The 141,792-nt window shown below is 43.4% G+C and overlaps 4 protein-coding genes, 1 non-coding gene and 1 pseudogene across 11 annotated transcripts; 4 read left to right on the top strand and 2 right to left on the bottom strand.

Annotated features, from left to right (window-relative positions):
- Positions 1–15,560: 15,560 nt before the first annotated feature.
- Positions 15,561–18,911, bottom strand: IFI6 (interferon alpha inducible protein 6). 3 transcript variants are annotated; one of them, XM_032302597.1, is made up of 5 exons: positions 18,799–18,911; positions 17,740–17,835; positions 17,317–17,400; positions 17,042–17,234; positions 15,561–15,755 (listed from the first exon to the last, which is right to left on the bottom strand). In XM_032302597.1, the coding sequence occupies exons 2-5, from the start codon at positions 17,807–17,809 to the stop codon at positions 15,569–15,571; spliced, it is 534 nt and encodes a 177-aa protein (XP_032158488.1). In that variant the 5' UTR covers positions 17,810–17,835; positions 18,799–18,911; the 3' UTR covers positions 15,561–15,568. The 3 variants fall into 3 exon arrangements, with proteins under 3 accessions (XP_032158488.1, XP_032158486.1, XP_032158487.1); XM_032302595.1 differs by having other exon boundaries at positions 17,740–17,909; positions 18,799–18,907; XM_032302596.1 differs by having other exon boundaries at positions 17,085–17,234; positions 17,740–17,909; positions 18,799–18,906.
- Positions 18,912–41,840: 22,929 nt separating this feature from the next.
- On the top strand, positions 41,841–64,597 carry FAM76A (family with sequence similarity 76 member A). 3 transcript variants are annotated; one of them, XM_032302041.1, is made up of 9 exons: positions 41,847–42,294; positions 43,526–43,590; positions 46,961–47,015; positions 47,745–47,897; positions 51,136–51,293; positions 54,887–54,973; positions 59,390–59,525; positions 62,814–62,915; positions 63,434–64,597. In XM_032302041.1, the coding sequence occupies exons 1-9, from the start codon at positions 42,214–42,216 to the stop codon at positions 63,518–63,520; spliced, it is 924 nt and encodes a 307-aa protein (XP_032157932.1). In that variant the 5' UTR covers positions 41,847–42,213; the 3' UTR covers positions 63,521–64,597. The 3 variants fall into 3 exon arrangements, with proteins under 3 accessions (XP_032157933.1, XP_032157934.1, XP_032157932.1); XM_032302042.1 differs by lacking the exon at positions 54,887–54,973 and having other exon boundaries at positions 41,841–42,294; XM_032302043.1 differs by lacking the exon at positions 63,434–64,597 and having other exon boundaries at positions 41,843–42,294; positions 59,390–59,567; positions 62,814–62,902.
- An 8,760-nt stretch (positions 64,598–73,357) lies between these two features.
- On the top strand, positions 73,358–112,530 carry STX12 (syntaxin 12). The gene is made up of 9 exons (XM_032361422.1): positions 73,358–73,616; positions 88,626–88,695; positions 90,242–90,341; positions 95,834–95,971; positions 102,168–102,211; positions 103,770–103,875; positions 108,235–108,307; positions 109,023–109,105; positions 110,515–112,530. Exons 1-9 carry the CDS (start codon positions 73,499–73,501, stop codon positions 110,605–110,607), a joined length of 825 nt encoding a protein of 274 aa, XP_032217313.1. The 5' UTR covers positions 73,358–73,498; the 3' UTR covers positions 110,608–112,530.
- On the bottom strand, positions 88,004–88,174 carry LOC116568314 (annotated as a pseudogene).
- Positions 112,531–119,564: 7,034 nt separating the features above from the next.
- Positions 119,565–138,462, top strand: PPP1R8 (protein phosphatase 1 regulatory subunit 8). Of its 3 annotated transcripts, XM_032361419.1 has the most exons (7): positions 119,565–119,721; positions 121,586–121,646; positions 126,908–127,061; positions 128,359–128,579; positions 130,191–130,335; positions 134,561–134,625; positions 137,012–138,462. In XM_032361419.1, the coding sequence occupies exons 1-7, from the start codon at positions 119,666–119,668 to the stop codon at positions 137,363–137,365; spliced, it is 1,056 nt and encodes a 351-aa protein (XP_032217310.1). In that variant the 5' UTR covers positions 119,565–119,665; the 3' UTR covers positions 137,366–138,462. The 3 variants fall into 3 exon arrangements, with proteins under 3 accessions (XP_032217310.1, XP_032217311.1, XP_032217312.1); XM_032361420.1 differs by lacking the exons at positions 126,908–127,061; positions 128,359–128,579 and having other exon boundaries at positions 119,569–119,721; XM_032361421.1 differs by lacking the exons at positions 119,565–119,721; positions 121,586–121,646; positions 128,359–128,579 and having other exon boundaries at positions 126,974–127,061.
- Positions 123,160–123,325, top strand: LOC116568406. The gene has a single exon (XR_004276612.1).
- Positions 138,463–141,792: the final 3,330 nt, after the last annotated feature.

Here is a 141,792-nt window from a genome sequence, read left to right as displayed (position 1 = left end):
ACAGGGAAAGCGAGGATAGGGAAGGTAAGAGGTGGGTGTCTGGCATGTAGTTGGTTCTCCATGTACTCTGAAAGCCTGAATGAATGGATGAATACATTAAGAAGGGGTAGGTGGGGGCGCCTGGGTGGCTCAGTGGGTTAAGCCGCTGCCTTCGGCTCGGGTCATGATCTCAGGGTCCTGGGATCGAGTCCCGTATCGGGTTCTCTGCTCCGCGGGGAGCCTGCTTCCTCCTCTCTCTCTCTCTGCCTGCCTCTCTGCCTACTGGTGATCTCTCTGTGTCAAATGAATAAATAAAATCTTTAAAAAAAAAAAAAAAAGAAGGGGTAGGTGGAAGCAAGGAGGTCAAGGTCACAGGTATCCATCTCTCCCCTCATCCAGCTTTATTAACAGCCACAACTGTGCCCATCACACCTTGTGCTTGGCCCCCATTTACCTGATGGACACCGTTCTAAAGAGCTGGCAGCTCTGTGGGGCCTGCTGACATCCTCTGAGCTGAATAAAGGATAAATCTTTCCTGCCAAGCATCCGGCTGGTGTGGCTCAGCTTGAGAACCTGACCTGGAAATTCCATGGTGAGGGCCCATCTCCAAGTCTCTGACAACCAATAAAGAATACAGGAAAACATTGCCCAGCTGCTCTCTCAGAGGTTCTAAGGAACTAGGAGGAAATTCATTCTTTATTGCAGCAAGAAAGATTTCAGTAAGACTGCAGAAGGGACTTACTGACAGAGCAGGGAACAAGCCTGGACTTCCTTACTAGAGTTAGAAAATGACACCGTGGTCCCTGTGGTTGGCTCCACAGGCTAAGTCCTGGGAAAGGAGGGAGCCAGAATGAGGCTGAACCATAGTCCCAAAGTTCCTACACAGGGGACTACTGTCTAATGAAAGAGGCATATCACACCTCCAGGTCAACAGCCAACTGTGAAGTTACTGGAGAGGAGAGTTGGGGGATAAGGGGGTTCTGAGAGAAGGAGCTCATGTGGTCACATGGGAGGTACTCCTGGGGTGCGGGGTGGGTCACAAGAGCGTAAAGATGTCCAAGACAAGTGAAGGGAGTAAAAGGGATACAAGGCTGCTGGATACCAGGCACCATGCTCAACACTTTACATGTGGTGTGTCATTTCACCCAGCCGCCCAACAAATATTTATTGAATGGGCCAGGCTCTGTGCTAGGGACTAAGGCTACAGCTGTGAACAAAGCAGACACAGTCGTAGTCCCTCCCCTCCTAGAACTTAGAAGGGGAGGAGACGATCAACACAAGCCTAATATCAAGGATGATGTGTGCTTTGAAGAAAAGTAAAACAGGGAAGGAGATAGAGCAAGGTGGCAACTGGGAGTCAGGAATCTTTAAAAAAAAAAAAAAAGATTGGTTGCCTGGGTGGCTCAGTTGGTTAAACCTCTACCTCTGGCTCGGGTCATGATCTCGGTGTCCTGGGATCAAGTCCCGTGTTGGACTCTCTCCTCAGCAGGGAGCCTGCTTCCCCCTCTCTCTCTGCCTGCCTCTCTGCCTACTTGTGATCTCTCTCTGTGTGTGTCAAATAAATAAATAAAATCTTAAAAAAAAAGATTAACTCATTTAATTCTCATGACTCAACCGTATGAGGTAAATACTATTAGCCCTACTTTACAGATGAAGAAACTAGGGCACAGAGAGGCTAAATTATTACCCAAGATTGCACAGCTTCCTAAGTAGCCATGTTAGTTTTCTAGGGTTGCCATAACAAATTAGCACCAACCAGATGGCTTCAAACAGAATTTGTTCTCTCATAGTTCTGGAGGCTAGAAGTCCAAAACTGAGATGTCAACAGGGTTCATTCTTTTTTTTTTTTTTTTTCCCCGCAAGTATTTTATTTATTTATTTGAGAGAGAGAGAGAATAAAAGAGAGTGCAAGTAGGGGAGTGGCAGAGGGAGAGGGCAAAGCTGATTCCTGGCCGAGCAGGGGCTCCATCGCAGGACCCTGGGGTCATGACCCGAGCCAAAGGCAGACACGCAACTGACTGAGCCACCCAGGTGTCCCTATTTATTTTTTTTTTAAGTAAGCTCTACATCCAGTGTGGGGCTTGAACTCATGATTATACCCATTGCGCCAGCCCAGGCACTGCATACCTTCCTTTTTAAAGATATTTATTTATTTATTTATCTATTTATTTATTTATTTTTACAGATTTTTTTTTACAGATATTTACAGATATTATTTACTATCCCTGCTCATGAGCAGGGATAGGGACAGAGGGAGAAGAAGAGAGAGAATCTTAAGAAAACTCCCTGGGGGGAGTGGGGGAGGGCTTGATCCTATAACCCATGAAATCAAGACCTGAGCTGAAATCAGGAGTCAGTTGCTTGGGTCCTGGGTGGCTCAGTTGGTTAAGTGACTGCCTTGGGCTCAGGTTATGATCCTGGAGTCCTGGGATCGAGCCCCACATTTGGGCTCCCTGCTTGGCAGGGAGTAAGCTTCTCCCACTGACCTCTCTCATGTTCTCTCTCACTCATTCAAATAAAAAAAAAGTAAAAAAAAAAAAAAAAAAGAGTCAGTTGCTCAACCAACTGAGCTCCCCAGGCATTTCACATTTTTTTTTTTAAGATTTTATTTATTTATTTGACAGAGAGAGATCACAAGTAGGCAGAGAGGCAGGCATGGAGAGAGGGGGAAGCAGGCTCCCTGTTGAGCAGAGAGCCCGATGTGGGGCTCGATCTTAGGACACTGGGATCATGACCTGGGCTGAAGGCTGGGGCTTAACGCACTGAGCCACCTAGAAGCCCCTGGCACCTCACTTTTTAAACTGAATGTCCATTAAAGAAGTTTCTTGGGGCGCCAGGGGGCTCAGTCAAATGACTGACTGACTCGATTTCAGCTCAGGTGGTGATCTCGGGTCATGAAATTTGAGCTCCTCATTGGGTTCCACACTCAGCAGGGAGACTGCTTGAGGATTCTCTTCCTGTGCCCCTCCTGCCACTCATGTGCTCTCTCTCTCTCAAATGCATGAATTAAAAGAGAAGAAGAAGAACTTTCCCTATCACGACATACAGATCTCTCTCATTCTTTTTCATAGCTGTATAGTGTCTCATTTAATAGGTGGGCTGTCCTCTACCTAACCTAACCCCTTACTAATAGACAATTGGGTTATTTTGGGTCTTTTGCTGTTGCTAATAGTGCTGCAGAGAATAACATCATGCAAACTTCATTTCTCACCTGTGCAAGCATATATGAAGGAGAAATTCCCAGAACCAGGATATCTGGATGCATTGAGAATTTTGATATGTTTTTGCCAAAATGCCCTTTTGGGGGCCTGTACCGATGTATATTCCCGTGTGCGAGAGTCCTCTAGGACAGCATGCATGAGAATGTGATTTCCTCACAGAAGATGCTGCAGACTATGTTATTAAACTTTGGCATCTTATGCCGGAGTGATAGGAAATGGTACCTCAGTGGTTTCCCTGATTTTCGTTTCTCCTGAGTTTGAGCTTCTTTCCGTATGTTGAGAAGCCATTTGTATTTACCTTTCTGCGAACTGTCAATTCATATCCTGTGCCTATTTCTATTAGGTTGTTGGTCCTTTTAATGATTTTCCAGAAATGCTTTATAAATTAGGTGACCCTTTGTCTGCGATCTGAGTTGCAAATATGTTCCTCTAGTTTGTCATGTGTCTTATAACTTGATTGGAGTGTTTTACCTGCAAAAGGTTTTGGTTTGTACTTACTTGACTTTAATCAAACTTTTAAAAAATATATATCTGAGAGAGAGAGAGAGAGAGAGGGCACGAGCAGGGGATGGGGAGGGACGAAGGAGAGGGAGAAGCAGACTCTTCATTGAGCTGGGAGCCCGATGCGGGACTCGATTCCAGGACTTTGAGATCATGACTTGAGCTGAAGGCAGAGGCTTCATCTACTGAGTCAGCCAGGGTCCCTAATCAAACTTTTTTTGATGGCTTTTTGGGTTTGAGTCATGGTTAGACTTTTCCCACTCTAAGATTATAGATTCTCCAATGTGTTCCTCTCATTCTTTTTTTTTTTTTTTTAAGATTTTATTTATTTATTTGTCACAGAGAGGGATCACAAGTAGGCAGAGTGGCAGGTGGGGGGGGGAGCAGGCTCCCCACTGAGCAGAGAGCCCGATGTGGGGCTCGATCCCAGGACCCTGAGATCACGACCCAAGCCGAAGGCAGAGGCTTAACCCACTGAGTCACAAGGTGCCCCTGTTCCTCCCATTCTTCCACTAGTGTTTTATGGTTTTGTTTTGGTTTTTTAAAATATTTAAATATTTGATCCCTTTAGAGCTTATCCTTAGTGAGGTACTCTATATGACGTAGAGATCTAATTTTTTTCCCCACTTGGCTACCTAGTTGTCTTTTTTTTTTTTTTTTAAAGATTTAATTTATTATTTGAGAGAGAGAGAGATTGAATGAGTGAGAGGAGGGGCAGAGGGAGAATCAGACTCCCTGTGGGGCAGAGAGCCCAAAGCAGGGCTCCATCCAGGACCTGAGCCCAAGGCAGACACTTAACCGACTGAGCCACCCAGGCGCCCAGCTACCTACTTGTCTTAACACTGTTTATTAGAAAATTAAAAAACAACAACAACAACAGCAAAACCCCCACTGTTTATTAGAATCCATTCTCCACTTTGAGATGCTGCATTTATCAAATATTTTTTTTAAAGATTTTATTTATTTATTTGACAGAGAGAGATCACAAGTAGGCAGAGAGGCAGGCAGAGAGAGGAAGGGAAACAGGAAACAGGCCCCCTGCTGAGCAGAGAGCCCGATGCAGGACTCGATCCCAGGACCCTGAGATCATGACCCGAGCCAAAGGCAGCGGCTCAACCCACTGAGCCACCCAGGCGCCCCTGCATTTATCAAATATTAAGTAACTGTACATTGAATCTATTTCTGGACAGACTATTCCAGTCCATTCGTCTGCTTGTCTCCTGCACCCAAATCAAGTTGTTTTAATTATTGACCCTTTAAATATGATCTATAGTAGTGAAGTTAGTCTTGTCCTCTCTGCCCCCGTCCCATGCAGTTTCCTGGTATTCTCCACCTCCCCTTTTTTTTTTCTTCTCCGAGAGTGGTGAACCTTAAGAAGATCTCATGGGACTTATACTCTGTAAGGAAACACACAATAAACAATAATTACATGTCACTTGGTAGTGGCAAGAAAAACAATAAAGCAGATAAAAGGACCGAAGGCGAGTAGGGAGTCCCATTTAGTCAGGCAGCCAGGGAAGGCCCCCGGAAGAGGTGGCTACACCTGACTGAAGGGATGGAGGCCACACGGATACCTGGCAGAAGACTCTAGTAGCAGGACCAGGGACAAATGCAAAGGCCCGAGCCTTTGCTTGGGCACGCTTGGCATGCTGAAAACAACAAGGCAGCCAGTGCAGCTGGATTGGAGAGCTCAGATGGGAGAGGGGGAGGCGATGAGGTAGATCAGGCAGGCCTTGCAGGTCGTAGCAAGGGCTCTGGCTTTTCCCTGGAGATGGGGAGCTGTGGGAGGGGAAGGAGCAACCTTAGTAACGGGTTCTGACCTCGCTTTTTACAGGCTGCAGCGTGGAGAACAGACTGTGCAGGTGAGGGCTGCAGCAAGGGGGGGCAACAGGATTTGGGCTGGGTGAGTGGATTGTAACTCAGTTTCCTTGTCCGTCTCCCCCACTGAACTGTGAGCTTTACAAGGACAGGCAGTGATCTATGCGCCGAGCAGGCATGGATAAACATTTGTGGGAGGAAGAAGGGAGGGAGGATAGACTGGAGCAGGCAGGAGACGCAGGTTCCCCTGGGGACTGGCCCTGCAAAGGCCACAGACTGTAGAGGGAGCAGATGTGATAACAGAGCTGGCTCCCTAGCAGAGATGAAGGCTGGAAGGGGCTGAAGTGCTGGTGCCCACCCAACCCAGGATCTGGGACCCCTCCCCCGCCCCCAGTAAGGACAGGCTGTGTGCAGTTTAGGCTGGAGTTTTGCTACCACAGGGACCCTGGAGAGGGTCTCTTTTCCTCAAGGACCGAGGGTTCAGGGGTGAGGTAGTCTGGGAGAGAGAGCAGCTTTTCTGAATTCCGGCACACTGAAGCCCTTGGGAAGGGATAATTTGTCCTCTTTACAGATGGTAAATTGAAGACTGAGGCTCCAAGAAGGAAAGGAACTCATCCAAGGTAACATAGCAAATAAATGGCCGAGCCCAGTTTCAGGGACTTGGTATCTATAAGAAGCTCTTTGTCCACTGCCTACTGGCCTGGTCTGGGTCTGGGTCTCTCTGCAGTTTTGGGGAGTGACCCGGTGCAGAAGGAAGAGAGGACTCCTGACCTTCAGCCAGCCCTTAGCTGCTGCCCAGGCACTGCTGCTGATGCCCCAGTGGGGGCAGGATCCAGCTATGGGGAAGAGGAGAATGAGATCCTTCAGGACTTCGTGATGCTTTGAGCAGAATGGGCCTGGCAGGGCAGGTTTATATAAGAGGCACCAAGCTAAAGGGCAGAGGAAAGAGGTTGGGCTTTGAAGTACAGCTTGGCTTTGCCACTATCTTGCTGTGTGATTTTAGGTAAATAGCATCTATCCAGAAACCTCAGTTTGTGCATCTGTAAAATGGGAATAGCATCTCTTCCCTACAGGGCTGGCATGGGGTTGAATGAGGCAATAGGAGTCCAGTGTGGCCTGAAAACACTTCCTTTCTGGCCTTCCCCCACCCAGATTAGGGTGCTGACATCCTGTCCCCTGTCCACTGCTCCTGGGTGAAAAGGAACATGAGTTGTGTCTCAAGTCCCAGGCCTACAAGTGAATTCAGGCTATGGAGAATCTGGCCAGTGCTGGTACCTACTAGGGTCAGGTGAGCTGCATGACCCCCCAGGACAGGTGAGTGGACCCTGCTCTGCACCAAGTACCTCAAAGTACTTGCTCACTCTGGGCCTCAGTTCCAGGGATTCTTTTTTTTTTTCATTTTTTTTCAAAGATTTATTTATTTATTTATTTGACAGACAGAGATTACAAGTAGGCAGAGAGGCAGGAAGGGGTGGGGGAAGCAGGCTCCCCACAGAGCAGAAAGGCCGATGTGGGGATCCATCCCAGGACCCCAGGATCATGACCTGAGCCAAAGGCAGAGGCTTTAACCCACTGAGCCACCCAGGTGCCCCAATTCCAGGGAATCTCTTGAGCACTGGTTGGGGATTGGCAGGCCTTCTAATGGGCAGATGGAGTAGGCTGATTCAATAGTAGTGAGCTTCCTGTCTCTGAGGTATGTAAACAGATACTACACAAGCCCTGGGCAAGGATTCACTCATCAACAGACATTAAATCGTGGCAAGAAAGAGGGTACAAGATATAGGAGGGGATTAAGAAGTCAAGGACTGCTAAACTGAGTTCTGAAGGACCAGTATGAGTTAAAGTAGGGAAGAAAAGAGTGTTTAGGTCTGAGAGAACAGGAGGTACAAGGCCTAGAGGCAAGAGAGAGCCCTTCATTTTCAAGGAACTCAAAGTTTAGCATGGCAGAAGGGCAGAAAGCAAAGGCCATTGACTGAGTTGGGTGAGGTCTGAAGTTACCAGCAGTCATCTAAAAGGGGATCCATCTTAGAGGTCAGGATCCACCCTGCCCCATGATGGTCAAGGATGAGGAGTGAGCCAGGTGAGAGGATGGGACAGGGAGGGAACCCTCTGTGCAAACACCTGGAGGAAAGGCAAGAGAGTTGAAAGCAGCTCAGTCTGCATAGAGTCTGGCTGGGAGAGAGGACAGGGAGTGTGGCTGAGACTAGAGATGCAGGTAGGGTCCCGTGGGTCTTGCTGGGTAGCCTGAGGGCCACTAGGAGTCACCAAAGGGTTTTATACAGTGGAAGTGTGTGTATTTGGTGGTGGTGGTGGGGGGGGATAGTGATCCAATCCCAGTAAAAATACTGAGGAAGGATATCTGGGATGCCCTTTAAAGTCCCTGCAGACCCTAAGACCGAGCAGAACCTCTGGGGGGGGAGTCCAGCTCTCTAAGGCACAACCCCATTAGAGGCATCTCAGGGAGGAGGAGAAAGTTCATTTGTCAGAGGAACCTGAGAGAAGTCAAGTGACACCTGGAGGTGGTGTCTCGTCTCAGCTCATCACTATGATTCAGTGAGTCAGTAAGTCTTAGCTCTCAGAACGTAGGGGCTGGAAGGAAATTTCTCCCGTCATAAGATGGAGAAGTGAGGCTCCTGGACACAGATGAAGTGAAATAGCTCCAGACTCAGAGAAGATCAGCGGCAGGGTCCGGTCAGGGAGCAGGAAACTAGTATCTGCTGAGGACCTAGTACGTGCCAGTCCAGTGCTAGGCACTGTTACATCACATCATTTAATGCAGTACCGCTTCGTTCCGCAAAGCAGCTGACTCGGGTGCAGATGGCAGGACTCTCGTTCCGGCTCATTTCGGAGGTAGGGCTGGAAACCAGGTCTGCGGACTCCTCGTCCTGCAGCACTTTCGAGTCTACCTTTAAGGTAGGGGGGACGGAGGCGGGGCGTGTGCAGCAGAGTGAGGGGGAGGATGCGGCTCTGTCTCTGGGACTTTCCTCTCTGAGATCAGAGACCCGAAATAGTTGCGCTCCAGTGGGCGCCCCGAAGCTTGGCCACACTTTCTCAGCCCCGCCCGCTGCGGGGAGCGGTCTAGACACAGCGCGCGTCACCTCCGCCGTCCCATCTCCCCGGAGCACGGCGTGAGCCTACCCAAACGCTCGGTGCGCCGTGAACGTGCCCCGGGGTATCCGGGCGCGCTGAAGCTGCTGCCGCGGCGCCAGGGCCCGGATGCCGGCCCCGGGGAACACATCGCAGCACACCTCCGCCTCTCCTCTCCCAGCGCAGCTGCTCCGACGGCCGCGCCGCTGAGCGTGTCCGCCGCCGCCCCGCGCCCCCCAATTAGGAAGCAGAGGCGGACTCCGGGCACGCCTACCTATGACGTCACGCAGCCGTCCAGGAAGCCCCGCCCAGTGGCCTCCCCTGGGAAAGGCCTTGGTGCGGGGTGGGGGGTAGTGGAGGCAGGCTCTTCAAGGGTGGAAATAACTCCCGGGTGAGTCACACACATTATACCTGCCCTGAGAAATAAAGGCAGAGTGAATAGTCTCCTAATTTTAAAATGTACTAATTCACTCAGTTGTTCTTCATCCACCCATCCGTCTGTCTGTCCATCTGTCTGGACCATGCACTCAACCATAGCTCTTGGACACCTTCTGTGTGTGCCAGGAGCTGAGCTGGGTGCTAGTGATAAATAACGATGAACCCTGTGCTTGTGCTCAGGAAGCTCGGATTCTAGTGAGGAAGTCTGACAGTAACAAATGCTTACACCCATCATGCTTTTATTACAATCGTGATCCGTTCTAGGAACATAAGGTACAGGCTGCTGGGATAACGGAGTGTTTAATTTAGATTGGGAGCTTGGGTCTCTGGAGAAGTTCTGTTCGAGCTGACTCCTGAGGCAACAAAAGTGTTGTAGGCTGTGGGAAGAGCTTGTGGAGAGGCATTGAGGTTGGCACGCACTTGGAAGGTTCTGGAAAGGCTAAAGAGGCCAGTATGGCTGGAAAAGAGTTGGGGAAGGGAAAGCAAGGTGAGGTAAGACTCTGGAGCTTTGGAGGAGCAGATTATTCAAGACCTTGAAGACAAGAGTAAGGGAGTAGAATTTTAAGTGTGATGGGCAGCTCCAGGGGGCCTTTGAGCTGGAAGCAGGGGGTCATTTTGTTTTGCTTTAAGATCTTACTGGCTCTGTGTGGAGAATAGACAAGAGTGGACACAGGGAGACCCATTAGGAAGACCTTGTAGGTGACCTCCAGGACTGAAGGTAGTGTGCTAGATGATTGGGGGCAGGGGGGATGATGGTGGTGGAGAGCCGAGAGCGGACTCAAGAAATAATGAGAAGATAGGATCTACAGGCTGGCTGGTTGCTGGATTGAGTGTGGAGGGATGGGTGGGACCAAGAGAGATTAAGATTAAGTACTTTTATTGGACAATTATTTGTAGAGTCCTCTCTAGGTGCCAAGTACTGTTCTAGAGAGGCTGTCAAGATTCAAATCCTGGTCCTATCACTTGCTGGCTGTTTACCTTAGGGAACTCATTTAACCTCTCTCTGCCTTGATCTCTTCTTTTAAAAAGCAAGGATCGGGGTGCCTGGGTGGCTCAGTGGGTTAAGCCTCTGCCTTGGGCTCAGGTCATAATCTCTGAGTCCTGGGATCGAGTCCCGCGTCAGGCTCTCTGCTCAGCGGGGAGCCTGCTTCCTCCTCTCTCTCTCTGCCTGCCTCTCTGCCTACTTGTGACCTCTGTCTGTTAAATAAATAAATAAAATCTTAAAAAAGAAAAAAAAAAAAAAGCAAGGATCCTAATAACACCCAAGAGGATTGTTGTCAGGATTAAATGAGTTAATATATGTAAAACCCTGGATCTGGAAGTCTGGGACTGGGCTCTGAGACTTAGCACTTGGACTTGGCTGTTTGGGACAAAGTGCTTAGGTCTGCTTCTTAGAGTAACCAAGGCTCCATTTCTTGAGCCTGCCCTTAACCTGACTGTCTTCTCTGTGGCTTCATAGCACATGAGAAAGGGGTGACCTGCCCTGTCTGCACTGTTTGCTCCACGGAAACCTCAGATGGAAGGGAAATAGAAAGCTGTTCTGGATCTCTCCATGGGGCCTTGTTGGGGCCCTTTTCTTTTCCCCCTAAGCCAGGAAACCCATACTCCCTACTCTTCTGCCCCTCCCCCATAGCTATCTGTTTAAAGGAAGTGGCTCTTTAGCTCTTCACAGGAAGCCACAGGCTTCCTTGGCCTCAGCTCCCTCCAGTTACTGCTGGCCCAGGCCCCCTTCAAGGCTGAATCCGGGGATACCCTATACCTGGCATCACTCTCTGCGGCCCAGCCAAGGAGAAGTGTGTGTGGTGTGTTCTTGTTTCCTTTAGATCCCCGTGGCTCCAGTCTAAATGCACAGGCTGGAGGCCTGGAGGTGAGACCTGATTCTAGAGGGTCCTGAATGCTGTGCTGGGGAGTTTGGACATCCCAGCATTGCAGGGCTGAGGGCCTGCAATGCAAGGGAGAGGAGGAGCAGACATCCTCAGGACTGCCCACTTCTGTGAGCTTCAGGAGCTCCTACTGCAGAGCAGGGGCAGGGTCTGATTCATCTTGGTCTTCAGCATCCGCGGTGGGGTCTGCCACAGGGAGCGCGGGTGGTAGGGGTGGAGCTGCTAAAGGATGATGCCAGCGGAGGGAGATTCAGGGCGGGGTTATACTGCCACCTGGTGGCCATAGCTTCACATAGCGCCCTGGGGCGCCGAGAGGTCTACCCTGAGAGGGAGTGAGTGAGCAGACTTTCACGGGTCTGGGGGCCAGGGAGGCCCTTAAAGAATAAAAGAAATCCCCACGTGAAGGGATTTTATTAAAGAGAAAAACGCCTCTCACTTGAGTCCTTGGGAAAGACATTCTAGGTCTAGGTGAGAGTCCAACTCCTCCCCTCTTCCATTTCATAGACTAGGACACTGAGGTCCAGAGAGAAATGATGAGGACAGAGGACCTCAATGTTGTTTTCCATCAAGTCAGCCACACAGATGGGATCTATTTTGGGACTTGTCTTAGGGTGTGGTCTCAGAGTGAGGAACTGCCCTGCTGGTTTCTAGTCACTCTCATTTGTGACCAAACATGGCCTCTCTTTGCACCATCACCTACCTTAGTCACCAAAGTTGGCACCACAAGGTGGCTTTTGGCAGCTTCTAAAAATAAAATCCACTCTCAGAGGGCCGGGATCAGACAAGAGGATTCTGGAGCGTGTGCTTCAGGCTCAGCAGTTTTAGGGCAGGAAGTACCTCAGAGACCATAATATCCAAGCCCCCGTGTTTTAACAACAAGGAAGCTATGGCTCAGAGAAGGCAGAGAAGGGAACTTGCCAGAGGCACCACCTTCTTTCTGGGCCAGGACTCAGCTTTCTGTCTCTCTGAAGGCCATTGCCAAGGAGGTGGCTCAAAGTGCATTAGCATCTCCTGACTTGTTGCATTAGTGAATTCTGGTTTGTGTTCATCTTTCTGCCTCACACTTTGTTGATATGATGATTGTGGCCCATGATGGCTCACAGGGGTCTAGGGTGGGTGAAAGGAGAGGGGGCAAGGAGGTGGTGACAGGGAGGGAGGGAGAAGGGGGTCCTAGATACATGGTGGGGGGTCCTAGTTTGTGCCCTGTGGTCTCCAAGGAGGTAGGAACTGGGTGTCTTCCACCATGATGTTCCCAGCAGCTGGCACAGTGCCTGACACAGGCCAGGTGCCCAGTGAATGTCTGCAGGAGGGAAGCAAAGAGCTATCCTGCTTGGATCCAAGGGATCCTGTGGTAAGAAGAGTGTCCCCTTGGGGCGCCTGGGTGGCTCAGTGGGTTAAAGTCTCTGCCTTTGGCTCAGGTCATGATCCCAGGGTCTTGGGATCCAGCCCCAAGTCAGGCTCTCTGCTCAGCAGGGAGACTGCTTCCTCCTCTCTCTGTGCCTGCCTCTCTGCCTACTTGTGATCTCTGTCAAACAAATAAATAAATAAAATCCTTAAAAAAAAAAAAAAGAAGAAGACAAGTGTCCCCTTAAAGATGGCTTGTTTTCAGTGCCATCAGTCTGAGAAGTGCTGAGGCTTCAGTCTGAAATTCTGGGGACAGAGCTGTCTGTCGCTCTCTGGCTTTGAAGATGTTCAAGGGAATAAGATGCCAAGGGAAGGGGTGCCGGGGTGGCTCTGTGGGTTAAAGCTTCCAACTCACGGTTTCGGCTCGGGTCATGATCTCGGGGTCCTGGGATCAAGCCCTGAGTCAGACTCCATGATCACCACGGGGTCTGCTTAAAATTCTCTTCTTCTGCCCCTCCTTTCTCTCTTTCTCTCTCTCATTCTCCCTCTCTCTCTGGCAAATAAATAAGAGGTTTTATTTATAAATAAATAAATAAGAGGTTTTATTTATAAATAAATAAATAAATAAAACCTCTTATTTATTTGCCAGAGAGAGAGCGAGAGAGAGCGAGTGCACGAGCAGGGGAAACGGCAGGTGGACCCCACGGAGGAGGCATTCTGAATAAATCAATCAATCTTAAATAAATAAATAAATAACTCTTTTTTTTTTTTAAAGATTTTATTTATTTATTTGACAGACAGAAATCACAAGTAGGCAGAGAAGCAGGCAGAGAGAGAGGAGGAAGCAGGCTCCCAGCTGAGCAGAGAGCCCCAGTGCGGGGCTCAATCCCAGGACCCTGGGATCATGACCTGAGCCAAAGGCAGAGGCTTTAACCCACTGAGCCACCCAGGGGCCTCATAAATAAATAAATCTTCAAAAAAAAAAAAAAAGATGCTGGGGCACCTGGGTGGCTCAGTCGGTTAAGCATCCTAGGTCAAGCCCAGGGGTCCTAGGGTGAAGCCCCGCATCTGCATCCGTGCTCCCCGATCAGTGGGGAGCCTGCTTCTCCTGCTCCCTCTGCCACTCCTCCTGCTTGTGTTCTTTCGCTCTCTCGCTCTCACTCTCTTTCAAATAAATAAATAAATGGAGTCTTAGGAAAAAAAATGTCAAATGAATAAGTGAGGGGGCTTATGCTCCTGGGACAGGGTGCCCACCTTGAGGAGAGAAGAAGAACAGGGTCTGTGAGCTCTGGAAAGTAAACCCTGGCTGTGAAGTCACATGATCCAGTCCCGGGTTGTTCTTCGGCTTTTTCCTCTCTGCTTTATCCCTTCATCTTACAAAGGAGGAAACTGACTCCCATGAAGTGATAGAACTGATATTAGGTCTGTAGGACTCCAGAGGAAATTCCTAAACTATGCTCCACGGCCTTGTTTGAAAAGCCCAGCCTCATCCATGCTGGAGAACGCTTAGAGGTTAAAGGCCTCTTTACTCTAGTAAAGGATTTACTTGGGTTTACTGGGTTTCCTTGGACCAGTAGTGTTAAAGGGGGTTGAGCTTCCCCATCCTCAGGCCTACATGGTAGTGACAGTGCGTGTTACCGAGGGTCCCTGAAGGAAGGAACAAGAGGTCTGGTCGTCCTTCCCATGAATACTGGGGGAGGTGAAGGGACAGGTACGTGGAAGGAGACTGGCCTCAGGTTCAATTCTGCCCACATATATGAGCACCTACTGTATGCCAGGCCTAGGCTAGGCCTAGACAAATTAGAGGCAATGCCCTCCCTGAAGGTGTTGAGGGATATACACTGTGTCTCTGGGATGACAAACCCAGCTTGTCTAAACTGGGGTGTAGGCCTCGAGGAGCAGAGTGTGATGCCTGAGACTCCCCCTCCCTCTGTAGGCAGAAGTCCACTCTCGGCCCCTCTGTGGATGGCCCTAGCCAAGACAGGACTCTGCTGAGGCCCTAAATGGTATCAGGTCAGGGGACTCAGCCCGGCTTTTGTTCTTGGACACAAGCCCTGGAGAGTGTGTGAGGAGCAGGTGGTGTCTCTCCCTCCTACACGCCTCTTCCTCAGGCAGTGTTTCTCTGGGGTCTGGGGCAAGTCAGCTGAGGCACATGATGGCTAGCTACAGAGATGGCGTCAGATCTGGGGACAGGAGCAGGCAGGAGGGACCTCTTACCCATCCTCCCACACACATCAGTAACTAGAGAAGAATTTCTGGGTTATAAGTGGGGTGAGGCAGGGCGGGGGAGGCCTGAACACAGCGGTGGTGGCCCTTTTGTGACCAGCTTTTGTGGTTCACACATGACCACTTCCCAGGGATGCAGAGGGAGGCTGGTCTGGTCTGGAGACTGGTATGCCCACTGAGGTGCTGGCACCGGGCCTGTCTTCAGTGCCATTTGATTTCTGGGAACTCTAGGCTCCCCACCTCCGACCCCAACCTGGGTTCAGTCACCCTGGTTCACCTGGACAGGCCTTGCTAACTTTGGATCTCGCCAAAGGTTTGGGATGGACTTTTCTTTCCATTCAGAGGGTATAAAGGCTCCAGATGCCAACTGTCCACTTGGTCCCCAGAGTTCTCGGAGGGAAAGAGAACTGGCCGAGCCGAGCCCTCAAAAAGCTGCTGTTCCCTGGCCTTTGAGTCTCCATCTAAGGGAGAGTGCTCTGTGCTTCCTCAGAAAATGGAGATCAGCCTTCTCCATCTCTGCCTAATCAGAAAAATAGCTGGAAGGTTCTCCCACTGAGAACAGACTGAGCTCTGCTTCCCCAGGCACCCTGTGAAATCGAGCCCGAGTGCTCTCGCTGTGGCAGAAGACTCTGCTGGGAAGGAATCCCAGAGGAGAGACTGTCTCAGCTGGGTTATGAGCTTCGGAAGGACATTTGAGGCAGAGAGAACAGCACGTGCTGAGGCCCAGAGACAAAACCACCTGGTTGCGTTCCAGGAAGCTGTGGCTGGCTGCGGGGGAGAAGGGGTGGAAGGTGTGTGGAGAAGGCAAATCGGGGGCAGATCTTGTTGGGCTTCTCACAGCAAGAGTGACTCACAGAAGGGCGAAATTTGTTTTTAAGATTTTATTTATCTATTTGAGACATAGAGTAAGAGAGAGCAACAAATAAGGGGAATGGCAGAGGGAGAGGGAGAAGCAGGCTCCCCACCAAGCAGGAGCCTGATGTGGGACTCAATCCCAGGACCCTGAAATCATGACCTGAGCAGAAGGCAGAGGCTCCCAGATGCCCCGGCAAAACGTTTTCTGATCAAATTTTACTCTGTCACCGAGGAGTGCGACAGAGAAAGCTCTGGACTACAGCTGGAAGGAGTTGGGGGGTTCCTGATGCTGCAGGCTACTCCTCTTCCTCCACCTCCTCCTTGCTCTTTTCCAGGTATCTGTGGACGGTGTAGCCTAGAAAGGCACCAATCTTGCCCATGAGGGCACTGCCACCACTGGCCCCTGGGAAGCAAACATCACCAGGTCACTTGGGGCCCAGGCACCAGACCTGGGAATCCAAATGCCAGGAGACCATTAGTGAAGTCCAACTTCTTCGTTTCCAGTTTGAGAAACAGGGGCCCCGAGCCCGGACAGGACTTCCGCAGAGTGAATCCTAGTTCCCCCTTGACTTGCCATCTCAAATCAGAGATATGTTTCAGAGATGGAAAATACACAAATAACAACTCATTCTCTTCACATCTGCAGTGAGCACACTGTGTTATTAATAATGCTAACAACAGCCACCTCAGTGGAGACCTCCCTGTGGGGACTGGGGGTTCACTAGTAAGGGATTTCATCTTCCTGGCAAGCCTGTGGCATGTACAAGCATCTTAGAGCAGCACAGGGCTGTTCCTAGCTTTGCCCACACCTGCTTCACCTCCCACTGCTGGGGTGTGGCCTGATCTGTGTCTTCTCTTCTGCCCCTCCTGAGAAGGACTCTGTTCTCTTTTGAGCTGGTTCTTTGAGCTTTTGTCATCCAGAATTGAGAGCAGATGGAAGATTCAGGAAGGCAGAGGGGAGTCTGCCGGGGGCAACTTTTCTCTAGGATTTTGGAGGCCTCAGAGAGTGAGTGAGGGAAAGAAAAAGAAAGAGCGAGCAGCGAATGCATTTTTTTTTAATTAAAAATTAAAAAAAAATTTTTTTTTCAGTATAATCTCTGCATTCAACATGGGCTTGAACTCACAACCAAGAGATCAAAAGTCACATGCTCTACCAACTGAACCAGCCAGGCACCCCTCTCCACCACCTTTCTTTGCCAATCTGGTTCCCTGATTGAGCAGATTCATAAAATGTTATATATATATATTTTTTTAAAGATTTTATTTATTTATTTGACAGAGAGAGATCACAAGTAGGCAGAGAGGCAGGCAGAGAGAGAGCGAGGAGGAAGCAGGCTCCCCATGGAGCAGAGAGCCCGATGCGGGACTCGATCCCAGGACCCTGAGATCATGACCTGAGCCGAAGGCAGCGGCTTAACCCACTGAGCCACCCAGGCGCCCCATAAAATGTTATATTGAGGATGGTCATCCCTGTTAACAGATGAGGAAACTGAGGCTTGTTGTGACTTGGCCAAAGCATCAGTGAGGCACCTGGCCTTCGTGGTTAAAAGCGAGGCATAAGACGAGGTTCGAATGCTGGCTCTGGTGCTAATTCACTGGGAGAACTCAAGTAAATTATTCAGTCCCTCGGTGCCTCAGTTTCCCCACTGCAGGATGGAGATTGTAATAACACCCGACTGCTAGAATTACCGGGCTCTGGCATCCCCGCAGGAGGGCCCCGCGCCCCACTCACCGAGGCTCTGCAGCGTGGCCACCAGCCCCCCGGCGGGCACACCGCCCCCGTTCGCCACGGCCGACCAGCTCATCAGGGAGGCGGCCACCGAGTTGGCGGCAATGCCGGAGCTCAGGAAGCCCAGCGCGGGCAGCCCTGCCGCCAGGAGGCCTGGAGGAAGAAGAGGTGATGAGAGAGCGCCCGCGGCAGGGGTGCGCCCCACCTTCCCGAGCTTTGCGCCCTCCGGACCCACCTCCTCCGACAGCCATGCAGGTTAGTGCGCCCCATAACCCGGAGCCTCCGCTTTCCGAATCTTCCTTTTCCCGTTGTCGTTTGCCTATCGGGAGGGAACAAGGTGGGGAGCAGGGTTCCCTACTCTGTGCCGGATGCTCAAAACCACCCCCATCCTTCCATTTCGGGGAGCCTCCCTTAAGGGAAGAGACCTCCCCCGAGGCTCCGTGCCTGGCGCAGAACTGGCACCGAGATACCTTTCGGTGGAACGGAGGAATTGACAGGTGGGGATTCGAATCTGGGACCCTGGCTGCAGCGACCCGGAGCTGGCCATCGCAATGGCCCTTCTCGTCTGGGAATCAAGGATCCTGAGACTCTCTGCCAGGACTCTGAAACTCTGTGGGCTTCTTTATCCCACAGCCCTCCCAGGTGCGGGGACCCTTACCTGCCTCCACCCTGCAGCACGCGCAGAGCAGCAGGTAGCACAGGAAGAGCGATACCGCCTCTTGCCGCATGATGGCGCCGCGCTCAGTCTTTGTCACTGGCCGGGAGAAGGGGGAGAGGAAACAGATGGTCTCCAGAGCCCTTTTGGACCTGCTCGGTGGTTTCCCCGTCCTATTGGGGCGAATCCATAAAAAGCAGCGATTTGCTTTGGATTGAGCCCAGGACCCTCCTAAGGAGCCATGGGCTTTTAATCTCCTCGTGGCAACAACACAACAAACTGTACAGCCTAGACTCACATTCAAGACTGTCAGAATTCAAACATTATAGCACAGAATAGGAAAATACATATGCCCCCACCCCCACGCTCACCTCTAATGTGATCTTTGTCAGTTCAATGAATTTTCCTTCAATTAAAAACGAATAACCTCTCATATATTGAGGACTTAGCACCTTATGGCACAAGGTCATTTATACCCATAACAACCCCATGGGGCAGGTACCATTGTTCTCAACCACGTGTTATAGATAAGGAAGCTGAAACTGGGAGAGGTTAAGTAATATTCCTAAGACTGCCCAGCTAGGAAGTGGCAGTTGGATTTAAACCCACAGTTGACTGATGCCCAAACCCATACTTTTAACAACCACTCCAGGTAACTTCATCTATCCTCAAAGATGAACTCACTGTCACCTTAGATCCTACATTAAAAGGGGTTTCAGAAATCGTCCAGTCCTTTGGGCAGGTAAGGTAGCTTGGTCTCCATTTTACAGATGACCAACTAAGTCCAAAGAAGTAAAGTGCCAGGGTTAATTAAGGCCACAGATTGCTGAGTTGGTACCTATGACCTAAGTCTCATGCCTCTTAGGGTGTTGTACCCCAACCCCCTAAAAGCCCCCAACCCATCTCCTGGGACCAGTTCTAGCCCATGGCACTACAAGGGAGCCAGGGGCATAGCCTCCCTGAGGAATGGGTGTCCTGGCTCTTCGGGCATGAGGCTCACAGGCAGGGAGCCTGGTAGAGTTTGGCAGCTGGATGTTCACACTTCCTAGCTTCTGGGTTTACCTTGGAGGGGGAAGAAGGTGAATCTTCCTTTCTTTCCCAGAGCCCGACGTTAGATGGGAACAGCAGTGAGGCAACAGCTCTCCAGCTGAAGGCTGGCTTTTTATAATCACATTTGGACTGCCTCCTCCCCCAGGCAACCAACCAATCCCAGTCCAGGTTTCCATTTCCTGGCCTCATCCTCGGTTTTCTTTTTCCTTTTCCTCCAGCTCTGTTTGCTCAGTGACGGCATCTCTGCAATATCCACAGGCAGAAACATGTAATTGAAGCCAGGGACTTTCTGAATAGCTAAGAGTATTCAAAGCAGATTGTACTACAGTGGGATCCAAGACCCCGTTGGGCTTCATGAAGCCCAACCACTAGTTCCTCTTGGGATGCAGAAGCCTTTCACAATTCAGTTCATAATAATGCCTACCCATTTATGGAGCACTTTCTGCATAGCAGGGCCTATGTAAAATACCTTATGAATATGATCTCTTTCCTGTCCCACAACAGTCCTGCAAAATATCATCTATTGTTTATAATCTTCACTCTGCAGAGCAGATTTAAGCTTGTGGAAATGAAGTCATTCGATTGCATGTTTTCTCAGGCTGACTGCTTCCGGGTGATGGGTGTATGGTAAGACTGGCACAGGCCATGTGCATGAGGCCATTGGCACACATCCTTTGTCATAAAATGGGTCCTCTGGTTCTGGTAATAGATTGAGAATTCTTTAAGCCTTTGGATAGTAATGCTTGCAGAAGCACAATGGGTAAGAAAGGCAATCCATGTTTGGAGTACACAGCAGTTCTAACAAGGATGAATCACTGCCTTCTCCAAAGTGGAAGGGGGCTGGTGTAACTGACCTGCCACTAGGTGGCTGGCCATTCTCCCCGACCTATGTTGTTAACTGCAGCCTACAGTTCCCTGCTGAGTTATTTCTTAGCAGTTGCTGGATTAACTTTGGTGAGAGGGAGCCCAAGTTTCGGGATCCATTCATAGCGTCCGTCTTTGCCACCATGGCCATTTTTAAATTGATCTTTTGCAAAGTAATAGAGTTGCTGAGTTCAGAACTTAGTTGACATCCACAATATGGGACATATGACCATCTGGCTGGACAGCCTCCAGCCACATTGTCTCTGCAGGATCATGTAATCCATTGGATTTAGGCTAAACTCCATCTATCACCTGGCCTCCGTTAGTCCCCACTCTAACCAGAAAGCGATGTTGGTATTTTGTGTCTGTTAGTTTCTGTGTCAGGTCAGACTCCATGTCTTTAATAATCTTTTTGAAAATTGTGAATATTCTTCTCTTTCCAATGCACAGTTACTCCAGCAAATGACAACAGATCCCATTGGGAAAGGATAGGAGGAATATTTACTATATGTAACTATGGTATCACTCACTGCAGAATTGTTCCTTAATGGGGCATGACCTCTACTGCAGTCAAGGTGTTCCGTTCTGTGAACTTAGATCTCAGATCTGGATGAGGGACTGTGATTTTCCATTGTGGCAGCTAATGTCAGTCTTCCACTTATCAGCTCTTGATTTTTTAAAAAGATTTTATTATTTATTTGACACAGAGAGAGAGCACAAGCAGGTGGAGTTTCAGGCAGAAGGAGAAGCAGGCTCCCCACTGAGCCGAGAGCCCCATGCAAGACTTGATACCAGGACCCTGGGATCATGACCTGAGGCAAAGGCAGACGCTTAACCCACTGAGCCACCCAGGTGTCTTTTGATTTTTTTTTAAATGATATAAAAGTTGAGAGAGGATACCTGGCAAGGAGCATGTGACTATTAGGCTTGGGTTTATAAGTTCAAGCTCCACGATAGATATAGAAATTACTTACAAATAAAATCTTTTAAGCTTTTTTGTAAAAAATATTTTATTTGAAAGAGAGAGTGCACTCATGAGAGTGGGGGGAGGGGGGGCAGAAGGAGAGAATCTCAAGCCGACTTCATGCTGAGCATAGAGCCCAATGGGGGGCTTGATCTCACGACCCTGAGATCATGACTGAGCTGAATCCAAGAGTTGCTTAACTAACTGAGCCAGCCAGGAGCCCCCAAATAAAATCTTTTAAATCAATCAATCAATCAATCAAAATTGAGAATTACCCAGTCAGCTGTCCTTCCATCCCATCTCCATAGTCAACTTGCCATAGATCCCTGCAGAGCAAGGCACCCTTATTGTCACTTTGGCCTTGCTACCCATGACAGTAATCATAGTCACCTGGCCTTGGATGCCACCTCTGCCATTCTGGAATCCCAACATTACTGTTCATATTGGGAACGCCAGTTCCATGGCCACATCTTTTACTCTTCATCTCAGCCTACCAAAGACAAACACCACTAAGCTACTCAGAGAGGCTGAGGTCCATTTCTCAGTGAACCCCTCATTGCTTCGGTAAAGAGAGTATCATCTGGACCCTCTTAGAGAACATAATCAGGTGCTGAGTTCTTGGATCTTACATTTCCACCTCCTCGAACTTTCTGACCCCTTCTTAAATACTCTACCATGGAAATTCTAGGATCTTGACCTGATTTATTGTAGGCCACCATCCTGCTTTAAAGAACCATCCTTGCAAAGTATTAAGGCCATATTTCACTTATTTATTGCTGAGTAACAACCCTCCTTCCCCCCTCCAAAAAAAATCTTAAAGGCTTCAAACAACAATTATTTAATCAAACAAATAATCAAACAATTTATTATTTCTCACAATTCTGCAATCTGGGCTAGGCTTAGTTGGATGTCCATATGCTTCGTGTGGTATTTACAGGTGGTTTTTTTTTTTTTTTTAAGATTTTATTTATTTATTTGACAGACAGAGATCACAAGTAGGCAGAGAGGCAGGCAGAGAGAGAGAGAGAGAAAGAGGGAAGCAGGCTTCCTGCGGAGCAGAGAGCCCGATGCGGGGCTCGATCCCAGGACCCTGAGATCATGACCCGAGCTGAAGGCAGCAGCCCAAACCACTGAGCCACCCAGGCGCCCCTACAGGTGTTTTTAGGAGAAGAAATGTCCAAGATGTCCTTTTCACTAACATAAATGGCACTTCAGCTGGGATAGATGGAACCCCTGTGGACTGGTCAGTCATCCCTCTTTAAAAAAAAAAAAAAGATTTTATTTATTTATTTATTTGACAGAGATCATAAGTAGGCAGAGAAGCAGGTAGAGAGAGAGGAGGAGGCACTCTCCCTGCTGAGCAGAGAGCCAGATTCGGGGCTTGATCCCAGGACCCTGAGATCATGGCCTGAGCTGAAGGCAGAGGTTAACCCACTGAGCCACCCAGGTGCCCCCAGCCATCTCTTTTTGAGAAAGATTTATGTATTTGAGAGAGAGAGAGAGAAGGTGCAGAAGGAGCAGGGGCAGAAGGAGAAGGAGAGAGAATCCCAAACAGACTCCATGCTGAGCATGGAGCCCAGTGTGAGGCTTGATTTCACGACCTTGAGATCATGACCTGAGCTGAAACCAAGAATTGGATGTGGATGATTAACTGACTGTGCCACACAGTTTCCCCAATCATCTTGTAATATGGTGTCTCAACATGGCTAAATTGTACTTCCTCACAGTAAGAAGGTCTCAGTGCGGGTCTTACATGGTGGCTGGCTTCCAAGAGGGAGGAAATGAAAGCTGCCAGTCTTCATGAAGTTTAGGTCTGGAACTGGAACGGTGTCCTTCTACCATATTCTGTTAGTTAAGGCAAATCACAAGACCAGTACAGATTCAAGGAGAAGAGGAAAACAGACTCCGTCTCTTGCTGTGAAGAGTGGCACATATATAGAGGAAGGGAAGGAATTGATGGTGACTGATGAGGGAGCAAGAGGCTGGCTGAAGACAAAGCAAAAGCTGGCGCCTTGCACCCCCCACCTTTCATCCGCTCCCCTCCATACGTGTGGCATTCCTCAGGACCCCTGACCGCCATAAAACGATAAATAGTTAACTTGCAGAGATCACAGTCCTGCAAGGTAGGAGTCTCCCTTGGTTTGCAAATATCCTTGAGATTTACAACAAAGAAGTTACCTTATCAATAGCCCAATCTCCAAAGACACAGAACTCAGTTCCTCAAGCCTAATGTTACCCTCCCCTCCATAAAAACCGAAGGAGGTGGAAGTAGAAGGAAAAGTAAATAAAGTTAAATTTCTCCTAAACCTAAATCTTATTAACAAGGATGCTTGATAGCAGGAATGGAACATTCCACCAGACTTCCAATTGTCTTTACTCAATAACAACTAAGCCTTCAATATCCTGATAGTATTCTTTGCCCCAATAGCCCTTCTGAACACCCCTTTGTCCTCACCTACCCAACCGTGGGGTATATAACATGCCCACCTTCACAACCCGGGGCGGCCGCATCTCTGCCTGCCCACGGGCCCTGTCCCCGTGCTTTAATAAACCACCATTTTGCACCAATGACGTCTTAAGAATTCTTTCTTTAGTCGTCGGCTCCGAACCTCCTCACCCCACCGAACCTGACTTAGGTTCTGGGACTTCATCAGTGACCATCTTTGGAAACTATCTACCAGCAGCAAGGTCTAGCTATCCCTTTTGTTGTTGTTGTTGTTGTTTAAAGAGTCTATTTATTTATTTGAGAGCGAGAGAGAAGGAGAGAGAGCACAAGTGGGGTGAGGGGCAGAGGGAAAAGCAGACTCCTCGCTGGGCAGGGAGCCCCATGTAGGGTTCAATTCCGGGACCCCAGGATCACGACCTGAGCTGAAGGCAGATGCTTAACCAACTGAGCCACCCAGGTGCCCCTGAGATCTAGCTATCCTTCCAAGAATATTGAAGACTGTGGGGTGACTGTCTGGCTCAGTCAGTGGAACATGAATTTTTTGTCTCGGTTTTCCGGTTTTGAAACCCACATTGGGTATAGAGATTACTCAAAAATAAAATCTTTTTTTTTTTTTTTAAGATTTATTTATTTATTTATTTCACAGACAGAGATCACAAGTAGGCAGAGAGGCAGAGAGAGATGAGGAAGCAGGCTCCCCACTGAGCAGAGATTTCCGACTCAGGCTCGATCCCAGGACCCTCCCTGGGCCCGAGCCGAAGGCAGAGGCTTCAACCCACTGAGCCACCCATGCGCCCCTCAAATATAAAATCTTAAAAAAAAATAATTTTGAAGCCTGAACTATGGGACAGTGGTCCACGATGATGAGATCCCTATTAGCCAGTCTTACGTTCTGCCATACCTGCCCCCTCACAACCATGTCTAAAACCCCCAAGATCTCTCCCATATATATTAACTCTCCCATATATATTAACTATGTATTTTTTGATTCCTTTGATGTGTAGCTTATTTTTCCAGTTCAGGACTTAAATTTCCCCACTCAGGATTTGCCGAAAACTGACCCCGGTTATTTGAGGAGGTGATGGGAGCAGGTCTTGAGGAGAATAAGTGTCATCTTAAGAGGCATCTGCTTGGGGCGCCTGGGTTGCTCAGTGGGTTAAAGCCTCTGCCTTCGGCTCAGGTCATGATCCCAGGGTCCTGGGATCGAGCCCCACGTCGGGCTCTCTGCTTGGCAGGGAGGCTGCTTCCTCCTCTCTCTCTGCTTGCCTCTCTGCCTACCTGTGATCTCTGTCTGTCAAATAAATAAATAAAATCTAAAAAAAAAAAAGAGGCATCTGCTTCATGTAAGATTATGCACAGTCTGAGGAAATTGTTCTTCCTTGGCAAGAGGGCGGGGACTTCTCTACCCCCTTCCCCAGGAAAACTCAGGAGAATTTGAGAGATAAAGATTCTTAGGTTTGTCTGCCCTAATGTCTCTATCCCAGGTCTCAGGGTCCTATTCTTTCCCTGTCAGGACTTTGACTCTGACATAGGAGACCTACTTAAGTTACAAATTCAGAGTCCTTTCGGGGACTCCTGGGGGGCTCAGTCATTGAGCATTTGCCTTAGGCTCCAGGTTGTGATCCTGGGCTGGAGCCCCAAGCCGGAAGCCTGCTTCTCCCTCCCCCACTCCCCCTGCTTGTGTTCCCTCTCTGGCTGTCTCTCTCTCTCTCTGTCAAATAAATAAATAAAACCTTAAAAAAAAAATAGAGTCCTTTGCAACTGTGCCACTTACAACCTACCTGATTCTGGATGTGTTTTTTTGTGGGTTTTTATTTTGGTTTTGGGGTGTTTTGTTTTGTTTTTGTTTTTTTAGTCTTCCCTTCAACACAAGAGAAAGCTTTCATCATTGTTGCCAACCAAAGGGCAAGGTTATCACTCCATTTGCTACCAACAATGAGATGTCTATTGCCTTCACATACATGAGAAAAACTACCACAGAATCATACCCTGAAGGTCTGTTTTCTAGGACCTCTTCTGACACTAAATATCAGTATCTGTTCCCTAGAAAACAGAGCCCGAATCTAAGAGTGGATGATAATGCTTTCTCGGGAGTTGCGATCCCCACAGCTAGGGAAAAAGAGAAGTGAAACAGAAAAGGAAGGAAAGATACAAGTTAGTGCATTACTTCGCTGGCCAGAGTCCCACAAAAATCAAAGCCAGTTGCTCAGTCACATGGGATCACTTCAAAGAGGTCACACAGAGCCACTGTGTCTCAGAATAGTCCATAAGAAGGATGAGGCATGAGGAATTTCTCTCTCAGCAATTTTTCACTCTCTGGTCTCATGGTCACCAACAGGGTCTTAACAGTCTGCATTTTGGAATCGTGTGAATTCGTTCCACTGGGCTGTTTCTGGGCAAGCAGAGCCTTCATGGGTCCACTTGGGTCAGACATGAGTGCCAAAGCTTCTGTGCCTCCCACTACAGCAGGCTTCATTGAATTCATGCCAAGGACTAGCATTTGCCTCCTCCCCACGATGTTGAGGCATCCGGTAATGTCTGGAGACGAGGCAAGGATAGGGACTGCTGGAAGAAACCCAAACTGAGTCCGGGACAGTGAGAATAAAGACTGGCATTTATGGAGTGCCTGGGTGGCTCCGTTGGTGAAGCGTCTGCCTTTGGCTCAGATCATGATCCCAGGGTCCTAGGGATTGAGTCCCACACCAGGCTCCTTGCTCAGCAGGGGGCCTGCTTCTCCCTCTCCCTCTGCGGCTCCCCAGCTTGTACTCTTACTCTTCCTGTCAAATAAAAACCCTAAAAAAAAAAAAAAAAAAAAAAAAAAGACTGGCATTTTCTTAGAGTGAGGTGGGAAGCTTCTGGAAGGATTTGAGCAGAGTGACATGGTTCTAGCAGGATTAATCTGACTGCCCAGGAGTCAATTGCAAAAGGCCAGGTGTATCAGTCGAGGTTCTATCAGAGAAGCAGAACCATTAGGATCAGTATAAAATGAGGGATTTGTTATAGGTATTTAACTTGATACAATTACGAGGGCTGGTTAAACAGATGACACAGGCTGCTGCTTGTGTATCTGGTGCTGGGCTAGGAGTCAACAAGGCAGATCCAAGACATGGGTGTTCTGAAAGATGGACATGAAGTGGTGGATGTCAAGGTCAAACTGGGCCTCTGAAGGTGAACTGGAACCAACAAGGACAAATTAGATCTCTTTTTGGTCTTTCCACACCTCCAAGCCTCCAGTTTTGAGGAGTAGCAATAGAAGCTGATGCCCTTCATCGATACACACACTTCAGCCTGTAGTTGGAGAAGCAGAAGACAGAGAACTGGGGGTTGCTGGAGGAGTTGTGGGTCTGGCTACTACCTTACACGGATAAGGGGAGATAGCAGATCAGGGAAAACAAGCATGAGCTACAGCAGCATCTGACCCTGTATCAGCCTTCCAAGACTAGGCATGACTACAGTCTCTCTTCTGCCAAATCCTGCCTAAATCTTCCTCTGTGGCAAATTCTCGCACAAAGCTACACAAGAAAGGGAATTCTGGGAATCATAGTTTTGGCTTAGTTAAATTGACAGAATACAAATTTCACCACACCAAGTAAGAAATTAGGGTGGCTTGACCCAGAGTATTGGCAACAGGGATGGGAGAAGGGCTTGAACTCTGGAGGTATCTTGAATATCCCTTACTCTCTGAATCTGTTTGTTTCTAAGCCTGGGTGGTGAGTTCTGATGCAAAAGTAGCATGTGTTGAGTGAAAATCATATGCCTACCATGCACATCTATAGAGGCTGGGACAAAGGTATAAATAGAGGCGCACCTATTACATCTAAATATTTTAAAACTCTAAATGAAGACACAGCATATAATTTAAAATATATTCTAGCTTGGGGCACCTGGGTGGCTCAGTTGGTTGGGCGTTCAGGTCTTGATCTCAGGTTCGTGGATTCAAGCCCCATGTTGGGCTCCATGTTGGACATGGAGCCTACTTAAAATTAACTAAATAATAAAATAAAATATATTCTCTCTGTATACCAAAATGACAAAATAAAAAATATGTGTAGACTTATAACTTTTATGGGACCGAAAGTCTATCACAATGAAGGCATTTCATGATCACATTACATATCTGGGTTTTCAGGTGATGGACTGGAAATATTTGGACAAGGGATACAAAATATATACATAATTAATAAATTGTTATATATTTATTCCATATAAAAAAGTGAGAAAAAAGGGCTGACCTGTAACTCACAGCTGAACCACGTTACTGAACATAAATGATCTCACAGAATACCAATACTCAACTGGTTACATGTTTACTCTGAGACCATGATAACATTAGACAAAACAAGGACACTTCATATGTTATTGTAGCACAGATAGCAACAAGATCACTGTGCCTCCCTTCTTTCCTCCTTAGCTAAAATGAGTGACTGCTACTTTTTTTTTTTTTAAGATTTTATTTATTTATTTGACAGAGAGAGAGATCACAAGCAGACAGAGAGAGGGGGGAAGCAGGCTTCCTGCTAAGCAGAGAGCCCAATTCGAGGCTCAGTCCCAGGACCCTGAGATCATGACCTGAGCCAAAGGCAGAGGCTTTAACCCACTGAGCCACCCAGGCACCGCATGACTGCTACTTCTTTTTATTTTTATTTTTTTAAAGATTTTATTTATTTATCAGAGAGAGAGAGGGGGACAGAGCAAGCACAGGCCGACAGAATGGCAGGCAGAGGCCGAGGGAGAAGCAGGCTCCCTGCTGAGCAAGGAGCCCGGTGTGGGACTCAATCCCAGGACGCTGGGATCATGACCTGAGCCGAAGGCAGCTTCTTAACCCACTGAGCCACCCAGGCGTCCCTGACTGCTACTTCTTAACAATTAGTTTTACCCTCGTGCTAGTCTTGTCTCCCTATGGATAAGATTTGTGTATTGAGGGGCGCCTGGGTGGCTCAGTGGGTTAAAGCCTCTGACTTCGGCTCGGGTCATGATCTCGGGGTCCTGGGATTGAGCCCCACATCGGGCTCTCTGCTCAGGAGGGAGCCTGCTTCCTCTTCTCTCTCTGCCTGCCTCTCTGCCTACTTGTGATCTGTCAAGTAAATAAATAAAATCTTAAAAAAAAAAAGATTTGTGTATTGAGATTCCCACTTATAGAACTGCCCTTGCCTTCTGACACCCACAGAGTGAGAGCAACCCCTCACTATCTTACACTTTCCCCAAGTCATTCAACCCTAGTCCAGATCCTATAAAAGGATCTGTTTGTAACATTCATGTTTCCCAATGTGTCTATTCTTCCTCATTGCAATGGGTGATAAATCCCAATTTTATTTATCTATAGGTGTGTTTCCAGTGGTTTTTGGCTGAGAGCATTAACACACTTAGAATATATCTTTCTTGGGCGCCTGGGTGGCTCAGTGGGTTAAAGCCTCTGCTTTCGGCTCAGGTCATGGTCCCAGGGTCCTGGGATCGAGCCCCGCATCGGGCTCTCCACTCAGCAGGGAGCCTGCTTCCTCCTCTCTCTCTGCCTGCTTGTGATCTGTCTGTCAAATAAATAAATAAAATCTTTAAAAAAAAAAAAAGGAATATATCTTTCTTGACTTTTTTTTCACCAAAATTACTAATTTTTTTTTAAAGATTGTATTTAAATTCCAATTAGTTCACATACAGTGTAGTTGCACCTTTCATGCTCATGCTCAGCTCCTGGAAGGCCCCTTGCAGCCTTTCCTATTCTGTTAGCCCTTAGAACTGGCTTTGAACGTGTGGCTGTTAATCCTCTGGGGTGGCTCCCAGGCTGTGGCCGGCATCTGCTCTGGACCTTCTCTGTCATGCCTAACCGCCTAACATTAGTTTCAGGGATAAAAGATACTGATTCAGTACTTCCATACAACACCTGGTGCTCATCACAAGTGCACTCTAATATTTCTTTCTTTTTTAAAGTGTTTTATTTATTTATTTGTGAGAGAGAGTGCGTGTGAGCACGAGCAGGGGGAGAGGCAGAGGGAAAAGCAAGACTCCCCGCTCTCCAAAATACTTAAATCATCTATTAAAAATAAAAAAAGCAAATATACACATTAATATGACATTTAAAATGAAAATTTAGGGCTGCCTGGGTGGCTCAGCAGGTTAAAGCCTCTGCCTTCGGCTCAGGTCGTGATCCCGGGGTCCTGGGATAGAGCCCCGCATCAGGCTCTCTGCTCGGTGGGGAGCCTGCTTCCTCCTCTCTGTCTGCCTGCCTCTCTGCCTACTTGTGATCTCTATCTGTCAAATGAATAAATAAAATCTTTAAAAAAAATAAAATGAGGGACGCCTGGGTGGCTCAGTTGGTTAAGCAGCTGCCTTCGGCTCAGGTCATGATCCCAGCGTCCTGGGATCGAGTTCCGCATCGGGCTCCTTGCTCGGCGGGGAGCCTGCCTCTCCCTCTGCCTCTGCCTGCCACTCTGTCTGCCTGTGCTCGCTCTCTCTCTCTCTCCCTCTCTCTCGCTGACAAATAAATAAACAAAATCTTAAAAAAAAATGAAATGAAATGAAAATTTAAGGGACACCTGGGTGGCTCAGTCAGTCGAGCATCTGACTCTTGATTTTGGCTAAGCTCATGATCTCAGGGTCATGGCATCCAGCTCTATACTCAGCATGGAGTCTGATCTTGCTTCGGCTTCTCTCCCTCTGCCCCTCCCCACACTTGTGCTCTAAATAAATAAATAAATACCTTTAAAAAAAAAGATTTTATTTATTTATCTGACAGAGAGAGACACATCAAGAGAGGAACCAAAAGCAGGGGGAATGGGAGAGGGAGAAGCAGGCTTCCTGTGGAACAGGGAGCCCGATGTGGGGCTTGATCGTGACCTAAGCCAAAGGCAGACACCCAACGACTGAGCCACCCAAGAGCCCCTAAATAAATACTTTAAAAAATAAAATGATAAAGTTGATACATTTTTGTTTTGAAAATTCTCTCCAGTCTTACTAAATTTTTTTAAAATAAAACTTTCTGCCCTTTTAGTGTTTAATATCCATCTAGATGCCAATAGAAAGAATTGGTACTATGCCTCACACATGTTACATCTAGATCTATGCATACCCAGATGAGTAATAAGATTTGTTCAATTGGAAAACATCCCTCAGCTGCCATGTGTAACTGTTGTGAATGCCAAGGTAATTTATGAGTACCTCCCATTTGGAATTGAAACTGAAAAAGAAACAAGAAAATGGACACTGGGCACTACTGGAAAATGATACTTTGTTGTGCCATAATTTATTACATTCATGCCATCAGAGAGGAAAGCTTTGGCAAGGCAATGAATTTGTCAGTTCTCTTGCCTGAGCTGGTTCTTTCAGCCTTCTGCAGACTCTGAAGCGATGTCTGTTTTCTGATGTTGGCAGTGACACCACCTGTAAACCTTTCCTGCGATCAACACAATTCACTTTTGTTTTGGGAACACAGGACCCAAGATTTTAGCATCATTCCCTGGGACATGAACTGTGCTAGTCCTAGATGTTTATGATTTCGGGTTGTGCTGTGCTAACGCTGAACTTCCAAATCCTGAAGCACGGATGTACGTGGTGATGCGGGGTTCTCTAAAACACAGGGCTTGGATCTAAGCATGGTGGTGTCAGGTCTCTGATATTGAAGGATATTTCAACATTTTTATTTGTGTCCCTTTGGGTTTTGAGTTTAGATAACAGGAGTTCAACGTTATTTCAATATTTCAACCTGTTATTTCAATAATAGAGCCAATCAATAGCATTTAGGGACCGATCAGAGGTGAGATAAGAGGGAAAGAGAGAAGTCAGGGATGACACCAAGAATTTTCAGCCAAACAACTGGGGAAATGGAGCTGTCGTTAACGGAAAGGGAGAGGACTGCAGAAGGAGCTGGATATTTTTTTGGAGATACCAAGTTTGAGATGCTTTCTAGACATCCAAAGGGAGATTGAGACACCTAGGAGAAGGACTTAGCATAAGTCGCACCATTTTTGTAAAAAGTGGGCATTTTGTAACGCAGCCATGTTACCGTACCCGTGTTATTGGAACCTTAGCAGAAAAAAACGCAAAATACTCCAGATAAAACAATTCCCGGAAATGTACCCCTACCTTAGATATCTGCTTACCCCAGCATTTTTGCTTCTGTACTGTGCTTGGCAATTTTTAGAAACTGGCAACAGGATGTGGTTTCTGCCTTTATAAGTCTACCCCTGAGTTCATTCGAGGCTGCAAGATTTTGGAGTGCCCTCGCAGCCACTGGCTTTTTAATAAAGACCCCTCAATTTGGCCTACTGAATGTGGTGTCCATCTGTACAACTCGCTGCTCTAGATATAACAACATGTCAAGTTCAGGGGAGAGGCTGGACTAGAGCCTCTTTTCTTTTCTTTTCTTTTTTTTTTTTAAAGATTTTATTTATTTATTTGACAAAGAGAGAGACAGAGAGAGGGAACATGAGCAGGGGGAATGGGAGAGGGAGAAGCAGGCTTTGCTCAGAATAGGGAGCCCGATAGGGGGCTTGATCCCAGGACACTGGGATGACCTGAGCCAAAGCAGCTGCATAACAAATGAGCCACCCAGGCACCCCTAGAGACAAATTTCAAAGTCATCGGTAGTAGAAAAGCCAAGAGCTTTTCTATTCATAGGATCTCATAGGATGAGTGGAGAAAGAGAAAAAAGTCCAATGACTTTTTACATTCCCTACCAGTTGTACCCTGCATGAACTAGCCTCAACCAGGCAGGCAGTGGAGGAACTCACTGGAAGAAATCTGGGTGCCTGGATGACAACATGGAACATTAGTCTTTCGACCATTATTGTCATTTTCAGCTGCTGTAACAGAATACCATAGACTGGGTGGCTTATAAACAACAGAAATGTATTTCTCACAGTTCTAAACTGGAGAGTCCAAGATCAAGGTACCAGCTGGTTCAGTGTTTGGTGAGAACGCTTCCTGGTTGCTGTTCTCCTACCATGTCCTCACCTGGTGGATGGGAAGGGAGCTCTCGAGGACCTCTTTTATGAGGGCACTAATCCCATTCACGAAAGCTCAGCCCTCATGAGCTAATCATGTTTGAGTCTCCACCTCGAAATACTATCACATTTGGGATTAGGTTTCAACATGTGAATTTCAGGAGGACATAAACTTTGTGCATTGCAGTTACGCTAGAGAAAAATAGACATCTGTCTTGGTCAAGCCATACTGATCATTCTTGTTGCTACAGCAGCCTAGTCTTACCCTAGGTGGCAAAGCTCATGGAGGTCCCTACCCCCAACATAGTCCAGGAGCAGAAGACAGGAATGGTTGAAGGGTGTGGCTCCTCATGCTGGGGGGTGGTTCAGGGAGCAGTGGAACATTTCCTTCAATCGCCTTGAGCAAAGCAGGTATGGCATGTACAGCTGGCAGACATGAAGGGAACTTACTGTCTAGTTGAGGAGGACATGGCAGCGAGACACATGGGCCAATGACTTGACACCAGATGGGAAAGAGGACGTCAGTACGGACAGATGACGAAGACTAGATAATCTTTACCCTGCTCCTACCCACATGTGTTTGCAGCTCAAAAACTTCCCAGAACTTAGGTACAGCTCTTGGGAAGGTGTGGACAGACTCTAAGTTACTCCTGCCACTACTGTTCACAGCAACTTTCAACTTGTATCCTGGATCTCATCCCTATTCACCTACTCAAAGGCTTTGTTCATTGAACTTCCTCCCACACCATCAAGTTTCCCTTTTACTGTAATAGCCCCCTTTGAGGAAATAGAAAGGTAAATCTTCTCTTGCCTCCCACAATCTTTTAAAATTATCCTTGGTTGTTGTGTTCCAAATCCTCTAAATGCTTCTCTCTACGCACTGACTCCACTTCCTCACCTCCCATTCTCTCCTTTTTTTCCCCCTTGCCCCATCTGTCTTGAACTTAGATCTCAGTCAGGCTTTTCCTCCTGCCAACCCCATGCAACTGCTCTTGTCCACCCTGCCAAAGCTCTTATCAGCCTTTACCAATGATCACAGCTTTTTTTTCCCCCTTAAAGTTTACTTATTTATTCAAGCAATTTCTCCACCCAACGGGGGGCTTGAACTCACAACCCTGAGATCAAAGAGTTGGGTGCTCTTCCAACTGAGCCAGCCAGGGCCCCAGTGATCACTTCTTTCTTGAAGACCTTTCTTCACTTGGTCCTGAGACTCAGCACTCTCCTGAGTTTCCTCCTAACCTCACTGGCTGTACCTTTCCAGTCTCCTGTTTTCTGGAAGACCCCTTCCTCTCTCCTCCACCCCATCCTTCACTCAAGTGCCTGCTGACAGGCCTAGTCCTGAGGCACATTCCTGACAATTCCATTGAAAATAGAGCCTCTCCCATTTTCTCTCTCCTTTTGCCCTGCTTTATTATTTTTTTTAATCTGAGCACTTAGCATCCCCTGAAATTATATTATACGCTTGTTTACTCCTGTATCAGCTGTCTCCCCAACCCCTACAATGGAAGCTTCATGACAGCAGGGGACTTGGTTGTATTGGTTGTTGTACTTTTTTAAAAGTAATCTCCACGCCCAACATGGGGCTCAAATTCACAACCCCAAGATCAAGAGTTGCACACTCTACCAAATGTGCCAGCCAGGCATCTCTGTGGCTGTACTTTTAAGACCTAGCCCTGTACCCGATACATCAGTGCATGTTGATTGGATAAATGATAGAAATTAGATCCAGTTATATGTCAATATATCTCAATAAAGTCAGAAAAATAATTTTTTTTAGAAGTTTTATTTCTGAATTTCTTTTTTTTTTTAAGATTTTATTTATTTATTTGACAGAGAGAGAGAGATCACAAGCAGGCAGGCAGACAGAAGGGGGGAAGCAGACTCCCTGCCGAGCAGAGAGCTCGACGTGGGGCTCGATCCCAGGATCCTGAGACCATAACCTGAGCTAAAGGCAGAGGCTCAACCCACTGAGCCACCCAAGCGCCCCTATTTCTGAATTTCTATACCGAATTCATATATGTGATAGAAGCCAGTTCTAACTTTTATCAACTCCCCTTTCTCCACCCCAGACCTCCACCATCCTCCTTAACATGAAGATTTTCTGGAGTTGGTGGATGGGAGGTAAGCAATGACACTCCGGGAGAGCTGACCCAGTTGAAGCTAAGGTCCCCTCTCTGGACTTCCTAAGCACAACACAATTTATTCATCCATTATTCTGTCAATAATTATTTCTTTTTTCCCCCCTTTCCTTTTATACTATGAACAATACTGCTAGAAAATTGTCTTCTCCTGCTCCCTCAGGGGCACACCTTGCTGCTACCAAAGACACATGGAGGAAGACTTGATAAGGGAAGAGGGACACGCTTTGACAGGATAGACATCCAGCAAACACAGGTGTGTGTCCAGGTTAGTTCAGGAAGCATCCATCATTGTCCTCACTTCAGTCCCTCAGCAGCTGATGACACTATTGACTAATGTTTCTCGCTGCTTTTCTCTTGGCTTTTGTGAAACCACTCTCTCCTCTCTGCACTCTCTTGCTCGTGGCTCCTCTGTAGACAACCCCTCCTGACTAGAGCTTGTACTGGATGCACTTCCTTTTGATTCAGGAAGAGGGCTCTGCTCCCCTTGCTCTATGGGCTTCTGAGGTAAAAATAATATCCAGTTTGAGGGCATTAAATACTATGTATATACTGATAATGTCCCCCAAACTCTATCTTTGTCCCAGACCTCTTCTATAAGACATATACAGACTATGGCCCACTGCCTACATAATGTCTCCCACTGGATGTCCCATAGGCTTCTAGAACTCAATACATGCTCACCTTGGAGACATTGCCAGTTGGGTTCCAGCCCCCCACAATAAAGCGAATAGCACAATGAAGTGACTGAGATGCATTTTTGGTTTCCCAGTGCATATAAAATTTCTGTGTATACTGTGCTGTAATCTATGAAGTACATAATGGCATTATATCTAAAAATACAATGTTCTTAATAAAAATATTTTGTTGCTAAAGAATGCTAACCATTGTCTGTTGTTTCAGTGTGATGTAATCTTTTTGCTGGTGGAGGGTCTTGCCTTCATTTTTGTTTTAGTCTCTTATAATTTATTAAATTTTCCCTGTTTCAATAGTTATTTACCCCTTCTCACTTCCTTTTTTTTTTTTAAGTGAAGTATAGTCAACATACAATGTTATATTAGTTTCAGGTGTACAACATGGCAATTTGACAATTCTGTACATTGCTATGCTCACCACAATAAATGTTGTTACCATCTGTCACCATATTATTATTGTAATATTATATAATATATATTATTACAGTATTATTGACTATATTCTCTGTGCTGTACACTTCATCTCCATGATTTACTATAACTGGAAGTTTGTACCTCTCAATCCCCTTCACCTATGTTGCCCATTCCCTCCACCCCTCCCCTCTGGCAACAACTAGTTTGTTCTCTGTATTTGTGATTGTGTTTCTTTCTGTTTGTTCATTTGTTTTGTTTTTCTGATTCCACATATCGGTAAAATCATATGGCATTTGTCTTTCTCTGTTTTAACTTATTTTACTTAGCGCAGTACCCTCTAGGTCCATCCATGTAGTCCCAAATGGTCTTGCCTTGACGTTAATAGCTGCTGACCGATCAGGACGGTGGGTGCTGAAGGTCGGGGTGGCTGTGGCAATTTCTAAAACAATGAAGTTTGCCTCTTCCTTTCACAGATGACTTCTCTGGAACATGCGATGCTAGAACTTCTTTCAAAATTGAAGTCATTTCTCTCAAACCTTACCACTGTCTTAGGAACTCAGTTTCTGTACCATTCTAAACCCTTTGTATATTTCAACCGTCTCACAACAGGAGTAGATTCCATCCGTGGAGACCATTTTCTCTGGTCATCCATAAGTAACCAGAAGTGTCTCCTCCTCTCTTCAAGTTGTACCATGAGACTATGGCCATTCAGTCCCATCATCAGGCTCCACTTCTCGTTCTAGCTCTCTTGCTGTTCCCACCACATCTGTACCTACTTCCCCCACGGAAGTCTTGAATCCTCACAGTCATCCATGAGTGTGGGAATCAGCTTTTTCTTTTTTTTTTTAAGTTTTTATTTATTTGAGAGAGACAGAGATAGTGAGAGAGAGACCATGAGCAATGGGGAGAGGGGGAAGCTGGCTTCCCACTGGGAGCCTGACTCCATCCCAGGACCCTGGGACCATGATCCGAGCCAAAGGCAGACAGTTAACAGACTGAGCCACCCAGGTGCCCTGAGGGAATAAACTTTTTCTAAACTATCAAATTTGATATTTTGACTTCTTCCCCTGAATCATGAATGTCCTTAATGGCATGTAGAGAGGTGAATCCTTTTGTGAAGGTTTTCAACTTTTCCCAGATCCCCCAAAGGAATTACTCTCCAAGGTGGCTATACCCTTAATAAATGTATTTCTTAAATAATAACATCTGGAAGTTGAAATTACTCCTTGATCGATGGGCTGCAGCATAAAATGATATGGTAGCAGGCATGAAAACAACATTAATCTCGAAGTGTATCTCCATCAGAGCTCGTGGGTGACCAGGTGTGTTGTCAGTGAGCAGTAATATTTGGAAAGGAATCTTATTTCTGAGCAGTAGGTCTCAACCAGTGGGCTTAAAATATTCAGTAAACCACATTGTAAACTGGCACGCTTTCTTTTTTTTTTTTTTTTAAAGATTTATTTATTTATTTATTTATTTGACAGAGAGAGAGAGATCACAAGTAGGCAGAGAGGCAGGCAGAGAGAGAGGAAGGGAAGCAGGCTCCCTGCTGAGCAGAGAGCCTGACGTGGGACTCGATCCCAGGACCCTGAGATCATGACCTGAGCCGAAGGCAGTGACTTAACCCACTGAGCCACCCAGGTGCCCCTGGCATTGTTTTTAGGGAATTTTGGAATGGAAATGAGCATTGGCTTTGACTTAAAATCACCAGATGCTCTAGCCCCTAACGAGAGTGTCAACCTGTCCTTTGAAGCTTTGAAGCCAGGCATTGACTTCTCCTCACCAGCTATGGAAGTCCTGGATGGCATCTTCTTCCAGTAGAAAGCTGTTTCATCTACACTGAAAATCTGTTGTTCAGTGTAGTCACCTTCATCACTGATCTGAGCCAGATCTTCTGGAGAACTTTCTACAGCTTCTACATTAGCACCTGCTCCTTCCCCTTGCACTTTTATGCTATGGAGATGTCTTCTTTCCTTAAACCTCATGAACCAACCTCTGCTAGCTTCAGACTTTCCTTCTGCAGCTTCCTCCCCTCTCTCAGCCTTCACAGAACTGAAGAGAGTTAGGGCCTTGCTCTGCATTAGGCTTTGGCTTAAAGGAATGTTGTGATGGCTTTTATCATTTATCCAGAACACTTGAACTTTGTATCAGCAATAAGACTACTTTGCTTTCTTATTATTCATGTGTTCATTGGAGTAGCACTATTAATTTCCTTTAAGAACTGAAACTTTGAGGGGACCTGGGTGGTCCGGTCTTTAGGCATCTGCCTTTGGCTCTGGTCCTGATCCCAGAGTAGTGGGATCGAGCCCCAAGTCAAGCTCCCCGCTCAGGCAGGAAGTCTGCTTCTCCCCCTCCCATTTCCTCTGCTTGTGTTCCTGCTCTTGCTCTCTCTCTCTCTCTGTGTGTGTCAAACAAATAAATAAAATCTTAAAAAAAAAAAAAAAAGAACTGAAACTTGCATTTACATTTACAACCTGACTCTCTGGCACAAGGGGCTAGCTTTCAACCTGCTTCAGCTTTTGACATGCCTTCCTCATTAAGCTCAATAATTTCTAGCTTTTGATTTAAAGTGAGAGACATTTGGCTCTTCCCTTCACTTGAACACTTAGAGGCCATTGTAGGGTTATAAATTGGACAATTCCAACATTGTTCCCTGTGTCTCAGGGAATGGGGAGGCCTTAGGAGAGGATGAGGGAACAGCCGGTTCATAGTGTAATCAGAACACACATTTATTGGGGTCCTTGGGTGGTTAAGTGTCTGACTCTGATCTTAGCTCAAGTCTTGATCTCAGAGTCACAAGTTGAAACTCTGCATTGGGTTCCATGCTGGGTATGGAGCCTACTTAAAAAGAAAAAAAAACAGGGGCACCTGGGTGGCTCAGTGGGTTATGCCTCTGCCTTCAGCTCGGGTTCTAATCTCAGGGTCCTGGGATCGAGCCCCAAGTTGGGCTCTCTGCTCAGTGGGGAGCCTGCTTCCCCACCTCCCTGTCTGCCTCTCTGCCTACTTGTGATCTCTCTCTCTGTGTCAAATAAATAAATAAAATCTTAAAAAACAAACACACACACGGGCCACCAGAGTGGCTCAGTTGGTTAAGTGTCTGCCTTTGCTCAGGTCATGATCCCAGCGTTCTGGGATTGAGTTCCACATGGGGCTCCTTGCTCAGCGGGGAGCCTTCTTCTCACTCTGCCTGATGCTCCCTCTGCTTGTGCTCACTCTCTCTCTGACAAATAAATAAAAATATTTTTTCTTTAAGATATTTATTTATTTATTGGACAGAGAGTTCATAAGTAGGCAGAGAGGCAGGCAGAGAGAGAGGAGGAAGCAGGCAGAGAGAGGAGAGGAAGCAGGCTCCCTGCTGAGCAGAGGAGCCAGCACCCCGGGATCATGACCTGAGCCGAAGACAGAGGCTTAACCCACTGAGCCACCCAGGCGCCCTAATAAATAAAAATCTTTAAAAAAATCACACTCGCATTTATTAATCAAGTTTACCCTCTTATATGAATGTCATTTGTGGCGCCCCAAACAATTACAATAATAACATCAAAGATTGCTGATCACAGACCACTGTAACAAATAAAATAATGAAAAGATTTGAAATATTGTGAGAATTACCGAAATGTGACACAGAGACAAGAAGTAAACAAATGTTGGAAAAATGGTGCACACAGACTTGCTTGACACAGTGTTGCCATAAACGTTCAATTTGTAAAAATGCAATATCTGCAAAGTGCAGTAAAGCCAAGCTCAATAAAATGATGCATGCCTGTATGTCAAAAATAAAACGCTTCATTTTGTCTCTGAAACCTGTCCTCCTTATCTTCCCTTTTGCTGGAAATGATACCACCATCCACATAACTGGGTACATTGATCATCATTTCTTCCTTTCCCTTACCACCTCCTAAATCCAATCCATTCCTAAATCCTGTTGACTCTTTCTCCAAAATATATCTTGTATCTCTCCATTTCTCTCACTGCAACATTTTAATCGCCACCTCTCACCTGGATGACTGCAATAGCCTCCTCCCGTCTCTGGGCATTTATGTTGGCCCCCCCCCCCACAGTCTATTTTCCTCATAGCAGCCAGCCCAAATCTTAAAAAATACAAATCTGTCACTTGTGTGCTTAAAACTGCCAATGGCTTATGCCCCATGATACTCCAGACATTGTGCGTTGAAAAAAAAAAATCTATGTCCATATCAGGGTCTACAGATTCTATACATCTGGCCCCAGCGAAGAAGCCCTGTCGACCTCTCTACTGGTCTCCATCCCACTAAGCTCCAGGTATAGTGGCTTCTTCATTCTTGTACATGCCCAGCTCTATTCTACCGCGAGATCTTCACCTTTCCCTCTGTCCAGATCTTTCTTGGCTAAGTCGAATGGCTAAGGTCTTCCTGACCTTCATGTCTTGGCACCTCCTCAGAAAATTATCCCCTGATCTTCTCTACCCAGGTGACTCCCCTTATCTTCTCCCCTATCCTAACACTCTTCTCTATCCCTGCTGTACATCTCATCATGCAGTCCTTGCTGTTCAACTGTCTTTGTTAGCGGCTTTCGGCTTCACAAGGGCAGGATTCACATTGGTTTTCCACACCAGTGCATCCCCAATGCCTAAGCCAGAGCCTGGTACATAGTGAACACTGAATAAAGATCTGTTGGAAGAATGGATTAATTCACCCTGCACTGGATAAAGAGGATACAGAAATGACCTAGATATGGTCCTTATATTCCATAATGCCATAGTCTGGTGGATGAAAAATGTGTAAATAGGCAATTAGAAAGCTGGTAAGTAATACACTGGAGACCAGAACTGGAACACAGAGAGACTCATACTCCAGTGTGGGGTTATAGATGTGACTAAAAGGGAGGCTGTATTTACATGATCCAAGGCACCAGCGTCTCCCTCGTAAGAAACACAGTTTTTATCTTCTAATAATGAACATTTACCTAGTGCACCAAGTTCCATCTACTGTTTTCACTGTTTCTTGCTTTGTTTATTTTGTGTTTAATATGCCCCAAATAATACAGCTTCTAAGTGATAGAGCTGGGATTCAAAGCGACACAGTCTATCTCCCAAACCTACATCTTTTTTTTTAATGATTTGAGGTAAAATTCACATAATATAAAAACTGCCATTTTAAAGTTTAGTTTTCTTTTTTCTTAAAAAATATTTTATTTATTTATTTGCCAAAGAGAGAGATCACAAGTAGGCAGAGAGGCAGGGGTGGGGCAGGGAGCAGGCTCCCTGCTGAGCTGAGAGCCCGATGTGGGACTCCATCCCAGGACCCTGAGATCATGACCTGAGCAGTGGCTTAACCCACTGAGCCACCCAGGTGTCCCAAAATCAGCCATTTAAAAGTGAACAATTCAAGGGCAGTAGTACATTCACAGTGTTATGCAGCCACTACCTCTAACTAGTTCCAAAATATTTCCATCATTCCAAAGTAAAACTCCTTACTTACTGAGTAGTTTCCCCATTATCCTCCATGTACTGTTCTGTACTGTTTCTGATCCTCATAATGCTTCAGCTGTGCAGCTGAGGAAAGTGACGCTCTGAGAAGTTCAATGATAAATCCAAGGTCACATCACATAGCTAGGAAATGCAGAATAGTAATTTTGAACCCTAGCGTTCTGACCCCAGAGCCTAAACCTTTGATTAACACACATCTTTGGGTAAACTCCCAAGAAGGGGTCTGGATTTGGGTTTAAGAGGTCAATTTTGTTGGGCCAGGAATGTAGAAACCCTAAGGGCATCCTCAATTATAAAAAACGCACGTTGAAATAAAGCTGCGATTAGGACTGTATATTATATAGGTGGTTGGCAGAATCTGAAATAATCTAAGGCCAAGAGCAGCTATAGGGCAGGGACTTGGAAAGGTCAGCACTGCAGGAAACTTTGCCAAAGTGTCAAGAACAAGAAGTTCATATTTCCTTGGGGGCCCCTATATGTGCCAAGCTGAGAACTGAAGAGTGGCCGAGTATCCAGGAGGATGTGGCTCCCCTTGGGGTGGGGTGGGGCAAGGTCAGCCAGGAGACCTCAGGTGGTTGCAAGAGAAGCTGGGGGTGCAACTGGGGAACACAAAGTAGGAAATAGGCCTCAGGCCAAATGTATCCCACTCTGAGGGAGGCCACCAGAGCAGGAGGTCTCCGAGGGGTAGAGGGCCTCGCCTTAGTATTCTTCTACAACGTCCTGCAGGGGCTGTCATCACTCTAGCAGCCTTCTTCCTCCACACAGGGGTCCTTTTTCTGGGGTTTCCCGCGTTCTCTCCGAGGTCAAGGATCCCCGAGTTACCCCCTTTTAGGGATCTCTCAGAGAGGACACCCCTCTTAGGTTGTCTCTCATGGTTTCCTCTTTTCTCTCCCTGTGTGGGCCCCTCCTGTCCAGACGATGGTGGTGTTCTCTCACAAGCCCCCCACCTTTTTCAGGCTCGGGATCTTGCGCGAGTTCTAGTCCAACAACGCGCTGCTCTTAGCCCAACCGCGCCCCTCCTGCTCCCAGAAGGCAGCTCCATGGAAACCAAAACATCACAACTCCGCGGAGATATCGCGAGAGGCGCCGTTGCAACCGCGGCCGGGGAGAGGCGGAGCGAGGGCGGGAACAAAGAGCGAAGTGGGAGGGGTCTGGGCACTTCCGAGGTCCCGGGCGGGAGATGGTACCTCCTAGTGGCGCCCCCGCGTGACTGCGCTTTACATAATCGAGGCCGCGCGCGTCATAAGTGGCGTACTCCAGTCCAGACCGAATCAGAGTTGTCATAAGCCCTGTGTTCCGCCCCTTCGTGCTTGATGGACGTCGACATGAACCAGTGAACGGGCGACCAACGCCGCCACGCCCGCCTTGATCCGCCCGCACTCGCCGGCCAGCCCGCCTGCCGCAGCCCGCAGCCTGCTGCCGCCGCCGCCGCCAGCTTGTCTCTCAGACTGTCAGATAAAGCGGCGGGCCGGGCCGGCTGGCCGGTGAGCACGGCCCGGGCCGGACATGGCGGCGCTCTACGCCTGCACCAAGTGCCACCAGCGCTTCCCCTTCGAGGCGCTGTCTCAGGGGCAGCAGCTGTGCAAGGTGCGCGGGCTGGGGCGGCGGCCGGGAACTGGGACGCTAGAGGCGCGGCCCGGAGCCCCCTGTTCTGCGGGGCCGCTCAGCGGGGTCCGCCGGGCAGGGCGTGGCAGGCCCGCCCAGCCGAGGCGCCTCACCCTCTTCGCTGGGGGCCAGCGGGGCACGTGGGGGAGTCCCGGGCTCAGTCCAGGCCCCCGCGGCCGGCGTGTCCGGGTGCTTAGCAACCGCGAGGGATTGTTCTCGGACCCCTTGAGTTCAGGGGAGGGGACAGTGGGTCCCCTGCTTACCCCCAACCAGACGCACCACACCGAGATCCCTCCGGGGCTGGCTTCCCCGCCGTTGGTTGCAGACTGAGGGACCCCCCTTGCCCCGCCTGGGACTGAACTCCAGAGTTGGGTGCTGCCTGGGAGGAGAGTCTCCCAACTCGGGCGCCTCACGGGCACTTTCCAGCCAGTCTGAAAGTCTGAGGTGGCGCGGCTTTATAGAAAAGCCCTACAATTAAGCGCAGGAAGCAAAAGGATTTTTCAGCACCCAGTTGGTGACCTTCGGTCCCGCCCTAACCAGCTACTGTTCAGTTTTTACTCCTGAAGTTCCAAGGTTTTTTTTCGTTTGAGTTGCCTCATCTGCTTTGCCTATTTAAGTTAATAGAAGTGCTGTGAGGTGACAGTTAAAAGTAACCAAGGCTGCCTGGGACGGATTTTGCCATATTCCCAGATCATTCAGTTTGTGCCTCTAATATCGGTAACTCATAACTGTATGTCGCCGTTGCCTCAAATGGCCCTGACTTGTCTACTCTGTTTACTCTGTAAGAAAGAGCTCAGATGTTTGAGATATTTATATACATATATATCTTTTAAGGAAGTTTCATATAGGTAAGCAATAATGATTTTAATTTAGCATTTTCATTTTCCAAGTGAACCTGCTCGGAAATTAAATGGTGGAAGTGGCAGAACTAGAACCAGAATCGAGGGCTTTCGATTTCCAGTCTGAGCCTTATTCATACATACTTTGTTTTACAATTTATGACTAGTTCCTTATAAATTCCCTTTTAATTCCCACATCAATGCAGGCCAGTGATGCCAGTATTACAGAAGAGAAAAATAAGGCCCAGAAAGTTCAAGTGACTCACTCAAGCTCAGTGGCTATGCTGGGAATAGTACCTAGGTCTTCTGCCTCCTACTGAAGGCTATTTCCATTTCTGACTGCCTTTTAAAATTATATCCTCATTTCATTTCAGGAATGTCGGATTGCACACCCTGTTGTGAAGTGCACCTACTGTAGAACTGAGTACCAGCAGGAGAGGTACAGTTTTTGTTGACCATGGAAGATGTTGATAGGCTTTTTTCTCTTAAAATCGACAGTTAGTTGCTTTTCACATTACAGATCTGTAATTGAGCGCATTATACACAGATTCTGTTTTTTTTTAATTATAACACATTGACAAATAAAAAACACACATATCATTCCCTAGTTATCCATTGATTGCTTAAATTTTTAAAGTTACTTTTTTTTCCAGATCCTTGGTCATTTTATATTGTGTTTATAAATCTTTATAACACGAAGAAACCACAACAGTAAAACAATGAACCTCTTGTTTCAGTATGTTTGTATTCAGAGTGTCAAGAATTTATAATCCAAAAGAAGATACTTTTGGAAATGTGACAGTTCTGATAAGGGTTTCTTAGCCCTAGTCACATTTGAAACTCACTTGCCTTATGTAAATCTCATTTTTTTTTAAATGTGAAAAACATTTAGGTGTCAGTAAACACACATTTTTGGGAGACTTTCAGTAGTAGCAAAGTAGTTTATTGGTGTAAATTCTGTGGGACTACAGCTGTAATAGTTTCTTCAAGCAGGGTGGGGTCTGTTTGCAAGCTCACACATAGACCTAGAAGCCTAATTTTAATCAGTCTTATTTCAGTTCTAGGAACATTTTTCCCAACATTTTATTATGGATATTTCCAAACCAGAAATGGTTGAAAGAATTAGACAGTAAACACTCATATATCCACCACTTGGATTCTGTAACTTACATTTACTATATTTGCATCTATGATCCATCTTACTTTAAAGTTGTGGACATCACTATATTTGATCCTAAACAGTTAAGCAGGCATATTGTTAACAAAGTTCAACATTTGTTTACGGTCCTTTATCTTTTTAGAGGTAAATTTTGTGTACACTGAATGCTTGAATCTAAGTATGTCATTTGATGAGTTTTGCGAACTGTGTACATCTGTGTAGCCCCAAACCCCTTGCAAAATCTAGAACATTACCATCACCACAGAGAGTCCTCTCATGCCTCATCCCACTCAGTCCCTACCCTTCTTGTCTCCCCCACACTACTGTTTTGATTTTCCTTTCCACCACAGATCAATTTTACCTGTTCTAGCTCTTCATAGAAATGGAAACATATAAAACATCTCCAGAAGCATTGTTTTAGCTTTAACATTTGGGTCTATGATCCATCTTGAATTAGTTTTTGGGTGGGGGGGATAGATAATGAAGTTTGACCCTTCATTCACTCCGCACATAAAAATTTACTGAAGATGGGGATGCCTGGTTGACTTAGTCCATGGAGCATGTGACCCTTGATCTTGGGGTTGTAAATTCAAGCCCCATGTTGGGTGTAGAGATTACTTAAAAAAATTAAATCTAAAAAAAATTGATTCAGGGGCACCTGGGTGGCTCAGTTGGTTGAGTGTCTGCCTTTGACTTGGGTCATGATCCCTAAGTCCTGGGATCAAGATCTGCATCGATCCCTGCGCTTAGTGGGGAATCTGCTTCTCCCTCTGCCTCTTACCCTCCTCATGCTTTTTTTCTCTCTCTCTCAAATAAATAAATAAAATCTTTTAAAAAAAATTGATTCAAGATGGATCATAGTAATAGTTTTTCTTTGTATGTTTTCTAAGTTGTCAGGAGCATTTGTGTGTGTGTGTGTGTGTGTATCCCACTTCTTCAGTAATAAATCTAAACATAAACCAAAATGTTCAGCATCACAGACTTTCTGATGGGAAGCCTCTTTCTGAAAGTTTCCTTTAAATGCACCTTACTTTATTTTTAATCTCACTTTTTTTTTTTTTAAAGATTTTATTTGTTTGACAGAAAGAGATCACAAGTAGGCAGAGAGGCAGGCAGAGGTAGAGAGGAAGGAAAGCAGGCTCCCTGCTGAGCAGAGAGCCCCTTATGGGGCTCAATCCTAGGACCCTGGGATCATGACCTGAGCCAAAGGCAGAGGCTTTAACCCACTGAACCACCCAGGTGCCCCTCGCCTCACTACTTGTACTGCCTCTTTAAAATGGCAGGAAATTGCCCTGGAAAATATTTGGTTTGAATATTCCACTTTTAATTTAAATGTTTTCTACTTTGAGACTTCTCTTTGTTTTAACTTTATGGTCACTTTTGTAGGACTCTATGAGAAAATAATCACAGAGGCTAATAGGCTGGATTTTTATGTGATTTTATTTTCAGCCCCAGAATATAGTTTATTCTTAAACATCAAGCATTTGTTCGTACCTCCCTTTGTGAAGAATTAAACTTTATTTGAAGATGGTTTTATTCCCCCATGGTAGTTTATCAGTTTAGATATTTAGGTAATATTATGACCTCTGGACCTTCACAAGACAGAAGATGTTTTTATTTTTGTCAGTGCTTAGTTCTTAGGGAAATTGGAAGTATTGATGAAATATTTGGTCATGGGTGCTTGGGTGGTTCAGTTGGTTAACCAACTGCCTTCAGCTCCGGTCACGATCCCAGAGTCCCGGGATTGAGTCCCGCATTGGGCTCCCAGCTCCATGGGGAGTCTGCTTCTCCCTCTGACCGTCTTGTCTCTCATGCTCTCTCTCACTGTCTCTCAAATAAATAAATAAAATATTTTTTTAAAAATTTGGTCATACCATCTATTTCCCCACATCTAGGATTTTCTTTTTTCTTTCCTTCTTTTTTTCTTTCTTTCTTTTTTTTTTTTTTTAAGATTTTTATTGATTTATTTCACAGAGACAGTGAGAGAGGGAACACAAGCAGGGGGAAATTAGGAGGGGGAAGCAGGCTTCCCTCTGAGCAGGGAGCCCAGATACGGGCTCTATCCATGCAGGGCTTGGGACTTGATCCTAGGACCCTGGGATCATGACCCAAGCTGAAGGCAGATGCCTAACAACTGAGCCACCCATGTCCCCCACATCTGGGATTTTCGTATGCTTTTACCTACTCAGGAGAGAGTAGACATAATATAGTCAACATGGATAGAGTCTCTTAAGTTTGTATTCCAAACACATATACTTCATTTCTCACCTCAGGTTTCTCAGATGTTTATCTGAATTGAGGAATTACTGCGAGTGCATTTCAATCTAATCTAATGTTTTTTTGAGGGTCCTGTCCATATTTGATAATTTTGGTTAGTGATACTTTGAGATGTGATAATCAGAAATAACTCACTCTCTACTTTAAAGTCTCATTTAGTCTGAGCTAATAAAATTAATAACCACAAGATAATTAAAAAAGAGTTAGTGGCCAGATACTCAGCCTTCAGTTAGCCAAGTATCCAGACCACATATCACCTTGGCACTTAGCAATGAGAAAATTCTGTGGGCTTAAGGAGAGACCAATTTTCGAATGTTGTGAGTAAAACAAGTTTTTTCTTATAAAAGTCTTGTGTGTCTTTTTTCCTTAACAGTAAAACCAATACAATATGCAAGAAATGTGCTCAGAATGTGCAGTTATATGGAACGGTAAGTAGGGTTTCTCTGTACCTAACAGTGAGTACTCAGGTCCTTGGAACCTTATATTCTGTGGATTATCAATGTAATTACTATATTTTTATTAGAACTTCTTATGTGTAAATACTTTCTCAGTGAACTTTATCCAGTATTTGAGCTTTCGAGCAGGTCTGTGTTTATGGTCATGATGGCAGGATTGTCATAATTTTCCTTGAGAGCTTCAGTAACCAGTGTGAAAAGAGGAGGAGAAAGATGGATCCTATGATGTGACCTCTTTGGTAGCATTTGACTTCATTTGGATGAATGGATTTTTTTTTTTTTTTTTTTTTTTTTTTTGGTCTCTCAGTATTAGGATTCTGGATATTATGTCCTTGCAGGGAATCTCCTAGCCTGTGATACTGTGATAATGACAAAGAGGTCTTTTGAGAAATTTGGAAGCACTTGCTGGTTTCTTCAGAGTACTGGTTCTGTTGAATTTCTCACAGAAGTCCCAGCATATACACGAATGGGCTTTTGTTATTTGTTCATTTATTTGTTTTAAAATCAATAGTCTTGTGCACAAAAACACCTTACATAGTGTTGGGAATTGGGCTTCATTCGATTGGTGTAGAAGGAAATTTATGAAGTTGGGAATACATTTTTACAGTGAATAACGAACGATGTAATAGGAATGGTTGCTTTAAAAAATGCACTGACTGGTATTTTATAATATACTCAGTTGACACTTTTTCTCTCTTTAAGCCCAAACCTTGTCAGTACTGCAACATAATTGCAGCGTTTATTGGCAACAAATGCCAGCGCTGCACGAATTCAGAGAAGAAATATGGACCACCATATTCGTGTGAACAGTGTAAGCAGCAGTGCGCATTTGACAGGAAAGATGACAGAAAGAAGGTAAAGCTCTGTGTTTTTGTTGATTTTTTTTTCTTTCAGAGAAATTAAGGTGGGTCACTTATGTCAAAAAGACATAAACAAGGGGCGCCTGCTGGGCTTAGTGGGTGGGACCATATGACTCTGGATCTTAGGGTTGTGGGTTTGAGCCCCATGTTGGGTGCAGAGATTACTTAAAAATAAAATCTTTAAAAAGGGGGGCTGCTCCTGGGTGGCTTAGTCACTTAAGCATCCGACTCTTCATCTTGGCTCAGGTCTTGATCTCAGGGTTGTGAGTTCAAGCCCTGACTTGGACTCGGTGCTGGATGTGGAGCCTACTTTACTTTTAAAAAAAAAAAAAAAAAGGACATATGACAGAGAAAAGAATTCTCAGTTTCTCTGCTAGATGTTATTGACCTTGAAGATTTTTAGCCTTTATTTTCTTCTTTTACTAAATGTGGACCATTTTATTCTCTTTTTTTAAAAAATAGCATATGTATTTTTTTAAGATATTTGTTTGTTTATTTAAGTGATGTCTACACCCAAGGTAGGGCCCGAACTCATGACTCCAAGATCAACAGTTGCATATTCTTTTGACTGAGCCAGTCAGGTACCGCCGGAGCATTGTATTCTAGTATCTCATGAGAATCTGAATTACAGTGATCAATATCTCATGTAAGTGAAGTGATGACTGCCAAAAGTCTATTGAATTCTGTAAAGGAAAGATTGTGACTTAAGCAGGATGCATGACCAGTTTCACTATCTGACTCTTTAAGTGTTTCTATGTATTGAAGTTAAAAAATTACAAGATGACATGAAAGAGAGCCCTATGTGGAGGGATGGAGTGTTAGTAGGATAAAAGTGGTTTAGATTTGTTCTGTTTAAAACCCAGTGGCTTCCAGCTGCACTTAGAATAAAACCCAAACCCCTTCCTTGGCCTGCATGGCCCACACCTGCCTCTCAGTCTCATCTGACCTCACACCTCCTGCCCCTCACCTTGTTTCAGCCACGTTGGCTGCCTTTCAGCCCTTTAGACCTGCCCGTGTCATTCCCACCTTTGTGCTAGCTGTCATTCTGCCTGATACATCCTTCTCCAAAGCATCTTTAACTGGTTCCTTATGCTCAGATGCCTCTTCTTCACAAAGACCCTTTACTAACTCACTCACTCACCCCTTATCATATTACCCTGTTTTATTGTCTTCATAGCATGTAACATTGTGAGAAATTAATGTTGTTTATATGTTTGTCAACCTCCACTAGAACATGAGCTCTGTCTTGTTCTTTGCCACATTTCCAGTGGCCTGGCATATAGTAGGTGTCCCCTCTAATATTATTTTTTATATATATATATATACACATACACACATATATATTATTTGTATATATGTGTGTATGTATATATATAAAATAATATAAAATAAAATAATGTAAAATATAAAATAATATTAGAGGGGACACCTACTATATATATATATTATTTATATATATGTGTGTATGTATATATAATATATATGTTACATAAATGTATATGTATATATTTAGGTTGATAAGAGTTATACTTTGTTGAGAAATATTTCCTTTTTCTTTTGTTTTACCAAACATGGCCAAAATATTAGTCTGAAATATATCTCCAGCTTGCTGTTACTTACTGAGAGAAAGTTTACTTCTCACTCTCTACTTTTTAAAAAAATGACTGAAAAAGTGATTATTTTATGTATCTTTTTAAATTGAGGTGTAACATACCTTATGTTAGTTTCATATCTATAGCATAATGATTAGGTATTTGTTTATATTGGAAAGTCATCAGCACAATAAATCTAGTTAACATCCATCATTATGCACAGTTAACAGAATTCTTTTTCTTGTGATGAGAACTTTTAAGATTTACACTCTTAGCAACTTTCAAATATGCAACGTAGTATTATTAACTGTAATCATCATACTGTACATTATATCCCTGTGACTGATTTATTTTATAACTAGAAGTTTATACCTTTGACTACTTTTACCCATTTCATCTACCCTCCACTCCCTGCCTCTGGCAACTATCAATTTGTTCTCTTCAATAAATATTCTTTTCTTTTCTTTTCTTTTCTTTTTATTTATTTATTTTTTTAAAAGATTTTTATTTATTTATTTGACAGACAGAGACCACAAGTAGGCAGAGAGGCAGGCACAGAGAGAGAGAGGGAAGCAGGCTCCCCGCTGAGCAGAGAGCCCGATGTGGGGCTCAATCCCAGGACCCCGGGGACCATGACCCAAGCCGAAGGCAGAGGCCCAACCCACTGAGCCACCCAGGCGCCCCCAATAAATATTCTTTTAATGAAAGAATACAGTACAGACACTTTTTCAGTGTCCAGAGCTACTTTTTGGAGACGTTTAGGCTCATAAGAGCTAACTCTTATTAACCAAATTCCATTAATTTACAATGGGAGGATGTAACTCTCCATTGACCAATGAGAGCAATGGTCATTGCTTCCTGCCAATGAGAGCACATTTTCCCTGATCAAGATACTGGAGAAGCTGACTTAGGAATCAGGAGGCAGCGTATAATAATAGTTGGAGTAGGGGCGCCTGGGTGGCTCAGTGGGTTAAGCTGCTGCCTTCGGCTTGGGTCATGATCTCGGGGTCCTGGGATCGAGTCCCGCATCAGGCTCTCTGCTCAGCGGGGAGCCTGCTTCCCTCTCTCTCTCTCTGCCTACCTCTCTGTCTACTTGTGATCTCTCTCTGTCAAATAAATAAATAAAATCTTTAAAAAAAAAATAGTTGGAGTATAAGCCTCTCTGTCTCATAGATCTGGGTTAGCTGAATGATCCTGGATGAGTTACTTAATCATTTTTTTTTTTTTTTTAAAGATTCTCCTTATTTATTTGACAGACAGAGATCACAAACAGGCAGAGAGAGAGGAGGAAGCAGGCTTCCCCCTGATCAGAGAGCCCAATGCAGGCCTTGATCCCAGGACCCTGAGATCATGACCTGAACCAAAGGCAGAGGCTTTAAGCCACTGAGCCACCCAGGCGCCCCGAGTTACTTAATCATATTATGCATCAGTTTCCTCTTTCCAGTGGGAAACAACAGTAGCTGCTTCATAGGACACAGGGAGATTTAGTTGAGGTAGAAGACTTGCCTGAGTTCACACATCTCACAAGTGGCAGAATTGGGACTTAACCCAGAGGTTCTAGCTCCCAGTACCTATATTCTGTAGTATCCATGTACTACATTCTCTTTTCTTTATCTTTATCTTTGTCTCCTTGTCTTTCAGGTAGATGGGAAATTGCTGTGCTGGCTTTGTACACTTTCGTACAAACGAGTCCTCCAGAAGACCAAAGAGCAGAGGAAACATCTGAGCAGCTCTTCCCGTGCCAGCCATCAGGAGAAGGAACAGTATAGTCGACTGAGTGGTGGCAGCCATTATAACAGGTAACCCCAAGATGCCTAAGATAGGACTGGAAGTACTGGTTGGTCCTACAGAATACACAATTAGCCATGGGAGATACCATTTAGTATACATTTTCCTGGTCTTCTCTCTCTGGTTGCCTCTACCACATTTTACAGTTCGTATATCTTCCAAGTGCCGGAGAGATTTCTGTAAGGTATCAGGATTTCCTGACTTTGTTTGTACTATCTGAAAAGTTTGTGGAACTTTCCCTGTAATGTTCTCCTCACCTTTGGAGTGGGCTATCTCCTTAGAAGTTTGGACATTTCACTTTCTGAGGCATGCAGCATTTTTATGCATATTTGATCAAGAGATTGATAGATGTTCTAGGTTTGTCCTGGTGGGATCTAGTCAAAAAGACGTCCTTTCATTGTAGCCTTAGCTTTCTCTCAGAGTATCTGAAGTGTTGTTAAGAGTTCTGGGTCTGGATTGAATCCCAGCTCTGTCAGGTTCTCTGTGTGGGATCTTGGGCAAGCTTTTTTCATCTTAAAAATAGGGAAATAATAGTATTACCTCATAGAATTGTTGTGAAGATAAATTATATAGTGCATGCATAGCGATTAGTTTTATAACTGGCATGTAGGAACCATTCACTATATTTTAGTTACTGTTTGTTGCAGTTACCATTATGATTTTGTTTGTTCATTTAGCAAACGTTATTAAGTACTCTCATGGGCCAGCGACTCTGCTAGGAAGGCAGAGATGAATACAAGAATCAAACTGCTCATCGAGAGTATGCAGTCTGGTAGGGAAGACAGACCTGTAATCCAATCATTGCAATATAATTCGATGAGCATGAGAAACATCGAGATACAGGCACGAGAGGCAGTAGTAATTAACTACCTTGGAAAGTTAGGCAAGAGACCCTCAGAGAAGAGCTGGTGTTAGGCCTGGAGCTTAGGATGAGTTGGAATCCTCACAGAGGGAATGAGCAGATGCTTCCTAGGCTGAGGGAATAGCGTTTGCTGAGACATGGAGGGTGTGAGACCACATGGAACCCTGGGGAACTATAGGTCCTTTTATGTTGCTGGACCTTATGTTCGAGAGCCAGGAAATGGGAGAAAAGAAGGTTTTGCAGACATGTTAAGGAGCATGAACTTGAGCCTGGCGTCCTTAAAAAAAATTAACCCTGATTATTGTGGAGAATACACTGGAAGAAAGAGACTGGGGGATAGTTAAGAAGCTTTTCATATGAGTCCACAATAAGAGATATTAATATTAGAATCTCAACTGAGGCCATGGCACCGGAGATCAAAGAAGCAGATTCAGGAAGATAGTTTAGAGGGAGAATTATGAGAAATTTAGATAATTTGATGAACAGGTAGAAGGGCAGGAGCTGGGGGAGTAAGGGATAATTCTCAGGTTTCTTACTTGGGTGAATAGGTAGATTCTTAACAGAGAGAATATAGGAAGAAGGGAAGTTCAGTTTTTTTTTTTTTTTTTAAAGATTTTATTTATTTATTTGACAGAGAGAAATCACAAGTAGATGGAGAGGCAGGCAGAGAGAGAGAGGGAGGAGGAAGCAGGCTCCCCGCTGAGCAGAGAGCCCGATGCGGGACTCGATCCCAGGACCCCGAGATCATGACCTGAGCCGAAGGCAGCGGCTTAACCCACTGAGCCACCCAGGCACCCGGAAGTTCAGTTTTTAAAAGTTGAGTTTGTGGGGCGCCTGGGAGGCTCACTTTGTTAAGTATCTGCCTTCAGCTCAGGTCCTGATCTCAAATCCTGGGATGGAGCCCTGCGTCAGGTGCCCTGCTCAGCAGGGTGTCTGCTTCTCCCTCTCCTTCAGCTTCTCCACCCACTCGTGCTCTCTCTGTCTTTCTCTCAAATAAATAAATAAGATCTTTTTTAAAATTAAAAAAAAAAAATAAGTTGAGTTTGCAGCATCAAGAAGAATTATTTTTTGGGAGCTTAGCCTAGAACTGAGAAGAAAGGTTCAGATGTGGTCCATTGGTAGCAAGGAAGAGTCAGTAGGAATAGAAGTTGGTATAAAGTGTGGATTCCTGCTGCTTTACCCCCGACTTTAATTCATTAGGATGTAGGATAGAGTCCATGAAGCTGCATTTGGGGAATACCATTTCCAACCCATATGATAAGTAGTTGTTAAAACCATACTCTTGGATGATGTAATTCAAGTTGGAGGCTGAGAACAGAACTCTAGAAGGCCTCAAGAAGGATGAAATAGGAGTGCCTGGGTGGCTCAGTTGGTTTAGCCTGTGCCTTCATCTAGGTCATGATCTCAGGGTTCTGGGATCAATCCCCGAATCGGGCTCTTTGCTCAGCCAGGAACCTGCTTCTCCCTCTCCCTCTGCCTGATTCGCCCACTTGTGATCTCTCTTTTTCTCTGTCAAATAAATAAATTAAAATCTTAATAAAAAAAAAAAAAAAGAAGGACGGAGTATTTGCAAACCATGTATCTGATCAGGGGTTAATATACAAAATATATGAAGTGTTCATACAACTCAATAATTAAAAAAGCAAATAATCCAATTTAAAAATGGACAAAGGACCTGAGTAGACATTTTTCCAAAGAAGACATACAAATGGCCAGTAGATACATGCAAAGGTGCTAAACATCACTAATCATCAAGGAAATGCACATCAAAACCACAATGAGCTATTACCTCACATCTTTTAGGATGGCTATTATCAAAAAGACAAGAAGGGTGCCTGGCTGGCTCAGTTGGTGGAGTGTGCGATTCTTGATCTCAGGGTCATGAGTTTGAGCCCTACATTGGGGATGGAGCCTACTTAAAATTTAAAAAATTAAGATTTCTAGAAAAGTACTTTTTAAACAATAAGATGAATTATACTTCTTATTAAGATTTTATTGACTCTATTCCCATAGTTATTAATAAAGCAGGTAATATTTAGTTCAAGCTAAGAATTTTGGGGGCCTATGAAGGAGAGCTAGCCATGCATTCAGGACCTATGAAATCAACACGTTGGTGGATTTTAATAATCAAGAATAGGGGCGGGACGCCTGGGTGGCTCAGTTGGTTAAGCAGCTGCCTTCGGCTCAGGTCATGATCCCAGCGTCCTGGGATCGAGTCCCACATCGGGCTCCTTGCTCTGCAGGGAGCCTGCTTCTCCCTCTGACTCTGCCTGCCACTCTGCCTGTGCTCGCTCTTGCTCTCTCTCTCTCTGACCAATAAATAAATAAAATCTTTAAAAAAAAAAAAAAAAAAAGAATAGGGGCACCTGGGTGGCTCAGTTGGTTGAGTATCTGCCTTCAGCTCAGGTCATGATCCCAGGGTCCTGGGACCTTTGAGGACAGACCGAGGGCCAGAGGATGGGAATGACTGTTGGTATAGTGGCTGGTTTCCAGCAAGGAGCTCAACGGGAGGTCTGCTTCTTCCTCTCCCTCTGCCTGCCGCTCCCCCGGTTGTGCTTTCTTTCTCTCTCTTTTGTCAAGAGAATAACTGAAATCTTTAAAAAAAAAAAAAAAAAAAAAGACCGATTAGCTCTTGTATAGAAGAGCTATGATGTCATGTTGGTCCCATTTAACAAACCTTTATTGTGATGTTTTATAAATCTTTGATTTCTAATGTGTGTCTCTCTATTTTTGCATTAAAAGCCAGAAAACACTTTCTACATCTTCAATTCAAAATGAAATCCCAAAGAAAAAATCCAAGTTTGAGTCAATTACAACCAATGGAGACAGGTAAGCCAGTTGGTGTGTCTGCATGCTTCCATTTGAGCTCCTGATACAGTTCCTGAAACAGGACATTCCAGGGTATCCCTTGGACCTAATCTAGGGTTTTTATTGAGGCTCTGAGCATCATTACATTAGCCGCTCAGCATCTTACCAATAAGTGGTGCCGATGTTTGTTTATAACTAATCCTGTCAGTAAAAGACAAGCACATATAACTGGATTTAATAGCACCTGAATTCTGTAGTCCACAAATAACTCCCCGCACTGATTCTAAGAAGTAAGGAGCTATATGCTTTTCGCTATGATCTGTGCCTGTGGCGTCCTCCAGGCAGGACAGGAGTTGGTCTTGAGAGGTGCAACAGAGACCAGTTAGAGTTAAGGCAGTATTGCTCAGTCTGTGAGGGGGTAATCCAAGCTTCCTTAGTATGCAGAAAGCCCAAGGCAGATAACGAATTAGCAGTGAATGAGATGCATTCAAATATTTTTACTTCTTTTAAACCTGTCTAAATACATATTTTTACTCAGTATAAGCCATTTATAAAGTTTAAATGCTACAATTTTATACCAAATACTCCTATGTTTATTTGCTAAAAAATATATATATATATTTTTATTCTTTGCTTTCTCTTCTCCTGACCGATGTGTCCTCTTGCAAGCTGCTTTGTCCTAATATCCAGAGTGCCCCATCCATGTTGGTAGAGTGGCTGGTTTCCAGCTAAGTCTTGGGGCCACCCATTTTCCCGTTTCTGCAGGCTCAGGAATCCTGAAGTGAGACACTGACATACTCTTCCCGAGAATTCTTAGAATCATGTCCATTCTGAAAACTCCTAGTATCAGTTCTCCCTCCCAGCCAGTAGTGGGTATGGGAGTAGACTAGCACATAGGCTTACCAGGGCTGAATTTCATTTAGGGGAGCACAAAGCATCTGTGAAATTTATTCTTTCCTTTTACCTTTTTTATTACGTTGATTTTAGATTCTACAAGGTGTCTAATTTTTTTTTAAGATTTATTGATTTATTTGAGACAGAGAGTGTGTGAGGTGGGGAACGGCAGAGGGAGAGAATATCCAAGCAGACTCTCCACTGAATGCTGAGCCCAACCCAGGACTCCATCCCACAACCGATGAGATCGTAATCTGAGCCAAAACCAAGAGTCGGGTGTTAACCAACTGAGCCACCTAGTCACCCCTACAAGGAGTCTTTTTATCAGCCAGTATCACTGATTTATACTTTTTGAATTGAACCTTCTGGAAATGTTTAACTTAGATATTCAAATTATATGGGAGAAAGAACCATAAAGACCATCTTCTTTGGTCAACTTCACTGTGCTGAGCACAGAGCCTGGACATGGGGCTTGATCTCACAACCCCAAGATCACAACCTATGCCAAAATCAGATACTCAACCAACTATATAGCCCCCTCAGATAGCTTTATACTTCTAAAATGGTTTTTGTTGGTTTTTTTAAGTATCCTGCAGAATTCATAGCCTCCCTCTCGTATTTTCTAGTTTGTTGAAATTGTAGCAAAAACTTGCCAATTTGGTGAAAGTCTGAGTTGATTTCTAGCTTTCCTTCCCAGAGGAAAGCTACTTTTTGATCATATTTATTTATTGTTCTGTTGGTAATAAAAAAGTACCCTCAATAATGGGTGATGCCCAGGCAACCTTGTGGTTTATTGTTTCTAAAGGAGTTTCTAAAGGACATTCTTTTCCTTTCCTCATAGGTTTTTGTTTTTGTTTTTTAAGATTTTACTTTTATTTTTAAAGTTTTTTTTTTTTATTTATTTGACAGAGAGAGAAAGATTACAAGTAGGCAGAGAGGCAGGCAGAGAGAGAGGGGGAAGCAGGCTCCCCGCTGAGCAGAGAGCCCGATACAGGGCTTGATCCCAAGACCCTGAGAGATCATGACCCGAGCTGAAGGCATAGGCTTAACCATTGAACCACCCAGGTGCCCCAAAATTTTACTTTTAAGTAATGTCTACACCCAGCATGGGTCTTGAACTCAGGACCCTCAGATCAAGAGTTGCATCTTCAAGTAACTGAGCCAGCCAGACACCCCCTCCCCCTTGTAGTTTTATTTCATTCTTCATTTGAAATATGCCTGAAAGAGTAGACTTACTTTGTGTGGCCTTTGAGGAAAGAAGAGGATGGGAATGACAGGGAGGCAGGTTTTGGCTTAACCTGAGGAGGATTATTCTTATATTAAAAGGTTTAGAAATGACAAGAAGCTTCCCAAAGAAGTGTAGTGAGTTTCCTGTCATTGAAGATATTTGAAAAGAGACTGGATCTAATTTTCTGCCTTGCTAACCTAACCATTTGTTTTCATTTGATTTCCAGCAGTTCTTATTAATCAAAAGTTAGAGAGTTAGAAAGGTCAGGCCCTAACACAGCATAGACATGACTGGTTTTGTCAACAATGTATTGGAATGGGAATAATCTTCCCTTAAGAAGCAGGTAGAGAAGAGCATTAGAAACTTTGGGGACCACAAGATTAATATTAGCCCATGACTCTGTTTCATTTGTCATTCTAGTTATGGGCTTACGTAAATTCTTTTGGATCGAGGGAAGACAGTCCCTTGGCAGGTATTGAAACTGGTGGAGACTTTGATGGGTTCTGTCAGTATTTTCTCCTGCTTGCCTTGTTTTATTATATGGCATTTACTTTTTGTCACCCAGTAATTCTGCGTATTCATCAGTTATGAAAGCACAGGTCCATTCTTCTGACATGCTTCATGTAGACCAAGAGAGAATATTCTTATCAGTGGACTGTGTCTTCTAGCCATAGAAATGTTTGACTTGGTAACTGTGAGGCTGTCCAGTGATTCTGCTTGCTGCTTAGAGGTTCTGCCTGTGTAGAGGAATGCTGGTTGTTAGGTGTAGTTCAAGATGGAGGAACGAACCAATAGCAAGGGGGACCTAGAGTCCTTGCCATATTGATGCAGGGAGCTGAGAATCAACATTCTCGTGTGTGCTTAGGAAAAACAGGTCTGTGTTTTACTTTAAAGGTTGCCCGGGGAAGAGTAAGAGCTTTCTTTGGGAAGTCTTTAGAGAAGGGCAGGATTTGACTCTCATGGCGATGATTCCTTAACTTGTTTTGGGTATAAGACATCTCTGACCAACCAGGGAAAGCTATGGATCCTCACCCTAGAAACTGCCCATTGTATGTATACATTGAATTGTACACACAATTTCAGGGGGTTACAGATTCCCTGGAGCTGGGCCTGGTTAGAAGACTCTGCTAAGAGGACAGAGTTCACCTGGCACTTGGAAAAGATGAAGTGCTCAAGTGCTGTTACTGGGAAGAATCTGTTAAAAACCCAGGTTGTGGTGTGACTGGAATTTGCTAGAGTCTTTTCCGGGAGTGTGCTAGGATTGAGCCCCACATCTGGCTCCCTGCCCAGTGGGGAGTCTGCTTCTCTCTCTCCCTCTGCCCCTCCCCCTGCTTGTGTTTTCTCTCTTTCTCTCTCAAATAAACTTTTTTTTTTTTTTTAAGATTTTATTTATTTGACAGAGTGAGAGAGAACACGAGCAGGGGGATCTGTAGGCAGAGGGAGAGGGAGAAGCAGGGTCTCCACTGAGCAAGGAGCCCCACCTGGGACTGGATTCCAGGAGCCTGGGATCATGACCTGAGCTGAAGGCAGCCGCATAACCAAATGAGCCACCCTGGTGCCCCAATAAGTAAAATATTTTTTAAAACTATCATCTTTTTATAATTTTTAAAAGGGACTGACTGCCTCCGAGATGGAATCAGCAGCTTCTTTTTTTTTTTTTTTTTTTTTTTTTTTATGATTTTATTTATTTATTTTAGAGAGAGAGAGAGAGAATGGTGGGGGGGAGGGACAGCAAAAGGAGGGAGAAGCAGACCCCCACACTAGCAGGGAGCCCAACGACAGATGCTAAACTAACTGAACCACCCAGGCACCCCTGTGTAGCGGCTTCTTAGCAGCTGTACCACATCACAGTACTTTGGAGCAGAAAAAAAAAGAACCAAAAGATGAACTCTATGGGGAGCTTTAAAAGAAAAATACATGAGCTTACAATTGATCATTTATCCAGATACTGGGGAAATTAGTCACAAAAAATTGATTGTTTCACCCATAAATAATTGGGCATCTTCAGTGCACCTGAAACAAAAAGTCCTTGACTCATGGAGAATGCATTTGCTTTCACCTTGACTATGAATGCTGCAGAAATGCCCTGGGTTGTGGTTTGGTTGGTATAGTTATCTCATGATCACCGTGCCTGTGCAGTTTCACAAATGCTGTTGATTCTGGCATGTGTGGAGCCTTGTGCTTACTGCTGGGAATTCAGATAGTTGTTCTCACCCTTGAGCTTGTCATCAAGTGGCCTATGGTGTGTCCTCAAGGAGAAAAAGGTTTATCCCTCCAAGTTATGATTTTTTTCGCCCCTCCATGTTTCTACTCAGCTTTTCCCCAGACCTGGCTCTGGACTCACCAGGCACTGACCACTTTGTCATCATTGCCCAACTGAAGGAAGAAGTGGCCACTCTGAAGAAGATGCTGCATCAAAAGGATCAAATGATTTTAGAGAAAGAGAAGAAGGTACAGTTTTGTTAATGCCTCTCAGGCCAGAGTGATGCCAGGGTAAGCATGTGTACTGTGGGGCATGGTGCTGACTCTTGTTTAACTGGTATTTATTTGGTACTGACCACTGACGCTTTGAGAGATCCAATGGCAAGGTTGGGCTATTCTGGGAGAGAGTTACTGTCTGCCAAGATGACTCATGATCTGGTAATACTGTGGTGAAGCTACCTTGGTCAGGTGCATTTAGCAAGTTGATTTTTCTCAGCATTTGGTGGGAACTTCCGCTTTTCAGGGAGGACTTGTGTTGACCAGGCTTACAGAGGTTATGTAAAAAACTACAGTGCCCCTCTTAATTCACAGTGGGGCATACCTGGTTACCATTCTCAGTGTGAGCTCCTTTAGAAGGTTGTAATCAGAAGGTGCTGAATGAGCAGAGAGTCAGGACAAGAGGAGGTAGTTATGTAATTGGAATTTTTAATGCTCTCAAGCTAAAAGAACCTGATGTCTCCATCTCTATTATTGGGAAGGCCATGTCTGTGGGACGTAATACTCAAAATATGTGGGCCAGGTCTTCCTCCTTCCTGGACAGTGTTCAGGTAGGCCTTCCTCCATGACTCTTGTGTTACTTTGCTTCCATTACTTCCATTGCTGACAACTCCCTTCCTGAGTGACCCATTCTTGAAACACATTAACACCTTCAGAAAGTCTTACTCTGGTCTAACAGTTAGCCTCCCTCTTTAAGGGAACTTTTTACATCCTTCTTCTGACTCAGGTCTATTTATCTTGTTTTTAGGTTCTTAAAGAATATCTCATTTTTCTCTTAATATATTAATAACAGTAATAGCTAACTTTTATCAGATACTTAAGTACCTGACTGTTCTGCATGCTTTCTGTGTATTAACTCATTTGTCTTTTTTTTTTTTTTTAAGATTTTATTTATTTATTTGACAGAGAGAGACACAGCAAGAGAGGGAACACAAGAAGAGGGAGTGGGAGAGAGAGAAGCAGGCTTCCCGCTGAGCAAGGAGCCCGATGTGGGACTTGATCCCAGGACCCTGGGACCATGACCTGAGCTGAAGGCTGATGCTTAACAACTGAGCCACCCAGGCGCCCCCTCATTTGTCTTTATAATAGCTCTTTGAAAGGGGAATTACTGTTATCATTATGTCATAGTTGAAGACAGCCTCCAATATTTTCCCTCTTAGGCTTCCATTCCCTTCACCTGGTTGGGTTTTTTTTTTTTTTTTTCCTGAAGCTGGATGTTTTTTTGTGCCAAGTTTGGAGTGCTAGTGTTCATTGTGAATGGCTAACAAAGGCATTTATAACATTAAAATATTTATATGCATTTTTTCTACTTTCAACCTCATTTTATAGATGAGGAAATGAACCCAAAGATATTAAATGATGTACCAAATCCCACAACCAGTAAATGGCAGAAGAAAGTAATTAACTCAGATCTTTCTGACTCTGCTGTTCTTTCTACTAGCCTATGCTCTCTTCTGCCAGCAAGGTGGAGATTCATGGGGAGAGACCAGTATTTACTACATGGCTATTGGAAGAAAGCAGACCCAAGTATATTTTCTTCATGGACTAGATCAGAAGGGCACATTAAAGGATTTTGCAAATTAAGATTAAATGGACCCTTGGTTTACTGCTTTGCCAAGTTTGGGCTTTAAAAGGAGCAAAAACAGGGCGCCTGCGTGGCTCAGTGGGTAAAAGCCTCTGCCTTTGGCTCAGGTCATAATCCCAGGATCCTGGGATTGAGTCCCGAACTGAATCGGGCTCTCTGCTCAGCGGGGAGCCTGCTTCCTCCTTTCTCTCTGCCTGCTTCTCTGCCTACTTGTAATCTCTGTCTGTCAAATACATATTTTTTTTTTTAAAATTAAAAAGAGCAAAAGCAAATAGTAGATTGTTTCTCATCACTTTTAGGATCAAGGTCACGCTTCTTGGCTTAGAACACAGGCCCTTCCACATCATTCCTGCCTATCTGTTGTATCATCTCCTGCCACTCTCCATGCTCATCAGTCATTCGAACAAGCTGTCATTTACCTCGTACTCTCTGGCTGTGTCCATACAGTTTCCTTAGCTTGGATGCTCTTCTCCCTATCTCGTGTGCCAGTTGTAGCTAATGTACCTCAAAACTCAGCTCACACATCACTTCCCTCTCTGTTCTTTGAATAGTGTAGTCAGTAGAAGGAGGCCTAGGGTTTGAATTCTAGCTCTGTTACTTGCTAACATGTATGATCTTAGCCATGTTACTTAACCCTTTCTAAGCCTTGGTTTTCTCATCTATAAAATGGGAAAAATAATATTTCCCCCCCAAAGATTTATTATAGGATTGAATGAAAAATATAATCAAATAGGTTAGGGCCCCTGGCTGGTTCAGTTGGAGGAGCATGCAACTCTTGATCTCGGGATTGTGAGTTCAAGCCTTACGCTGGGTACAGATATTACCAAAAAAGCCAGAACAAGGGGTGCCTGGGTGGCCCAGTGGGTTAAAGCCCCTGCCTTCGGCTTAGGTCATGATCCCGGGGTCCTGGGATCGAGCCCCACATGGAACTTTCTGCTCCGCGGGGAGCCTGCTTCCTCCTCTCTCGCTGCCTGCCTGTCTGCCTACTTGTGATCTCTGTCTATCAAATAAAAAAATAAAATCTTTAAAAAAAAAAAAAGCCAAAACAAAACAAAAACAACCACAGAGAGAGAGAGATTACTAAGCAAAAACAAAACAATTGTGTATATATTCAAACATTTTGCCTGGAACAGGGTTAAAAATTCAATAAATGCTTTTATTCTCCTGGCTTCTCTCAAACCGTTAGTCATATTGTATTATAATCACTGATTTATTTGGAGGATTATTGACATGTATTAAATACATAAAGTTTTTGTTTTTTTGAGATTTTTAAATTTATTTGACAGAGAGCGCTCACAAGTAGGCAGAGAGGCAGGCGAAGGGAAAGGGAAAAGCAGGCTTCCTGCTGGGCAGCAAGCCCAGCGTGACATGGGGCTCATGACCTGAGCTGAAGACAGATGCTTAACCGACTGAGCCACCCAGGCACCCCAATACATAAAATCTTTAAAACCTGGCAGTGATGAAGTATCAGAAATGATATGTCAGGATTTTGTATAATTTTCAAGAAATCTTCAGACTAGGATACAGAATCTCTTGGCTTTGATGTAGTCATGGATCTTCAGGAGAGTCCTGGATTTCATTCATTTGGGAAACAATTTAGTTCTTTGGTACCAGAACATTTTTCATTGCACAAATATTTCTTCTGGTAATTCTGCCTTTTTTTCCCCTCCCATCAGATCACAGAGTTGAAGGCTGATTTCCAATACCAAGAATCTCAGATGAGAGCCAAAATGAACCAGATGGAGAAAACCCACAAAGAAGTCACAGAGCAATTGCAGGTGATTCTGCTTATTTTATGTGATAAGCCTGGTGTATTTAGCTGATTGTATTTTAAGTGATTGTCCCTTAGATTTTTTTGTTCTCAGGGAATTGACAAATTCACATTAACTCACCTTATAGTTGTCTTTTATTGTTTGACTGTTGGGTGTGTTCTGATCTTTTTCCCTCAAAAACAGTGGAAGTAATAAATGCATATTTTGATTTTTGGATAAGCCAGATGTGATTCCAGATGTCTGGATTATGCATTCTGTTTATCCAGCACGTTAAGGCACTCCATGGTTTGTTTTTGTTGCACAAAGCACCTTTTGTAACCGTGGATCCCAGGAGGTTGTAGTGTGCTGATTAACCTCCAGCAAACACTGTCTTCCTCTAAACCAAGCCCTAGAGCTTTCTGTTGTTTTCTGCCTCAAGAGCTTGTTCTCTTCCTGACCCTCTATATTGTATGCCCTAGCATCTGCATGAAAAACGTGTCCTGTCCTGTTAAAACATCCTTCTTGCACTGACTTTTTTTGTTTAGGCCAAAAACCGAGAGCTCCTGAAGCAGGCAGCTGCCTTGTCCAAGAGCAAGAAGTCTGAGAAGTCAGGAGCTATAACCTCTCCATGAGAGATCATAAGGAGGCTCCCAGCCAACAGCAGCGGGATTCCTGGGTTAGGCTTGGTGACCGGGCTATTCTCTGGGAATTGCAAGCTTTCTTAAGAAATCTCTATTTTATTACAGTTGCCCTTCTTTGTGGGATTGCAGTGGGCTGAATGGAAACATCTGGTTAGTGCTGTGTCTTGACTGCATGCTTGGATGTTTGGGGTTCCAAGCTCTCTGTCTCGTGGTCTCACTCCTCTTCCCCCCCACCCCCAACCCCCAGTCCTACTCTCTGTCTCTTTGTCTCTCCCTTTTGGTACTATTCTTTGTGTGTGTGTGGTGGTCACTGCTCAGTGTTACGTGCAGAATGATTTTTTGTTTGTTTGTTTTGTCCATCATTGCATCCTGCCATACCCATGAGCAAATAGTTTGGCATTAATTACATATCACTGCCACCCTCTGAACTTTCAAAACTGCCACCTTAAGACTTGGTAAATGGAAGAGGCTTTCTCTCTCCAATAAACCTTTTGCTTCAGGGTATATTCTTGGGTTTTTTTCCAGGTATATTATGTATGAACTTTGTACTATGTATAGCCAGAGTTTTATTTATTTTTTAAAAAAAGAAACTTTTTCTTGATAAAGGAATAATGGTAGCCTAGCTTGTTCTTCTTGTAAAAGTGATGCCTCTTAAAAAAAAAAAAAAGTTCTACTCTCTACCTTTTCGTAAAGGAATAAGACCTTTTCTTGTTACCTTGGAGTCTTAAAAACTGATTGCTGAGGTGAAACAACTCAATGCAGAAGTATGGAGTTAAGTGCCTTTTGGAGGATTTCTTGGAAGAGCATTTAAGAAGAGGATACTTAAGGGAGATAGCAAAGATTTGAACAGTCTGTCTTTTTAAGTAAGGGCAGAAAGAAAGGTTGTCCAGGTTTTACTGGACATTTCCCTCCCCTATCCCTTTCTTGATTGTTTTATGTGACTGATTTTAAATTCTCACACTGCCACTTCTTTAGAAAAAAAAAAAAAAAAAAGCACCCTTCTATCAGTTGTTATATTGGGCCATTGTCAGAGAACTTTTTTTTTTTTAAATGAGCAGATTCAAAATAGAATCATACTCGAACTACAGAGCATTTTGAGAGTCAGTATGAGCTGCTCAAGTATGGACTCTGAATCTGATTGCAAGAATTGATATCACCGTACCTTCTCCCTACTCCTCCTCATCCACCCCAGCCTGTACACTCCCTGCTTTGAATGGAAATATATTGAAAACAGGTGCTTATCAGAAGCAGCTTGGCCTCAGCCAGAATTGTTTGTGTCCTGTTTTCCCTTCTTGACCCAACAGGCACATGGATTTACTTTTCTAGGAGAGGAGATAGATTTGCACTTCTAGCCATTCTCTCAGGTCCTCTATGGGATGTTTGTGAAAGAAATGAAAGATGTGTAATATGCCATGAAACACAGTAAAATCAACTACCTTGGAATCCTTAATGGAGAGGGAGGGGTGCTGAGGCTAGAGGTAAGGAGGAGGGCAGATGACCTTTGTACCTCAGTGTACCAAAATTGTAAGCAGTCAGTTTAACTTGCTAGGCAATTCCTAGAGGCAGATGCTTATGATTTGTAATAACATTCTCACAAGTGGAGCCATGCACAGAATTGGACAGAGATGTGGAAATGGGTGGCTTTTTTTCTGAGAAGAGAAACAATGGACCATGTTGCTTCTATCTCACTCTAGTAGGGGAAGTCATTTTCCCTTCTAAGCAGGGGGAACGGCAGTGCTAAATAGTTTTGTAACTTTTTGAATGAGAAACTTTTAGGTAAAGATAAACTGTCAGATAATATTTTTCAGACGCATTTACATTTGACTATGGGGAAAAGATGGTGAAAAAAGTTACAGTCATGGTTTTTTGGGTTTTTTTAATTTGGAAGACTTGAGAAATTCTGTTTCATGAAGTGATAATATAAAAACACATAGTTAGTTTTATACTAAATCTTTTTTTAAGGTCTTGGCATTTAATATAAAGCAGATTCACACATTTTCTAACTTTCCACAAGTTCCAAAAAGTAAAGGAAGAAAACTCAGTCTTAAAATTTTGGTTTTTAAAAATCATGACACTGTTTTACCATGAAATTGAGTAGCTAACTTTTGGTAACACCTTTTGTTCATTTGTATGTTTGTATAATGGACATTTTGAAACACAGGAATGTTTTGGTTTGTACAAACTTTGAAAAATGTGTGTTAATAAAAATTCAAATTGACCCAAGTATAATTGTTGGATGATTGATTGATTGATGGCTGGTTTACCAATGGACATACCCATGGTGCCCATCAGCCTAGAAAACATTTGTCTTGCTTGTAGACTTAAACAATTAAAAGCCTAACTGTGGTAACAGGGAGTTTCAGATCTCCATGATCAGAAAATAAACTCTCTTTTTTCTTCCACTTTATTTTCCAGTTTAAGTGCTTATTTTGTTATAAACACTATGCTAGACAATTGAAGGAAATTGACAAAGTTACTGTCCTTACGGGCTTCACTAGTTGTCTTGTTTCTTGATTTTGTATTTACCATTGTTTTTCAAAATATAGGATGAATCTTTATAAGGTATGAGTGAAAGGATTTTGAGATACCATCTCAAGAAGGAGAGGAATGTTACTAGTTTGAAACTTTGGTACTGATGGGTTTTATTTTTTTACTTTTAGAAAGATTTTATTTATTTATTTGTCAGAGTGGGAGAGATAGTTAGAGAAGGAATACAAGCAGAGGGAGTGGGAGAGGGAGAAGCAGGCTTCCCGCTGTGCAGGGAGCCTGATGCGGGGCTTGATCCCAAGGTCCTGGAATCATAACCTGAGCCAAAGGCAGATGCTTCACAACTGAGGCGCCCCAGTACTGGTAGGTTTTAAAATTAATAAAGGGTGCCTCTCATGTACACTGGAATGTTTATAGTCCCACAGTAGCCAAACTATGGAAAGAAACTAGATGTCAATCAACAGATGAATAGATAAAGAAGATGTGGTATATATATATGTATATATATATAGAGAGAGAGATATTGATATGTATACACACACACACACAAGGGAATATTATGCAGCCATCAAAAAACTCTTGCCATTTGCATTGATTTGGATAGAACTAGAGGGTATTATGCTAAGCGAAATAAGTCAATCAGATAAAGAATTATCATATGATCTCTCTGATACAAAGAATTCGAGAGGCAGGGCGGGGGTCATGGGGGGAAGGGAGGGAAAAAAAATGAAACAAGGTGGGACCTGGGAGGGAGACAAACCATAAGAGACTCTTAATCTCAGAAAACAAACTGAGGGTTGCTGGGGGCTGGGGGGTGGTTAGGGATAGGGTGGCTGGATGATGGACATTGGGAAGGGTATGTGCTATGGTGAGTGCTGTGAATTGTGTAAGACTGATGATTCATAGACTTGTACCCCTGAAGCAAATAATACATTATATGTTAATTTAAAAAAAACACATACTTTTCAGACATTGTCACTGTCACATCCTGATCATTCTATTCCATAGACTCAATGACAACTTACTTTCCCTAAATTAAAGACTGTCTTATTTTGTAGGTACCATGGTCTGAATGTGCCTCCCGAATTGATATGTTGAAAACTTATCCCCAAAGATTATAGTGTTAGAAGGTGGGACCTTCCTTTGGAAGGTGCTTAAGCTCTGCCTTCATGAATAAAATTAGAGATACCTTGCCTCTACCAATGTGTGAAGACGCACCTTACATAGGACCCCTCCATATGTAACTTCACCTTCTCCAGTATAGTGGGTCAAGGATATCACACTTCTTCCATGGTGGCTCTAGAACTCCAAGCACAAGTGATCCAGTGAACAAAGCTGAAGATGCAGACGTCTGATGTGTCCTCAGAGGTCACATTACCTTACTCGTGCAGCAGTCTATTGGTTGAACAGTCAGAACCCCATCCAGAGTTGAGGGGAGGAATCATAGATCCCTTCTCTTTATGAGAGGATGACAAAGTAGAAGAGCATGTTGGATGGAAGCTATTGTGGTGGCTAACTTAAAAAATAGAATCTGCCACGTAGGGAATAGATTCTGGAACCAAACCAAATCCAAAAGAGCAAGGCAGAGCTGCAATGTCTTTCATGGTCTACCTTCAGATGTGACTCTCTGGCATTTCTGCAATACCTTACTGGTTACAGAGGTCAAATTACTGACACTATTCAAGGTAGAATGGTGCCACCCACGTGGAGGCAAGGAGGTAAGGATCATTGGGGTCTGTCTTGTAGGCTCGCTACCACATTGCCCTTTGGCCTATAGAACTGAGTAAAAATGATGTGAACCTCTAGATTTGGAAGCCAGAAATGAAAGCTGTCAGTTTGGGGGAAGTAGTTCATATTCCTCAGCTCTTTGTGGAATCAATGACTACTTTCCCTACCAGTGTCTGTCAGGTTGTTATTGCAACAGATTATCAACTCTGCTTGAAAATTGATACCGGTGCCATGCCACAGTTAACTCTGAAGTCAGATGCCAGAATTTGAGTTCTGTCTCTACCTACTTTGTGATGGTTGTGAAGATTAAGTCACATCTGTAGAAGTCATTAGAACAGTGCTTGGCATTTAGTATGCACTAGATTTTGTGAGCAATTTTTATGTGTGACTTCTATAGAATCTACATTTTCTGTTTCCTGAGAGAGAAGGTAATAGAGTCACAAATTGGAATAACCATGGATGTTCACTTGTTTTTGGTTTCTATAGTTACTGTATCCAAAGATCACATTTAGGCCCTCAGAACACTCATGCAACCCACAACTGGTATATCCTTTTTTTGACTCCAATCTACGCATCTCATGCATGGCACTTTATCACACTGGTTCATGACACACTGGTGTCATATATTTTTTTAGTTTAATAAGATATCGTTTGCATACAGTAAAATTTACCCATCTTCGTATATAGATCAAAGAGTTTTTATAGCTGTATACCATTGTGTAATCACCATAATCAAGATATAAAACATTTCTATCAACCTCAAAACTTCCCTATGCCCTTTGGTAGTTAATCCCCTTCCCCCAGCTCCAGCCCCCGGCAACCATTAATTTGATTTCTAGCTCCGTAGCATTGCCTTTTCCAGAATGTGTCATAAATGGAATCATACAGTATGAAGGCTTTCATGTCTGAATTCTTTCATTTAACACATGATTTTGAGATTTGCCCACACTGTTGCATGTCTCAGTAATTCATTCCATGTTTCAGTAGTCTGTTCCTTTATTTTATAGCTGAATAGTTTCCCATCGTGTGAATACACCACAATTTGTTTATTCAGTAGCTGATGGGACATTGAGTTATTTCCAGCTTTTGGTTATTATGAATAAATCTGCCTTGCACATTTATGTACAGATCTTTATAGAAACATGTGTTTTCATTTCTCCTGGGTAAAACACCTGGGGGTGGGATTGCTGGATTGCTGGATTGTATGGCAAATTTGTTCGATTCTCCAAGAAACTACCAAACTCCTTTCCAAAGTAGCTATTTGATTTTGCATTCCCATGAGCATGTATGATGAGTGCCCATTTGAATAGTTTTCGTTGCAACCTATGTGAATATCTCCATTGATCCTTTCCTATCATTCCCAAGAAAACTTGCCATATTGGTGATAATGATACTTTATTTTTAAAATAGGAAACTTATTGGGGCACCTGGGTGGCTCAGTGGGTTAAAGCCTCTGCCCTCGGCTCAGGTCATGATCCTGAGGTCCTGGGATCGAGCCCCACATCGGGCTCTCTGCTTAGCGGGGAGCCTGCTTCCTCCTCTCTCTCTCTGCCTGCTTCTTTGCCTACTTGTGATCTCTGTCTGTCAAATAAATAAATAAAATCTTTAAAAAAATAGGAAACTTATTTACTGATGTACAGCGTACTTCAGAAGAGGACACATTACATGTATATGACTTGATTAATTTTCACAAAGTAAACACACCTATGTAATAATCACCACCCGAATCAAGCAGACTGCTACCAACATCCTAGAAGCTCACTTTATGTGCCCATTCCCAGTCACTTCCTCTCTCAAAACTAACTACATACTGTCCTGACTTTTAATAATAATTTTGCTGATTATGAATCTAATCAAAATGGATTAATACAGAATGTACTCAATTTTTCTTTCTCTTCCTTTTTTTTTTTTTAAGATTTATCCATTTGAGAGAGAGTGTGAGAGAGAAAGCTTGAGAGGGGAGAAAGTCAGAAGGAGAAGTAGACTCCTGGTGGGAGCTGGGAGCCCAACACTGGGACTCAATCCCAGGACTCCAGGATCATGACCCGAGCTGAAGGCAGTTGCTCAACCAAGTGAGCCACCCAGGCGCTCTATACTCAATTTTTTCTGGCTTCTTTTGCTATACATTATGTTATTTTTTAATTTTTTTAAAGTAGGCTTTATGCCCAACATGGGACTTGAACTCATAACATCAAGATCAAGGGTCACCGACTGAGCCAGGCAGGCACCCCATAATGCATTGTTTGGATGAGTTCACCCACATTGCTCACATAGGAGTAGGAAATTTATTTTTGTGTTCTATAATACTACTACAATTTATCCATCCTACTGTTGATGGACATTCAGATCATTTCCAGGTTGGAATTAGTAAAAATAAATGCTGCTCTGGCCTTCGTCATGATAGCCTCAAATTTGAAACAATTGAAATGTCCGTTGATAAGAGAATGGATAATGCAGGGACACCAGGGTGGCTTAGCTGGTTGAGCACCTGCCTTTGGCTCAGGTCATGATTCCCATCCTAGGATCCTAGGATCCAGGATCGGGCTCCTTGCTCAGCAGGGAGTCTGCTTTCCCTCAGCCTGCCTGCTCCCCCTGCTTGTGTTCTCTCTCTCTCTCTGACAAATAAATAAAATCTTAAAAAAGAGAGAGAGAATGAATAATCAAATTGTAGTATATTCATATGATAAAACAGTACTAAATGATAAAAAAACTAAACCACTGATATATGCAACATCATGAATAAATCCCCAAAATATTTTGTTTATTGAAATAAGCCAAATCCTAAACAATACATAAAATTTGATTCCATCTCTACGAAGTCTAAGAACAGGGAAAACAAATCTGCAGTGATAAAAATTGGAAAGTGATTTCTGGGGATGAGAGAAACTGATTACAAAGGAGCACAGCTTGTTAGAGCAACGTGTACAAACCTGCAGTTCACTGGTGTTTTCGTACAACCCACACCCATTTGCTATGTTCCTTTTTTGCCCCCTATAAAGTATGCGATAGAAAGGAGCATAGCTCAAGGAAACTTCGTTGGGTGATTAAATGGTCTGTATCTTGAGATAGGTGGTTGTTCTATGGATGTATACAAATGTCAAATTGAACACTTAATACCTGTACATGACACCGTATTGTAAGTCAATTATAACTCCATCAAAATAATTAATACAGAAAAATGCTTAGTCCTAAAAAATGCTATTATGAACACTCCTATACTTGGTTTTTGAAACACATATGTATTCATATCAGTTGAGTATTTAGTTAGGGGTAGAATTGCCCGGTCATAGAATATGTATGAATCACGGCTTTGCAACGTAATAGCTGTAGAGCACTGGGCAAGTACCCAGGACCTCTAGAGAACACCAGATTCCTTATCTGTTACCAAGGAGCTAATCTCCCAGTGATGGGTGCGAACCAAGAAAACTGTTTTTGTCGGTTAACAAAAGGACATAATGCTGAGAAAAATCACAGATTTTCAGGATATTTGCTATTCGAAATATCAGTAGGAATGGAATATTCCACTCCTGCCTGGAGGATTTGAGTTACTTTGACACAGAGGAGCAGCCTCAATTTCCAATCCAGGTGCAGAGCTTCAGATAAGGGGTTTCCAGATACAACAGTCCACATTTATCTTCACGTTGTAGTTTCCAAGGAAACAAGATCCTGAGTCCTCTTGTTAGCTCAGGCCTGATGATAATCCCCTTAGCCTGGTGTGCTTTGAGGCTATCAAAACACTGCTTCTTTTAAATTTTACCTACACTCCATCTTTTCCCCAAATCCTAGGATAACTCTATCTCCTCCTGTGCTTGGTGAGACACCCCATGATTCCTCTGACGTGCAGTCTTCCTTGCAGCATTAAGTTAATAAACCTAACTATGTCAGACCACAGGTGGTCTTTATCAGATAGGTTTTATCTTGGGGGATAAGGTTCATAAAATGTGTTCACATTGCCTGGATAGGCATTTAAGAAACGGTAGTTATTTTTTACTATTCTTGTATAAATATAATATATGTTCATTTGACATCCAGTATTTGCAAGACACAAATGTATTGCTATAACAGCACAAGATAGCACAAGGCACAGATGGAAAACCACTTTTATTTTAGATGGAGAAAGAAAACAGTAACAAAACCTTATGTCTTCAATTCCTAGGAGAAAAATACCTTTACTGAATTTCACTCTAAATAGAGTCAAGTGTAAATGAAAAAATACTCAAGACTATTTTATAGGTAAAAATGTACAACTTACATGATTAGCTAGAAGATTTGATATAAAACTATGGATTCTAAGAAATGGTAGCATTTTAATAACCAGAATGAGAGCTCCCAAATGTCATCTGTCCCTTTCTATAGAGAAAGAAATGCTCTTAAAAATGCCACAACGAAAATATAAATAGCTTTGCGTACAAGATCTCTAAAGCTCTTTCCCTCATTTGGGGTCTCCTCCCAAATAGGCAAACAGCTTCCTCTCTTGCCAGTCCCCAGAGACTGAAGAGTAGGCAGGGGTGGGGTTGGGTGGAGAACACAGGAAACAAACATTGCCAGTTTCCCTTTCACTTCTCCCTGTCTAGATCTCTTCCAAAATCCAAATCCTACCCACCTCTGTCCGTTTACGATAAGCTCACAAAATGCAGTTTTCTATGGGAACATTGAGGTCATACAAATTACTTGGGGAAATTACAAATTACAAATCTGCAAATTACTTGGGGAATGATTTTTCCCCACCCTCAAGGGAATGATTTTTAAAATTTGAGAGTGTAGTTCTCAAAAAAAAAAAAAAAAAGATCCTGGTTTGGGATATATAGTAAAGGAAGAGGCTGTTTGGGAAGGATTTAGATGGAGAATGAGTTTGGGAATGTGAGAATGCGTTTAGGGAAATATCGAGATGAGTATGGAGTTAGCTTAGTGTTTGGGTTTGCAGTCAAACTTCAGAAAAGCAAATTAACCACTGTGGTCTTAATTTTCTCAGTTTTGCAAAAGGGAAAATAACTCTTGTTTTATCGAATTACTTTGCTTCAACAATTAAAAAACCGATTTTCCATTATCTATTCTGAACGTAAAAATATGGTTAGAACATTGTCCTTTGGTATGGTAGAGCTTATGAACAAATGAATTGCATTGAAGGCTCATACATAGTATATGCTCAATAAATATTATTATCATCGCTTTATTGTTTAGATTAGAAGAGGGGTGGAGGGAGAAATGAAAGCGGTCTGTAAACCATAAAAGCGCTCTGCAATTACTACAAAGCCCTGCAGGACCCAAGTAGAGTGAAGAATTTCAGGAGTTTGGTTACCGATCTGAGTTTCAGGGTTGTCGAATTCTCCCATATTTGGGCCTGAATTCTCAGACTAGAACAGAATAGGCTGTCAGGGCTGAGATCATCTGGTACAATTTTATGCTAATCGAAAATTCTTGCCTCCTGTCACCGTGCTCCGACGAGAAACAACACTACCACACCAGCTCCTCCAATCCGAGCCCCGACCGTGTGACGTCACGCCCCGCCCCGTTTCCCCAAGGCCAAGGCGTCCAGTCTCTAAGCTACGGTCCCCGGCACCAGTTCCAGTGGCGCCTGCGCACTGTGGGGCGGGGCGCGTGCGCGCGGCGTGGGGGCGGGGCTAGTGCGCACGCAGCACTAGTCCCTTCCCCCGCCCTTTCTCTTCTCGGTTTCCCCGTCAGGCTGCGGGTTCAGTCTGGCGGCTGCTTCCGGTAGGAGCTCGGTGCAGGAGAAGTCGGTCCCAGTTCTTCGTCATGTCCTACGGTCCCTTAGACATGTATCGGAACCCGGGGTCCTCCGGGCCCCAGCTCCGGGACTTCAACAGCATCATACAGACGTGCAGTGGCAACATCCAGCGGATCAGCCAAGCCAGTGAGCTGGGGGTCCGGGATGGGGGGCAGGGGCTGCCCCGGGGACAGGCCCGGGTAAGGTTGTCGGGATGCGGAGCCCGGCCGAGGCTATGGCCAAAGCCACACCTGAGGCCGTCTTCGGGCTCTCCAGTGCGGGGGCGGCGGCTGCCATCCTCGAGTCTGTCAGGCCCAGGCTCCCCGAGGGTCCCGAGCCCCAGCTGAAGCTTGAGTTTCTTCTCAGGTGTACTGCCCTCATGGTATGGGGGCCAAAGCAGCAGCCTGACAGCCTTAGGGTGGGAGGGGTATGTGTGTCATCTCGGGAGCAGTGAGTGAGTTCACTTGGCGCAGTGGTCAGCCGAGTTTTTCCTGTCATCTGCCTTACCCCCACCCACCTCTCTTTCCTCTCTGGCCAGTTTGGATCGCGAGTTGTTTACTGATCAAGACTTTAAGTTACATTCTGCTCAGCTTTTTGCTCCTTGGAAGTCAGCAGCTTTCAATTAAGGGAAGTGGAGAGTGCATGTGTTTGGGTGACTTAATACCCAGCTCTTCCTGTAATGAATTTGGAAGTCAGATACAATGACATGTATATGAGTGGTAAGATAACTTCTGTTTTAATAAAGAGAATTCACCGAAAACATTCCCATTTACATGGTTTTGTCTTTTGTAGCAAAGATCTGCACATATTTTTGGATTTCAAGCTGATGAAACTTCTGCATTCCTTCCCTGTTCAGCAGCTTTTTTAAACAGATCTCTTAACACAGAGAAGTTCAGGGACTTGGCCACAATCACATAGCAAGCAAGACATGGTAGAGTTGGTGGTGGATTTCAGAATGTCTTTGCTCATCTTAAAACTAACCCCCACCCCATCACTAAGGTCTGAGTAAGACTGATTGAGCTGATTGAGTCAAATATAGGCAGTTTCTTGTGCGGGAAAATCATCACAGAGCCTTATAAACAGGTCAGTGGCACAACTTTACTTGGAAAGAATGGGGACCAGCATCCTTGTTTGTTACTGTGTTTTTGTGAGCTTGGCTGTACTCTGTTAATAGGTAGAGCTCAGTTAGTCCTGGATTATAATTATGTTCTATATAAAGAGGGGGAAAGTTTCTGATGAAGAGTGTGAGACTGGGTGAATTAGAAGTGGAAGGAAGATGACATGGCCTGCTATGTATAAAAATTAAAAAGAGAATTAATGTGACCACTGGTTTGAAAGTATAGTACTTTGTGTTCCAATATATCCTTTTGTGAGGAAACTGTAGTACCAGTTAGAAGATTCTGGTTCAAGGCTGAAAGTTTATTGTTGAGGCTAAACCTCACCTTAATGTCTATCGGTGAAATGTTCTACATGTATTTGTTTGAGTATTAGGCATATGAGTATAGGAACTGGCATGGCGTGGATTCTTTCAACAGGGAGCCCTTAGAGTACATAACAACTAAAATATAAAGTTGAAAGGGTTCGGTACTATAGAAGAGATCTAGCAGCATTGAGTAGGCATTCAGGGGAGAAAGATACCATTTTCACTTGGGAAGGATCTGGGGGGTGGGGTGAGGGAAGGGGCAGAAGGAGAAGTAGGCTCCCCACTGAGCAGAGAGCCTGACTCAGGGCTCCATCTCAGGACCCTGAGATCATGACCTGAGTTGGAGGCAGCTGCTTAACTGACTGAGCCACCCAGATGTCCCTTGGATTTAGTTATTTAGAAATGTATAAATTGAAAAAAAATTTATAAATTAAATTGGAAGGAAGAGACTGGTAATTAGAGACACCAGTTAGGAATTGTGAAAATGAAAAGGAAGGAAAGGAAAGGCTTCTTTGGTGACAGAATTAAATAGGATTTAGCTGTTGGTTGGGTATCTGGCTCAAGGGATCATTGGAGTCAACCATTAAGAACACTAATAGAGGGGCGCCTGGGTGGCTCAGTGGTTCAGCCTCTGCATTTGGCTCAGGTCATGATCTCAGGGTCCTGGGATCAAGCTCTGCATCGGGCTATCTGCTTGGTGGGGAGCCTGCTTCTCTCTCTCTCTCTGCCTGCTTCTCTGCCTACTTGTGATCTCTGTCTGTCAAATAAATAAATAAAATCTTAAAAAAAAAGAAAGAACACTAATAGATAACATATTGAGTACATACTGTGTGCCAGGCAATGCGGGAAGTGCTATATATGCAGTATCTTACTTAATTTTTTAACAACTCCATTAAGTAATTACCAATATTATTTCCTTTTATAGGTTAGGAAACAGGCTGAGAAGGTTTATTTTTTATTTTTTTAAAGATTTTATTTATTTATTTGACAGACAGAGATCACAAGTAGGCTGAGAGGCAGGCAGAGAGAGAGGAAAGCAGGCTCCCTGCTGAGCCCAGGACCCTGGTACCATGACGTGAGCTGAAAGCAGAGGCTTTAACCCACTGAGCCACCCAGGCACCCCAGGCTGGGCAGTTTCAAATAATTACTGAGAAAACGGGTGCTTGGGTGGCTCAGTCGGTGAATTATCTGACTTTAGCTCAGGTCATGATCCCAGGGTCAAGGGATTGATCCTGATGTTGGGCTCCCTGCTCAGGGGACAGTCTGCTTCTCCCTTTCCCTCTCTCTCTGCCTCTCCCCCTGCTTGTGTTCTTCCTCTCTCTCTCAAATAAATAAATAAAATCTTAAAAAAAAATTACTGAGCAAACAAGTGGCAGTGGCTGAATTTGAAGCCAGGTCTATCTCTTATGACCAGTAATTAGGATTTTTATAATTTTTAATTAATATTACAGTATTGTAGCACCTGGCAGTTCAAGTTAGAAATGACTTGGTTTTTTTACTCTCCATAGGAAACTAGGGAAAACCTGAGGCTATAGAACTTTCTCATGTGGTGTGTCTAACCTCTGCTGCTAGATTGTTAGCTCCTTTCATGAAGCATGGGGCATGACTTACTCATTTTTATATTTCTAGTACTTATCTCAGTCCCAAATATATGATAGATTCATACATTTACTGTTGTTAACAGATACTCTTTGAGCACCCTCTGTACACTGGGGTTGGCGTCATGAATAAGAGACAAAATCACTGCTGTGAGAGTGTGTGTGAACATATGTGTTTGTATACAGGTGTGTGTGTGTGTGTGTGTGTATCTCCAGTAGTAACAAGTGCTGTGAAGAAAATGGCTGGGTAAGGGGATGGAGGTGAGGAGAGAAAGAGGGTGGGTGTTGTATATTTTAGATCAGATGGTTAAGGAAGGGCTCTGTGAGGAGACATTTGAGTAGACACCTGAGTGAAGTGAGGGAGAGAGCTGTGTGAGTAGCTGGGGGAAGGCATTCTGGGCAGAGGGAATAGCAAAAGCAAAGAATCGTAGTGTGTTCTTCTTCTTCTTCTTTTTTTTTAAAGTCGGCTCAGTGCCCAGTGTGGAGCCCAACTCAGGGCTGGAACTCACAACCCTGAGATTGAGATCTGACCTGAGACCAAGAATCAGAGGCTTAACCAACGGAGCCACCCAGACGCCCCTCAAAGTTTATTTTTAAGTAATCTGTACACCTGATAGGGGGCTTGAACTCACAACCCTGAGATCAAGAGCTGCGTGTTTCACCAACTGGGTCAGCCAGGTAACCCCTCCAGGGTGTTCAAAGAATAGCAAGGAAGCTAGTGTGGCTAGACTGTGGTTAAAGACGGGGAGTATAGTAAGAAGGAAGTCAGGGAGGTAGCCAGGGGTCATATCATTTAGGGTCTTGATGCTTACTAAATGGTACATTTGAATGAATGAGCTTTTCTACCATCTTTGGAGTCTTCCTGCCACATTCTCCCTGTACTGTGTGGTAGCTGCCACATCTTAGGACCTTGGGTGGTGTCAGTTGGAATTCTTCCCTGAGGGTTGTTTGGTGAGGAATTAGGAGTTTGCAATTAGCAGAGTTACACTGTTTCCACCGTGTTATCAGGTTAATGACTTTCCCCACATCTCTCCAAGAGCTGGTTGGTGGTCATACTAAGTATCCGCTCTGAATGTGAGCTCACAGACATATACCTGCGGGGAGTATGTATCTGTTGAGAATTTGAGAGGATAGTTGTTCTTTTTTCCCAGCTGTTCAGCCACAGATGTGGGTTTGAAATTGCTGAGTGTATCAGCTGAAATACAGCAGGCCTCCACTTGGGTTGTTAAGGGTACAGCTAGGGTCGATTGCCCGGTACAAAAAGGGCTGTTATCAGTATGGGTGGGGTACAGAAGAAATGTACTTGACTCTGCCTATTATGGAGTGGGGATCTGGGCAAGTATTACTGTGTCAGATATAGGAAAAAAACTAATAGCCTCCAAGTTATCTCTGAAGAGATTAAAGAACAGCATTTCTCTTCTTTAATGTTGCTTACTTATTGCTATGTTTTTTGTTTTTTGTTTTTTTACTAAAAAAAAAAATGAAAGGGAGTTGAATTTTTAAAACCAATTATCATGAAGTCCCATAGGCTGTTTTTTCAAAGTTATTTTCACATTTGTGATTTGCTTTTTATTTCATTGCCATCTCTTAAATCTTCCTGATCTCAGTATCTGTATCACAGCAGCAAACTCTCAGTGTCTCTGTTTCCATTCCATTCATCCTGATAACGCTCTCAGTAGTAGTATGTCTAAAATCCTGTTTTCATTATACCACTCACCTTCTCAAGAGCCTGCCGTGGCTCTCTCTTTGTCTGCTGCATCACTTTCTACCTTGTTTTCATTCTCTGTCACCTTTTTTCCCCCCAATATTTTATTTTTAACCAATCTGTATGCCCAGTGGGGGGCTCAGACCTACAACCCTGAGATCCAAAGTCACACACTGTACCGCCTGAGCCAGCCAGGCGCCCCTCACTCTCTGCCATCTTAACCCGGATCAGCGCGATTGTCTCTACTTCTCTGCACCCTTTGCCACAGGCAGGCTATTTTTCTTAACATCCTTAAACACTGGTTTTTGCTCCAAGTTTTTACTCATTCTGTGCCTCCTTTAATATCTTTCCCTAACTCACTAGCTATCTAAATTATACAAATCCTCTGAGCTGTGCTTCAGTCCTGTCCTTTGTAACTATCTAAGGTCTGTAGATAGTTATGTATACACAATATGCATTGTGTAGATACAATGTGTAGATTTGATTTTGAAAGAAAGTCAAATCAGAAATAGCATGGGTTTTAGGGTCAGCAGTTCTGTGACTGAGTCCTTGCCCCTATATGCGCTGTTAACCTTGGGCAGGTCATTTCCCCTTTTTATCTATAACGCTGTCTGTAAAATGAATAGAATTGTCCGTTGTTGTTTTTAAGATTTGTTTGTGTATCAGAGAGGGAGAGAAAGAGCACTAGCAAGTAGGTGAAGGGCAGAGGGAGAGAGAATCACAAGTAAGAGTCCCTGCTGAGCGTGGAGCCCCATGTGGGGCTCGATCCCAGAACCCTGAGATCATGACCTGAGCCAGAATCAAGAGTTGGCCACTTAACTGCCTAAGCCACCCAGGTGCCCCATGAGTAGAATTATTAAAGTGGGGTTTTTGAAAGTAGAGTGACTGGCACATTGTAGACATTCAGTTAATGGTGATATTATTGTTTGAGTCTCTTGCCCTACTATGGTAAAGTAATTAGGTGAGCAGGTTTGGGAGTCAGACTGTCTGGGTTTGAATCCTAATCTGCTTCTTACTACCTGTGTAAACATACAGCTTTACCTCTGTAATTCTCAATTTCCTCATCTATAAAGTAGAGGTAAAAATAATATCTACTTCATAGGGTTTTGAGAATTAAATGATGTAATTGTGTAAAGTGCTTAAAACAGTGCCTGCAACATAGTAGATGTTTAAGAAATGTTGGTTATCCTTTTGTTGTTGTTTCATTGAATTTGCAAGCACTTTTCATTCACAGTTTAGCACTTTTCCGGTATTCTTTAATTAATTTTTTTTGACCTTGTCATTCTGACCAGGGAGATTATTTTTCATTTTCTGGGGCTAGAGTCCGCGTGCATTGTATGGTTAGTTCTATTTAATTCCAGTGCCTGGCACAGCAATGGATATGTAGTTGGCATTCAGTATGTACTTAATTGATGTTATCATTGCTAAATATATTGTTCTTGGTCTTGAGTTTGATAATTATACCTATCCTTAATTGAGTTCTTTTATGTGCCAGACACTGTTCTAAATTTAGCTCCACATTATCTCATTTTATCTGCTCAAAAACTGTATGAGAGTTCTCTTGTTACTCCCATTTTTTAGGTGAGGAAACTGAGGCACAGAGGAGTGAAGGCTTTTGCTCAAGATCATAAAGCTAATTTGAATGCCTGGCTGGCTCAGTTGTTGGAGCATGCAACTCTTGATCATGGTGTTGGGAGTTCAAGCCCACATTGGGTTTAGAGCTTTCTAAAAAAGGATCATAAAGCTAAGAAGTGGTAGAACCAGGAAAAACACATAGGCAGTCTTAATTCAGAGTATGCTCTTCACCATTACATACGTTGTCACTGGTACAGTAAATGGAAGATTGTGCCTTTGATATTTAGTGCTTATGTTTGGTTTAGAGCCTTAATATTATAATATAGTGACTACATTTTTCAAGTCAGGTCATTTTCATTGTACCTATATGAAAACAGAATATAAACCTGATTTTCAGAGTAAGACATTGAGATAACTTCATTGTCATAATCACCACATAGGCTATCCTTTTCCCATTTGGAAATTTTCGTTTGGTGTAAATAAAGATTTTCCTTTGAAAAAGAAACACTGCGATGGTCGTTACTTTGATATGACTAGACTTCGATTTGGATTAAGGTTCATTTGGAGATTTGGGGGTGCCTCAGTGGCTTAGTCGGTTATGCATCCAACTCTTGATTTCAGCTCAGGTCATGATCTCAGGATCCTGATCTTAGGGTTGTGAGATCGAGTCCTGTGTTAGGTTCTGTGCTCAGTGCAGAGTCTGCTTGAGATTCTCTCCCTCTACACTACCCCCCAATAAATAAATAAATAAATAAATAAATAAATAAATAGAATCTTTTTTAAAAATTTAGTTTAATTTAATTTTTTTCAGTGTCTGCTTGAGATTCTCTCCCTCTACACTACCCCCCAATAAATAAATAAATAAATAAATAAATAAATAGAATCTTTTTTAAAAATTTAGTTTAATTTAATTTTTTTCAGTGTTCCAAAGTTCATTGTTTATGCACCACACCCAGTGCTCCATACAATATGTGTCCTCCTTAATACCTACCACCAGGCTCACCCAACCCCCCACCAAATAAATAAATAAAATCTTAAAAAAAAAAGTTCATTTGGAGATTCAGATTCTACTTAAAGCTGGTATCAGCTAAAAGCACATAAAGAGTATTCAATTTAGAGTAGTTTATAGTGTGGATATCAGCTGTAATGTACAACAAATTGATTTGTTTTGTAGTCTTAAAAGTTCTAGCCAGGACATGCTTTTAAAAACAAGAGGTCAATGATAGATATTGAGATCTAGTTTTAAAAATAACAAAATTGCTTACACAGAACTTAAGGACTTGTCTTTATATTTGGCCTAGTCATCTGGTTTCCAGATTATATAGCATTTCATAGACTATTATTTTCATCCAAAATGTTGTAACAAGTCTACCTAAGGTAAAATTTTTATTTACCAGAGTGCTTAGAAAAGGAGTTTTCTGACTAACCAAGTTGACCAGAAAGTCCTTATAGATTCAACCCATTTTTATAAAAATCTTTCCAAAAAGTATCACTTTACTTCATTGTAAGTACACTCCAGTGAAAATAGCTGTGTATAGGAACATCCTATTCCTTTCTGGGCTTTAGGTTTACTAAGGGATAATATTCTTAGATATAAAATAGATGGGTCATTGAGTCACTATTTTTTTTTAAAGATTTTTTATTTACTAATTTGACAGAGATCACAAGTAGGCAGAGAGGCAGGCAGCGAGAGAAAGAGGGGGAAGCAGGCTCCCCGCTAAGCAGAGAGCCCGATGCTGCTCCATCCCAGGACCCTGGGATCATGACCCGAGCCGAAAGCAGAGGCTTTAACCCACTGAGCCACCCAGGCGCCCCTTGAGTCACTATTTTTTAATAGATCCCTGAAGTTGGTGGTTATGGAGGGTAGTACACAAAAAATTCTGCTTCTTTGGATTCTAGTAAAGTAAGACACTACTGTCCTTACGATTTGAGTTTTGCGGTATCTGTTACCTGAGTCTTGCTGGAAACTCTTAGGAAAATACCTTAATATTCAGAAATTTAGTAGGAGTTGATGGAGGCTTGGATTAATTCTGGTGCTTAGTTAGGAAATGACTCTGTAAATCCCTTTTCCCCGAACTTTTGTAATTGGCACCCCCACAAATTCAGGTAACCTCAACAAACAAAAGAAGTCAGAAAAGTCTAGATGAAAAAAGTTCTCAGTTGAGAATACACGAAGAATAGTTGATTTTTAATCGATTTTTTGCATGTCCTGTAAAATATCATTGTTCTCTAGGGTATTTACTTATTTTTATTATTATTTTTAAAGATTTTTTATTTTATGTATTTGACAGAGAGAGAGCACATGTAGGCAGAGAGGCAGGCAAAGAGAGAGGGGGAAGCAGATTTCCTGCTGAGCAGGGAGCCTGATGCGGGGCTCGATCCCAGGACTCTGAGATCATGACCTGAGCCAAAGGCAGAGGCTTAAACTGAGCCACCCAGGCACCCCTCTAGGGTATTTAATACAAAAAATTTTTAAGTTTATTTTTTAGTTAATCTCTATGCCCAGTGTGGGGACTGAACTCACAACCCTGAGTTCAAGAGTCACATGTTCAGAGTTTCTGGGTGGCTCAATAGGTTAAGGGTCCATCTTCAGCTCAGGTGGTGATCCCAGGGTCCTGGGATCTAGTCCAGAATCCCGCTCCCTGCTCAGTGCGGGGAATCTGCTTTTCCCTTTTCCTCTGCCCCTCCCCTAGCTTGTGCTCGCTCTTGCTCACCCTCTTTCCCAAATAAATAAATAAAATCTTAAAAAAGTCACATGCTCTTCCAACTGAGCCAGCCAGGTGCCCTGGGTATTTAATAGGTTTTGATAGATGATTATTGATACCTTGATACTTTGACATGTCTCTAGAGTTTCTAAGGAGGGTACTCTGTAAAGACAGTCAATAAGATGAGATCTGTTTCCTTAAACTCTTTGTAAGACCTGCCTTAATATGTCTTCATATATTCAACCAGCTATTTGCTGGAAGTGTATATTTGTGTGTTGTTATGCAAATTCAGAAATGAGTAGAATGTGGCCCCTGCCCTCCTGGATGGGAGGACAGAGCACATACTTCATCCACTCCCATTTGTACGCAGGTGGAACCTCTCTAAACCAAACTCTGGCTTGCAAAACGCACTCCTTGATTATACAGCATCATTCTGGGACTAGAGCTTATTTATTATCGTTTTAGCACCGAGCAGGATGGGAGGACTCAAAGAACATTTATTCCTCACACAGTTGTAAAGATTTAATGAGGAAAAAATAGTATAGATGGTAAGTATTGTAACGATAGGAAGTGCTCAGTATGTGTTAGTTAAACCTGATTATCACATACAATTGGTGAAGAGAGACCCAGCAACATGAAATGACTTGCTTGGCACCATGCATCGAGTTAGTGGTCAAGTGTGGCTTAGAGGTCATGTCTCACTCTTCCCAGCTCATGTTCTCTCATATCTTCTGCCTTAAAGAAAGTGTCATGATATAAAAGGGAGGTTAACTCAACCAACAATGACTTATGTACCCACTGGGTGCCTGGCACTTGGCTGGATTCTGGGGAGTACACAGGAATGTTCCCAAAGGTGGGAGGGAGTTGGGGAAGAGAGCAGGTTAGAGCAAGGACATCGGCCTACCTCTGCCAGAGAGCTATTGAGTTAGGGAGGCGTCAGATAAGCAGGGTGGGGCTAAGTGGAACACTGGAATTGAGGCCTGCCCTGTGTCACTCCATTCTGTTTCCCTTAAGCCTTAGCCTTTTGAGAAAACATAACGTGGCACAAAGAATATAGCCATTGGAATTTGCCCTGGGTTTGAGTTCCGGTTATTATGATACCATGTGGCTTCCCATTTCATTCCAGTTTAAAGTTCTTGCTCTAGTTAAGAAGGCCCTATATGATCTGGCCTTTACCTCTTTGGCCACTTCTCTTACCCCTCTCTCGCTTGCTCTACTGTAGTCTCACTGGCCTTCTCACTGTTCCTCCTTCACAAGAAGCACTTTGCCTTGGGGGTTCACTTCATACTCTGTTAGAAAGCTGCCCCACGCCCCCCCCCAAAAAAAAAACACAAGCAAGCAAGCTGCTTCCCCATGTCTTTGTATGGCTTGATCTTTCACTTCCTTTCTGTCTCTTCTCTGTGTCACCTTCTCAGAGAGGTTTTCTCTGACCACACTGTGGAAGCTAGTATACTCTCCCCACCCTGTCTTTCCAGCCCTTACCTGAATTTCTTTTTCTTTTTCATTTTTTAAAAGATTTTATTTATTTATTTGACAGAGAGAGAGCATAAGCAGGGGGAGCAGCAGACAGAGGCAGAGGCAGAGGGAGAAGCAGGTGTCCTGCTGGACAAGGATCCTGATGTGGCATTGGATCCCAGGATGCTGAGATTATGACCTGAGCCGAAGGCAGACGTTTAATGGACTAAGCCACCCAGGCGCCGTTATTTATCTTTATAGTACTTAATCACCACCAGAGATACATGCTTACTCTCTGTCTCTTTTCTCTAAAAATGTTAGCTTCTTGGGTGCCTGGGTGGCTCAGTTGGTTAAGCAACTGCCTTCGGCTCAGGTCATGATCCTGGAATCCTAGGATCGAGTCCCACATTGGACTCCCTACTTGGCAGGGAGTCTGCTTTTCCCGCTGACCTCTCTCCTTTCATGCTCTCTTTCTATCTCTCTCTCGAATAAATAATAAAATCTTTAAAATCTTAGCTCTTAAGAGCAGTTGTTTTCTAGAGCATAGGACATAAAGAGTAGGTACTCTGAATGAATGAATGGGTGAATGAATGAATGAGTGAACTAACGAATGAATTCTGTCTCAGTCATGAGCCTCAGTGTACCCATCTATAATACTGAGATAATAATGTTTATTTAAAGGGTTGTTGGGATCAAATAAAATCATGCTTATCAAGTATAAAGGAAGAATACTCCTGTTTTTCCTCTACTTCAATACTTCTGACATTAGATGTGTGGATTTTCCACACACCAAACAATTCTGAGATTCTCCAAACACCAGTTAGATATCCTGCAATTTAACCCAATTCTGACACTTCTACCTGGAGTTAGTATCAGATGCCACAAGGGTTGAGTCCCATGTAACTGTTCCCCTTCAGACACCAGTTGCATCCGGTTCTTACTTGTGCTTCTGACCAATGGACTCTAAATCAGAGATTCCCATCAACCACCCCTTGGGTTTGATTAATTTGATGGAGCAGCTCACAGAATTCAGGAAAACATTTACTTATTACAATATCAATTTATTATAAGAGGACATAATTCAGGAACAGCCGGATGGAAGAGATGCCCAGGGCAAGGTATGTGGGAACTAGCTTGGACACCCTCCAACACCCTCCCTGTATATTCGCCTGTTGACCAACCCAGAAGCTCATCGAACAGTGTTCCCGAGTGTTTTTATAATGCTTAGTCTCAACCGCAGCGCCTATCATCCCCGCCCCCTACCGCGATTTCCCTAAAGTCAGTGGGTGGGGCTGAAAGTTCTGGCGTAATCACTTGGTAGTTCTGGTGACTAGCTCCACCCAATCTAAGGCAGTCTTGCCCTACCTCACCCTAGGAGCTTAAACTCAGTGTGCTCAGAAGGGGCTCTTTATGGGGTACCTAGAGGGTTCAGTCCCTTAAGCAGCTGACTTTTCACGTTGGCTCAGGTGGTGATCTCAGGGTCCTGGGATCCAGCCCTGCACAGGGCTGTGCACTCAGCGAGGAGTCTACTCGAAGGTTCTTCTCTCTCTCCGTCTGTCCCACCCCCTGGTGCTCTCTCTCTTTCTCAAATAAATGAATAAATCTTAAAAAAAAAGGGGGGGGGAATCTTTATGAATAACAAAAGACACTCCTATTACACACAAAATTTCAAGGGTTTTAGGTGCTTTGTGCCAGGAACCAGGGACAATGACTAAATATATATATATATATATATATTTTTTTTTTTTTTTAAGATTTTATTTATTTATTTGACAGAGACACAGTAAGAGAGGAAACACAAGCGGGGGAATGGGAGAGGGAGAAGCAGTAGGCTGCCTGCTGAGCAGGGATCCTGATGCAGGGATCAATCTCAGGACCACCTGAGCCCAACGCAGACGCTTAACCAACTGAGCCACCCAGGCCCCCCACAAATATATTTTTTATTATAGCATGTCAAGTACCTAGCCCTGTGTCTGGCACATAATAAGTGCCCAGTTAATGCTAATGTCAGCCCTCTTATAAATTATTTGTATGGCTAGCCAGCTGATAGCTCTGTTGGTATCTTGATTCTAATTTGACTGAGATAAGAGGGGAAATTCCACATGTTAGTAACAGAAAATTTATTTATATCTTACAGAATGTTATCTTAGCAAAATACATTCATTAGAGTGCTTGCTTTTTCCTGTGGAACCATTAAGCTAAAAGTAACGCTTAATAGAATAATTAATCTATTTTAGGAAAGTTGGTCAAAAGGCAAGATTTAAATCACTTGAACACTATATTTCCATTATAAAATTGAAGTTACATTTTTGCTAAACAAAACAAAAACACGGTGTCAAAGTAAGATAAAATCATAATTTGAAGTGCTAGAAGTTTATATATTTTTGACTTTGGAATTTTTTGCTTTCTAACACGCATGATGTAGTGATTTTGGCTAGACAGAAATAACTTGTACATATTTCTAAGGAATAGGTTGTTCATTTTCTGCTTATGAGTAGAGAGTCACCAGCAATCAATTAGATTTTGCTTCATCATTGTTTCTTATCAGACTTAGAGGCTATTAATTCATCTGTGTTTGTAAAGGTAACTTGGTATTTAATAAACTTCAGCTTGCCTTTTTACTACTCTCTCTTTTTTTTTTTTTAAGATTTGTGTATTTGTTTTAGAGAGAGAGCATGGGGAGGGTGGGGCAGAGGGAAAGGGAAATAGAAGCAGATACCCCGCTGAGTTCAGAGCCAGTCTACAATCCTGGGACCCTAAGATCATGACCTGAGTCAAAATCAAAAGTTGGACTTTTAACTGGCTGAGCCACCCAGGTGCCCACTTCTTTGTTACTCTTGGTGACCAGATTAGGAGCAAGATTATGATTGACCCTCAAATTTTATTATTTTAAGGAGCACCCTATCATAAGTTTAAATAAGTGAAGGGTTTTTTTCTTAGTGGACATGGAAGCACTGTATGTACGTTGTCCCTGTAATGTATACAAATGATGATTGATTTCCTCCTCATTTTCCACTAAGCCAGTCATTTAGCAGTCTGATATCTCACAAGTGAAACTCTGGCATTAATGCTGAGAGAATAGGAAAGGCCTTCACAAAGGAGACGATGTTTTGGCTGGAAGAGTCATGTACCTATTGTGTCCTGTTACCTCTTGAAGTTCTGGTGAAACTTGAAGATAATCCTGTTTCCTCTGGGCAGGAAGTACTCTGTTATTATGTTCTGTACTCCAGCAACTTGGAATAGAAGACAGCACATGCTCTTCAGAAGCAAGCAAGCAGGGGTACCTGGGTAGTGCAGTCAGTTGAGCATCTGACTTGGTTTCAGCTCAGGTCATGATCTCAGGGATGTGAGATCATCTGCATTCTTCAGAGTCTGCTTGGAATTCTCTCACGCTCTCCCTCTGCTCCCCTCCACCCCCTCCACCATTGCACACGTTCTCTCTCTCAAATAAATAAATCTTTAAAAAAAAAAAAAAAAAGCAAGCAGCAACAAAAAGAAATACAAGAAAATTCCAACCTCTACAAATGAATGAATGAATGAATCTAACTCCTTCATCCTCCCCACCAGTCAGGAGAGGAACAGAAAGCAGGACACAAAAGAAATCAAAAGGTCAACTGCACTTCAAAAAAACCCACCCCAAACCCAAAAATATTTAGAATAAGAGAAAAAAAAAAGAAATCAGGGCTCTATTTCTGGTGCACAAATCGGTGAGGTCCAGGGCTACTCACATTCCCAGGCAAGCTGATGTTGGAGTGTTTTTCCTTATAGGTAGATGATCAGTTTCTCTGGACCTCTGCTTTCCTAGTCCAGGGCTAGAGGCCTAAATATCTAGAATTCAAACATGACCATCTTAGCAAAATATCTAGGACGTTATCTGAACAAAACCATATATTTGACTGTAGACAACATAGTTTAAAGGACATAGGCCTTGGAGTACAATGTATCTGGGATTGAATTTTTTGCCCTGTTACTTAACCATTGTGTACCCTTGCATAATTAACTTATATAAATTTAACTTTTATAACTTAGCTAAATATATTTCCTCATCGGCAAGATGAAGATACCTACTTTAGACCATTGCTGTGAAAATTAATAAAATAATGTATATGGAATTTCTAATATAAAAGCTCCTGGCACATGGAGGTGCTCAGTCAGTGGTAATTTATTATTATTATTTTTTCAATTAGCAGTAATCGCACCTTGTATAAACCTCATTGGCTATGATACTGCCACTGCACAAAGCTTATTATAATTACTTTTTAATGGTAATTTATTAACAACAAATGTACATTGTCTTTCCAAAAATGTTTGCTATAAAAAATTATTGTGAAAAAAAGGAAAAATTATTGTGTACTATGAATTTAAATTTTAATTGTTGCAAGTTGATATTTGGTACTAAGACCCTTGCAAAGGTGTTGAAACTTTAAACCAGCAACATGGGAAATCTGGAAAATTTTGGAAGTTCTTTGGGAATGATGAACAAAACTGCCACCCTCTACTTGGTGACATAGTTATCTATAGGAGAAAGGTGAACCCCGTGATTAGTTTTAGAAGGAATAGACATGCCGAAGTTTCAATCATAGCATGCTTTCTGTTAGTTGCATGAACTTATTCAGGATGTGGACAGAGAGACCAGTGATCTAAGAAGTAGGATGTTCATGATGAATGTATTTTTCTTTTCCCCCGTCTCCCCAGCTGCTCAGATAAAGAATCTGATGAGCCAACTAGGAACTAAGCAGGATTCAAGCAAGCTACAGGAAAATCTGTAAGTAGCTTCCTAATGTGGTTGGGTTCTGTGAGGCCCTGTGAGAATTCTTTTGGGGACACACCCACTGTCCTTGCTGCATGGCAGCTTAGGTTTCCAGGAAAGCCTGTGGAGTCAGCATGACAAGCAGTGGGACACGAAGTAATAGCTGGATCTAGAGGAGGGACAACAAAATATAGTCATGGGTTGTGATCTCTACTGCCTTTCAAAATCCTTGAACACAGATTCTTTCTTCCCTTGGGCTGTTTAGCAGAACCCTCTGAGGAAGTAGGGAAGCGAACTTTGACCACTATTAGTCTGTAGTCTGCCAAAATGAGCCTCCTTGTTGGCCTGATCATCTGCAGAGATCATCTAGTCTAGTGGGATTTCCAACCGTAAAAATTCAAAAAACGTATTCACAATGATCTGAGGGGTGTCTGAAGGAGAGGAGAATGGACTTGTAGTAGGGACTCACGATTCTTTTTATTACATCCTTCTTGACCCCATTTCTGCTTTTAGAAGTTCTTTTCTTCATCTTTAAAATATACTGAGCAATATTCTTTGTTTTCTGTCCTCAACAGTGTGAAGTGAGAGAATGACTTACTACTTTGAGCTTTTTCCAGGGAGATGTGAAAAACACATCTTTGGATGTGTTAGTAATGTCTAGGAGGTACAGGCTCCTGACTGCCTCCTTCTTGTTTTTGACTCCCTCGTTTTTTTGTTTTTTTTTATCTTGGAGGCCCCTTTGCAATGAAAAAGTAGTACTGATTGAGTAGTATGGTTTCTCTGTCCTCCCTTAAAACCTCTGTAGAAATGGCCATAGAGTAGAGGAAAATCATGACCAAAAGGGGCTCTTTTTGTGTTTCCACTACTTTCCAATCCCACTTAATATGATGCATATTCCTCCTTTTTTAATATTCTTCCTCTTATACTCCTTATATGTTTTTAGGCAGTACAGGGCTTCTTTGCTTTGGAGGGAGGAGCCAGAAAGTCAAGCATGAAGGACAATAGGGAGCCAAGAATAAAGCTGAAAAAGCACCAGCTTTAAGCAGGAACATGGGAGTAGATCTTCGGAGATTGTTCCTTAGGGTAGAAGCTGTGCTTTTAATGCATGTTTCATCCAACCCCCAGTGTCTGGATCCCATCTCCAATCAGTGCCTGGACAGACAGCAGCTAGGCAGAACTGCCGGGTGATGGACGGGAGAATTTTGTGAGACCTTGGTGTGTTCAAACTATCAGATTTAGATGTGGGGGCAGTTGCTCTTATATTTCTATCAGAACTGCTGATAGGCCTTTCTTTTCTTCCCAAAGACTTAAAATACCTATCAGCAGGTTTCACTGAGGTAGGTTCTTTCTTCTCAGTAATATGGAGATGCCTTGCAGTGGGTCTGACTGAGTAGTATTTCTGGAATTTTTTTTTTTTTTTGTGAACCTGGGCCTCTGGGAACCCATTCTTTCAAACACCCCCTTTATTCCTTGTACTGGGGCACTCTGAGAACTAACTGTACTAACTGTAACAGCTCTCGAGCTGTGGAAATAATCCTGAAACATGTCTTTTCTCTCTTAGGCAACAGTTACAGCATTCAACAAATCAGCTCGCCAAGGAAACAAATGAATTACTGAAGGAATTAGGGTCCTTGCCCCTTCCCTTATCTGCTTCAGAACAGGTTGGTATTTTCTGGTATGTGTGTTCGTTTAGTAGGAAAGGACTTTGTTTTAATGGAAAGACAGAGTGTGAAACAAAAATAACTTGGTCTTTGGTGCCAGGTAGACCTTCTCTGACCCTCCGTTTCCTTATCTGTAAAATTGGGCTATGTGACTATTGTGACAATATAAAGAATGTATGCACTGGGTCTTGCAAAGTGCTCAGCATTCAGTAGCTACTCAGTATCGGCTGTTATTATTCATAATAACATACTATTATGGGTGCCTGGGTGGCTCAGTTGTTAAGCATCTGCCTTTGGCTCAGGTCTCCTGGGATCAAGCCCCACACTGGGCTCCCTGCTCAGCGGGAAGCCTGCTTCTCCCTCTCCCACTCCCCGTGCTCTCTCTCTCCCTGCATCTCTCTCTCTCTGTCAAATAAATAAATAAAATCTTAAAAAAAACCCCAACAACCCATACTTACATATTGATAAAATTAATTTAACTGGTAAAGAACTTCAGTGTTTGCATCTCTAGGGTTTGGCCAGTAGCTTTATGTTGCAGGTTAGGTCCTAGTTTGTCTTGTAGTCAGTTTCTATAAATTTCAATCAGATGTTTTTGCCTTCTATTTTGCAGTCACTTTCATGTCCCATCATGAGTCATTCGTAGGTCTCAGGTTGAAGAAATGCCCAGGGAAATTGAAATCCTTTAAAAAAACACAATTTTTAACAGGAGTTCATTGTTCCCTTGATGTTCCAGGCCTTTTCTTCACACATTCCAGAAGTCAGTGTGCCTCTGCCTTTATTGTGGCTTCACCTGTTTTAATTATCATTCATAGTTCTACCTCAAATCCTTTCTCTTCCAGGGAAAAAAATCAAAAACCTTCTCCATCTACATTAGCCTACTATGATTCCATTTTTCTTTAGCTTCTCTACCATTCCTAGGAGCACTTGACTTGTTTTCCTTTTTATTATTGAATTTATTTCTGATGATGTCCTATCCCTGATGGCTATAAAGACAAAGCCTACAACTTCCCCATTCTGGGTTATTTTTCACTCTGTGAGTTGTGCCTGGTTGGAACATGAAATAATTTTAGTGTGCTGTGCTCATCATTTAGAAAATAAAATAGAGGGGCGCCTGGGTGGCTCAGTGGGTTAAGCCTCTGCCTTCGGCTCAGGTTATGATCTCAGGGTCCTGAGATCAAGCCCCAAATCGGGCTTTCTGCTCAGCAGGGAGCCTGCTTCCTCCTCTCTCTCTGCCTGCCTCTCTGCCTACTTGTGGTCTCTCTCTCTCTCTGTCAAATAAATAAATACAATCTTTAAAAAATAATAATAAAATAGAGTAGGAGTATCTGAATGTATACCATGTAATAAAGGAAACTATTCTTACAGGAAGCTTTCACTTCATACATATGTGTATATATGGTACTAGGTCAAGATGTCACATTATTTCTGCATGTCTCCATCAAAAAAGTTTAAAAATGTTAGTTTAACCCATACATGGCAAGCTGTTTAATGGAGCACATGTTTAGTCTGTGGAGTTTTGGCGCCCCCCCTTGCACAAAAGAGAGGAACCAAGACTAGATGGTTTGTTGTTATGCTACAAAGTAGCTCTGATAAAAAATAATCTTAATGTAAGCACCTTTGGTTGTCCATAGGTGTGCTGTTATTCATGCTGAAATTTCACTTAGAGGCCAAGGCCAGTTCCCCTTGCCATCCAGTATCTCCAATAAACATCACCTCTTTTGTCCTCCCAGCTGGGCACTTAGGGAATACACACTTGTGAATGGTTCTAGTTAGTAACAAAAAAGGAGTCTAAGGGTCTTTTTTTTTTTTTTTAAGATTTTATTTGTTTATTTGACACAGAGAGAGAGAGAGATCACAAGCAGGCAGAGAGGCAGACAGAGAGAGAGAGGGATGCAGGCCCCCCCGCTGAGCAGAGAGCCCGATGCGGGACTCGATCCCAGGACCCTGGGATCATGACCCGAGCTGAAGGCAGGGGCTTAACCCACCGAGCCACCCAGGCGCCCCGAGTCTAAGGATCTTGATGAAAGCAGAAGTGTTGGGAGTACTTAAGAGTTAATAGTAGCCTAAGCAAAAATAAATAGAAAGTTATATCTGCTACCAAAAAGAGAGAGAGAGAAGGATTTAATGTAGTCCAAAGTCAAATAGAAGTTATTTTTGGGTCATGCATGCTATTGTTCCCTTCCGTCATCTTGGATCATTAAGAACACGAAATAGATCTGCAAATAATTTTTTTTAAAAGATTTTATTTATTTATTTGACAAGAGAGAGATCACAAGTAGGCAGAGAGGCAGGCAGAGTGAGAGGGGGGGAAGCAGGCTCGCCACTGAGTAGAGAGCCTGATGCGGGGCTTGATCCCAGGACCCTGGGATCATGACCTGAGCTGAAGACAGAGGCTTTCACCCATTGAGCCACCCAGGCGCCCCTGCAAATAATTTCCTGATCCCTGTCCTGTTGTGCTGAATACCATTTGCCCTTTCAATTCTTTCTTCATCTAGTCAATCTTAGTCTTACCACCTTCTTTTTGCTGCTGTCCTGTGTATCAGATCATATATCCTCCTTTCAGTCTTTCGTACTTATGTGCTATCATCAGTGATCTTCTCGCTGCCAAAACCAGTGGGCTTTTTTGAGCTTTAATTCACTTTTCTGTCTCATTTGAAACAGCCCATCCCATCTCTACTGAAACTGTCTTCTTCTTCCCATGATCCCCTTTCAGTATGTCTTCCAACTCTGGGATCCCTTGCTGGCCTCTTCTCTCTTTCCCCAGGTAGAGTCTCATCCTCCTTCCCTGACTCTTGGTCTTCCTAGGAGTAAACATGTCCCAAGGCTGTGCCATTGACCTCTCATTTTCTTAGTCTCTGCTTTTTCCCTCGGGAGGCTGATCTATTTTTATGAGTTTACCTTTATGAACATGACCCCGAGATCTTTTCCTGGCTCTAGCCTCTAACCTCTAAGGACTGGGCCCATATTGTCATTTCCTATTCTAAGATCTCTTCTTGAATATATTGCCTTCATCTAAAATTTAATGCGTTGTCTTATACAGGATTTCTCCCATTTCACTCATATCCTTTAACTAAGCTGATTGATATTACTGATTGTCTTAAAAAAAAAAAGCTTGTGCCTTTTGATCTAATATTCCCATTCATGAAAATTTGTCCTAAGGAAAAAAAGTTGGAAGAAAAAAAAACTGTAGTCTGGAGCTGGATTTCCTGTATTTAAATTCTACCCCTTCCACTTACTGACAGTGTGATCCTAAGCAAGTTACTTAACTATTTCGTGCCTTGGTTTTCTGATCTGTAAAGTAGGGACTATAATACAGGTTGTTTAGGTTAAAGTGAGTTATTATGTTGAAGTACTTATAACCGTATTAGTACATGGTAAGTACTGTATTAATATTAGCAATTACAGTGGGGCTTCCATTAGCTTTCTTTATAATAGTTAAGTAGTTAAAACATGGGCATAATCTAGAAGGAATGTTTACATAAAATTTCCTAGATCAAATTTTCCTTGATAGGGTATTATGTAACAAAGGCCATAATTGTGAGGATGATAACATGGGAAATGTTTATGATATACTTAAAGATAGCATTTTTTGTGGGGCACCTATCTGGCTTAGTTGACGGAGCATGCAACTTTTGATCTCAAGGTTGTGAGTTCAAGCCCCATATAGCGCCTACTCCCCCCCAAAAAAAAGAAAAGTGTTTTTGAATAGCAAGATTAGGGAATGATGATTTTTCCCTCTTATTGTTATAATGTTAATGTGAAAAATTTTTTTAAATTCCAGAAAAAGAGGGAAATGTTCCTCATGTAAATTTGCTCTCAGGGGCACCCAGGTGGCTCAGTCAGTTAAGCATCTGCCTTAGGCTCAGGTTATGATCCTAGAATCCCTGGATTGAGCCCCACACTGGGCTACCTGCTCAGCGGGGAGTCTGCTTCTCCCTCTGCCCTTTACCCTGCTTGTGCACGCGCTTGCTCTCTCTCTCTCTCTCTCAAATAAGTAAATAAAATCTTAAAAAAAAAAAAATAAACAAATTTTCTTTCAGGGCGCCTGAGTGGCTCAGTTAAGCATCTACCTTTGGCTCAGGTCATGATTCCCAGTTCCCAGGATCGAGTCTCCCATTGGACTCCTGGCTCAGTGGGGAGCCCGCTTCTTTCTCTCTTTGCCCTTCCCCCCTGTTCATTCACTCTCTCTCTCTCTCTCTCAAATAAATAAAATCTTAAAAAAAATAAATTTGCTTTTAGTATTACCATAATTCTCCCAGGTGTGATATTTGAGTCATTCTTGACTTTAGCCCCCTTGCAGCCCTGTAGGCAGTTGCTAAGTCATAATGTTTCTTAAATTCATGTCTTTGGGGTTCCCATTATTGACACAATGTCCTCCTGACCTTTAACCTAGAATATTACAGTACTCTTTTTGACATGTTTCTTTTTTCCATCCTACCCTGTACTCCATGGCAGACTACTTTTTCTAAATTATCATTTTGTACCCATCATGTTTCCTGCTCAGGAATCTTTGTTGTTTTTTGCCTTAGGGATTGAATCCCAAACTCATTAGCTTAGCATTTAAAACCTGCTCCGGTCAGCCCCTTCTCTGTCTTTCCAGTTCTGTCTTTTAGCTAGTCTTACGAAAAAAGCTTTGGTTCCAGCCAAACTATCTCCTTATAGATTCTCTTCAAATATTTACTGTCACGCCTTTGCTCACACTGTTTCTTTGACGAATTTGCCTTACTCCTTCCATCTGCTTATTCAGACCTTTCTCTTCCTTCAGTGTTCACTTTCTCTTGGCCTTTATGGCTACTTGAGTTCTTAACTGATTATACCTGCCTCCAAACTCCTATAGTATTAATAGGATATAGCAGTTATTTATAATGACTTGTAATTTTTGTGTCTATATCCCTATCTATAAGTAGTTGGTAAGCTGTTTGAGGTCAGGGATGAGTTTTTACTTCTGTGTTCTCAGCACGTAGCAGGAGTTCTCAGCATGTGTTTTTTGAGACACAGAATCAGTAAGCTTAGTAAAGATAGCCTATAAGAGTTTCCAGGTTCTCAAAGATTTTAAATCTCATTACAGTATAAAGGAAAATGATTCTGTAGTTTTCAGGGACACTATGAACTCAGTGTGGATGAATATTTTTTAATATTTTAACATAAAACAATCTCTTTTGGGGTTCAGTCTGAGTCTAAAGTTATTTATTCTGCTTTTAGATTCTCCAGGGAACCAAAATTCTCAATTGCAATTCCCTCTGATATTGCCTTACAAGGTAAATGACACACAGTTCCAAGTTTGTCAGAATGAAAGAAGGAAAACTCAGACTTGGTCTATGGCATTTGAGGGATTTGAGTTAGCAAAGAACAAATTTATTAAGGAAGAGCCTGTTTTATAGTAATTTTCCTGGTTAGAAATCTTTAGGGGGAATAATTTTGTTTTTAATGGGAATTAGAACCAAATGATTCAGGATTAATATGAAATTTCAAGTCCTTCTTTATTTCCATAGCGCCAGCAGAAACTTCAGAAAGAACGCCTCATGAATGACTTCTCTGCAGCCTTAAATAATTTCCAGGTTGTGCAGAGAAGGGTATCTGAAAAGGAAAAGGAGAGCATTGCCAAAGCAAGAGCTGGATCTCGTCTCTCGGTGAGTTGATTCTGCAAAGAAGACCCTTGCAATTGCAGGATGTTCTTTCCCACCTTGTTGGGTTATTTTTTTTTCCTCTCCTATTTCTGAGCATTTTGACCCTTAGCTTTTGTTGTTATTTGCTCCCCTTAATAATAATAAATATAGTCATTAGCTGTTGTGAAAATACCAGACTGGCTCAACTGATATAAAAAATATGTATGCAGGGTACCTGGCTGGCTCAGTTGGTAGAGCATGTGATTCTTGATCTCAGGGTCGTAAGTTCAAGCCCCATGTTGGGCGAGGAGCCTACTTAAAAAAATTTTTTTTTAATAAAAATAAATTTTAAAAATATGTATGCCTGTGGTCTAAGACTAGAAAAGAATATGCATAAAGATTTGAAAAAGTGACAGAATTATTTGTAATTTCTTTTCTGTTATTTTATTTGTCTTATATTAAAAATTAAGAAAAAAAGGAACAATGAATCTATTTCCTAGAATAAGGGGGCCTAGATTATCTAATTTGCACTAGACCTCTCTCTGAAACAAATTAACAAATATTAAATTTTAACAACCCAACTTCTCAAAAGTATCAAAGAGCCATGAAAATATTAAGGTCAAAATCTAAGAGAAGATGAGAACCCATAGAGAGGTAAGCAGAGCACTGAAACTGTTTGTGCATGGAGTACATTTACTGAGGGCAAACTTGAACTTCAGTTTTGATGTCCTTATGGTATGAGGGGGAAGAAAAGCCCAGAGTCCACACAAAGTGGGAAATCTAAAAGAAGGTGCTCCTCCAGGACGCCTGGGTGGCTCAGTGGGTTAAGCCGCTGCCTTCGGCTCGGGTCATGATCTCAGGATCCTGGGATCGAGTCCCGCATCGGGCTCTCTGCTCAGCAGGGAGCCTGCTTCCTCCTCTCTCTCTGCCTGCCTCTCTGCCTACTTGTGATCTCTCTCTGTCGAATAAATAAATAAAATCTTAAAAAAAAAAAAAAAAAAAAAAAGAAGGTGCTCCTCCAATCAAACTGGACCCCAAAAGACTATATCCTTTGGGTATGGGTAAACCAAAAGTAAACCCTTCTTTCCTACAAAAAGATTGCATTAGCACTGAACTGAGTAGGAGGTAGAGGACAGCAAGAGAGAGGGGAAATCCCGACACTAACTTGTATCACAGAGGAACTTTGGGGCAAATTTACTGCTCAAATTCATACTGCATTAATGATCCAAAAGCATCAGGCTAGGTGCCAGACAGAAGCAAATACAAATAAATCCTCTCTGGTTAGACACGTTTATCCTAGCCCTGAAAGAATACCCTCAAACAATTTTTGAAGTGTTATGAGCAGCACAGCATTAAAAAAACCCAAGTAGGGGCTCCTGGGTGGCTCAGTGGGTTAAAGCCTCTGCCCTCAGCTCAGGTCATGATCTCAGAGTCCTGGGATCGAACCCCACATCGGGTTCTCTGCTCATCGGGGAGCCTGCTTCCCCTCTCTCTCTGCCGCCTGTCTGCCTACTTGTAATCTCTGTCTGTCAAATAAATAAATAAAATCTTTAAAAAAAAAATACCAAAGTACACAAAGAAACAAATAACTCTTAAGTAAAGTAAGAATGAGTAGAAACAACAGTGAGGTGAAATGGACCTACTTCATGTATTAGAATTTTAAGACAACTGTCCTTATTGTATTTAAAGAAAATCTTGAAAACATCTGCAAGAAGCAGGAGGCTACAGAAAAGACTTTGGAAAAGAGTTAGAATACTTTCTAGAATTGAAAAATATAATGTGGAAACTAAAAACTTAATGGGTAGGTGATTTAACTAGGAAATAGAAAATATTTTCTATCTCACGATATTATGTATCAACATGTAGGACAGAGGGTTAAGAAGTTCAATAGGAAGAAAGCTTATGAGAAAGGGAGAATGAAGAGGAAGGATCTGACCTAGTTTTTATTGGAGTTTCAGAATAAGAGTGGAGCAAACATAGAATAGAGGGGAATGACTGGTAATATTTTAGAACTTATGAGAGGCACTCATTTGCAGTTTCAAGAAGCCCAACAAATCCCAAAAAGAATAAATAAAAGACTCTTATCTAGATACATCAGAGAGAAACTTCAGAACACTAAAGACAAAGAGAAAATCATAAAAATAGCCAGGAAAACAAGATACTACCTTCAGAGTCACAGTAGTTGGATTGGCAGTTTTCTTCTCAGCAGCAACAGGGGAAACCAGTCGAGGGCCATCTGTAATATTCTAATAACTGCCTGGGAATCTAAACCCAGTGAAAGAAGATATACGGAATGAGAATTAAAGACATTTTCAGTCAAAAGTGAGTTAGCTGTCAGCACATCTTACTTAAGAACATTCTAGAAAATATACTTCAGGCAGAAGGAAGATGATCCCAGATGGGAAGTCTGAAAAGCAGAAAAGAATGAAGAGCAAAGAAGGTGGTAAATACATGAAAAAATAAACTAAAAACAGGGAGAAGATACTGTTATATGTATAATTAGCAAGGGACTAGTAACCAGAATAGATACAGAACATATAAAAAATTCCTGTGAATCATTATGAAAAATATACAACCCAATACAGCATGAGTTTCTCAGACTTTTTGATCTCAGGACCCTGTTACACTTAAAATTATTAGAGACCCCAGTGAGCTTTTTATTTGTATGAATGGTGTATATTGATATATGTTAGAAATTAAAACTGTGAGGTTTTTAAAATGTTTATTCATTTATAATTAATAATAAACCCAATATATAGTAATATAAATATAAATGACATTTTAATTAAAAATAACTTCTTTTCCAAAACAAAAAAGAAATTAGTGGGAAGAGTGGCATTGTTTTCATTTTTGCAAATCTTTTTAATATTTGGCTTAATGGAAGGAAGCTGGATTTTCACATCTGCTTCTGTATTCAGTCTGATGTGATAAGTTGTTTTGGTTGAGGTATCTGAAGAAAATCAGACTTACAGGGATATGCAATTAGAAAAGGAAGGAGTATTTTAATTAATCTTTTCAGATCATTGTTGATATTATTCTTTGATACTACATCAAAACTTAACAGAAGTTAGTGGAATTACGGAGTCTAAAAGGGTATTAATGACTTTTTCAGACTCTGCTACATTCAAATCTGTTGGTCTTATGTTTTGATTGGATCTTTTTTCCATGTATGATTTTTATATCATATATTTATCTTTTGGAAAATATTGATTTCCTGAGTTATGCAGGTCTTCCAAATGTTGATATATTTCATTATACAATATCAAAAGGTAATGTAGTATCTTTAGTTTTATCGGAAAAGTCTTTAGATATTTTAAGGGGGGTTGTGAATCTCTTAAGTTCACAAGTGGTGCCACCCAGGTGCCCCTTATTTTTTATTTTTATTTTTTAAAGATTTTATTTATTTATTTGAGGGGGGAGAGAGAGAGAGTAAATGAGAACAAGCAGGGGAGGGGCAAAGGAAGAGGGAGAAGCAGACTTCCTTGCTGAGCAGGGAGCCCCACTTGGGGCTCAATCACAGGACCCCAGGGTCATGACCTCAACCAAAGGCAGATGCTTAACCAACTGAGCCACCCAGGCACCCTGAAAGCTAGATTTTTATCACTAGCAACATACACTGTCCATTGTTTTCCTTGATGTGACAGGCATACATTGTTTATCTTCAAGAGTTTATCTGCCAGGGGTGCCTGCGTGGCTCAGTCTGTTAAGCGTCTGCCTTTAGCTCAGGTCCTGATCCCAGGGTCCTGGGATTGAGCCCCTGACTGGGCTCCCTGTTCAGCAGGGAGTCTGCTTCTCCCTCTGCCTTCTACTCCCTCTTCTTTTACTCTCTCTCTCTCTCTTTCAAATAACTAAATAAAATCTTTTTTAAAAAAGTAGGCTTACATGGAGCCCAATTGGGGGGCTAGACCTCACAACTCTGAGATCAAGTTCTGAGCTGAGATCGAGAGTTGGATACTCAGTGGTCTGAGCCTCCTGTGATTTTGCTCCATGAGTATAAACGTCAGCACAGTGAAAATGGCAAGTAACATCTTTGTATTATTTTGAATAATGGTCAAACAAACGGAAAAGTGCCCAACTTCTTTAATCACCAGGAAACTGCAAATTGAAACCACAGTGAGGTAGTATTTCATGTCCAGATGTGGGGCAAAAGTGTAAAATTCTTTGAACACTGAAGGTGATTGTTATAGATATGATGCAACAGAAACTTTCCTACCTGGCCAGTTAGAGTATGAATTGGGACAACCACTGGAAGATATTTTGCCTGTGAACTTCTGAACACATCAGTTCTACCCTAGAGAAAACTGGAAATGTTTGTATCAGGATATATGTATAAGAATGTTTATTGCAGGGGCGCCTGGGTGGCTCAGTGGGTTAAGCCTCTACCTTCGGCTCAGGTCATGATCCCAGGGGCCTGGGATCGAGTCCCGCATTGGGCTCTCTGCTCAGCAGGGAGCCTGCTTCTCCTCATCTCTCTCTCTGTCTGTCTCTCTGCCTATTTGTGATCTCTCTCTCTGTCAAATAAATAAATAAATAAATAAATAAATCTAAAAAAAAAAAAAAAAAAAGAATGTTTATTGCAGGGTGCCTGGGTGGCTCAGTGGGTTAAAGCCTCTGCCTTCAGCTCAGTTCATGGTCTCAGGGTCCTGGGATCAAGGCCCACATCGGGCTCTCTGCTCAGCAAGGAGCCTGCTTCCCCTCTTCTCTCTGCCCGCCTCTCTGCCTACTCATGATCTCTCTCTCCCTCTGTCAAATAAATAAGTAAATAATCTTAAAAAATAAATAAATAAAGATTATAGCAGAGGCACCTGGGTGGCTCAGTGGGTTAAGCTGTTGCCTTTGGCTCAGGTCATGATCTCAGGGACCTGGGATCGAGGCCCCCATCGGGCTCTCTGCTCAGCAGAGATTCTTTCCCTCTGCCTGCCTCTCTGCCTACAGAGACAGAGAGAGTGATCTCTCTCTCTCTGTCAAATAAATAAATAAAATCTTTTTTTTTTAAAATATTTTATTTATTTATTTGACAGAGGGAGAAAGAAATCACAAGCAGGCAAAGAAGCAGGCAGAGAGAGGGGGAAGCAGGTTCCCCGCCAAGCAGAGAGCCCGATGCGGGGTTCGATCCCAGGACCCTGGGATCATGACCTGAGCTGAAGGCAGGGGCTCAACCCACTGAGCCACCCAGGTGCCCCAATAAATAAAATCTTTAAAAAAAAAAAAGAATGTTTATAGCAGCATTATTTGTTGGAAACATCTGAATGTCCGTCGGTAGTTGAATAGGTAAATACATTATGGTATATTCACATAATATCATACAGCAGAGAGAATTAATGAACAACAGTTACATTCAGCATCAGGGATGGATCTGGCACAATCTGGCATGATCCAGTGAAAGCACGGAAGAGTACAAACAGTGTAATTTCGTTCATGTGAGGTTCAGAAGCAGGTAAAATGATATTAAATAAGGATACATGTCTATATTGAAAATACGAGAAAATGATCATTGGAAAGTCAGGATGGTGGTTACTTTAAGGGCAGAGAGGGTGTGTTGTAATTGGAGAAGGGGATAGAGGTAGGCTGGCGGGCGCTACCAGTGTTCCGTTTCTTGAAAAAGTAAAAATTTCAAACAACAACAGTAACAACAAAAAACCTCACAGTGTTCCTCTGGGTGGGTAGAACTTTGAAATATTCCTCATTTTGCTTGTTCTGTTAATTACTGCCATTATGAAAAGGGAAAGACTTGTTTTTTAATGGGAATAGATTGCTCTTTTAACATTTTTTCTTAACTTTTTTTAATACATGCATTAGACTGATTTTTTTGAAATGAGTCTGTCGCTTTAGCACCTGATGTGCCATACATGCCCGTTTTTTAATCTTTACATGTTCTGAAGATTTGTTTCCCTGCAGGTTTTCTACTTGTTCCCTTATTCTGCTTCCCTGCAGACTGTAAATAGGTTATCACTATTACTGTTGTTTACTCCTCTCTCCGACCCATGTTCCTCCACCCTATTCAGTAAGGTTACCATTCTGAGCCCAGATTTGCTTTGAACTACTTCACGCCCATTTTATAGTAGAGACAGATTGCCAGAGCCCTGTGTCGTCTTACAGATCCCGTTGGAGCCAAGGGTTGTTGCTTCTTTATACTGTAGCGACAGGAAGCCATTGTTTTGTGTGTCTCTCTGTGACATGTTTCTGGATAACAGCAGTAATAATGCCGTCTGCTTTCTAGGCGGAGGAGAGGCAAAGAGAGGAACAGCTCGTCTCATTTGATGGGTAAGGAATTATCCATCCAACCCCCTGGCTTGTTGAGAAGGGATTCTGTACTTTCTACTTAATTCTAATTTAAAACATCAGTGTGGAGAAGAAGGAAAAATAAAGGCAGACCTGGGGTGGGTAACTTATAATCCACCAAGTAAAATAAAAAAGTCAAAACCTTGTGCTTTTCCAAGATCTTTGAATTAGGGAAGAAACAATTTCAAGGTAAATAAAAAAGCCAGAGAAATCCCTGATGTCTTTGTGTTGGGGAGAGGGCTTGGCTCACTAGGAATAAGTACGAATCTATGAATCTACAGATTAGGACTTTATCTCTAATACAGATTTAAGTTTTTCTAAGTTCTTGGGTGTCCGTTTACCCATCTGTAAAACAGAGGCAACTCATTTTTTTAGGAGTAGTGCAAGAAAAAGCAGAAAATTTGCATCTGAAAGACATCTTCTTTCTTAACTTCTCCACACTGAGTTACTGATTCCATAGAAATGTGTTGGTGTTATTAATTCAGAACTTATAATGCTTTATCATAGTTATGTATCTGTCTCTTCCCACTACACTGTGAGCACCTCAAAGGGGTGCCTGATGGGCTCTACCCTACTCCATTTTGTGTCTCCAACGTGTGGAAGAAACTCTTTAAATACTGTGGAGATGATGTCTGATTTATGCATACTGTTGGGAAAATGCTTAATACTGGAGTTTCAAAATGTTTTATGTCTAGCATCATATGTAGTATGCCTTTCTTCTAAACTTGGTACCTGAAAAGAAGAGTTACAGCATTTCACTAGCTTTTTTACTTTAGTTTTCTCTTAAGAGGCATTTAACCCAGGAGCTCCTGGGTGACTCAGGTGGTTAAGCATCTGCCTTTGACCCAGGTCCTGATCCCAGGGTCCTAGAATGGGGCCCCCGGGGCAGGCTCCCCGCTCAGCGGGGAGTCTGCTTCTCCCTCTTGCTCTGAACCTTCTCCTGCTCATGCTCTTACTCTCTCTCTCTCTCAAATGAATAAATAAAAAAAAAAAAACCTTAAAAGTATTTTTTATAAAAGAGGCATTTAACCCAAAATATGATCTCAAGGAATGATCTGAAAACCAGAAGGTGTGATTCTGTTAGATTAATTGGAGAAGCCCTGACAGGTCACTTAGCTTGCTTTTCTCCACCCACTTAGTACCCAAGAGACCAACACAGCTTACTCTCTGAGGGTGCTCTGGAAGAGGATGGGTCAGTGTGCTTCATTGACTTGAAGTCTCTGTCTGCTTTCCTTGTCTAGCAAGCTCTAGCAGGATTGCAGAGTGTACCTCTAACTAGAAACTAGCAAGTAGGCCCATCCCTTATAACCCTGTTTCATCTCAGTTTTGCCCAGGGAAGCTGAGACTTTGTTTTCTCGTGGTATTATCAATTTGGCTCCAGATATGAAGAATGTGGCCCTTAAGGACTTTGTATCGATGCCAGAGGGGTTGGAGCCCTGGTAATGGCCTTGGATAGGCTCTGCTGGTAGTAGAAATGTTGTGGGTGTCTTGTGCACACCTTAGAGGGGAGGAATCAACTAGTGTGCTTATCTCCTTGCAGCCATGAGGAGTGGAACCAGATGCAAAGCCAGGAGGATGAGGTGGCCATCACTGAACAGGATCTGGAACTTATTAAAGAGAGAGAAACAGCAATTCGGCAGCTGGAGGTAAGAGCCAGGTCGTGTCTTTTGTTTGACTCAATGTATCTGCCACTCTAGTCTCTCAGCCGGATTTTCTCTCAGCCATTAGGAAAAAGTATGAAATGAGTCCTTACGTGATTTTCATATTATGTCTTAGTGCAATCATGGTGAATTTGAACTACTTTTATAATGGTATTAGTCATGGTGCCCAAGAAGATTCAAATCCTTTCCTCCATGGTCTTACATGGTCTCTGGGAGAACAGGGATGAAGAACAGAGCAAGGCAAGGCAAGCAAATATTTTATTCCTCATTAAGACTCAGTCTGTTGGGCATCTGCCTTTGGCTCAGGTCATGATCCCAGGGTCCACAGCAGGCTCCCCGCTGAGCGGGGAGCCTGCTTCTCCTCCTCTCTCTCTGCCCCTCCCCTGCACTCATGCTCTCTCTCCCACTCTTTCTCTCTCTCTCAGGTAAATAAATAAAATCTTTAAAAAAGGAAAAAAAAGACTTTGCCCCCAGACCTCAATGCCAACTTCTAGATCGGGTGGGATTCTGTGGAGAGAGCCCCTTTGGGGCGCCTGGGTGGCCCAGTTGGTTAAATGTCTGCCTTCAGCTCAGGTCATAATCCTGGGGTCTTGGGATCAAGCTCCATGGCAGGCTTCCTGCTCGGTGGGGAGTCTGCTTCTCCCTCTGCCCTGTCCCCACCCCACCCCACCCCACCCTCACTCATGCTCTCGTTTCTCTCTTTCAAATAATAAAATCTTAAAAAAAGAAGAAGAAGAAGTAGAAGAAGAGGAAGAAGAAGAAGAAGAGAGTGCCCCTTTGCTTAGTAGGTCAGAATAAAGGCAGGCCAAAAAGTTTGCTGAATTTTTATGCATCCCAAAGTCCAATCCCAGGTTGTGGATATGACTTCACTACAGGGAAACAGGAGCAGTTTTTGAGGCGGGGGTTGAGTTAAAGGTCTCGAGGCCTTTCTTACCTGATTTTCCAACTTTAACTTTACATAATGACTAGGATATTCTAAACCTGAGTAGTTTTCTCCTCCATGCAGCCAGAAGACTGCCATCCCTCGGGGGGCAGTGAGGAGGGTGGGGTTGTAGAGAGAGAAACTTGGAGCTCCTCCGTGACCTTCGTCTGTGGCAGTGGCTCTGAACTCTGACTGTACCTTAGAGTTACTTGGAAATTTTTTTTTCCAAATGCCCAGCTGTTCTCCTTCCCTTGCAACTATTAGTTTGGACTATGTGAATTTCTGAATTTTATGTAGGTTAAAAATGAGCAAATATCCACAAGATTTTTTTTTTTCAAACTTCCCAGGTGATTATAATATGCATTCAGGATAGAGACCATCAGTGTCTATGTTTAGATGGAACATTTCATCCTCAAATTTGATGATTTTATTGCCTTCACAGATGCCATATCTTTCTTTTTCACCTACTGCAACTAACCATCGACTTGGTTCTCTAATGTTAGAAATACTGTTCTAGCAGAGAGCAGAGTGAAGCACAGAGCTAAGGAAAGGATTCTCTCCATAGAATCCCACCCGGTCTAGAAGTTGGCATTGAGGTCTGGGGGCAAAGTCTTTTTTCCCCTTTTTTAAAGATTTTATTTATTTACCTGAGAGAGTGAGAGAGAGAGCGTGGGAAAGAGAGAGCATGAGTGCTCTTAGCTCCTTAGCCCAGGAACGTAATGGGCGTATCAAAAAATCAGCTTAAGTCCAAATGGTTAGCTGGGACTGGATTTTCATATCCAGTCATTTCCTACATCTAATATACAAGCCCTGTTCTAATGGAAGAACAACATACTATTGTGTCTCCTTGACTCTCACATTGTGCATCTGACATTTCTGGCTACCAAACGTGTGGGTCTTTTCCACATCAAGCAATCCTTCGACACCAGCGAGGTGTTTTATAACTTAACCCAATTTAGATACTGTCTACTTGGAATTAGCTTCAGATCCCACAGATTAAGGGCTCAGTCCCACAAGACTGTACCCTCCCCCTAACTTGGGAAGCCCACTAAGTCTAGGTTGTTACCTACACTTCTGACTGACAGGCTATCAATTGGAGGTTTCCATGACCCCCTCACTGGATTTGATTAATTTGCTAGAGCAACTCAGAACTTAGGAAAACAGTTTATTTACTAGGTTACTGGTTTATTATAAAAGGATACAACTCAAGAACAGCCAGATGGAAGAGATACACAGAGCAAAGTAGGTGGGAAGGGGTATGGACCTTCCATGCCCTCTCCACCTGTACCACTCTCCTCGACCTCCATGTTCACCAGCCCGAAAGTGCTCTCAGTCCTGCCATTTAGGATTTTTATGGAGGCTTCATTATGTAGACACGATTGATTAAATCATTGGCTCTGGATGGTTGATTCAGCCTCCAGCCCTCTGATAACAAGGTTGGTTCCCCTGGCAACGAGCCCCCATCCTGAGGGGTTGTTCTTTAAGCTCTGGTGTGGTTGAAAGGAGTTTGTTATAAGTAACAATAGCTAGTTTTCTCTCTTCACCACTTAGGAAATTTCGAGCATTTTAGGAGTCTACTCTAGGAATGGGATGAAGACTAAATATATCTTTCTTATTATAAATCACAGTTTCACACTCATGTTATAACCAAGCTAAGCTATTTGTCCTTTAACTCAATTAACTTTTTGTTTATTTGGCTTTTCTTTTGCTTTAAGGTACAACTCAAGTCTTGCTGCTTCTGAAGCTTCCTCTGCACACCTTCGTATACCATTTACTAGTCACTTCCTCTGTAATGACTTTTCTTATTTATCTTGCTATGTGCTCATCCCACCCCCGTTAGCTAGTAAGCCTTTTTGTATCCACAGCAACTAGCAGACTGTCCCAACTACAGAAGACTCTTAGCAAGTAATTAAGGTTTTGATGTGCTGGAAGAACTAGTCTTGCCAAGCTATGATTTGGAAGTCATGGCTTTCAAGGCATTGTTTCTTTTCTTTTCTTTTCTTTTTTTTCCAAAGATTTTATTTATTTATTTGACAGAGATCACAAGGAGGCAGAGAGGCAGGCAGAGAGAGAGGAGGAAGCAGGCTCCCTGCTGAGCAGAAAGCCTGATGCAGGGCTCGATCCCAGGACTCTGGGATCATGACCTGAGCTGAAGGCAGAGGCTTTAACCCACTGAGCCACCCAGGCACCCCTCAAGGCATTGTTTCTGACTGTAGTGTTCTGAGAGGCAGTGTATTGTAATCCAGAGAGCATGGGCTTCGGAGCTATTCTGTCTGTAATGCTTAGTTTCCTAATGGACCAGCTTTGTAACTGGACAGTTACATAACCTCTCTGAGCCTTATTATTCTCAAAGATACTTCATAGAGTGACTGAATGATTAATGTAAATATCAAAGAGGCATAGTAACATTATGAAAACATCATGAGGGGCACCTGGGTGGCTCAGTGGTTTAAGTCTCTGCCTTCAGCTCAGGTCATGATCCCAGGGTCCTGGGATCCAGCCCCACATTGGGCTCTCTGCTCAGCAGGGAGCCTGCTTCCCTCTCTCTCTGCCTGCCTCTCTGCTTACTTGTGATCTCTGTCTGTCAAATAAATAAATAAAATCTTAAAAAAAAAAAAAAAAGGAAGACATCGTGAACTTTTAATTCTCAGCTCTGCCACTTGCTAGCTTTGAGACCTTGGGACAAGTCATCAAACCTTCCTGAGCCCCAGTTTTCTCTTCTGTACGATGGGGATGATACATGCCTCATTGTATTGTCATGAGAACCAACTAAATAATGATTAATCATAGCTGACACATGAAGTGCTTATTGCATAGTTCCAAGAACTTTACATATATCAACTTACTTAGTGCTTCTGCACTTTAATATGAAGTGGGTACTATCATTGTCCACATTTCAGAGGGAACAGACCAGAGGGGTTCTTTTTTTGTTTGTTTGTTTGTTTATTTGACAGACAGAGATCACAAGTAGGCAGAGAGGTAGGCAGAGAGAGAGGGGGAAGCAGGCTCCCCGATGAGCAGAGAGCCCAACGTGGGGCTCGATTCCAGGACCCTAGGATCATGACCTGAGCCGAAGGCAGAGGCTTAACCCACTGAGCCACCCAGGTGCCCCAGGCCAGAGGGGTTCTTAACCTACAATGGTACAATAAGACTGGAGGATTAACCTCACACAGCAAGACTATCCTCTCTAGCTGACTCTCAGGCTCCAAGAGTCTGTTTAATTACCTACTTGGTATAGTTCTTGGCACATAGTAGGCATTTAGTAGATATTAGTTAACTTTATTTTCATTTTCAGTTTACAGAGAAAGCATGATTTATGAGCCTTAGAAACACATGTGTTATGTTTACAGCCAAAATTTTAGCTAAGTAGAGGGATCGTCTAACACTATTGCTTTATGTTTGTTATTTTTTGTATTCCCTAGGCTGACATTTTGGATGTCAATCAAATATTTAAAGATTTGGCCATGATGATCCATGATCAAGGGGATCTAATTGGTATGTATCATTGATACCATAAACCTCGAGGTGAGTTGATAGCAGTACTTGTGTGTGAACAAGTCTGTAAGACATATCTGAAGAAATTAGACATTTAAAAATTATTAATTCTTTTTTTAGCCCCCTTTTTATATTGTCAAATGTAAAAACTGAAATGAGACCTCTGTGATTTCTCAGCTCCCTTGCCGTTAGCCTCCTGCTAAGTCTTTGGCTGTTGAGGGAAATAGCTGTTGGCTTCCCAGCTTTTATCTCCAGAAACTTAAATAATTTGGGGATTAGTAACCTCTTTTTTTAAGCTTTTTATTTGGAAATGATTTAAAGTTTAGAAAGGTTGCAAAAATAAAAAGACTACAAGGAATTCCTTTGTAACCTTTACCCAGATTTACCTCTTGTTAACATTCTACCCCGTTTGCTTTAGACTTGCTCCCTCTCTCTCTAAATATATGTGTGTATGCATAATTTTTTCTGACCCATTCATGGATAAGTTGCATACTTCACAGTGCTTTGCCGCTAAAATAGTTCAGTGCTTATTTCCAAAGAATAGAGCTATTGTCTTACCCAGTTAGTAACTTTTGATTCCATGGCTGGATAGTTGGAATGGTGGTAGTAAAACGAGGGCCAACATCATCAAGAGTGTGTTTAATTTGCAATCTTGAAATATCTGATTTGGTAAAAACATCCACTGCCCTCCTTTTTTTTTTTTTTTTTTTTGCAGATAGCATAGAAGCCAATGTGGAAAGCTCAGAGGTACACGTAGAGAGAGCAACTGACCAGTTACAGCGAGCTGCATACTATCAGGTAAGAGCACGTACCCAGGAAAGTCACTGGGCTGCCGACTTCAAGAGCCATCACAGCTCATTGACACACTGAGAACAGCTGCAGCTTTGGCTTAGGTTTAAGCTGGAGGCCGGTGTTCATAGTTGCTGTGGTGGTCCATTTGTAATATTTTCCTCTGTAGAGAAATCTACAAAAAGACATCAGTCCTTGAATAAACTTATACAGAAGGCTTTTGGCTACAAAGCTAACCCCATTAGCTGGCATGCTACCTAAATCTGGTATAAAGCTAATTTTATATTATGAATAGCTAAAATTTGTTTCAATTAGTATAGTAATGGGGACAAAGTAAGACTTTGTGGATACTTTATGTTGACTGTGGCCACAGAGGATGGACATAAAATCAGTTCTAACTATTTTTGTGAAAAAAGAGGGGGTTCTCATTCTTCTAAGAATAAATGAGAGTTAATCGTTCTACTTTGTATGAAGTGATTTTTTTTACATATTAGCTGAAATGCTGGTTTTGTGACTTTTACTGGCGTCTTTATCTCAAGTGTACAAATACTGTAAATGAGGTCCTTTTCATTTCCTCTCCATTTGGTGCTATATGATTTTTTAGGTGTAAACAGCATTTCAGTCATTTTCCATGTTCCTAAGATAGTTGTATTTTACCTGGAAATGTTCTTAAAGAAATTTGTGTTTAATAATAGTGTTTCCTTTTAAAAACTGAGTGATGATGTTAGTGTCAGACAGTAAAGGAAATATGAAGTAACTTATATGCATCTACTCAATATTATGTGGGAATTAAAAGAGATGTTTATAATAACAACAATTTTATGCTAAAATAGTAAGTGAGAAAAATGTCAAACATCATACAGTGTGATCCCAATTCTGTCAGATAACAATATGCATAGATAAAATATCATGAGAAAATACAATAAAAATGTCAGCAATTTTGGGGCGCCTGGGTGGCTCAGTGGCTTAAAGCCTCTGCCTTCAGCTCAGGTCATGATCCCAGAGTCCTGGGATCGAGCCCCGCATCGGGCTCTCTGCTCCGCAGAGAACCTGCTTCCTCCTCTCTCTTCCTGCCTGCCTCTCTGCCTACTTGTGATCTCTGTCTGTCAAATAAATAAATAAAATCTTTAAAAAAAAAAACATATGCACAAATAACTTATTTATTACAAATAATGCCTAGCAGCATAGGTATAAACAATCCCTTTGCAGAAATGTATTAGGGGATCTGGAATTAAAACTGGCACTACTGCCTCGTGCTGGTAACTGTTGAGATTTGGGGAAGATCTCTGAATATTCATGCGCCGATAGAGTTAATGCTGGATTATGAGGTGGCAGATTTATGAACCACTCTTGAAGTCTCAGATAGCAAAAATTTTACTTGTCTCATGAGTGTCTTCTTTATATATTTTTCTCCTCAGAAAAAATCTCGCAAGAAGATCTGTATCCTGGTGCTTGTCCTGTCTGTGATTATCGTAATCTTGGTACTTATTATCTGGCGAATTTATAAATGAAGTGATTGCCTCCGAGCCACCTTCTGCTGAGCTGTTTTCAAGGGCACCTGCTTCCTGGAGTCTTGCCAGAACAAACTGATCACAAGAAGAGAGCATACACCAGAATGTCCTGTAATAATTTAGTTAGAAAATAACTACTAACTAGTCCTTTGGAATTAGTGACCCGTGGAGACAGTATTTATCAACTTATGTATACATTTTATTGATTTCTCAAATTAGGAATTAATTTATGTGGATTTTGCTTTCTCTTGTATTCTGATTGTCCTTCATCTCCAAGTGTTTACTGAAAATTCCATTCTAGATATTCTTCTTTTGACAGGTGACACTACAGTCTTGTACTATTGTCATTTTATGTGTATACTGGATTCACCTTTTTCTAGCCACTGAGATAGAATTACTTTCTGACAGCCAGCACATTTGTCAGAAACCATATAATAAGCTGATACTTTTTGTTATTTAACATTTTAATTTGAATTTCGAAGAAGCCTATTCTCTATCTGCTTTGAAAGATTTTGGCAACGTATTTAACGAGAAAGTAAAAAAAAAGGCACATTCGATCCCAATTAAAAGTATCTATTTGAGCTGGCCAGTCGTCAAGGTACCCATTAATGGGGTTTGAAGTTTACCTTATTATCTGCTAGTGTCAGCCATGGCCGTTCATCTGCACACACACTAAACCATCTTGTTCACTTTTTTAAGAGGTTAATTTAATTTAACATTATGCTCTCTGGGGTCCCTCTCCCCCTGTCTGTATAGAAAGGGAGAATTAGACAAAGCATGCTTTTGGAAAGCAAATAGGAACTGTTTGGAATGATTTAAACTTTTTGTTGTTGTTCACTTGTGGTTCTACATTCCTGGTGAATGATGAATATTGCTGTCAAAAGGCTGCCCCTTCCCCATAAGGGTTGCTGGGCATTTGATGGCAGGAAGATTTTAAAAGCTAGACTTGAAGTTGGTTTAAAATTTAGTTCTGTGAACCTGTGATAAAGCGAAGAAAAGGTTCATTTTTGTAAATACTGATGGTTTGGAATAGTGATGTTAGACTTATCCTAATTTATGAACAAGAGATTAATCTCCATGCATAGTTTTAGACAAAAAAAAAGTTTCAATAAAAGATTGCTGTCTTGTAATAGAAATGTTGTCCACTTCCCTTTTTCACACAGGTCTAGAGCCGTTAAAGGGAATATAATTTCTGTCGGCTCACACATAAGTGTGAATTGGGCCAATGATTTCAGTTCATCCTTTAGTGAAATAGAGGACTGGGCTGCCCTGGATATATTTATGTTAATTTCTTCCACTCTGTTTAGTGTTAATCTCCTTTTTACCAAACTAATGTGAATAGTAGGGAAACAAGGGCCCAGATGCCCAAGTTTCTTTGTACTCTTGCACCATTCCACTCCTTAATATAAATAAACATTTTAAAAGCTTTTGTAGTAAGTTTTTATGAGTTAACTTGTGGTAGCTATTAGGTAATTTGCTATCCTGAGAAAAATTGAACCTGGCAAGAAGACTAGAGGTCAGTTGATTGGTTTGGGGGTGGAATAAAGGCTGCTGCTGCCCTCTCCTTGAAAAACAGGATGATACCCTATTGGGGTGTCACAGTGGCCCAAGCAGCAGCTTCAGGGTTCATTCCTTGGTTCCACAATCATGGCCCCTTCAGCTCCAAAATTACAGCTGGACTTGGATACATCATTTGTAACATTTCAGACAAAAAAATTCCTGATTGTGAAAAATGGTTTTCAGTTTGGGTTAAATGAAGCTATTCATAGTTCTGTTCTATAATACTGTGTAATCCAGCAGTGGTGGTGGTAATAGTGATTGTGGGTAGCAAATTTGACCTTGGCTTAGAATTCGAGTGGCCTGGAGTTTAGGGTAGTTGCCATGAGGTTCTGCTAGATGATCTTAATAAACCTGTTCACAGAATCCTCCTTATCTGTGCTTTGTCTTTGGGGGGAAGGGGGCACCATGGTCTAGGACAGTGGTTTTTAACCATGGCTTCACATTAGAAACTAAAAAAAATACTGATACCTCAGTGCCCCGCCACAAGATTTTCATTCAGTTAGTCTGGAGTATAGACTGGGCATTTAAAAGCTCTAGATAATTCTCATGTATAACCATGGTTGAGAGCCATTAGTTTGGTCAAAAGCCAGACCGGAGCACAGAAGGCTGAAGAATCTTGGCTCTGCCATTAACTTGCCATAGGTATTTGGGTAAGTCATTTAACCTATGGGCCCTAAGTTTTCCCAGTAACTCTCTTCTAGCTATAACATTTTTTTTTAAAGATTTTATTTATTTATTTGACAGAGAGATCACAAGTAGGCTGAGAGGCAGGCAGAGAGAGGGGGGCAGGCAGGCTCCCCTCCAAGCAGAAATCCTGATGCGGGGCTCAATCCCAGGTGGAGGCAAAGACTTAACCCACTGAGCCACCCAGGGGCTCCTCTATAACATTTTCTGGTTATAAGGATCCACAGGGGTTTGGTCTGAGCATACGGATTCTATTTGCCTTGATATTTCTTTCCTTTTCTCTTCCCCTTTTTCCTTCCTCTACAGAATGTTCTGGAAGCACTAAGCAGATCTACCATTCTTTTCAAGTAAATTAAAACTATAGTACTATATAGGGTAAAGTAGAAATGTCATTGTGGGCCTTTCCTCTGGGAATGTTCTAGAACAAGAATTTGTAGCTGCTAAACTGATACTCACAGGGCAGGTTTTGTCTTACCTGCTAAGGGGTGGTGATACACACTGCCTTATACTATTGGGCAACAATATCAAATTGGAATTACCATTGCATCAGTGCAAAGTTAAACACCCTAAGCCGCCTCCATTCATTTTTTTAATTGAAGTATAACTGACATACAGTATTACATAGTTTCAGGTATACAACATAGTGATTTGATATCTATATACAGTATGAAATGGTCACCACAGAAGTCTTGTCACCATCTGTCACCAAATTTTTTACATTATTGATGATATTACCTATGCTGTTACATAATATCCCCATGAGTTATTTTATAACTGGAAGTTTGTACCTCTGAATCCCGTATTTTGCCTGCCGCCAACCCCTCCCCACTCTGGTAACCAGTAGTTTGTCTCCTGTATATAGGAGTCTGTTTCTGTTTTATTTTCTTTGTGCATTTGTTTTGTTTTCTAGATTCCATATAAGTGAAATCCTATGGCACTTGTCTTTTCTGTCCTATTTTATCTAGCATAATACCCTCTAGGTCTATCTATGTTGTTGCAAATAACAGTATTTCTTTGTTTTTATGGCTGAGAAATATTATATATATATATCCCATTTTCTTCATCTGTTCATCTATCTGGACACTTGGTTTGCTTCCATGCCTTGACTATCGTAAATAATGCAGTGAACATCGGAGTGCATACGTCTTTTTGAATTAGTATTTCCATTTTCTTCAGATAAATACCCAGAAGTGGGATTGCTGGATCATGTGGTAGTTCTATTTTTTTTTTCTATTTTCAATTTTTCAAGGAAACTCCATACTGTTTTCCATAGAGGCTGTACCAATTTACATTTCACCAACAGTGCACAAGTGTTCCCATTTCTCCACATTCTCACCAACACTTGTTATTTCTTGTCTTTTTGATACTGGCCATTCTGACATCTGTGAGGTGCTATCTCACTGTGGTTTTGCTTTGTATTTCCCTGATGATGAGTGACATTGAGTTTCTTTTCATGTGTCTATTGGCCATCTGGATGTCTTGGAAAAATGTCTACTCAGGTCCTCTGCCAATTTTTTAATTGAATTTTTGTATTGAGTTGTATGAGTTCTTTATATATTTTGGAAGTTAACTCCTTATTGGATATATCATTAGCAAATATCTTCTCTCATTCAGTAAGTTGCCTTTCCATTTTATTGATGGTTTCCTTCACTGAACAAAAGCCTTTTAGTTCGATATAGTGCCATTTGTTTATTTTTGCTTTTGTTGTCTTTGCCTGAAAAGACAGATCCAAAAAAACTATTGCTAAGGTCAATGTCAAAAAGCTTCCTGCCTGTTTTCTTCTAGGAGTTTTATGGTTTCAGTTCTTATATTTAAGTCCTTAACCACTTTGGCTTAGTGTGTGTGTGTGTGTGTGTGTGTGTGTGTGTGTGTGTGTGTGTGTTTATAAATTTTAAAAAATATTTTATTTATTTATTTGGCAGACAGATCACAAGCAGGCAGAGAGGCAGGCAGAGAGAGAGAGAGGAGGAAGCAGGCTCCCTGCCGAGCAGAGAGCCCGATGCGGGACTCGATCCCAGGCTCCTGGGATCATGACCTGAGCTGAAGGCAGTGGCTTTAACCCACTGAGCCACCCAGGCGCCCCTAGTGTGTGTGTTTTGTTTTTTGTTTTTTTGTTTTTTTTTCATTTGCAACATGGACTGTTTTTTTTTAATATTGTAGTTTTATTTTTCTTCAGTGTTCCAAGATTCATTGTTTATGCACCGCACCCAGTGCTTCATGCAATATGTGCCCTCCTTAATACCCATCACCAGCCTTACCCAACCCCCAACACCTCTCCCCTCCAAAACCCTCAGTTTGTTTCTCAGAGTCCACAGTCTGTAACTTAAAAGAGTGGTTCAGTTTCATTGTTTTGTATGTAGCTGTCCAGTTTTGCCTACATTTATTTTTTTTAATATTTTATTTATTTATTTGACAGAGATCACAAGTAGGCAGAGAGGCAGGCAGAGAAAGAGGAAGAAGCAGGTTCCCTGATGAGCAGAGAGCCCGACATGGGGCTCGATCCCAGGACCCTGGGATCATGACCCAAGCAGAAGGCAGAGGCTTTAACCCACTGAGCCACCCAGGTGCCCCTTGCCTACATTTATTGAAGAGACTCTTTTCCCCTACTATATATTCTTGCCTCTTTTTGCCATAGATTGACCATATGAGAGTTAGTTTATCTTTGGGCTCTCTACTCTGTTACATTGATCCATGTGTCTATTTTTGTGCCAGTAACATACTGTTTCACTTACTATAGCTTTGTAGTATAGTTTGGAATCTAGGAGTATGATATTTCCAACTTTGTTCTTTTTGTTCTTAAAACTCCGTTCTTTTTTACGGGTGCCTGGCTGGCTCAGTTGGTGGACTGCGTGACTCTTGACCTTGGGCTCATGAGTTTGAGCCCCATACTGAGTGTAGAGATTACTTAAAAATAAAGTCTTTTAGAAAATCCAAACAACTTCATTCTTTTTTTTTTCTTTTTTTAAGATTTTATTTATTTATTTGACACACAGAGAGAGAGATCACAGTTAGGCAGAGAGGGAGGCAAAGAGGGAAGCAGGCTCCCCGCTGAGCAGAGAGCCCAGATGAGCCCCGCTAAGCAGAGAGCCCTTACTGCTTCCAGAACATTCTGGCCCGATCCCAGGACACTGAGATCATGACCTGAACTAAAGGCAGAGGCTTAACCCACTGAGCCACCCAGGCGCCCCTCTTTTTTTTTCCCCCTTCCTATTCAGAGGTTATCCTTAGTCACAGGAATGAAGCCTTTGCTTTTGATCGCTAAATGCAGACCAAAACCCAACTCAGATTTCATTCAATCCTATTTCCTCGGCTAGGAATCACCCGCATCTCCCTGCTTTTCTAAACATGTTAAGTGTATCCCTAAATTTCATGGGATTTTTCAGTACTGTTTTTCAGTGCTATGAAATACAACTATTTTAGACTCTCCATTTAACCAGGGTATAGTGTGAAGGATTTTTATACCCAATCCCAGATCATACTCACAGGCCGTTTGAGTAATTCATTTTGATACTTATCCAAAATGAAATTTGATTGACAATGTGGCACTTGATTTTTAAGGGATAAACTTGAAATAATAGAATTTTTAACGTTGGACTCTGATTATGGACCGAGTTTTTACCAGTCCGTGATGAGAAAAATGATGTAATGGGCTTTTTATTTTTATTTGAGAGAGCACAAGCCAGGGTAACTGCAGAGGGAGACGGAGAAGCAGGCTGCTTGCTGAGTAGGGAGCCCAACACAGAGCTCCAGGGGATCATGACCTGAGCTGAAGGCAAAAGCTTAGCCAACTGAGCCACCCAGGTGCCCATGTAGTAGTGGGCTTTTTAAAGTACCATCTTTGAGTCTGAGATAATGACCTTTCACTTTTTAAAAAAAAAAAAAGATTTTATTCATTTATTTGACAGAAAAATCATAAGTAGGTAGAGAGAGGGGCGGGGAAGCAGGCTCCCCACTGAGCAGAGAGCCCAATGCGGGGCTTGATCCCAGGACTCTGAGATCATGACCTGAGGTAGAGGCAGAGGCTTAACCCACTGAGCCACCCAGGCACCCCAACCTTCCACCTTTTTAAAAAGGATATTTCAAAACTATAAAAATAGGTGATGTCAGTTGGAAGTCTTCATTTTTAAATCATCTTAGGTGACAAAAGTTGAGAACCCTGTATTACTTTTCCCCCCTGGTCCATGACATCTCTAATGTCTGTGAGACACTCATCTAGACTAGCCCCATCACTTTACAACTGAAGAAGCTGAGGCTGGGAATGGCAGCCTAATACAGGAATTTAAAGCTACAGGAAGTGTTCTACGTGTGCATGGTCATTTGTGGGATAACATTTGAATCCTTACTACCTTATTATGCTAAATGCAATTTTTTTTGTGTATTTCTTGTCTCCTTTTTATGGATTAGTAAACTGAAGCATAGTAAACTGAAGTATTGTCTGCCCGTGGGCACACAATTTAGGAATGACGGAGCCAGGATTTGATCTCAAGCACTCAGACTTAAAACCACACTTGAGACACTCTACACTGTCTTTTGCTCACCTCCTCTTTCATGTAGCAGTCTCTAAAAATCTGGAGTAGTGGCAATTTCTGCCCATCTTTTCTTTGGTCAGCACCTTGTGAAAAACTTTTCATTCACCACCCTGCTAAATGAAGCCTCTGCTTTGTAGTATCTATTCACAGAGAAACTTTTGGTGTCTCCATTCGTTCACTCATAAATCAAAAAGGTTTTAAGAAAGTTTTCTGACATCAATATGCTCCTAATGTCATTAGGTTCTATTCTAAGGGGGTCTCAAAGTTGAAGAAATTAACCTTAGTTGAGACACCAGATCCCAAGGCAGCTGGCCCATCAGTCTTTCCAATTCAGGGACTGCTGCCTTTCAGTTTGCTGATCTATACTGACATCATTGGCGCCCAAACAAAGAGCATTTTGCTTTATAAGGCCTAGGTAAATGTAAGGTGCCATTACATCAGAAGCCAGTATGACTATCAGCTGTGCTGGAAACAAGAAACATGGCCAAGGAGTAAAGAATCATAAGGGTAAGAATGTAGCTTTAGGTTTCTTGGATGTATGGTCAGCACTAGAAGGGATCCAATAATGGACCACACACAGAAGCTGAGAAATTGAAAGGCGAAGTTGACATTTGTTATCAGGTCACTGTTAGCTAGAAATGGTTTCAACACCACCTTATGCCTGAAAAGGGCATGGACACTTGAAAGCCTGGACAATCTCTGTAGATAAAAGTACATTGTTCTTTTCTGTTACACTCAAAATACTTGAGAATAATTCCTTCTCAGGAATCACGTACTCATGCTCAATTGAGGGTGTTTCCTCAGAATTTGTATTTTCCCTATCAGCCTGGTCTTTAGTATCCTATGTTTGGAAACGAGGATATTAACAGGTCATTTGATAAGTGTTCCAATCAGTTAGCATCCTTGCCGGATAAGTTTACTCTGCTTCTGAAGGCCAGAGGAAAAGGTGATTCTCCTGCCTGCCTAAGAGTTGGTAATTTAAAAATCCGAGTTAATATTATGCTGCAGTTAAGTTTAGATGCCTTGGAAATGTCAAAAGGGCAAACACCAGGCTGATGTCTGATTTAAAAAATTTAAAGCACCAGCAGCAGGGAATGAAGAAAAGAAGTAACCCCGCTACAGCGATAACTTGCTATGCAGGGCCTGTTTTAGTGAACAATAATTTTGCAGTTGGTTTCTTTAAAAATGGCCAGATAATCATTGCCTGTTTTCTACAAAAACGAAAAAGTGTCGGGAATCAACTGTGTGCTAATAATAAATGTAATTGTACTAACATCTAAGTATGAGAGACAGTGGTGACTTAAGAGCATGACCTTTGGCATCAGGCAGATTTAGGTTCGAATCCCACTCACCACTTGTTCTAGGGTGAGACTGGGTAACTCAATCTCTGAGTCTCCCCTCAGGAATCATTATACCTATCTCAACAGTGTTGTGAGGATTAAATATGACCCATACAGAACACATACTTGCACAGACAAGTAAGCATTCAATAAAGCCATTACAGTCAGAGGCCCTGCTATTTATTGGTCTCTTTCAGCCCGCCGTAGGCCTAGGGCAGGCCTGAATCCTAACGCTTCCTCACACTATTTTATTACCATGACCAAAATTTTAAAATACGAAGGAGCCACAGCTGGACTATTTCATTCATGCACACTTAAAATTTGAACGCCTGCCTTCAAATTGGATCCGCCCCCTGCTGCAGTTTGTGCAGTTTTCATAAACAAACTAGAGGACCCCCTAAAGCAGCCTCCCAGATCACAATCTACAGAAATCCTCTGACCCAGATTTGGATTAGGAAGGTGATGTAGTAGCATGCATGCGGCTCTGCGGAGAAGGGCCGTTAGAAGAGAAACTGAGCACTCCATGCTCTGAATTCTGTCCTCTAGCTTCTCTCTAGATTGGGGTGGAAAGGCTGATGGCGCAAGCCCAGCACAAGGACAGGGTCCCAAGACTTTAGAGCCCAGCGGCATGTCTGGAAGAGAACACAGGGTAGACCGATACCTCTCCTTACAAGCCTCTTTCCTCAGACACTCCCCGGTCAAGAAATGCCCTACCCTCCCGAGACTCTTCCAGAGAAGGCCAGCTGTCTCAAAACACCGAAAAAGAACTTAAAAACCACATCCCAGTCTCCACGGCCGCTAGACACGTCCTACGCGTGCGTAGATGTACGTGCGCGCACCCGCGCGCGTGCGTACGCATGGACTGCTGGGATGCCGCCTCTCCTCTCGGGTCTTCCAGTTTCCCGGCGTGCTTAGGGCCCGCCAAATGGGAGGGGGAGACGCAAGATGGCGGCAGCCGCGAACTCCGGCTCCAGCCTCCCGCTGTTCGACTGCCCGACCTGGTGAGTGGCGGGGCGGCCAGGGCCGAAGTGGCCTGGCCCGGTCCGGCTTGGCTCGGCCTGGCAGGGCGGCTTATTTCTCGCAGCAAGCCGAACGGCTCAGAGACGCTGGAACTGATTGAGGGAGAACTGCCCGTCGGGCCGGGCGGCGTGTGGAGGAACCGGGAGCCTGGAGCCCGGGCCCAGAAACTGAGGAAACCCAGACTTGGGGGGCTCTGAGGTGCTCGCTTATGCAGTCCCTTGGGCGATCAGCCGGTTGCCGGGGCGCTTCGGGGCCTTGGCCCCGAACTTACCTCAACTCCTGACTGAGTGCCTGGTGCTCTTGTGGAGCACGGTACCTGCCCCCCTGCTTTCTGTCCCGAGCGCGCACGAGCCCGCTTCCCGGCCCCAGCCCAAGCTCAGTGCCCCGCATCCCTCTGTCGTTGCTGCATCTCTTTTGCGGTACTTGTCTGTCTCCCGCAGACTGGAAGCGCCCTGAGGGCAGGGACGGCTCTGACCCACCTCGAAGCCGGCAGGCAGTAGTTGTTGGGATGAACCCCTTTCAACCCTTCTCAAGCTCTTGGGAAAAATGGAGGAATTTAAGTTAGTCTTTAAGCAAGGTACAAGATGGATACATATGAATTGCCTTGCAAGGAGACCCATCCGAGAGAAATGTTTCTGCTGTAGCTCATCACAGTTTATGCTTATTTCTATCTCTTTCCCTTTATAGTGAGCTCCTCAAGGGCAAGGGCTGTCTGATTCATCTTCCTGTTCCTAGCTCCTGGGCCTAAGCCAGGCACATAGTAGGAGTTCAGAAAGGATGTTGTGGATGTAACATTTAACACTCCTTTTTCCATACAAAATGAGCTTTTGTCCAATACACTGTCCTTTAAGCTACGGTAGAGGAGTTGGGGCAGGAGAGATGACTGTGTTGCATCTTCAGTTAGATGGATGAGGATGCATTGTGTGTGCGCTTGCAAATGTAGGGGCTCTGGCAAGATTGTTCTTTCTTCAAACTTAGAAGGAACAAAGACCAGAAGCAAGTGAAAGGGTGGCCGTTTTCTGGGTCCTTCTGCATTTTTTAGCACCCAGTTATTTCAGTCTACAAATTGTATGCCTGTTTTGGTCCCTTGCTGCATTGATTTGGACCAGGACTTAAAGTTGGACCAGGACTTAAACTTAGAGTTAGAAGAGACTAATTGAGATCACCTACCATTTCCTCGGAGTCTGGTATGCACCAGGCACTGTTTGGTGTTTTGACGTATATGTATCCCCCATGAATGGTGTTAAAAGAAATATAGAGAACAGTTCCTTAAACATGCCATTGTAGGAAGACCTGTTCAAAAGTGACAAACATCTTTTGTATTTATTGGTGCCTGGTTTTATGGGCATGCTTTTGGATTGCCTTAGCTCCCTATAATTTTATACCCCTGATTTGGTCTCAGGAGCTCAGGACAGTACCCTCTGTTTATTCTGTGATGAGACTAATCTTGATCAGACCCACTCACCAACTGATTTATTCTACCTTTATAGGGTATTAGTGGTAAATCTTAGATTCAAACTCCAAGTAGCCAAACTACCCTAGCTGTAGTACTTGGGCTCTCTGTGCTGCTTTTTCTCTGAGGTTGATATCCAGTGTTAAAATATAGGTTTCTTTGGTGCTGCTCTAAATACAGATCCAGTAAAGTCTGTTTTAGAGCAATTGAATCACTGGGGAAGTGTCAAATGTAGAAAGGAGCTGTAATAACAGTGAAGTAGATGACATTTCTGCTTGAACATGAACTAATTATAGGCTGGTAGAAGAGCTGCATTGTTGAATGGGACGGTGATTGTAAACGACATTTACAAACTCATCCTGAAAATGCTGTTCTCACTCTTTATTTTTCAGGGCAGGTAAACCCCCACCTGGTTTACATCTGGATGTAGTCAAAGGAGACAAGCTAATTGAGGTATGGAAATACTTGTCTTCCCTTTTTTTCTCATCACACTAAACAGTTTTGCCAATGACTCACTTTTCCACCCCCTCTCCTGTGCTTTGTTTTCCACCAATGCTACTTTCGTTCATCCTGATTTTTTTTTTTTTCCTATTAAAAGCACATGGTGATATAACACATTCAAACCTGGTATCTCCCACAGACACTCATTTTTTGGTGACTTCTCTCACCTTCCAGATGAGGGTTTTAATTGATCATAAGCTTATGGGTCCCTATGAAACTGGGCTTGGGGAATTCTGTCTTTCTGAGTACATGGAGTTGTGTGGAAGTTGCAAGATATGCAGTAACTGTAGAAGAAAGTGAATGATGTAGATTGCATTTCACTTTTAAGTTCCTTTTATGCTGAAAATTCAAGCCCAGGCCCTTCAGAGAAATATAGTAAGCTAAGACGATTGCTCAGAAAAGAGAATGGCATGGTGATGAAACTCATTCATTCATTCAAAACATTTATTGAATGCTTACTGTACGCCAGTCATTGTACTCAGCAGAGGAGGGACTACAACAGTGAACAAAACAAACATGGTAGGAAACACAATCACACAAAAATTACATGGCTATAATTGAAATAAGTACTATACCGGAAAAGTTTAGCAGAATTCCAGCTTTTATACAAGTCTTTAGAATGGACACCACATGGAACTTCAGGAGAACATGAATTTTGATTAGCTCTTAGGTTCTGTAAGTTTTTTTAATCCTTATGGTGCCATTTACTTACCAAGAAATGGAGATTATGCCCCCTATGACCATGGAGTTGTGAGTTTCCATGTCTTTTTTTTTTTTTTTTTGTGAGTTTCCATGTCTTAAGACAATTTTATGTTTGCTTACTTAGGCAGAATTTAGTTTCAGAGGCCCCATTATTGAATGCAGTTGGTTTTCTTTGGTGTGTATAGTAAAGATCAAGATGTTCCATTGTTGAAAGGCATCTGAGATCTGAAGGAGACCCAGGTGTTTTGCAAATTATTAAGGCATGAGTTGTGATGAATTCTGTTAATTCATCATACCATTAGCCAGTCACTGATAGAGGCCTTTTGTGTTGAGTTCTTCTATCTTAGAGGTTACGAAACACCCAGATTATTCAAGGAAATAATTTAGCTAAAATGTCTGTCTTTTTTACTACAGACTGTTCCACAGATGTAAAATATTGTTGCTAAATAGCGTGAAGCTTTGAAGACATAAAGGAATTTATTTTCATACTAGAATTTAGTAAATCTTTAGTTTGTAGTAGAAACAATGAGGCATAGCCTTAAAGCTAATATCACATTCCTTTGTGAAATAATTTATATTTTCAAAGCACTAATTTGTCAAACATCCCTCTGATTACTGGTTTCTAACTGATCATCTTCTCTGTCTTTCAGTGCTCTTAGGTATGCTCAGTTGCCACACAATTGTCAAGTTACAATCCTTAGGCGTCACTGTATTGTTTCTGAGGGGAGTAGACCTAAGATGTGCTTATTTTTAAGGGTTTAGGCAGCACTTGATACTAACCGGGCTATCTATATCCTAGCCTTGTGTCAAAGGCTTGTGATGTGTTGTGATAGCTGGGTTTAAGAAGTGCAATATTAAAACAAAAGCCATGAGTCTCTTAAGCCCAGTGTGTAAAGACACACTCTGAGTTATAACTCAGAGGCACAACTGAATACTGTTACTAGCGATAGCTGGGCAAGAAATTGTGGTGTTAGTTACTATTGAAAGAGCAATGTATTATTTTGTTCAGTTGGTATCGTTCAAGAATTAACACATTTCCTTGATTCTAAGTTATACTATTACCCCCATATATTTGAACATTCCTGTAATTGAGATACCTTTTTTTTTTTTTTAAAGATTTTATTTATTTACTTGACAGAGAGAGAGGGGGAAAGAGCACAAGCAGGGGAAACGGCAGGCAGAGGGAGAGGGAGAAGCAGGCTTCACCACTGCACAGGGAACCTGATGTGGGACTCAATCCCAGGACCCAGGGATCATGACTGAGCCAAAGGCAAACACTTAACCCACTGAGCCACCCAAAGCATCCCTTGAGATCCCTTTACTAATGAATGTATATCTTTTTAATTTGGAGACCCTTTCTCCTTCCCCACCCCCACCCCACCAGATTACCAGGAGATAACCTGGTATCTCCTTTCCCACCTGGAGATACAGGTTAGGTGACCGGACACCTAAATCTGGTCGGTGTTAACATTAGAACCCAGGAGTGGGTGATCTTACATATTACTTCCTTGAGACCAGCCTGTGGGCACTGTAGTTAGCAAATTGAAGTTTTGTGCATACATAATCTGTGTGCATGTAAATATAAACAAAAAATGCTGTGAGATTCAGCCTGCATAGACAGTACCTGGAAAGAACAAGATGTTGAAATTTCAAGGATCTCTCAGTTCTAAATCAATGTCCTATTTTTAACCTAAACATTAAAACTTGGTGGTGACGTGGGATGGTTGATTGAGCTGTCAGGCTGTGGTTCAGTCTCAGTGCTCCATAGCGGTACGGACCTTGCACAGGCTCTGTCAGCAGCAGATGGGCACTGCTGGACAGAGTTTCCCAGAGGTGACCCATATACCTAGACTAGCTTGAACCAATTGAGCCTTAAGACTAAGCTTGGAAGAGACTAGGTAAGTGATAGTTAAAAGAAAAATTAACAATGCGACCCATAGTACTTGTTCACTTCTTAAAATGTTCCTTGCCTGATGGTGCATTTTTTTTGATGTAGGTAGAGTGAAGAAACTATATAATGTAGTGGCTAAAGAGCTTGGACTCTGAAGTAAGATGGACCTGGATCTCTAATCCAGCTTAAAAATCAGTAGTATCCCCCATTATCCATGGTTTTGCTTCCCTCCATTTCAGTTACTGACACAGTTGATCCTCCTGACATGTTGTCAGAGATCAGTAGTGGCCTGATGCTGTGTCACTGTGTCTTTGTCATTCACCTCACTTCATCTCGTCACATAGGCATTTTGTCATCTCACATCATCACCAGAATGATGAGTATATATTGAGTATAGTACAATAATATATTAATATTAATTACTAATATATAGTACAATAAAATATTCTGAGAGAGTTGCCACATTCACATTCACTTTTATTGCAGTATATTGTTAAAGTTGTTCTTTTTTATTATTGTTGTTAATCTCTTACTGTGCCTAATTAATAAATTAAACTTTATTACAGGTATGTACGTATAGGAAAAGACACAGGATGTAAGGTTTGGTGTTATAGGAGGTTTCAGGCATCTGCTGGTGGTCTTGGAATGTATCCCCTGCAGATAAGGAGGCAACTACTGTGTTTGGTTGCCTGAACTTGAATATGTTAATTTTCTTCTTTTGGCTCAACTTGATCATCAAAAAAATAAGAATAAAAGTATCTGCCCCCTGCACAGAGTGGTTGTGGAGATGAAGGGACACAGCAGGAAACCTAGCACAGTGCATGGCACCACAGTGTTGTGCAGTTGCTGCAGTATCTGTAGGAGATATATTTCTGGATTCACAAGAGGAACACTAAAGCGTGGGGGAGAATGGTGGCCCACTGTGCGTTCAGTGATACAGCCAGGAATGAAATCTAAGCCTCTTGGGTCCTACCTAACTTGACTGTTTCTCTACTCAGCTTCGTGCTATCTTCTCTTAGGGATTTTAGGAGGAGTGTAGTGTGAAATGTGAACTAGAGCTTAAGGAGACCTTGTGTGTAAAGGAAAAACACAAACATTTTCTTGAGCGGTCAAGTTACAGACTTTTGGAACTGGGAGAAGTGTAATTCATCTAGAGTCCTTCATCTATAACAACCCAGTCTACAGCCAACCAGCAAAGGCTTTACTGATTCAGGGTTAAAGAAAGATAAGGATTGGGAGCCTGGCTGGCTCCGTTGGTGGAACGTGCCACTCTTGATCTCGGGGTCATTGAGTTCAAGCCCCACATTGGGTGTAGGGATTACTTAAATAAAGTTTAAAAATAAATAAATAAAAATAAGGATAATGTGAGTGTTCCATAAAGCTAAAATGGGCTCAAACAATGTCCTTTATCCTTATCCTTCCTACTTACTTGATGTTGAAATGACCTTCTTTTATAAAATGATTATGATGATACTAATTGGTGATAGTTTTTTTTTTTTTAATGTTCTTATTTGGCAAAGTCAAAAGTTAACAGTGCTACATCAGCTCCTGCTCTCCTCATAGCTTTTTTTAAATAATAGTTTGCTGGTCTGTGAAATCTCCTTTTTTGGTATTATATTGGGTCATTCTATAGTTTTAGATTCTTTTTCGTGCCATAGCAGTGTCTAGAAACGTTCTAGAGCTCATCTCTTAGAATTGTTTCAGACAATGGCACATTCTTTACAATATTGGCATTGCAGGTCATTCTCACCTGAGTTCAAATCCCAGCTCTGCTACTTAACCAGCTGGGCCACCTTGGATGAGTGACTTCATCTCTTTCCATCTGTGTTCTTGTCTTTAACAATAGAGGTGATACTTGTTTCACAGAGTTGTTTTGAGAATTAGATGATATCATGCTTAAAATGCCTAGCAGTAAAGGGTCTGTCAGTCAGTGTTAATCCCCATACCCTTCTAACCCAGACCTAGAAAATCTTTGCCCCATGAAGTAGTTCTATGTTTGGATATAACAAATACTTATTTAGAGTTAACTTAGAGTAATACTTTTTTTGGCCAATGAAGTTGGATTTAAATACCCATACCATGATATGTAATGTAATTGTACTTCCTAAAGAGGGTTCCAAAAATACTCTGGGGCTATGGCAGCACGATTAAAATACCCATAGGTGTTTACACCCCTTTCCTTTCCTCACCAGTTATTACTATTCATCTGAATGTAGGTTTTCTGAATAGCATTCTCATTACTTTGTAGTCCTGCTTTGTACTTCTTGTTTCCTGGTTGACCTAAAATTAAGATCTAGTAAAATCTTAAATTTCCAATGGGTGGAAGACCGCCACTCCCACAGGCTACATTCATCTAATAGAATTAAGAAAAGTTCTTTTCGTACCAACACAAGATATTTAACCACTGCATTTGGGGAGATTAATTACAATTCACCCCCCAAAAATGCTAGTATATTATTCTGAGCTTTTTATCTTGAAGAATAGTGGGAAATAATTTTGTTTTCACCGTGGGGCAAGGAATTTTATCTACTCAAGATTCTCTGTTTACTAGATTGGAAGAATTTTTGCTGAACCCTGTTGAAACAAGATTTAAGTAATATTTAATTTAATATTTATTTAGAAACTGATTATTGATGAGAAGAAGTATTACTTATTTGGGAGAAACCCTGATTTGTGTGACTTTACCATTGACCACCAGTCTTGCTCTCGGGTCCACGCTGCCTTGGTCTACCACAAGCATCTGAAGAGAGTTTTCCTAATAGATCTCAACAGTAGTAAGTAACTCACATCCCATCCTGTTTCACACATTCCCTTTGGGGCAATGTGCAAATACTCTTTGGGTTCTTCAGTTTTGAAATCATGTTTTATTGCTCATCAAGGAAGAAGCTTATGTTTGGTTTTTAAATGAGCTCTTTCTTTCTGTGATAGCTCTCATTTTCCTGAAATAATTGATGACTAGAGAGAGAAGAGGGTTTTGGGGAATCATTTCCTGGAATGGCAATAGGTATATACAGAGAACAAAAAAAACGTACCCAGGAACCACGGGCTCCGGGTATTCAGGTGTTCATAGGACTGCGATAAAATTGTGGTCTGGTTTAAGCAGAAGCTGTGGAAAGTTACGTTAATGTATTAGAGTAGTATTGCAGGACATTAAAAAATACTTATTTTGAGCAAAATTTAATTTTTTATAGTGGGTTCTTTATTCCAGCTGCATTTTGCTCTGACTACTAATAATACCAACTTTAATTCTGTGAGCACACTCCGAGTAAGATTTTCATCTTTGCCAAAGATAATCCCAGAAATGCACTTGAGACTTAACTGCATGGGGCTCTGAAGTTTGTTCAGTTTGCCCACGTTTCAATATAATGTAAAATGTAAAGCCTGCTCCTGGGGTGATCATATGCTACTCTTTCTTCCCTCCCCTAACACACACACACGTATACCCCCAGTGTGCTTATATAATGGCCTTGGAGAGCCTTGTCTCGTAAGTACTTACTTGCAAATTTATCGCATCTTTTCTCTCCATTTTGTAACATGCAGAATGCTGACATGAGAAAACACTGAGTCTCTCCAGTAGAATTTTGGCTTATCTTGGCATACATATTGCACCTGTTTCAGCCAGTGTCCTTTGTTGCCCTGGGAAAACACAAACATAACTGCTACCAGGCCAGAAGTTCTTATTTTCCTTACACTTGGGGCTGGAGAGGTCAGACCACAGCAGTGCCTGTCTTCTGCCTTGTGGGGCATGGCTGTTGCTGGGTTAGTGCCATGCCTGCTGGACCCAGAATGAAGCCAAACCTACCTGGCACCAGAGAGCGAGCCGTGGTCTTTGTTCTGTGGGGTAACGACAGGTCTGGAGATGTGTAAGAAATCCACTGAAGAGATTCAAGACTCAGTGAAGAGTGTCCTTTTCATTGTGACCCATGACAAGGGATGCAAAGTGGACCCAGTGCTATTTTCATTTTAAAAAGCAAAAATGATGTGCTGGGAGGAGCTACTTGCCCTTCTACAACTCAGATTGGTTTTTGTTTCTGTTTTTCTCTCTTATATTTCTGATTTGGTTATTCCCAGCACACGGCACTTTCTTGGGTCACATTCGGTTGGAACCTCACAAGCCTCAGCAGATTCCCATCGATTCCACAGTCTCGTTTGGCGCATCCACAAGGGCCTACACTCTCCGTGAGAAGCCTCAGACACTGCCATCAGCTGTGAAGGGAGATGAGAAGATGGGTGGAGAGGACGATGAGCTCAAGGGCTTACTGGGGCTTCCAGAGGAGGAGACTGAGCTTGATGTAATTCTACGTCCATCTATGCTGTTGTTTTGTCTTTGGGGACTCTGGTTTTTGCAGTATGTAGCTGTTCTGTGCAGCTCAAAATGCCAGTGACTTAGCATCGGGAAATTTTCTTGAGCGCAGTAGTGGGCCTCTGCCATTTTGCCATACAGAGTTGCTAGATATGATGCACCTATGCACACGTGGTGCTAGATATGATGCACAACTGTGCTGTGTGGGCTTGGTTATGTCCAGCTGGGCCTTGAGAGGAGTTCCTGTCAGACCTTCATGGTAGTCTGTGCCCCATCACTGGATGTTAGAAGCCAAGGCTGGGAGTTGGACTTTTCTAGAGCTGCCCTGTCCAGTGTGGTAGCTACTAACCACATTTCTGGTCCTCAGTAGTCAACATGTGGCTAGCCACTACCATATTGAATGACAATGATATAGAACATTTCTGTCACTCAGAAAGTTCTGTTAGACATCACAGGCTTAGAGAGACTGAAGCTTTTGTTCATTTACATTGCTTTTTTTGATATGGTTCAAAAGGCCCAAGAATCTCTGAGTAGAACTAGATTGCTTTTGGTCTTATGGACCTAGCTGTCCCAAAGGCCGTGAATTTACAGGATGTGATTTTAAAGTGCTAAAGTTGTCCTTTTCTAGAGGCTAGCCCCAGTGGTTTATGATGTGGCTGTTGTCCTTAACGTATCCGTCACTGCACTGGTTTGACTGGTCTATTCATGTAGACCGAATGCCAGCATGTCCTCAGCCATCCTCGTGCATTTACTCTTGTTCCTCAGGGCAGTTTCCCGGCCCTTAGGAAAAAAATCACAACAAAAATCTTATCATTTAGAAGTTATTTGTTCTAAAAAAGTAGCCTCATAGCTGGGCACCTTGCTGAGAGTCACTCTTGCCCATCTCTCCTCCAGGTTGCTCCCCTGCTTCCCTGTCTTTTAAGTTTAGTTTGTTAGGTCTGCCCTGGGTGTTCCTTCTCAAGACTTTTGGAGTGTCTCAGACTGCAGTGCAGATTGGAATAAGTCCAGGGAATTGGGAAGAGGCAGGCAGTAGTGCTGAGGCCAAGTTAATCATTGAAATAGATGGGTGGTTATGAATAGAAATGGGGCCATACACAGGGCCGGGTTGCGACAAACTATTACTGCCAAATATTAAGTGCTCTGGCCCTGTCCTTCTGAGCTTCAGTGGGGAGAGCTGCTGGGAAAGATGCTGTCAGTTGCCCTCTCTCATCTCTGTTTCATTACTTTAAGGCAGTTCATAGAGTTCCTCCGAGTCACGTTCTTTGATTCTCAGCATGAAGACATGATAGTCTTTTCCCCCAAAAACAGAACCTCACCTCAGCGATATTTGCACAGATGACCTGTTCTCAACTCAAGGTTCTTCACCTCCTTTTGACCATCACTGCCCCACTAGTCAGGATGTTCCATATTTTGTCGAAAGAGGCTTGTTAATAGTAGCAGTCTAAGGCCATTAATGAGTTTTTCCTGAATACAAGAGAAACTTGTTTGCCTGGAGAAGTTAATGTTCGCTCCTAAAGCCTTCTTGCCCTTTATTTAGCTGTATATTCTTCAGATTCCCTGTGTACTGACTCCTGTCTGTCTTGTGTGAACCCTGGCCTAGAACCTGACAGAGTTCAACACTGCCCACAACAAGCGGATTTCCACCCTGACCATTGAGGAGGGGAATCTTGACATTCAGAGACCAAAGAGGAAGAGGAAGAACTCGCGGGTGACTTTCAGTGAGGATGATGAGATCATCAACCCAGGTGAGGTGTCTTCCTAGCTTCTTCCGATGACAAAGCTGTGACCTCTGAGAATAGTGTGTGCAATGTGTAGGCTGGTTGTAATGTTTCTCAACAAGGTGTAGGATAACCAGTGCTATATTAAGGAATGAGAATTCTTACAGGTCACTGATGGTGTGCCCTGCAGCCCTCAAGCATCATGTAGTTGCAATGTGAGAGAAATAGAGGAAGAGCCTATGTAACTCAGTAAACAGAGCCAGGCTCTAAGTCCCAAGTGATCCAGTAGGTTGGTGTCACAGTGGAGGCTGAAGTAGAGTTGTTTATTGTGTTTTACCTCAGAGTAGAGCATTACTTTCTTTGTGGAATTCTTTTTTTTTTTTTAAGATTTTTTTATTTGAGAGAGAGCATGAAAGGGGAGAAGGTCAGAAGGAGAAGCAGACTACCCATGGAGCTGGGAGCCTGATGCAGGACTTGATCCTGAGACTCCAGGATCATGACCTGAGCTGAAGGCAGTTGCTTAACCAGCTGAGCCACCCAGGCACCCTCTTTGTGGAATTCTAAGTGTGAGTGGTAACTCTAAGTTTGGAGAGCCTTCTGCTACCACCATTAGGTGCACGAAAGACTTGCTTCTCTGTAAGGAAGTAATGTGTAGAGAGTTTGTACCGTAGTGTCAACAAGATGAGAGCATCTTGTTTATGGGAAGGCCGCCACTTCCACCAGTTTGTTCCATCATTCAACATCCATTTCTTGGTCTCAAATTGTACGTCAAGTACCTGGTAGGTAGATAACATCAAGCCAGGAAGTATCATTTGTATAATGAGGATGAATTTGAGATTCTGAAAACCTTGTTAGAAATCAGTCTCAATGGATAGAAACAAGGATCCCAAACTAATAAGTTGCTTTTACTTCCCAAAGGAAATAACAGTGAGAATAACTTTCAGGTCCTGCATTTAGGTTCAAAAATACCAGTTATTTCAGTGGAGAGGATCCATCCCAGTGACAGCTCATGAAAAATATCTGGCGAGTTCAGTTGATTGAATGAGCCATCAGGGGCATCTGGAAACTAAGCAAGTGCTTAGTTCATAGAAGAGTGTAGGGGACAGTAACCCCACTCATCTGCGTTCTGAGCAGAACTTACCCAGACAGGTTACCAAATGCAAACACAGCCTCAACCCTCAAATGTGTTGTGTAGTTCCTGAGGGAGAAGGAGATGCAGAGCTATGGAAGACTGTCCCCCAAATGCTAGGAATGGGGTGGGGGACCCATGCTTGAGGCACGGCCGCCATAGTTGGATATTTGCGGGGCTGACCTTAGGAAGGAAGGAGTGGGCAAACCTAGAGCCAGTGAATAGCAAGTATTTGGCTCAGCATAAAAAGAAACAACAAATCCTTCTTATATTTAGAAGAGTCAAAAAGAGCCATATGAAAGATCCAGGCATCGTTTGGTGTGTGAAGTAGAGGGTTACTATCCAAGCAGTGGGTGCCCAGTGGAAGTGTTCAGGCAGGGGCTGAGTGACCAGTTGGGAAAACACTTCTGGGCCCCAGAACCTATTGAATAAGAATTCCTATGGGTTGGACCTAGAAATTTTATAGTTTTAAACAAGCTCTTATTTGTACTGATAAACAGCCAGCAATTTGGGAATCACTGGACTAGTCAGTCTTTTTTTTTTTTAAGATTTTATTTATTTGACAGAGAGATCACAAGCAAGCAGAGAGGCAGGTAGTGAGAGAGGGGGAAGCAGGCTCTCCGCTGAGCAGAGATCTCAACATGGGGCTGGATCCCATGACCCTGAGACCACGATCCAAGCCGAAGGCAGAGGCTTAACACACTGAGCCACCCAGGTGCCCCTGGACTAGTCAGTCTTTTAAATCCCCTTTAGAACTCAGGGTCTGGTCTGCTGTTTTTCTCCTTGAAAATTATTGCCCTGGGGGGCACCTGAGTGGCTCAGTCAGTTAAGAATCCCATTCTTGGATTTGGCTCAGGTTGTGTTTTCAGGATTGTGGGATCAAGCCCCTTGTTGGGCTCTGTGCTGAGCGTGGAGTCTGCTGGAGTTTCTTTCTCTGTCTCTCTGTCTGCCCTTCCCCTTGTATGTTTATGCTGTCACTCCCTCTTCCTCTCAAATAAATAAATCATTTAAAAAATTTTTTTAAAAAAGAAGAAATCATTTCCATGGAGTGAAATGTATATTCAGACAGAGCCCAGCATAACAGTTAAGAGGACCTGGGTTTGAAATGGACCTCTTCACTTAGTATAAGCTCTGTGACCTTGACCAAGTGACTTAACAGATATCAGCCTCACAGGATTGGTGGGAGGCTGAATGATTAATCCATGTATAAATACTTTAGATCAGCGCTTGGCACTCATTAGGCCACTGACAGATGTTAGCCATGATCCCCACTGTCATCAAGCCCTGCTTTTGCATTTTATCCACGCTGCCGCTCCTGTACCAGAGGTAGACGTAGTAGCAGAGAGCTTCGAGGAGCAGAGATCTCATGGAATGGGTGTATCCTCTTTCTTGGAGTGGAGTGGCCAGAGATGAGGAGAGGGTGAGAGGCCCTAGCACTGTTCAGCCAGCGCAACCCAGGACGGGGTCCCCCAGAGAGTGAGCCTGCTCCTCTGCAGGCCTGTTGCACTAGCACACGTGGGGCACATACCCCATGAGCCAGCCCAGGCTGCTCTTCTGCTTCATGTCGCTTGCCTTGCTGAAGGGATGGTTGGAACAGGGCTTCTATGGGGATGAGGAAAAAGGTAAGGGAGAATGCTTTTCTTAGAAACCTTGTCTTTTTCCTAATGAGCCTGGATATCTTTCCTTCTTTCCTCTATGTAGAAGTCACTCGATTGTTCGTTGACTGAACAAAGACAGGGTCTCTTGTTTGGAGGCATCATAATATGTGAAAAACCAGACTTACTAAATAAACCAGGGATTAATTACTCAAATACTGAATCTTTGTTCAAAGGGATTCATAGGAGTGTTTTCTTTGAATAGCAGACACCCTCTTTGCATTTAAAATAAGCTGTACAGGGGCGCCTGGGTGGCTCAGTGGGTTAAGCCTCTGCCTTTGGCTTAGGTCATGATCTAAGGTCCTGGGATCGAGCCCCGCATCAGGCTCTCTGCCCAACAGGGAGTCTGCTTCCCCATCTCTCTCTGCCTGCCTCTCTGCCTGATTGCGATTTCTCTCTCTCTCTCTCTTGTCAAATAAATAAACAAAATCTTTAAAATAAAAAAATAAAATAAGCTGTACAGCCCCTATTAGGGAAACAGTTCCTTTCCTACGCATATATTAAGACAAAGGGCGCATGGAGTTATTTTTTCAGTAATGATAGTAAGTCTGCCTGCCTTTTTCTACACCACCAGCCTTTGGCAAGAAAGGTCCTGTTCATCCAAGGTGATCCAGGCCACTCGTCCCCTGTGTGCTCCAGGAACGCTATCTTGCACCCCTCCGTTATGTTGTAGCCTATGTTTTTCAGCTGTGAACTTCGTAAAGGCAGGACAGTGTCTTGCTCTTTATTTCTATGCTTGATGTCCAGTAAATGAGGCATGAGAGCGTTACTGCAGGCATGTCCCTTCCTTGGTCTTAGCACTTTCTTCCTGCAGTGAATGAGGCTAGAGCCAATAGTGTGTGTGTACCCCGTGAAAAGGGGGCTGCTCTCCACCCTGCCTGAACACTGGGCTTCAGCTCCTTTAGTAAGTCTTGACTGCGTACAGTTGTTCAGGTCACAAGGCCGGGTTAACTTGGAAGCCCTGAGCCTGAATCCTATTTCTGGTGTTTGCTAAGAGCAGGCACCGGCAAGGTACGAGGTGTGTAATCCCTTCCCATGTGTCACGTGTCACTGTGTTATCACTAGCATGGGATTAACCAAATCTACTCTTTGGTTTCTCCCTTCAAAGAGAGATGTATATGGAATGGAAAAGAATTTGGGAAAGGTAGTACAGCTCAGTGGTCCAGAGCCCAGGCCTGTTTTCTGACCGCTTGGACGTGAACCCTGGTCCCTCCACTCCCCAGCAGGGTGACTGGACCAGGCACTTCACCCATCAGGCACGAGCATGTCTGTTAGGTGCTAACTGGTAGTGCCCGCCTCGTAGGGCTGTGACGGTTTAACACAGTGCCAGCACTGAGTAAGCACTTGAAGTGTTCACTGCGTTTCTCTGTTTTGATAAGAGTTGTGATTACTTTGTTTGCAGTGGGTCCTGTTCCCTTAATCTTTCCAGCAGAGCACCACACTAACCCAATCTTGTTATCTTCTGCAGAGGATGTGGATCCCTCAGTCGGTCGCTTCCGGAACATGGTGCAGACTGCAGTGGTCCCAGTCAAGGTAGGAAGCATGTTGTAACAGTATTTGAAATGCCATACAGTCTGGTTTAAAAACCCACTCTTTTATTTGTAAGTAAGTGTTCATTGTGTGCTTAATTTTAAAACACATTCTTTGCTTTTCATCATGTGGAAATACTTTCATTCCACCTGAATCTAGGGGATCCTGGAGTGCTGTAGAAAGACCGCAGGTGACTGCCAGCTTGATGCTGCGTGTTAATTGTGGTACACTGGGAGTCTGTAAATTTACCTCCCAGCAGGGTGCAGAGAGACCCACTTTTCTTCATCCTTGCCCTTCTGACTCCAAGTAAGCTAATCGGTGAGGAAGAGGTATTGTTGCATTTCTGCATGGCCTCTCCAGCTTTGGCCGTGCCTTTGTTTTGTGATTGGAAATGGTGTGGATAGGAAAGACAGCCCAGATGTGGATTAGGCTGAAAGGTCGGATATGTTGAAGAGCCAGGAGATAGAAGTTACAGAGATGGTCTCATTGCTCAGTACATGGAGGAACTATGTGACTGCTCGGACTGTCCAAAGGGAGCAGATGGCCCCTTGAAGTAGTGAGATGTTAGAGATGCTCACGAAGTGATTGGAAGATGGTCGGAGGTGTGATAGAAAGTTTTATTTTAAAAACTTTTATTTAAAAAAAGTCTTTAGGGGCGACTGGATGGCCCAGTTGGTTAAGCATCTGCCTTTGGCTCAGGTCATGATCCCAGGGTCCAGGGATTGAGACCCACATTGGGTCTCTACTCATCAGAGAGTCTGCTTCTCCTTCTCCTACTCCCTCTGCTTGTGCTTGCACTTTCTCTTGCTCTCTCTCAAATAAAATCTTCTTTAAAAAAAAGATCTTCAGGGGCGCCTGGGTGGCTCAGTCAGTTCTAAGTGTCCAGCTCTTGATCTCAGCTCAGGTCTTGATCTCACGATTGGTTGTGAGTTAAAGCCCTGAATTGGTTCCATGTTGGGTGTGGAGCCCGCTTTAAAAGAAAAAAATCTTGGGGTACCTAGGTGGCTTAGTTGGTTGGGTGTCTGCCTTTGGCTCAGGTCATGATCCCAGGGTCCTGGCTGAGCGGGGAATCTGCATCTCCCTATCCCTCTGCTGCTCCTCCTCCTTGTGCATGCGTACTCTCTCTTTCTCTGTCTCTCTCTTGGTGTCAAATAAATAAAATCGTTAAAAAATAAAAAATCTTCAGACTGCAATAGACTACAGTGTGATTACCTATGTCAAGTTTTTGGTTAGTCTTTTTTAATCCAAAACGGGTAGAGGGTTGAGGGGGATCTTTCGTGAATGTTATAAATGTACTAGAGGGAATGTTTCTCTGCATCTCTATAGCATTTATGTCACATTTCTCCTAGAGCTCTTTTCTCTCTTTTTGCTTCTTCCTTTGGAATGTTCTCTTATCATTCCAGTATAAAACCAGGGGCTCCTGGGTGGCTCATTTGGTTAAGAGTACTCTTGATTGTGGCTCAGGTCATGATCTTAGGGTTGTGGAATTGAGCCCTGCATCCGGCTCCCTGCAGGCGTGGAGCCTGCTTAAGATTCCCTCTCTCCCTCTACCCCTCCCCCGCTAAGAAAAAAATACAAAACCAGCAAGGGGCACCTGGCTGACTCAGTCAGTAGAGCAGGTGACTCAATCTTGGGGTTGTGAGTTTTGAGCCCCACTTTAAGTGTGGAGATTACTTTTTAAAAAAAGGCGTAAAACCAGCAGATATTTTTACTTCTTTGTCAGTTTTATTATAATTTACATACAATAAAATACACACGTTTTAAGTGTATAGTTTGAGTTTTGACAAATGTATGCACATGGGTAGCCACCATTATTCTAATTATATAGATTAGAAACCCCAGAAAGTTCCCTTATGTCCCCCTTGCTGTCAGTTTCCCCCACTCCCAGCCCCAGGCATGCAGTAGACTACTTTCCATCACTACAGATTTGTTTTGCTCTCAGAGTAATGTTCAAAAATTGGGCTGTCAGTATGAAGATACTAGCTTTTTACTGGAATTCTTATCACCACCTAATAACACCTCTGCTTCCTAAAAGGGTATTTTAACATCAGAAGAGAGGAAGGCTATGACTATAGGAGAAAGAGTAGTCACTTAAACTGGATAGGTTTGCTTTATGAAAAGCTCACACATTGTCTTCATTTTTCTCAGCGTGACGTAGGATGGTGAACCCTTTGTGGGCAGTGGTGTTCGGGAGCCATCGTGTTAGACAGGGACCGTCTGGTCTCTTCAAATCCTGAGACTTAAGGACAGTGAAATAGGTCGTCTGGGAAACAAAACAAGCTAGAGGGTTGGGGGCCTTCTCCATGTTTTCTAGGACTGGAATAGAAAAGGCTAACTAACACCATCTTGTGCCTCACCTCTTGCTTCCTCTGTTCCTTATGAACCACAGAAGAAGCGGGTGGAAGGCCCTGGCTCCCTGGGCCTGGAGGAGTCGGGGAGCAGGCGCATGCAGAACTTTGCCTTCAGTGGAGGACTCTACGGGGGCCTGCCCCCCACGCACAGTGAAGCCGGCTCCCAGCCACACGGCATCCACGGGACAGCACTCATCGGGGGCTTGCCCATGCCATACCCGAACCTCGCCCCTGACGTGGACTTGACTCCCGTCGTGCCGTCAGCAGTGAACATGAACCCTGCACCCAACCCTGCAGTCTATAACCCCGAAGCCGTCAACGAACCCAAGAAGAAGAAATATGCAAAAGAGGCTTGGCCGGGCAAGAAGCCCACACCTTCCTTACTGATTTGATATTTTTGGTCATGGAGAAGGGTGGGATTGGGTGGGAATTGGGTGGAAGGGTGAGGGGGGAGCTAATGAACTAGGGAGAAAACTTTCCATGTGTGCGGTCTCGTCTTTCAGAATGTCTCCTGGCCCTAACCATGTACTATTAAAGCTGGGGAGTAGCCCATAAAGACCTGTCTTCAGAACACTCCGAGTGTAGAGCAGTGTTTCATATTTCCTGCCAAGTAGGCTGCCCTGGCTCTTTCCCAGGCCTTCCATGACCTCCTTTTTCTGTTCTCCCTTGTTTTAGGTCATTTTGATTTAAAGTCCTGTATCCTGAGGGGAGATTCCAGGCCCTCGGGTGGGATCTCGAGCCATGGCACTGGCAGCGGCATCAGCAGCCTATGGGGCCAGCAGCCGGATTTCTGTTGACTTTCCTTGCAAGTCCCAGGTAGCAAAGGGGTTGCCATGGATCCCAGGTCGATCAGAAGGGGGTTTAGAATTCTTCAGTTAAGCTAAGAAACTTAACTCAGAAATGTTTGCCTATGTCACTGGTTTTGAGGTCCAATAGTTAGGCTTTTTTCTCTTTTGTCCTTTCTGTTGGAATGAGAACATTTTGATTTTCCTTCATCTGTGACCAGTGCCATAGACACGGATGGGTAGTTAAACTTACAGTATTGTTGGATCTTTACCTGTTTCTCTCGTCACACCTGAGTACTCCACTTCCTGAAGTTTCTCGTTTGATTCCAGAGTACTGTCCTCCAGTCGCTAAAGCCTTGCTTTCCTTTTCAAGTGTGTTGTGAAGGTAATTTTTTAAGGATATGACCAGTCAGAGCAGCAATTCCATTAAAAAGGAAAAGATTACTTTGCAAATAACAGATGTCTTTAAGAGGACATTTTTAAATGTTGGTTCCGTGGCTCTCCCCTCCTTCACTGAGAGCTCATAACCCAGAGCTCCAGGACTGGGCCCAGCTAACAAACCTAGGAGACGAAGGTAGCAAACAGTGATACGAGCTTTGTACAGAGATTTGTACATTTGTGTAATAGGCCTTTTCACGCTTTATGTGTAGCTTTTTACCTGTAACCTTTATTACATTGTAAATTAAACGTACCTTTTGTCATTTGTGCCGGCTGTGATTGGGTCGCCGAAGGAATTCCGGCTGCTGTGGGAGCAGCAGAGGATGGGCTTGGGAGGCACTGCTCTGGCCCTGTTTCATGACCACAGATAAAGATGCCCCCTGCTGAAATTCTCATTAGAGATTCCAGTTCCCTGACTGAAGCCATACTGAGCAAAATGGGGTAAGAGGTGCCTGCTGCCCTTCTTCGGGAGGCAGAATTGCGCGATAGACGCGGGGAGACCTGGCCTCAGGCTACCGGTGTGTGGTGGGCACTGCTCCAGCTGCTTGCCTGGGGAGGTCTGTACCCGCAACCTCGGATGCGGGGAGTGACTTTCCTAAAGATGCCTAGTGGCTTCTAGATCCCTTGAGTTGAGAGTTTGGACTGGGGGCAGGAGTGCAGAGGAAGAGGGATCCGTAAGATCCCAGCTGTGTAAGAAGCTGACTTCTTAGCTGGCTTCTGTAAAAATGAAGGTCCTTGTCTTAGAAGGGCGCCTTCACTTATAGTGAAGGTGACCGTCCGTGCTGGTCACAGCCCCTCACCAAGGCCCTGTCTACCCTGCCCACCATTTACAACAAGTCATTTCATTTCCATAGACCTAAGGAAGGGCCTGTTTTTATCCCCACTTTACAGGTGAGAAAAGAGAAAAAACAAACCTCCCCCTGATCCCACTGTAGCGAAACTCCAGCCTGAATCCAGAGCCAGAGTGAGGGCTTACACAGCCTCCAGGGCGAAGGTGACAGATGTGCTGGGCAGCCTGCAGCTCTGTTGGGGGCTAGGTTGGTTAAGAAGTTTAAAAAAAAAAGTTTCCCAAACTGGACAACTCACTGGAAGTTACACTAAAGGGTTTAGATGTAGTTGAGATGATAAAGTAAACCCTTGCTGGTTTCAGAATTTTAGTTGGGGGTTGGGGATGGCAGTGTTGTCTCAGAGAAGGCTCAGCAGAGAATATCCGAGCCTGCCAAGATACTGTAAGGGTCCATTTGACTGCAGTGGAAGCAGGACCGGCTTAATCCGGTAGTTCCTGACATAAGGAGGTGTGTGTGTGGAGAAACTGGCCCCTCCGCACCATGCTTCCGAGTCATTCCAGTCATGTCCTAGCACTTCTCAGAGACGAGCACCACGGAAATGGGCTCAGTTGCCTCCTACCCTTAATGCGGCTCGAGATGGGCCACAGGTGCCTAAGCCCGTCCTGTTCCCCACCAGGATCTGCGGATGGTCGTCGCTCCAGTGAGCGTGACTCTGCGGAGGAACACAGCGCCTCCCCCACCTGGGACGCACACCCACTCCAAGAGAAGCAGGTTTCCATGGAGTCCCCTGTCCACTCATGGACCATCAGCTAAGGAGGGAGGGAATGACCATTGTTCCCTTCCCCAGGACAGGAGAGAGTGGTGAACCCCACAGAGAAGGATACCTGTTGACAGGAAGCAGCCCATTCCCCAGGTGTTCCTGGCTCAGGGTCAGCTGTTTGGTGACAGTTTGCCAAAAATATGCCCATTATCTGCAAATCATAGGATTCTAGAGTCCGAAGGACTTAGGAGATCCTGTCTGGATCCTTCATTTTGCTTAGCAAACTATGGCAGTGGGGACCCACTTCTTTCAACTCTTAGGCATGGAAATGTGCGAGCTGGGCACACAGAAGTGCACCATGCCGCCTGCAAGAGGCTTGCCAGGCTAGCGACGTGGTCACCTGCTGAGTGCTTTAGTGGGACGAGGACGGACAGGGTAAGGACAGCAGAGATGGACAAGGGGGGGGGGGTCAGGGAGGCCTCTAGGGAGATGACATTGGAGCAGATCACTGAAGAAAAGTAGGGAATTGCCATAAGGAGGAGTGTGTATTCAAGCTTCTCCAGGCAGAGGAACCAGAAGGACGGGGGTATGACCCGTAGTGGGAGAAGGGAATCGGAAAGCTAGAGGCCAGGTCCCAACCTGTAAGCTTTCCCCGGGGAATTGGAAAGTTTTGAGTTACCAGGAGACACCAAAAGGTGTTCTTCCTCCTTACTTTAAAAAAAAAAGAAAAGAGGAAGAAAGGGAAGGGTTAGTAGAGACATGCTCATATAGAAATACTAGAAAATCCAGAGCTCAGGCATCTCGCCCCCTGCCACCTAGAGTCATCACGGAGGCTTCCTGGGGTGGGGTGGGGGGGGTGTTTCAGGAATCAAATGACAGAAATGGCTGTCCTGACCACAGGTGAGTCTCCCTGAAGCCAGTTCTAGCACTCCCTCTCTCACAGTTTAGCAAACCTAGAAGTTAAGTCTACCTGTCGAGAGAATAAGGGAGAGAAAGTTTCCAGTAATTCTGTCTTCGGAAGGGAGGTGGGCCTCAGGCGAGAGGGTCCTGGAAGGGGCGATCTTTGATCTTATCTTTTCCTTTTTCCTTTCCTTTTCTTCTCTCTCTTTTTTTTTTTTTTTAATGTTTTCAAGTGGCAGAGGGAGGGTACGCAGGAGGAGAGGCGGCAGGTGGATTAAAGTCCCCCGCATATGATGAGCCTGACAGGAAGGCTCTGGAGTGCTCACCTACTGAGTTTGGAAACCACTGCCTGTCCCCCCGGATTCCGAGGCAACCCTCTCTGAAGCCGGGAGGAGGTGCAGTTCCGAACTCGGCCAGCAGGCGGGGCCCCGCTCCAATTCTTGGAGCTGCCGTGGTTCCAGCGTGACCTCCCAGGGCTGTGGTGTGGGAGCGGAAGCCAAGAGGAAGGAGACCCGTCTGACTCCTGGTCGCGCGCACCCTTACCGCACTTCGTGTATGTTATTCCCCTTCATTCTCCCAACAGCTCTGAGAGGAAGCCAGGAGAGCCCCATCTCACAGCCGGGGAACTCGAGGCTCTGGGAGAGTCACACGCAGGCAAGTGGTAGAGCAGTGATTCAAGCCTGGGCCTGGTGTTTTGGACTCTGAAGGGCACAAGGAAGCTCCTGACCTGGGTTGCTGCCGTTTCCGGGCAGGGGGTGTGTGTGAGAGACTGAAGCTTGGGCCTGGGCCCTTTCTAATTTTTCTCCCTCTCAATGTCCTACTGTGGCCAGGACATGGGGGTTCAAGAGCACCCAGCTCCGGGGCCCCTAAACAGACCAGGTTTGGCCACTCACCACTGACAAAATCCAAAGACAGAGGGACGAGTGGTGGCGGGACAGGAAAGGCATTTATTGGGGCTCCTGGGTGGCTCAGTGGCTTGAGCTGCTGCCTTCCACTATAGTCATGATCTCAGGGTCCTGGGATCAAGCCCCACATCAGGGTCTCTGCTCAGCAGGAGCCTGCTTCTCTCTCTCATGCTCCCTCTGTGCTGTCTCTCTCTCTCTCAAATAAATAAAATCTTTAGAAAAGAAGGGGGGCGGTATTTATTC

This window comes from Mustela erminea, chromosome 10, assembly GCF_009829155.1.
Source record: "Mustela erminea isolate mMusErm1 chromosome 10, mMusErm1.Pri, whole genome shotgun sequence".
Classification (NCBI taxonomy): Eukaryota; Metazoa; Chordata; class Mammalia; order Carnivora; family Mustelidae; genus Mustela; species Mustela erminea.
The sequence above is the reverse complement of the archived record's forward strand: the minus strand, read 5'-3'. Positions and strand labels throughout refer to the sequence as shown.

Excerpts from the sequence above, each read along its gene's own strand:
- IFI6 (XM_032302597.1), bottom strand. The coding sequence starts at position 17,809 with ATGCGGCAAGAGGCGGTATCGCTCTTCCTGTGCTACCTGCTGCTCTGC. Across the intron at positions 17,235-17,316 it reads CTGCATGGCTGTCGGAGGAG|GCCTCCTGGCGGCAGGGCTG; the intron begins GTGGGTCCGGAG and ends TTCTTCCTCCAG. Across the intron at positions 15,756-17,041 it reads TGCGGGGATGCCAGAGCCCG|GGGCCAGTGGTGGCAGTGCC; the intron begins GTAATTCTAGCA and ends TTTGCTTCCCAG.
- FAM76A (XM_032302041.1), top strand. The coding sequence starts at position 42,214 with ATGGCGGCGCTCTACGCCTGCACCAAGTGCCACCAGCGCTTCCCCTTC. Across the intron at positions 59,526-62,813 it reads TTTTAGAGAAAGAGAAGAAG|ATCACAGAGTTGAAGGCTGA; the intron begins GTACAGTTTTGT and ends CCCTCCCATCAG. Across the intron at positions 62,916-63,433 it reads AAGTCACAGAGCAATTGCAG|GCCAAAAACCGAGAGCTCCT; the intron begins GTGATTCTGCTT and ends TTTTTTGTTTAG.
- STX12 (XM_032361422.1), top strand. The coding sequence starts at position 73,499 with ATGTCCTACGGTCCCTTAGACATGTATCGGAACCCGGGGTCCTCCGGG. Across the intron at positions 102,212-103,769 it reads CAGCTCGTCTCATTTGATGG|CCATGAGGAGTGGAACCAGA; the intron begins GTAAGGAATTAT and ends ATCTCCTTGCAG. Across the intron at positions 103,876-108,234 it reads CAGCAATTCGGCAGCTGGAG|GCTGACATTTTGGATGTCAA; the intron begins GTAAGAGCCAGG and ends TGTATTCCCTAG.
- PPP1R8 (XM_032361419.1), top strand. The coding sequence starts at position 119,666 with ATGGCGGCAGCCGCGAACTCCGGCTCCAGCCTCCCGCTGTTCGACTGC. Across the intron at positions 119,722-121,585 it reads CTGTTCGACTGCCCGACCTG|GGCAGGTAAACCCCCACCTG; the intron begins GTGAGTGGCGGG and ends TTTATTTTTCAG. Across the intron at positions 128,580-130,190 it reads AGGAGGAGACTGAGCTTGAT|AACCTGACAGAGTTCAACAC; the intron begins GTAATTCTACGT and ends ACCCTGGCCTAG.